This window comes from Callospermophilus lateralis, chromosome 10, assembly GCF_048772815.1.
Source record: "Callospermophilus lateralis isolate mCalLat2 chromosome 10, mCalLat2.hap1, whole genome shotgun sequence".
Lineage (NCBI taxonomy): Eukaryota > Metazoa > Chordata > Mammalia > Rodentia > Sciuridae > Callospermophilus > Callospermophilus lateralis.
The window spans coordinates 75,302,393-75,446,571 of NC_135314.1; the positions used below are offsets into that span (position 1 = coordinate 75,302,393).

The window sequence follows — 144,179 nt, forward strand, 5'->3', positions numbered from 1 at the left end:
ATCTGAGCTATTTATTCAATGCAATTCCAATAAAAATTATGGCACTTTATAGAAACTGAATGGCTTCTATATAGACTGATTCTAATATTTACATGGAAGTGCAAAGAACCTATAATAGCTAAAATATTCTTGAAAATAGTCAATAGTAAAGGAACTAATTCTATCTGACTTCAAGACTTCTTTTAAAAGTATGGTAATAAAAGCAGTGTGATACTGAGCATATGAATCAAAACCGAGAACAAAGTAATAAAATATAGATTCCAGTAATAGACAACAAAATAGACTTTTTTTGATAAATGTTCCAAACAATACAGTATTGGGGGAAAAGTTTTCTCATCAAATGGTGCTGGAACAACTGGAATTCATATATTTTAAAAAATCACCCCCTACCTCACACCATACACAATTATAAACTTAAGATTAGTCATTAACATAAATAAAAAGCTAAAACTTCTAGGAAAAGTATAGAAAATAACTTTGTGATCTTCAAGCAAAGATCTCTTAACTCAGATACAATAAAATAGTTTTATTGAAGGAAAAAAATGACAAATTGGACTTCATCAAAAATAAAAGCTTCTATTTGACCAAAAAAAATACACAAATACACTTTTAAGAAATGAAAATAAAAACCAGAATTTAGAAGAAATATTTGTAACATTTATATATTTCAAATGACTTTTATCCAAAATATTTGAATAATTTAATGAAATTTAATTGAAAACAAACAAGACCAAAAAAGCAGTTCACAAAAGAAGATTCATGAATGGTCAATAAGTACATGAAAAAGGGCTTAACTCATTAGTAATCATGGAAATGCAAATTTAAACCAAAATGATTATCAGTATTCACCTACTGGAATGCATAAGATAAAACATCTGACTCCACCAAATATTAGACACTATGCAGAGCAATCAGAACTTTCATACATTGTAGATACACATGTAAAATAGAAAATCTGCTATTTTTTTAAAGTTAAACATACATTCATCCTATGTCTCAACAATTCTATTTCTAGGCATTTATTCAGTAGATATGAAATGTTATATCCATAAAAATACTCGTGCAAGATTGTTCACAGCAACTTTATTAACAATAACAAAAAAACTGAAAACAGCCTCGTTATCAATCAACTGTGCTAAACTGTGGTGTAGTCAGACAATGGCATGTTATTATGCTTAGTGAAAAGGAGCCAAACATATGCCCACCCCAACCCCACCACACACACACAAAAAAAAATGTACAGTATGCTTCTCTCTATATGAAATTCTAGAACAGGCAAAACTAATCTGGTGATAGAAACCAGAAGAGTGGTTACTTCTGGAAACAGAGATGGACTGGAAAAGGACATGATGGTCCTCTGAATGAAAATATTCCCTATCTTGATAGGGTTGTGAGTGACATAAGTTTATAATACAGTTGACAAATTTCATTCAACTATACACTTAATATCTGTGTATTCAATGTTATGGAAATCATACTCCAAACTCATCTTCAGTGCTAGAACTCAGGCGAGATGGTTAACTTTGAGGAGGAGTTAGGGAATATTCCCGGACAGAGGCTGATGGGTACTGGTAAAGCTACCAGGGTGTGTTTACTTTGTGATAATTCATTTTTCTTCATACTTTTTTATGCACTTTGGTGTAGGTGAGTTATATACAATAAAGTCTTAATGAAAGCCTCAGGCAACCAGGGGAATTCTGAAGCCACAAATATCGTTCCTTAGGGTGTAAGGGAATGTTGACTTCCAAGGAAGGGGGGATGCTTTGGGGAAAGATGACTCCAGCTGCAACATTTCCCCCAGAGAAGGATGAAATCTGAGGGACATTTTCTGGAGGTACTTACAGAAGCTGAGAGAAGCTGTGCTCCTGAAAGGGGATCTAAGACACTTTTCACAATGATCACTACACACTTTGATTCTAGATTCCTTATGCAAACTTTTTGTTTGCTTGTTTGTTTTGGTTTGGTTTGGTTTGGTGGAAGAGATTAAACCCAGAGGAGCTTAACCACTGAGCCACATCTCCAGCATTTTTTATTTTTTATTTTGAAACAGGGTCTCACTAAGTCGCTAGTGGCCTTGCAAAATTGCTGAGGCTGACCTCAAACTTGCAATCCAGAGTCGTTAAGATTACAGGCCTGTGCCATCACTCTTGGCTAAATTGTTAAAATCTATTAGAGAATTTTTTAAAAAATAAAAGAAAATAAAAAAAAGAAACAATGCATTAAGAAACCTCCTCAATAGAAATTCTATGCAAATATACTTTGAAGTTCATGGACAACACTGTTTCCATCAGATGAAAACATCTGGCTTCTGCACTGTAGGACATTTCCTTAAACATGGGGTTTTGCGTATTTATTTCTATCAAAGACTATCAGTGTGCTTATGACTCAAACTTCCTCAAACCATTTTCACTTTTATGCATTCTGAGTCATTTGTTGGACATTGAAATCTATAAATTTATTTGAATCCCAACAAAAATTCCCCATGACTTTATTTTTTGGGATGTCACAGACTAACATCAAAGTGTTTGTGGAATAATAAACCAAAAATTTGTTTAAAAATTTTTTGTTTAAAAATATATAAATGGTGAAATGGTGTGGGGAAACATGCCTTACTAGGTATCAAAGCCACAAAATACTGTTATAGAAATTCAGAAGTGTGGCCCTGGGTCCAAAATAGGCAAGTAGATGAGTGAACCAAAATAAAGATTCCAAATCGGACTCACACACACAAGAAGTAACACTTTTAAAATGAAGCAACACGAAGGAATGTTTCACAAATGCTCTTGGGACAACTGATGCAGCAAAAACATCATTCCCCAATCCTATTAGGAAAAATGGGGGGTGGGGGGTCACAAAGACTTCACATTTACTTAGAAAGGATAACAGTAGATATTAACTACATATCTTTACTTGGACCCCCACATATACCTAAGAACATCAAAGGATAGTAATATAGCTACTTCCTTTGCCAAATATCAAACCTATCCACAACAGAGGTCAACACTGAGTCCCTATTAAAGCTCTCTCAACAACACTGTCAGTAGTAGCTTGTCTTCAATAGCCACCACCATTCTCCCTTCCTTGTATACACATGGCATTCTCTCATCAAGAAGTGGAATCTCCTTTCCCTCGAATCCAGGCAGAACCTGACTGACTCACTGGACCAATAGAAATGCAGGGGATTTCCAAGGCTAAGTTGTAAGAAAACTTGCAACTGCTCTCTGCACCTCTTAGAATGTACTTGTGGATTTCTTGCATCAGAGAAACCAACCATCAAATGAAACATCAAATGAACTTGAGAAGACAGAAAGAGAGAGGAGGATGAGAAGAAAGGGAGAGAAAGGAGGGATGGAAGGAAAACCAACCAAGGTACACTGAAACATCAGACACCTGGATGAAGCAGCCACCTTAGAAGTGAATCCTCTAGCTTCTGATGCCCAGCTGATGCCATGTTGGTTGAAGACATGAGACCAAATGAGACCCTTCCTGGATCCCTGAACCAAGAATCTAAAATTGTTATTTAACCATAAAGACCAAACAGCCAGTTGACAGCAAGTTGACTACAAAGATTCCTTCTACTTTGAAAAAGACAATAATTCATTTTACAAGTAATTTGCAGATATTTCAGACAGGCATTTGCCTCTCAAATTTTCAGGTCTGAGAGCTTAGAGAGTATTTGACCAACTGATGCTGGTATTCCACCAGCATCTCACATAACATTACTTCATATCAAGGAACCAGAGCAAAGGAGACAGAAGAGTTATCACATAAGTCAACAGGTCATAAGCCAATTCAACTGCCAGATTGACACCATAGTTTGCAAAGATGGAAATGCCATCTTTGGGATATAAGTACTTAAAGTCATTGATCTTTATAAGGTTCTGGATCCCTAATAGGGATAATACATGAGCCAAGGAACCAGCAAAGAAAAGAGAATGGATCATACTTAGCAGTATTCCTGATGACCTACTTGAGAATCTTCCCTAGCTCTTTGGAGAAGCTTCCTATTAGAGCATGCAAGTTTATGTCTCAGATTCCACAAGGTGATACAGGAAAAGTCCCTCTAAGCAATGTAGTACCCCTGCCTCAAAAACCCTTCTGCAATTCATTTCAACGTCTTGACAGGAAGGAGTCACTTCATTTAGGCTGCTCCAGAAGGGGGATGCGACTTTGGTGAATCAGCTCTCTTCTGTGATCTTGCAGAGAACTGGCAGGTAAGGGCTAAATGTTGATAGCATTCCCAGAAGCGAGGAAAATAGACTATTTTTCCTGTAGGAGAATCTAGGCAGTGCTTCATTCACTTTACATTCTGTTGGGAGAAGACAGTGAGAAGGACCCTTTTTTTAATATGTATATATTTGTACTTGACCTTCATAAGATTTCTGATAGTTTTTTCCTCTAAATTTTTTATTGATGCAAGTTGTACATAATAGTGGGATTTCTTGTTACGTATTAATCTATGCACACAATATTACACTATAACTTAGCCAATATCTCTCCCAAGCACTTTCCCCTCTCTTTTCTTCTCCTATCCTCTGATAGTTTTAAAAGTAACCCAGAGGTTTTATTTGAGTCTTTATTGTGGAGATTGAAAACTTGGTGAAAAACAAAGGTCTTCAGCTGACTGATGGAACAGAATAGAGTCTAGAAACAAGCCCAGTTATATAAAATCAACAATTTATTAACAAGAGGAACACTGTGGTTTTATGGAGAAGTATAGTCATTTTAATAAATAGCACTAAGTTCATTGAATTTCTCTATTGTGTTTTTTTAACACATCAAAATATGGGGGAAAAAATGAGCACACTGTATGTGTCAACCTGACTGGGTGGAGGGATGCCCAAATAGTGGTAAAACATTATTTCTCAGTGTGTCTGTGAGGGTGTTTCTGGAAGAGATTAGCCCCTGAATGGGTAGATTGAGTAAAGAAAATGGACCTTACCAATGTGAAATGAATGGACATCATATCCAACCCAAGCTGAAGGCTGGAATAGAACTCCCAAAAAAGCAAATTTCTTCTCCAAATTTACTTATGTGAAGCTGGCAATCCATTTTCTCTTACCTTGGACATCAGCACTCCTGGTTCTCAGGTCATTGTTGTTTGGACTGACTAACACCATGGGCCACCCTGACTGTCAGGGCTTCAGGATTAGACGGGGATTATTACACCACCAGCTTCCCCCATGTTGGAAAATCACAGTACTTCTCAGCCTCCATAACCCTATGATCCAAACTCCCTCATAATATATTCAGGTATGAATACATACATATTACTTTATATGTCAGCACAAAATCTTAAGGAAGTTGATCATATTTGTGGTCTCCACTTCTTCACCTCTCACTTGCTTTTCAAAACAATGTGAATTTGGTGTCAACATACCTTATATACAAACAGGGTTATGATAAATTGTGGTATAAAGCTGTATTAAGAATTATAATGCAAAAAAAATAAGAGAGCTCATGTATAATGGCATAATTTGGCGTGAACATACTTTATATACAGAGATACGAAAAATTGTGCTGTGAATGGATAATTATGATGGCAATGCATTCCACTATTGTCATGTATGTAAGAAATAAAAATTTTTAAAAAAGAATGAAATTCCAAATCTTAAAAAAAATATCAAATAATATTACACTCATGTAAAAAGCTCTAAAGCTTTCCCATTGTATGTGTGATGAAATTTAAATTCCTTACCATATAGTCTATGAGGCACTATGTGATCTGGCACATATTTTCTCTTAATTTTCCCATTTGTGTTCACTATGCCCCAGATAAAATGGCCATATTTCTGTATCCCCAATATGTCAAGGATATTCCTGCCTTTGTGATTGTTCAGGTTTTTTAAAAAATCTGCTTTCCCCCTTTAGCCACTATGAAAGAAGGGATCAATGTATATTTTTACCTATGAATCCCCCAACACTCATATTAAGTGTTTAAAGGAATATGTGCAAATATCAAGAATCAGTTAATGAATGAGTCCATTCTAATGTGACTTGCTTTCACATCATACCAATGAATCTGTTTCCAAATCCCATACACCCATCTCTCTTTACATGTCCTTTTTTCCCCCATTAGTGTGCAATTCACTCCTTGAAATTATCCTCTTTGGGCTTTCATGAGACCAGTCTTCCTATTTTTCTCCAATCCCACTGTGTTTTCTCCAGTTAGGTATTCTTTGCAGGTTCCTCATTTTTTTCTGGATGACTAAATTTAGAGAGCCTCAGGGCTGTATCCTGTGCATTCTGTCTCCCTAGATAACTCAATCCATGCCAAACTTGACATGTTGCTTCAACATGAAAATTGCTACAAACAAATCAGCCAGCGAGTAAGGAAGAAGTCTGACTTTTCCCACCCAAATGGAATTCCTGGCTAGATACTTGAGACTTCAGAGCAGGTAAAATGATTTCATCATGTGCCAGGTGGAAGACAGGGAAATCCCATATCACATTCATAGCCTTCCTTTGGGGCCCTATGATGTTCTCAGGCTCTGGTTTCTTCCCTCGTGGCCATAATGTTTGCTCCTCTTTGCTGACCAGTCTTGACACCCACTCTGCCTGTGATGGACTACTTGTCCACTTCCCAGCTCCTTTGTTCTCTCACTACACCCTCTCTGCACCTCCTCTCTGCATCATCAACCATGTGCTCTCTGCAGACACACAGGCAGGTACAGCAGTAAGGCAATCATGCATGAGAAAAGGAAGAGCATAAACATCTTTACATTTTATCACATGGCCCCAAATCACCTCCCTGAATAGACTAAACGTGTTTTCTCTGCCATTTATTCTGCTACTTCTGTATGCTCCCCTCTAATAGCCACTGTGCCCTATTTCAAAGGTCAGACAATGAAACCAGGCATGCCACCAAGACATAGAATGACAGAGTGAAAAAGGAAAACCCACAGAAACTAGAGTCTCTAGTACATTCATTTTTCACATTCTCTTTCTATCCAATTTGTGTGAATTAGAGCCCCAGTTTGAAAAGGACATGAGCAGAACAGAGGAAGGGAATTAAAGACCACCCCACGGGCATGTGGGGAGGGGTACATTTTACTAGATATTTACAGGCAGAGAATTCTATTTTTCAGGCTTCTGGACACTTTCGTTTGGTAATAGATACATTTTTCTCTTTGCCTAATACCATCCCTCTATTAATGTAGTTAATAGGTGGGGAGAGACTCTCAAGGAATTTTCTGGTTATTCTTGGTCTAGGTACTTACCTGAGCAGATGCAGCTCTCATACCTAGAACACTGATCACTTCCTGAGCTGTGTCTTCACCAAGAGGGTCTGCCAGTGGCCTTATGACTTAGAAAATAATGGTATAGAAAATAATGGGTGGAAATAAAAAATTCTGACCTGAAAGATTATCCCCTATGGGTTGATCATTCCTGATCACTGTTTACTCCAATTTATCCTGAATTATTTCAGCAAAAAGAAGTGTAAGTTATTTGCGAGTTAGGGCATGCCTAGCTCACCTTGTGGAAACAAAAAATATAATTCTGAGAATGGTTAATTTCCTTTCTTCTACTTTAGTACTGAGCCCAGGGAAAGATTATATTATGGTTTATTTTTCCAGGGGGATAATGAGGACAGTGCTGCCCCCCAGGTACCGAAAGAAAAACAAGATAAGTTCACAGCTTCTCTCAGGAAGAGAAAATAAGAACAAGTGTCAAAAGAACATGGATGTAACCAAGTTTTGGAAGATGAAAGAAGGATGAGGGAGTGGTGAATGGCTTCATTTAGAAGAGGGAGGTAAACTCTAAATACCTATGGTGAAAACAACAAAGAGCAGCCAGTCCTCCACGCCACAAGGTGGAAGCACCTGTTCTGAAGCAAGTCATTGCCAAGTCTGTACCTTCTAAAGGACTGAATGGAATCCACCTTCATTCAGATTATTTTTTATTGAAAAATAAAAATTGTATCTACTGATGATATCCAACATTATGTTTTGAAATGTGTACATTGTGAGATGGCTAATTTCTGATTTGTAGATTTATTATTGTACATATTTATTTTTTGTACTGAGAACAATTAAAATCTACCCTCTTAGCAATTTTCAAGAATACAATATTTTTTTAATATCTTTATTTTTATGTATTTGTTTAGTTACTTATTTTTATGTAGTGCTGAGGATCGAACCCGGAGCCTCACATGTGTGAGGCAAGCACTTTACCACTGAGCTACAATCACGGACCATACAATATGTTTTTATTAACTATAGTCACCATGTTGTACAGATCTCTCCCAAAACCTAATAAAACCTAAAAAAAATGTGTAACTCGGGGCTCAAAAAGTGTGAGTGAAAAAAAAATCTGTAATAAAGTTACTGATAGATTAATTTACTTAATTTAACCTTTATAATTATTCTGTGTTCAAAATTTCCTTTAGAGAGCTACATAACATTCTGGCTTTTTTATTTACACAAAAATTATAAAACAAACTAGCAATAGACAATAAATAGATGGTGTTGGAAGCAATAATAATAAATGTTGGCGAAATGTGGGGGAAAAGGGACACTCATACATTATAGGTGGGACTGCAAATTGCTGCAACTACTATGGAAAGCAGTATGGAGATTCCTCAGAAAACTTGGATGGAACGACCACTTGTTTCAGTTATCCCACTCCTCATGTATACCAAAGGACTTGAAATCAATATACTATAGTGATGCAGCCACATCAATGTTTATAGCAGTTCAATTCACAATAGCTAAGCTATGGGAACAACCTAGGTGCCCTTCAACAGGTGAATGGATAAAGACAATGCAGTATATATATACAGTTAAATATTACTCAGCCTTAAAGAAGAATGAAATTATGTATTTGCCAGTAAACAAATGGATTTAGAGACTATCTTGCTAAGTGAAATAAGCCAATCCCAAAAAAACCAAAGGCTGAATGTTCTCTCTGATATGTGGAAGCTGACTCACAATGGGTCGGGGGAGGGGAGAGGAGTGGCCATTCACTAGATTGGACAGGAAGGAAAGGGGGGAAAAGAAGGGAGAAAGGAAATGGGAAAGACAGTCGAATGCATCAAACATAACATTCCTATGTTCATATGTGAACACACAACCAGTGTAACTCTGTATTATGTACAACCACAAAAATGGGAAGTTATACTCCATGTATATATATGTCAAAATACATTCTACTGTCATGTGTAACTAAAAAATTATACATGACAGTATAGTAGTCTTTAGTCTTTCACAAAGATCACCTGATTGCTTTTACCCAGGTGTGTCACACTGATCACTTTTCTCTGTAAAAGAGACAAGAAACTAAAAAGAACAAATAAATTAAATGAAATAGAAAAAAAAGAGAGATGGTGTTGGTATAACATAATGCAATATTAGTTTTCTCATGCTACTATAACAAATGACCACAAATTTAGTAGCTTAAAACAACAGAAATTTATCTTATGATTCTTGAGGTCAGAAATTCAAAATTGGTCTCACTGGACTAAAAGCAAAAATGTCAGTAGGGCTAACTTCCTTACCTGAGCCTCTAGAAAATCTATTTCCCTGCCTCTTTCAGCTTCCAGAGACCATGCACATTCCTTCCTCATGGTCCCCTTCCTCATCCTTAAAACCATCAACAACAGGTCAAGTTCTTATTTGCTTTCTCTGACCCTTCCATAATCCCATATCTTCCTGACCCAGCTAAGAAAGGTCCTCCACTTTTAGGCACTTACATAATTAGATTGGGCTCACCTAGACAACCCAAAATAATCTCCTAATCTCAAGGTCCTTAGCCTTTAACATATTTTCAAAGTCCCTTCTGACTTGTAAAGTAACACATTAGCAGGTTCCAGAGATTAGGATGTGGACATCTTTGAGGAGCTCTTCCTCTGTCCACCACAAATGCCTTCCAGTCAGTGCAGCTGTGCTGTGGGACAAGGTCAATGTCCTCCTCACCTGTTGGAATGTCCTGTCCTCCTGCTGTGAGTTCTGTGTCAACCATGCTGAGGAGGGAAATCCCTCCTCAGCAAAATCATAAAATATCACCTCAGGGCAAGCCCCCAATTATCCCCTGGCCTAACAAGGCTTGGGCTGGCTTTAGAGTTTCACAAAGATCACCTGATTGCATTTACCCAGGTGTGTCACACTGATCACTTTTCTCTGTAAAAGAGACAAGAAACTAGCCATGTAGAACCATCCACCTATTACAACAGACTAAAGACTCAACAAATGTAAATTAGCTCTCAGAAGAAATTCGTTCGGTTCATGCTTCATTGGAATGGTATCTTTCCACAGCTAAAGGTCGTTCATCAGTCTAGTTTTTGTTATAAAGGTTTTCTTTTTATGTGGTGATGGTTATTTTTTTTTTCCCTCACTTCCGTACTTTGCTTTTCTCTTCTCCCATGATAAGAATGGGTTGGTAGCAGATATTTTCTGGCTTCCACCATTATTGGGTGATATTTCTCTAAATTCCAACATTTCTGGCAATGAATTCATCTTTCTTCCCAGCTGAGTCTCACTGGATCTTCCTTGGCTTCCATATCTGCACAGTTGCTGCTTTCATGGGATTGTGTTCAAACAAACCCCAGTTAACTAAACCATTATTACTATTCCAACACCATGATGTCTTGGAGAGGATTCAAGACATTTATTAGCATGCACCTCTGAGGAAAAAACAGCATAATGTTTCCCAAATGACTACAAGCTTGAGATTTGATAATTTTTTCTAAATTGTATTAGTCCATTTATATTATTATAAGAAAATCCCTGCAGCATGGTAATGTATAAAGAAAAGAAGTTTATTTAATTCACAGTTTTCAGAGAGTCAAGAGCATGGTGCTGATAACTTCTCAGTTCTGGTGGGGGTCCCTTTAACTGTGTCACATGGAAGATGGCATCATGATGGGACCCAGGTGAGAGGGAGAGATCACATGAGTGAACCAGGAAACCAGAAAGAGGGGAGGAGCCAGTCTAACTCATATAACAAATCACTCTCACAAGAGGTAACTGGGGACCCAGAAGCAGCACCCCCAATGACCTAACTCCCTTGCACTAAGCTCCACCTCTTAAAGGTTCCATCACCTACCAACATCACCACACTTGACACCAAGCCTCCAACATACGAACCCTTGGAGGAAACACTCAAACCATATCCAAACTATAGCACAAACTCAGTGTTCTTTCTGATTCTCTGTGATGTTATATAGGAGGAATGGAAAAGATCACATTTTATTTCTCCAAGTTATGTTTTTTTTTAAATATAAGTTATGATGCAACTCAACCATCTCTGAACCTGACCCTTGAGAAACATAAACAATTAGGCTGACATTTCCAGAAGGAAGGGGATGTGTGATTCCAGAATAAAACTTAAATCACTGTATTTGTTATCCTGATTTTCCCAATTAATTGGTGATTGGAAATGCCATCAGTTAGAAATTTCCATTTCTCAGGACTGGGAATCATTTGAAATATGATCCGATCCTCCTATCAGGAAATTTTATTAATGAAGTTTTACTTGGGTGTTTAATTAAAATTCCAAATTATCATATAAATCAAACCTTAAGAGAATGTGTGCAGATGCCAAAACTCCCTGGGTAAACTAAATATATAAAACTCTCTCTCCTAAGGTACAACTAGAGGTTCATTCCTCTTTTCCCTGGCAGGCACACACAATGTGGACACTCTTGTCCAGCCTCCTGGCTGGAGGATAACATTGCAAATTACACCTTTTCTCCTCTCCCACGCTCAGCCACCTCTTCCCTGGGTAGCTGGCCCACTCCTTCCATAGAACACCCTTTTTGCACAGCAAGTCTGGAAAGTGGGCCAAAAATCTTGTCTGAGCACCAACTTCACCACTGTCTGTCCTCATCAACAACACTGACCCTGGCTCAGGAATTGATCTCTTCCTATTCCATGTACTAAAAGGTCACAGGTCATGTACTGACTCTTGCTTACTAAGTTTCCTTTCCACCAGAGTTCCTCATCGTCTACATTCCTTTCATTGTAACCAGCAGGAAGATTATTCATAATTCATAATTCCTTTTATGAAAGATCATAGTTGCGTTTTTCCTCCCCCATGATCCCATCCAATCACATGGACTTCTACATTCTTAGTAGTAGTCCATGTGATTGGATGGGATTGTACTTCTCTGTTTTCGGCATGTTTTAGTATGTTTTTCCTTCTGTCTTAACAGCTTTTGCTTTGATCTTTGATCCACCATCTTCTTTTACTGTCCTATCTCCCATGCTCATGAGTGTGATTTTATGTAGGAGTTACTACAGTATTGCATAGCAAATAATGATGGGCACAAAATCCATCCTGATAAATGGAAGGGTCTAATCGCTGCAGATGCTGCTAGTTGTACAGAAAAATAAGCACATATTTCACCCATAATCTTTACTTCTCGATGACAACTAGGGCACCTCAAGAGTCAAATCTGTCTTCTCTTACTCATGATTGGCTTGCAATACCAAGACTATATTTCAAATTGTGAATAAGGCAGTGGCTTTTAGGGCCACTGAAATATGGATCTAAAAAGCTATAAAATTTACAAATAAATCAGAATTCTCTCTACCTCTTCTATTTATTCAGGAGTTTCTGGCTTGAAGCCTTTTAGTCATGAAACCAAACCAAACTTAAATATAAAAGCAAACTGTTCACTATTACAAAATATGTGATTGATGTACCGATAGTAGGTACCACCATGCCTAACACATAGAAAGCTCTCAATATGTGACGGTTGAATGCAGGAGTCCAGGGGTCCATATGGGAAAAGAGCAATAGGACTTACTTCCATACACTGCACATGAAAGTTCATTACTTCAAAGTCAGAACCTACATGCTGTTTCTTGAATGAGAAAACATTCAGTCAAAGACGATTGAATGTAGATCAAGGTAAAACCAGTAGTGATGACACATCTCCATGTTGTTCAGCTTCATTTTTCTTCTGCCCGTCACAGCTCCCAGCCCTTCTTGTCAGAACTCATTCTGTCTTTCTTACTGAAACTGTTTCATAGCCAAAGTATCTGCAAGGAAAAACATAAACAAGAGGGAAAGGTCTTTCTTGGCATCCATTCCCCTTGACAGCTCACAAGTCATTCCTTCTCTTCTCACCTCTACAGATTCTCCACTGTGCACTCACCCATCTACATCTTTCCCACTCTGCCTTAGGGAAACTTTTACCACCTTGACCTATGGAAATATGTAACTCCAGGATGAATAAAATATAAGGTCAAAATTTCATTTTTGTGGAGTACCATCTTTTTTTTAACTGCCTAAATTTGTCAACCTCAGAGAAGAAACAAGTATACTTCAGAGACTTATGATTCTATGTCTTAACTCAAGGATTGGCCCTGATCCAGACAGAGGAAAGTCCAGAAATGTTGGTAAATTCTGGATCATTCCCATTCCTGGAAGAACAGGGAAATTCACTTGGCAAAGCCATTCAGGAACTTGCCTGCTATATGGAAATGTGGTAGATACACCTAAAACAGAATCCCAGATTCAAACAAATGAATCCTACTTATACATTCAAAAATCCCTGTGTTTATGAGAGCAAGAAAGAACCATAAGGGTTAGTGACACCATCAGATTAGATGACTCAACTCTTTAAACAATTTGTCTCGGTTAGACCTGGATCCAGAATAGATGCTTGGAATTGGTTATGGGCACCAGTTTCTATAACATTAATTCCACAGCATTTATTGCTTCACCAAACATTATACAGATAAGGTCACCTGCTTTTGGTGAAGCAATAAATGCTGTGGAATTAATGTTATAGAAACTGGTGCCCATAACCAATTCCAAGCATCTATTCTGGATCCAGGTCTAACCGAGACAAATTGTTTAAAGAGTTGAGCTATACACAGCCATGATCAGTTCCCGAGACAGGCAAAGGCCAATCTCCCCCAGATCTGGAAAGACAATTTACGGATTGGTGAATGAAGTGAAATTGTCAATGTTCAACTAAAAAATGGCCATGGTTCAAAGACTGTTTCTAATCCCATGTTTCAAGGTGAGGTACTCAAGTTATGAAATACCTCTCCTCTCCTCTTCTCTCTTCTCACACCATCTCTAAAATACCCAGGTTTGTGGGTTGACCTCTTTGTCCATGAGTAAGTCACTATCCCAAGTATAGCCAGATGCCTTTCATCTGGAAAGGCAACTACCCACCAAGCCTGCACACAGTAAACACAAAATATAAAGTTTGCCCCATGATGCCAAGCCACACAGCTGGCTGGAAAAACTGATGTGTTGATCACACTTCCAACCCAGCACTTCACCCCAGGATCTGCATGCTCTTGGACTACTCCTAACTTCTACTCTTCAAATTTGTACAGCCTCATACACCTCTGGATGGTGCTTTTCAATCTCTACCACAATGGGAGCCTCTCAGAACATTAAACAAAATCTGGTTAAGTGGGTTCTGGTTTGTGGAAAACAACCAGACACCTCTGAAGACAAGACTCTAATACCTGAATAAAGGGAGAAAGAGTAGCATCTTATCCTAGATTAATGTAAGTAATCTTCCTGAAGACAATTGGAATTGTTCCATCTCTGTGTGGAGGTCAATCTTCACTTGTCACATAGTATGTGATGGCCATGGGGAAAAAGTAAAAAGGATATAAGGTTTCCTTTGTAAAGGGAAGAATCCCTAGAATTTTCTTTCTCCTGCTACTCCCAGGTCTCTGTGGCCAGTTGATATTCTTTAATTTCAATTTTTAATGGTAAACATATAGTTTTCAGCAATACTTTGTGTATGAATTCATATTTTTATGTATATTTAGCCTTCTATTAATTTTCTCCACACAAGATTTCCATGAGAAAAGCTCTGCTAAAATTAAATGCATTGAACGAAGTACTGTAACTGAACTAGAACTCAAAATTATTCAGTTTTTAATGATGGGGAAAAAAATCTACCTTTAGAAGCAGCAAAAACAGCTGAGTTGATTAAGGAAAATGAAGAAAAAAATGCAAAAGAGAACATTCATAGAAGGTGGCTGCTTCCTAGATGTTGATCCTGGGGGCCATGCTTTCCATAACCACCACCTAATTGTTGCAGAAAGTCCTAGATGTAATGATAGCATTACATTTTGAAGTATATGGATTATTATATCAAGGAGTTAGATATCTTGCATGGATGCTCTCTTCTGTGTTTAGGTATTCTATGTCACTCTTGCTGTGAAACTGAAGTGCATGTAGAAAAAAGCTTTTACTGTATGTTTTAGTCATCCTTTTCACTGCTGTGACTGAGAGACCCTACCAGAACAACTGTAGAGAAGAAAAGGTTAATTTAGAGGCTCGCAGTTTCAGAGGTCTCTGTCCAAATCCATTCCTCAGAGCTCAAGGTGAGGCAGGTCGAAGAGTGTGGCAGAAGGAAGCGGCTCATAGGATGATCACAAAGCAGAGAGAGAGAGAGAGAGAGAGAGACTACACTCACCAAATACAAAATAATATACCCCGAAGCTATGCCCCCAGGGACCCTCCTCCTCCAGCCACACGCTACCCACCTTCAGTTACCACTCAGTTAATTCCTATCAGGGGATTAATTCACTGATAGGTTAAGACTCTCACAACCCAATCATTTCTCCTCTGAACCTTCTTGGGTTGTCTCACACGTGATATTTTGGTAGACACTTCACATCCAAACCATAACACTATATGAAACTTCACAACACTTGTGAAAATAAGTCAATTTGGTTTATGCACAGTCAGCAGGTATCATCCAAAATTCCCCACAGACAAAACTTTCATCCTCATTAGGTTTTGGCCTCAGCTTAATAATCTGGAACTGTGTGCTATTGAATTGCCACAAGAATTTTGCATCCAGTCTCCTCTACTTTTAGAACATATTCTCTACTAATGTTATTAAAACCAGTTTCTACTTAAAATATGTTTTTTGCAATAGCAATTAAATTTTTCTTACACACACACACACACATCTACCTTTAAATCCTCCTCTTAAATTCTACTTCGGAAAAGTCCTGTTATCAAACCTTTCCTTCTTCATGTGCTGACTGACACATCACTTGGAATTAAAAGAAATAGAGTAAGTTAGTACTTAGTCTTGCTGAGAAGGAAGACCCTATATACAGAAAGGGTACTGAGAATGCCAAACAAAGTCACCAAGATTCCTATGGTCGCAAGAGGAGCCTGGAGCCAAATACCCTGAGGGTGCACTTTCTCACTCTCCAAGGATGCCTATGAACTTAATGGAAGCAAACAGAATAAGACAGTAGATAAGGATCAGAGCCACAGCCTGGAACAGTCAAGGTAGGGCCACCAAAGTACTTATCTCTATCTCAAATAATGGTCCTGGCCGTGACTTTTGATTGGCTCCTGGAGGCCACCAGTCACAAACTGGTGACCGTGACCACAAGGAATTTTACATTTGGTGTGATGTGTTTATTCCAAGAGAATCTTTTATATTCTGTAATTCTAATTAAAAGGAACATGCAAGGAATATTAATCATTTCCATAGTAGATATTCATTTTATTGATATTAGTCCTCTAGAATTTCAATGAGTGCTTTTTAACTCAATTACTTTTACATATATAAGCATATAGCCTTGTTTTTAGCTATTTCTGACAATAATATAGGGATGTAGCAAAAATGCATTTGAGTCAAGGAGCCTGATCCTCTCAAGCCAGATCCTTCCCTAGTTAGCTGTGTGACAGGCAATTTGTGAACCACTCTTTTTGTATCCCCACTCATAAAATGAGGTGGTTGGATTAGAATGGAATGAACTCCTGCCAGTGCTAGAGTTCTCCCATCGTGGTACCTTGATGGAGCTCATGCAGTACCTAGCATTATTTGAGGCATTATCTGAACAAAAATACACAAAAATAATATTTTTTTAAATGTTTCTACCTTCATGGAGTTTAAATTTGTATTAGTTGATCCTCTAGGTCACACTAGACTATGATTCCTAGAGCTTGTAACTGCCCCTATTTATTTGTTTCCCATGGTGTCACCTCCAAATGGTGTTGGATAGTGTGTTGATTAAGGAAGGGTTGAATGAGCAAAGTGCACACAGCTGAAGGTAAGATCTGTTAAGGTCCAAGGAGCATAACACTGACAATAAGATGAAGTTAGAAAGGATGAGATCCAGGACAGAGGATGCCCTGAATGGCAAGCAGTGCACTCCAGCCCCCAGAAGTTGTGATAATTCCAAACACGAATGGTGGAAGCAAGAACCCGAGGAGCAGAGAGGCTAATGATTGCTGTGGTTTGGGATTCTGGGGAAAGCTTCTCCCAGGTACTGCAATCTGACCAGGACCTAAAACAAGATGTAATTTGAGTTAAAAAAATAAAATAGAAAATTCTACTCAGATAAATAGCACAAAGAATTATTTAGAAAAAAAAAATTTAACATATTTGAAGTGATCAGACTGACCAATAGTGAATAAGGTTTTATGCTAGAGAATCTCTTCATTCAACAAATATTTATAAAGACATATAAAGATGTTTGTATGTATATTAAACATGTACCTTGTGCCAGATATGATTCTGAGAACTGGAGAAACAGCAGTAAACAAAACAGGCAAAAATCCATACCCTCATGGGGCTTGAATGCCAGTTGAGGGAAACAAATAAAAAACAACTAAAATATAGAATGTCAGATGGGAATATATCCAGCAGAGAAAAACAGAAGAGGGAAAAGGTGGTCGAGAAAGGTCTTAGCACTGATTTAAGGAATGGGAAAAACAACACGTGTCTTGTACCAAGGCCATGTATCTCTTCAACTTTGAAGGGATGATGGTGAAGCCCTATTTTGTCTCATTTTCCTATATTTAAAAAAAAAAAAAAAAGGATGGCGAATTCTTGAACCCAGAGCAAATACCAGTACTTTTTTAGGGCCACTCTCAGGCACCTTTCAGATGTCACTTCTGCAAATCAAAAGACATAATTAGGAAAAACTAGAAGAGGGGGCTGGGGTTGTGGCTCAGCGGTAGAGTGCTTGCCTAGCACATGCGAGGCACTGGGTTCGATCCTCAGCACCACATAAAAATAAAATAAAATAGAGATATTGTATCCAACTATAACTAAAACACAATATTTAAAAAAAAAAAACTAGAAGAAAGGAGCAGAATCTAGCTGGGCATCTGGGCTGCTACTGGCCCTGCTGCACTTTCTTCACCCATAGCTGAAGGGGTGCGCAATGGCTGCAGCCTGTACTGGGTCATCACCCAGGGGATGCAGGCAGCCTGTTTGGGGGGTCACTGGAATCCCTCTTTCTAGATGACAATGCTTTGGAGATGGGGGTATGCTGGTGGGCTCGTTGGTCAGATTCTATTTTATTTTATGTTTTTCTTTCCCTTGGAAGAAAGCTTTCTTAACAGCCTCAGTGGGAGCAATAAACATTGGCCATCTGTCTCCCAGGACGAGGGCAGCTCAGACCAGCAAACCTCTAACCTATGAGATTCACAGGCAATAATTTGAGGTGGTCAGGTCAGAACCATGTTAAAGAGACCTAAGCCAAATCCCACTGGGCCTAGGCAAGGCAAGAGAGCCAAGATAGTCAGGGACAGATACGTTGGTGGTGAGAAAATTGAAAGCAACTGGAAGGAAACTGGGTCTGCAGAGGGTCCATGACCTTGTGGCAACATTTTAAGCAGTGCTGAAAGCTGCTGGCATAGAAATCTTGATATGGTTAAAGGGGCCAACTCAGCACACACTTTATCCTGTGAACGGGCATGACAAACTAAATAAAGTCTCTAGTCTCGTTCCGTTTCCTCCACATGTCCCTTGTTTTCACACTTCACTTCCTCACTGAGGTGGCTTTTTTTTTTTTTTTTTAACCTACCATTGCAAATGTGAGGTTCCCCCTACTTCTGAACTTCTACATCAGTGTCTGCCCTTCTACTCATGACACTGGTCACATTCGCACAATCTTTCAGTTGATTTCTAAATGCTGTTCTTCTTCCTGTGATGAAACTGAAACCTGTTATTACTGATGACAAGCAGCTGAGTCTTTACCAACAAGTATAGCCAAAATGCTGCCAAGACACTCATCTCTGGGTGAGGCTGGATCTCTGCAAGAGGAGTTGTGGGGGCTCAAAGCAGGCATCTCAGAACTATCATCATCAAGAGTTAGTAGAGCCAGTGTGATGGTGCATGCCTGTAATCCCAGAGGCTCCGGAGGCTGAGGCAGGAGGATCGTGAGTTCAAATCCAGCCTCAGCAAAAAACGAGGCACTAAGCAACTCAGTGAGACCCTCTCTTTAAAGAAAATAGGGCTGGAGACGTGGCTCAGTGGCCAGATACCCACAAGTTCAATCCCCACGTACCAAAAAGGAAAAAAAATAGTAGAACACCATCCTCGAAGGAGCCACCTTCACACCTATGCCACCACAAGAATCAAATGCTTACCTGAGTCACTCACCACATGACACTAAGTCTGAAAAACATGTGCAACATCATGTACAACAAATTGCCTTTCTCCTTATGGGACCCATTTCCATGTTTGTGGTTTTCGTGGGTTTGTGTGTTTATTTGTTGTAACTTAGGATTCTGTTAAGTTTCCTCAATTCAGAAACTGTGTAGATTATTTTCTCCTCTAGTTTATAGTTTACATCTGCCCACCTGTACCTTTGAGTTATATTTTGGAATGTTAATTTTTTTCCTCTAGAAAACCAAACAATCTTGAACACAGGGAGTTTCAACATAAACCCAGGAATTCCACAGAGCTGGCCAGAGCATCAAGTACCCAAAAATTTTAAAGATACTCAAAAATATTTAAAATGTAGCTGAGGAATTTTCAAATTAGACTAACTGAGTAACACACTTTCACATTTCAGATTCAGAATGAATGTATGGCTTGCTCCCTTCTCATGAAGAGTGAGATCTAGACAAAAGTCATAGCTATCTGACTGTTCTGTGGTTATTTTGACTTTACAGTCAGAAGAAAAGTCAATTGTTATACAACAACTGAGCTTAGCTGATCATTAAAAGTGCTACAAGCAACATTTTCTGTGATAGTAGTTTCAATTAACAAAAAATGAATTTTAATTTCTTAAGTTAATTAACAACTTTTTTATTTGTTCTAATTATACATGATAGTAGAAAGCATTTTGACATATTATACACAAATGGAGCACAACTTCTCCTTCAGTAATGTAGTCATACATGTATATAGAGTAATAATGTCTGTCTCATTCTACGTCTTTCTCATCCTCACAGGCCCACCCCTTCCCTCTGTCCCCTCTACAAACCAAATTCCTTCATTCTTCCCTACCCACTCTCCACCACCAGCCCACTATGGATCAGCATCTGCTTATCAGAAAGAACATTTGGCCTTTGGTTCTAGGAGATTGGCTTATTTCACTTAGCATAAAATTCTCCAGCTCCATCCATTTACCAGCAAATGAATGCCATAATTTTTATTCTTCTTTAAAGCTGAGTAATATTCCATTGTGTATACATACCACATTTTCTTTATCTATTAATCTGTTGAAGGGCATCTAGGTTGGTTCCATAGTTTAGCTATTGTGAATTAAGCTGTTATAAACATTGATGTGGCTGCATCACTTTAGTATGATGATATTAAGTCCTTTGAGTATAAACTGAGGAGTGGGATAGCTGAGTCAAATGGTGGTTCCATTCCAAGTTTTCTAAGGTATCTCCATAGTGTTTTCCAAAGTGGTTGCACCAATTTGCAGCCCCATAGTAATGTATGAGTCCCTTTTCCCCACATCCTCACCAATACTTATTATTGTTTGTATTCTTGATAATTGCTATTCTGACTGAAGTGAGATGAAATTTAGAGCAGCTTTGATTTGCATGAAATTAACAATATTGAATAAACAAAATCCAAATTGAAATGGTCCGTGTAAATATATAATGAGTCTTTTGGCAATTTGTTTAGAGTACACAAGCTAATCATGAAATGACAAATGCAGTGGGTGCCCTAGAAGCATACTGGTGAAGAGCCACACAGCCAGACCCAGCAAGAAGAAATGTGGCCCCACCTGGATGGTGGATGGCAGGAACATGACCTCAGGAAAGTGCACAGAAGTTCTCCTTGCCTGCAACCCACCATTTTTACCTTCTTCTTCCTCACTACTAGTCAACTGCCTTGTTTCCAGTTTCCTCAAGATGGCTAAAGTCATTCCAAGAATCTTCATCCTGCCTTATCTTCACATGGAAATCATTACTAGTTTTCCTGCATCCAGTTTCCCCCATCACTTTAATTCTCTCTCTCAGCCTGATCTACCTTTTTAATCCCAGTCCCCATCAAGCCAATCCTTTGTTCAAAGGCCTTCAGAGAATCCATGGCCCTCCAAAACTTGACTCTGGCCACTTTCCTCGTAAATGTTCTCAGCCCAGATCGTGTTTGCATGTTCTATACCCTACAAAGTTTGTCTTCTCTTCTATCTTTCTCAAAGACTTCTAGAAGCCAGGCACAATGGTACACACCTGTAATCCCAGTGGCTCAGGAGGCTGAGAAAGGAGGACTGTGGGTTCAAAGTCAGCCTCAACAAAAGCAAGGTTCTAAGCAACTCAGTGAAACCTGGTCTCTAAATAAAATATAAAATTGGGCTCGGGGTATGACTCAGTGGTCAAGTGCCCCTCAGTTCAATCCCTGGAAGCTCCCCCCTCAAAAAAAGACTTCTAGGAAACAGAAACCAAGGCAAAGCTTACAGGGTATTACTTTAATAGGAAGGTACAATCCCAGAGCAAATAAGTTTAAAAAAAATGAAAGGGAGACAGAGAAAAATGGAAGCAATGGAGATAATGCATGGCAACAATGGTCTCTATAATGAGCTTGAAGAGTCTCTGTCACTTACCTGAAGGTCACCTGCTTAGACAACCAGGATGTCACAGCACAGGTTGTACCTGTGGAAACTATACCTCAGATGGGTCCATGAGAGAAAGAAAGGGAAAAAGTACTCACCCATCCAAACATTTCCTGCTTTCCTTTGGCCAAAATCAACTTTGCCACATTTTTAGGTTGTATTTTTTGGACATTTTGGTGGCTGCTGATGAAGCCACAGTCCATTCTTGTGGTCTGTCGTATAAGTCTCAGAGTGGTGGGAGAAGCCAGAGAGTCCAGGCATGGAGCTGGTCAGTCTCTGGTGCTAGAAGCTCATGGGCCTGGCCTGAGATTCCATCATATGCAGCAGCAGAAGTTGAGGCAGAGCACATGGGTGGAAGAGGTGAAAGTCCCATAAACAGATGAGGACCGGCAGAGAATCTGCAGAGACGTCAAAGTTACGTTGCATGGTAAGCCTTCTACCTATCTAGCCAAACCCTGCTCACTGGCCTTTCAGTTCCCTGAATTCCTTGTTTGGGTGATTATTTACAAACTGTTAGATTGTGAAGCTCACTTAAAGGGAATGTTTATTCTCCCCCAGTTAAATTATAAGCTCATTAATGGTAGGTACTATGTCTATTCTGCCATGTATACCCATTTAAACCAGCACAGTATGAATGTAAAAATGCTGTTCCCTTAATAGTTATTTAATGAGAATAATATCAGAGAATCTGCCCAGAGAATAGCAGATCTGAAAGGCATTTTACCCAAGTAAACATGTGCACAGTCATTGGGCTTCACAGAAATAAAGTTTTAACTTTGGAATAAATCTTAAAATAACACTCAAATCATTCCCCTATTTCAGCCTGTGCTTTTAGGTCCTGCAATGAAAATCAAAATTATATAGGTTCAAAAATTATTTAACAACAATCATGTCTTGTTTTATTAAAGAGGGAGGGATGTACTCTCTTCCTATTCAATGAAAGTTACATAGAAATTACACTTTGTGTTCATCGTTCCAATATTTTTTCTCTTTTTTTGTGAACAATATATATATATATATATATATATATATATATATATATATATATATATATATATATATATACAAATTCAAATTCATGCAACATGGTGAGATGAATAAGACCACAGACTGTGGAGATGGATTCTCTGGTTCAAATTTTAGTTCTTCTTCTTCCCAGCTTTGCAACTTTGAGGGAATTACTTAATTGCTCTGAGCCCAATTTTCCTTATAGATAAAATGAAAACAATAAAATCTATTCCTACTAATTTTATATCAGAAGGCAACTACAACACCTGAAATGTTAAATATTAGCTTGTGTAATAAAATTCATGAGGCTTTTGGGACCTGAAAAGGAAATTTAGGACAAACAAAATTAGACTCTGTTAAGATATAGAAAGGATTTTGGAAGCCAGCTATTCTAACTTTCTCTTGTCATACCTTACCTGAGAGTTCTAACTTTAAGTATTCTTATTCATTCCACCCCTGACAATACTATGGCACTTGATTTGTATATAAATTATCTTGTTCTGGTTGGCTGGATATGTGACTGCCAACTCTTTGAGGTCTCAGACTACCATAGCACACAACACATTGCAGAGGGGGGGGAAATGTAATAATGATGGCATATGAATTATTCAGTGAATAAGTACTCAAAAGGTATGATAAGGTACAATGAGAAAGCTCAGTTTAAAGACAAGTAACTAACTAGTAACATCTATCTTGCATTCCAAGAAAAGCATTTATTTAATTGATTAAAAAATATGTGGGTCCCACCCAACAGGATGTCTTTTTATTTCCCCATTCCTCTGTCATCTCAGCAGGAGTGCCTTATCCTTCTGGGTATGCATCTTATCTGTCCTATTTGCCCTGGACCCTGCTTCTCTCTCTGCCCTTTGAGACTCATGTAACTGGATCCCTATCATCTGCCAGCTTCAGGACTGCATTGAGAGGTCACAGAATGGCTCAGGGAGAACCTCAAACCAACCACATCCCAGCTTTCATAGAAACTACCATTGTGTTACTCTCCTCAAAGACCCAGAAGTGTCTCTTCTAAAGAAGATGTGCTTGGGGTCACATCCTTGCCCCATTACTACTTTTTGTAGTTCCTCCTTCAAAATTCCTCTTCACCAAACTCCTATACAGTTAACCACTTATGGATCCAAGTATAAAATTTTAAGTGTAATATGAGAATTCTTTGATGTGTCATCTTTATAAAAAGGATCGTTATTTATTTCAATTTGGGTTGACTTAATATTTGTAACCATTGGACCACGCCAGCTCTAGTAAGAAATCGTGGGCCCATAGAGAAACACTCTATTTCAAGTCCTCTCCCAGTTCTTTCTGGGACTTAACCTCTATCAGATTCCACATCTTTCCCGCATTGATGGGTTCCAACATCCCATTGCTTGAGGATTTCTGCAGTCGGTTGGGAGGAAGGAAACCTCTCCTTGTTCATGTAACAAAGGGACAACTTCCAGGAAAGAGATTTGAAGGTTTGCAGTGGGCACAAATTTGTGGGAGAAAATGAGAACTAACTTTTCCCCAGAAAAAATTTGTATCTTATTGGGAAGCATAGAGTTAGGGAAGATGAATTTTTAATCTATTGTTTGTTTTACCCTGTGTTCACTGGATTTCCTGTGATAACTTAGCTGCAACCCACATCAGGCTCTTTTACCCCTAGATTCTTTGAGAATACAAAGAAAAATAAAATTTCAAAGTAGAAAGGGACCTTAAAATAGTATAGTCTACTTTCTTTACTTCTGGTAAAAAAAAAAAAAAAAAAAAAAAAAAAAATTAAATTAAATTAAAAAAAACTTAGCCCAGAGAGGTAAAATGACATGGTCACAAAACTTTAAAATCAGAACTAGGATTTAAATCCAGATTTCCTAATCATTCTGATATTGAGTGCTACTGCTGATATATAGTAATAAGGGTAACCTGAGAATTATCATGTTGCATAAACTATTGGCAACAACTCAATATTAAATATTGGGGATGCTTATTATTTTGTTAAAAGTTTTTCTCTGTTTAACTCCAGTGTATTTGCTAAATTCTCCTTAAGTAGTGAAACAAATCTCAGCTATGTCTGAGTTAATAAGAATAATAGACAGTCTACTTATTCTTTCCTTCCTAGGAGTTGCATTTTATAATCATGTAACAAGCTTAATCATATTACAGAGAAGAGGTGGGTTTGGATCTTGCCTTCCCTGGGCCTAACCTGACAAGTAGGATGATCTGGGATAGACAGAAATCTCAGATTCCAAGATACCAAGGGACACATATGAATGCTCCTGGAGTTTTTCCTGCTCTTTAACATGGGTTCCCAGTTTTGCCAAACACGCACTCACAGAACTTCTCTGCCATATCCAGCTTTGTCTTCTGTCTTTTGCAACACAGAAATGGAAAGGGAAAGGCAACAAGCAATATCTTAAGGTTTCTCCAGAGATGGAGAAGAGAAGCATCACAGGGTGCAAAGAGGATGGAAAGGAAGAAACAGCAATAGGTGCATTGCTCAGGGCAGTGCATTCCCTTCCAGGACTCCAGAAATTCAACTAAAAACAAGTCACTTCAGAATCACTTTTTGCCTTCTGTACTGCTTCATTAATAACATCACTCCAGGATAGATCTATGAGGGTAATTATGGGAAAAACAATTCACTTGTTTTATATTAATAATCCATTCTTATTATAGCAACTTTTGTTTTTTGAGAAAATGTCCCTTTTTAATAACATATAAAAGTTCTGGACTTTACAGTAGTTTATGGAAATAAGTCTAGCAATATACAAAGAATCTTCAAAATATTTGAACCCACTGATTCAATAACCCCACTTCTGGTATTTCCTAGGAAATTAAATATTGCTAATTATGCAAAAAATGGAATTCATGAATTTTAGAGGCTTCTGTCAAGATTTTTAATAATATTATAAAAGCTGGAAACAAGTTAAATTTCAAAAAATAGTGGAATTAAAAATCGCATGACCAGAGCAGGGAGGAAGAGCAGGAGGAAAAGATTAACATTAAACAGAGACATGAGGTGGGAGGGAAAGGGAAAGAAAAGGGAAATTGCATGGAAATGGAAGGAGACCCTCATTGTTATACAAAATTACATATAAGAGGTTGTGAGGGGAATGGGAAAAAAAACAAGGAGAGAAATGAATTACAGTAGATGGGATAGAGAGAGAAGATGGGAGGGGAGGGGAGGGGGATAGTAGAGGTTAGGAAAGGCAGCAGAATACAACAGTTACTAATATGGCATTATGTAAAAATGTGGATGTGTAACCGATGTGATTCTGCAATCTGTATTTGGGGTAAAAATGGGAGTTCATAACCCACTTGAATCTAATGTAAGAAATATGATATGTCAAGAGCTTTGTAATGTTTTGAACAACCAATTAAAAAAAAAAAAAATCGCATGACCAGGGGAGGCATGGGACGAGTGGAGAAACTTTGGATGGGGCAAAGGGGATGGGAGAGGGGGAATGGGGGTAGGAAAGACAGTGGAATGAGACGGACATCATTACCCTAGCTACATGTATGATTGCATAAATGTTGTGACCCACCTTTGGGTACAACCAGAGGAGTCAAAAATCGTGCTCCATTTGTGTATGTGAATAAAAGCTCATTCTGCTGTCATGTATAACTGATTAGAATAAATAAATAAATAAATAAATATTGCATGACCATTAAGAATCATATAATAAAGGTGAATGTAAAAAAATGTAATAGCATTGGAAACCTTAAAATACAATGTCATGTGAAAAGGCGGGGATTCAGAACACACTGACATGAACCAGCCCAGCAGCACCAATGGGCTTGATGTAGAATCCAATATCTACATTTTTATATGAGCTCCAAGGAGGTTCTCATATACAACAAATCCATAGATGCCTATTTATACATGATGTAATTACATGGATATAAACTAACAAGCTAAGCAAAAAACAGTACAGACTATCTATCCAGCACACAGACACACACAGACACACACACACACACACAAACACACACACACACACACACTTCTTCCTTTTCCATAGCACCTTGATTTTCTTTTGTGTTGTTTTCTTAGAAAAATAGTATATTATTTAGCCAACTGTAGTAATTCAATGTCTTCTATATTATTCCTTTTCCCAGTGCCCTGGTATCCCTCAAAAGAAAAGTGATTATGCCCACCAAAAAAAATTCTTTGTGACATTAAAAGGAATCCTTCCTGGGGCTTCTGGAAACAAGACTCTTTGCTTTCTGATAAAAGAGATATACTCAAGGAGAACTTGTTAGTGATGCACATTTTTTCTGAGATAATGTCAGTGCTCGAAACCATGATGGGGATGTACAAGGAGGAAAACCTATTGACAATCAGACTGGAGCACTGGCATTTTAGGAATAGATAGGGGCACACAAGAGCTGTCTGAGCTGGGGAAGCAGGAGGGAAAGCAGAAAGCATCCCTCTACTAGGGAGTTAAAAACATTTGATCACGCTGAATCAGTGATTCAAAGTACTTTTCCAACAAATAGGAGCATTTTATATCGCTAGAGCAGATGTCCCAGATATACCCTATGTAGATTTTGCTTTGAAAGACTTAAAAATAATATAGATGTACATGACCCATATAAGCCACTGGAATAGAAGCATGATAGTGACTAAGTGCATATGCTTGCCCTTAGAATCCCAAGAAAGTCTTATGACCAATTTGAGCTGCAGAGGCTCAGCTTTTAGGTGAGGTGGGATGTCTCTAATGTCATAGAAATTCCCAGCTGCTTCATTGAGACAGCACTGCTCTATGTATGGAATAACAATGTCCCCACCTGCAACACTGATTCTCTTTATTAACTTTGGAACTCTAAAACAACCGTTATGGTGGTGGCAAGTAGATTTAAAAGTCCCACAAATGTGTCCATCTTGTCACTGAAGTGAGGCAAAGCATTAAGAAACATTTTAAGGCCATGTATTCAGCTTATTCAGATGTCCAGGGACACGGCATGCCTCTCTTCTTGAGCCTGGTTTCCCTCAAATAAACTTCATGCCTTTCCATATGGGCACAATATAGTGTGGCTCACAGCTTATAAAAATATTAATGCCTGTTTACCTTTTGCAGCTTCACAAATGTGAATCCAAGGCATTAATCCAAGTTGGGGAATTCAAATAATTACAACACTGTGGGGATAATGTGGGCAAAGATAAACAGAACTGATGGTATGTCTTCATTAGATAAGCTATAGATACTGATGAATTCTAGATTAAATCTATGTTTAAATATATTTCTTTAGATATTTAATGTATCTGCTAATGGATAGATAACTGTTCTCAACTTTCATGTACACCTAAACTTATCTGAGACGATTTATAAAGTGTAAATTCCCAAGCCCTATTTTCAGAACTTCTGATTCATATCAGAGCAGGATGGTGTCCAGAAAACTATATCTTTAAAATGCTTCTAGATGATTCTGATGATGTCAGGGTGGAGAACCACTGTGCTAAAGGCACAGAGCAACCACAGAAATCTGCTCAGGCATCTTCTGTAAGATTTTGAGGACAGAGGACCTCTGATGGATAGGCTAGCAGAACTCTGCAGACTGGCACAGAAACCACATAAGGAAATCCTTGACTCAAAAAACTGGAGTTTCTAACAACTCTTCTACCATCTCAGAGAAGCAAGAAGAAAGAAGTTTCCAATACTTCACCATCTCTGAAGAAACAGGAAGGTAGAAATAATGAGATCGTAAAGGCGGGAGGAAGGAGAGGAAGAGGAGGAAGGGAAGAAGGGAGAGATGTGAGAGGAGAGGGAGAGAGAAGTGGGGGATATGTTCAAATATATTAGAAAACACAATAAATGTAAATGGCACTAAATTTGCCTCAAACTAGAGGGGGAAAGCACAAACCTAGATATATGATATTTTTAGAGACATAGAAAATGAAAAAAAAAAAGTTGAAAATGGAGATACAAAAAGATTCAATGTGGAAATGCTAAACAGAGAAAGCAAATGTGGCAATGGAAAGATCAGCTGATATTTAATCAAGACAAAGAAGAAGATCTATTTAGGAAGTTTTGTGTAAGTTACATGGTTTTAAGATATATCGTGAGCTGGCGATATAACTCAGTAGAGCACTTGCCTAGCAAGTACAAAGCCCTGAGTTAGATGCCTTGATCAACAAAAAAATAATAAATCTATAGAGTAAAATATATCAATCTAAACCCATAAAAATATTAAAAGTAATAAACTGGTAAACAGGGAAGGCTTTTATACATTACATTTTTCTCACAATATATACCTTAGAAAAGCAGTAAAATCGTTAGATAAAATAGCACCATAGAAAAATCTATTCCTTCATGCTGTATGAACTATCAGCAGTTGAAAAATACCCAAAGAATGACACTCTTCACAGTACTAATGAAACTATGAAATGCCTAGGAATAATATTAACTAAAAATACATAAGGTCTAAATGAAGAAAAGGGAAGGATATATTAAGAGAAACTTTAAAAAGAGAAAAATCACCACATATCTGGATTTGGAGGCACAGAGTGCACAAATATAAATTTTCTCCATTAAAATTAAATGAAATAGAAAAATCAAATCAATTGTGGTATAGATAGAAATACTATGTAACAATTCACTGATTGTTCAAAGCAAAATAAAAGAAGTAGAATTCTTCCCTTACAAGAAGTAAAATCCCCTTCCCAGACGTTCAGCATGAGAGAAGGCCAGGCAGCAGAATAGAAATTTCCTTTCTACCACTCTGTGAGGAAGAAGAGTTAGGGCAAAAAAGGAGAAACTACATTTCAAGGAAAGAAAAGGAGAAGAAACTCTGAGAAGCCAAAGTGAAGAGACTAGCAATTAAGCATCAGGGAGAAAGGAGAGGGTAATGTGGAGAAAAGGACAAAGCAGGTGGCCAGGGCTTGACTCCCTCCGAGGGGAGAGAGCCAGACACCACAAGCATAAGGTAGGGCAAGAGTGCATTTAGCCCTGGCAAAAGCTAAGACCCACCAGTCCTAATCACAGAAGAAATCCATGGTTCATGGAAACTCTCAGTCCAGTTTGGGGATTTGATCCAAGAGTCTCCTGTGCTGTGAGTTAGCTTTAGGAAACAAAGTCAGTTGCTCAGCAAACTCTGAGCGCTACAACCAGCCAGACTCTTGACAAAGTTCCTATTGTTAGGGACCAAATAGTTCTAAGGAGCAGAAAATTCAGAACATTCACAATTTGGGGTTTCCTGTGGACACCCCGCCACAGTGACTGAACGGGAGACAGCTACCCAAGACGTCGTGGCTCTGGAGACTGTCAAATGGTTTGAGCAGTGAGGAGCGCAGACCAGAATGAAGAGGGGCGGTACACAGCTGTTAGTGGGCCTGCCTTCTGCAACCAGAAGCAGGATGGAGTAAGATACCATGTGAGTGCACAGCAAAGAGCCAGGTCTCAGACCAAGGTGGAAAAAGTCTCCATTCCTGTGCCCTCCCCTTTAGCTCCGAGCTCACCCATTGGACTGCCCTCCCCCTGCCCCGACACACACACACACCCTGAGACATCCCAGGTGTAGCTGTGGTTTGGATATTTGTCACAACCCCAGGCGCAAAGACTCTAATCTGCAGGGCTTAATACACACACACCCACGGTGGGGCAAATAACACTGAAGCTCAGGTGGTAAGAAAAGCTTGGTCCAGCCCAAACATCGGCCACATCTCAAGTCTGGTGAGGCCCAACACTGAGCAGTCCAAAATCCTCAGGGCTGAATACAGGCCTACTGGATGTAGCCCAATAATGCTGAAGCTGGGCTGGTAAAAACAGCTGGCTGCGGTGTAGGCATTGACCAAGACTCTGGCATAAAAGGCACACTTGGAAGAAGTGTCAGCAATCCTAATATCTCACCTAGAAGAAATTTTTGACTCTTTTCTGGCGGGGAGGTGGTGTGAGTAGGGTTCTTTATTCTTTTTTTTTTCCTCTAATTATTCTATTTTTTATTATTTTAATTTGTATTTTTATTTCTTTTATTTTATTTTTATTATACTTTGATAAGATTTTTTTCTCTCTCCTATTTCTCTTTCTTATTAATTTTACTTTCTAAGTTTTAACTTTATCCTATGTTTGCCTCTTTATTTTCTATAGTATTAATGTTATAGTTGAAGTTTTCAATTGATTGTTCTGCATTTTCATCTTGGGTTTTTGTTTTTGTTTTTGTTTCTATTGTGGGTGTTTACTTTCCTTCCAAATACAGCAGATGATCAAGCCTAGCACCTCAAGCAGATTAGGTGGATGCTCAGCTGCTGATCTACACCCACAGGACACTTAAAAGAAATTGTACTTTACTCCAGCCATGACCAAGTCCCACTCAAACCTTGGTGGAGGTAAAAGCCCCAAGCTGATGACTTAACCTCAAGTAGACACAGCTAGGGGGCACCCAAAATTTCACACCTAGGCACTCGCCCCCATGGCAACAGTAGAGAGAAATAACACAACTGTTGTGGAAACTGCACTATGAGGCAATTCAGCACAGGTCACTCCCATACCCTTACCCTTGTACACAGCATATTGTAGAAAAACCTGGAGGAGTAACCACAGAGGGTGTGGTCCATATAATCTGCTGTCTGCAACACACCTGTCCCAACTATCAAAGAAATCTCACTCTTATGAAGCCTATAGAGGAAGGGTCCCTCAATCTCCAACATAGTATACACAACATCAAAACCCAATAATTATAGGCAGAGAAGCCACCGGAAAACTACACTACTAAGTCCATTTGGAAATAAATTTAACACTGAACAAACCAATAGCACAGGGCACACTATCAAGAGACCCTAAGAAGTTCCTCATATAAAAGTGGAGAGATGGGGCTGGGGCTGAGGCTCAGTGGTAGAGCGTTCTCCTAGCACGTGCAAGGCACTGGATTCTATCCTTATTACCACATAAAAATAAATAAATAAAATAAAGATATTGTGTCCAACTAAAACTAAAAAAATAAAAAATAAAATGAAGAGAATATACATCCTAACATATATACAAAGCTCAACATAAATATACAAGATGAAAATGAAAAAAAATATGGGAATATGACTCTCCAAAAATTCATAACTCTCTAATTTTAATGGTACTGAAATGAAAAAATTCCAGAAAAAGAATTTAAAAGTCTGATGTTAAAAATGATCAATAAATTCAAAGAGAATACAAATAAACAGCTGAATGAATTTAGGAAGACAACGCAGGATATTAATGAGCAATTCAATGAAGTGAGAGAGATTTAGAAAAAAGAACGAAAAAGAAATTTTTGGAAATGAAAAGCACAAAAACTTAAAAAAAAAAAAAAAAACCCTCAGTTGAAACCCTTACCAATAGACTAGATCAAGTGAAAGAATATTAGGGCTTGAAGACAGGTTGATGAATTAAATAATAATACAGGAAATATAAGTAAGAATGAACAAAATATATGAGACCCACAGGACATACTTAAGAGACCAAATGTGCAAATTATAAGTGTATATGAAGGAGCAGAGGTACAGGCTAAAGGCATAGAAATCCCTTCAGTGAAATAATAGCAGAAAATTTCCCAAATCTTGGGAAATACATGGATATTCAGATACAGGAGGCATTTAGAACCCCAAAAAAGACATGATCACAAAAGAATCTCTCCAAATCATATTATAATTAAACTGCAGAAAGTACAGAACAAAGAAAAAATATTGAAAGCTGCAAAAGGTAAGTGTCAAGTCACTTATAAAAGTAAACCCATTTCTAAGCCAAAACTCTAAAGACCAGGAAGGCATGGAAGAATATATCTCAAATCCTGAAAGAGAATAACTAGCAAACATAGATTACACCCAGCAGAGTTTTCCTTCAGAATTGAATAAGCGATGAAGATCCAAGACTAGCATAAACTAAAGGAATTCATCACCACTAAACCAGCATTACAGTAGATAGTTACAGGAACCCTTCACAAAGGAGGGAAAAGCAAAATGAAATTAGGAGAGGCCTGGAAAGAATAACTCTCAAAGAGCAGATAAACAAGAATTAGGAAATAATCAAATATTACTAATTCAGTAAACTATCAGGGAGAAAGAAATGAACATAGATTAAACAACCAGAAAAAAAAAATAACAGGAAATAGTAGAAACTTTTTGAGTTAGTCAGCTTTTTGCTACTGACAAATACATGACAAAAACAATTTAGAGGAGGAAAGAATTATTTCAGCTCCTGATTTTAGAGAGCTCAGATCATGGCCAGCAGGCTCTATTGCTTTAGGCCTGAGGTGAGACAGATTATCACAGCAAAAGGGCATGGTAGACGAAAGCAACTAGTTCATGGCAGCTAGAAAGCAGAGACAGAAGAGAGAGAAAGGGGTTGAGGATGAGAAATACCCCCAGTGATCTACTTCCTTCCCTCCCCGACCATCTGCAGACTTCACCACCTGCCAGTTGTCCATTCAGCAATCAATGGATTCATACACTAATGAAGTCAGAACTCTCATGATTCAATCACCTCCCCAAAGTCCCACCTCTGTAAATTGCTGCCTTGGGGACCAAGCCTTCAACATATGTGTCCTTTAGGGGACATTTCAGATCCAAACCATAACACCTTTCAATAGTAACCCTGAATGTTCTCAATTCTCCGATTAAAAGATGCAGACCAGCTGACTGAATTTTAAAAATGAAACCCAACAATCTGTTACCTGGAGGAAACTCAAATCACTGGCCAGACTGAAAATGATGTTGCAAGCACATGGAATCTGAAAGCAAGCAGGAATAGCTGTACTCATATCCAGCACAATAGACTTTAAGCCAAAATAAGTCAGAAGAAACAAAGTCATAACATTGATAAAGGGAATAATCCATCCAGAAGATGTAATGATTGTCAATACCATTTTATAAAACAGCACACAATTTTATAAAACAAACACTTCTGGACATAAAATAAGAGATGTTCTCCAAAACAATAACAATGGGTAACTTTGTCTCACAAATAGATAGATCAGACAAAAAAAACAGCAAAGAAATGTCAGAATTAAATCACACTACAGAACAAATGAACATAACATACTTCTACAGAATATTCCATTCAACAACTACAAAATAAACATTCTTTTCATTAGTACATGGAACTCTTTCTAATTTCTAAAATAGATCATATTTTAGTCAATAAAGCAAGTCTCAACAAATACCAAAAAAATTTTGAAATAATTTCTTTCATCTCATCAGATCATGACAGAATGAAACTAGGAATTAACAGCAAGAGAAACTATACAAACACATTGAGAATGAATATACTCTTGAGCAAACAGTGAGTCACTGAAGAAATTAAGGGGAAGTAAAAAAAAATCTTAAAAGTAAATGAAAACCCAACATACTAGAATATGTGGAATATAGCAAAGGCAGTACTAAAAGAATTGTAGTTAAGAATGCCTATATTTTTTAAACTGAGATATCTCAAATAACCTAATATATTGCAAGGTTCTAGAAAAAGAAGAACAAAGCAATCCTAAAAATCAATAGAGAGAAAAAGATAATGAAAATCAGAGCAAAATTAAATGAAATAGTGTCTTAAAGAAAAATACAAAGAATCAATGAAATAAGAATTGGTTCTTTGAAAAAAATAAACAAGGTTGACAAAACATTAGCCAAAATAACCAAAAGAAAGAGTGAGAAGACCCAAATAAATAAAATTAGATGTGAAAAAAGGGAGCTATTGCAGCAAGCACCACTGAAATCAATGTGATCAGGAAGGACCATTTTCAAAATTTATACACCAATAAGTTGGAAATAAGTTTTGAAGAAATGGACAAATGTCTAAGACATATATGATCTACTAATGAACAATAGAATATTAAAAATGTAAATAGAACAACAACAAGCAATGAGATTGAACCAGTAATCAAATGTCTCCCCAGAAAGAAAAGCCCAAGACTGGATACATTTATTATTGAGTTTTACCAGACTTTTAAAAAAGAACTAATGCCAACATTCCTCAAACTAGTCCATAAAATAGAATGGGAAGGAATCTTTTCAGACTCATTTTACAAAAGTATTACCCTGCAACTAAAACCTAATAAGGGCACAACAACAACAAAAAAGAAACTAGGCCAAATCCTTGATGAATATAGATGAAAAATCCTCAATAAAATAATTGCAAATCAAATTCAACAACACACATCAAGTACCATGGTCAAGTTGGTTTTGTTCTAATGATGAAAGAATGGCTCAATGTACACAAATCAATACACACAACACATAAACAGAATCAAGAACAAAAATTACATGATCATCTCAATAATTACAGAAAAAGACTTTGATAAAATTCAACATCCCTTCATGATAAAAATCCTGAAAGAACTTGGTAGATAAAGATCATATCTCAACATAATAATGAATATGTATGTGTGTGTGTGTGTGTGTGTGTGTGTGTATGACAAACCCATGGCCAACGTCATACTAAATGGGGAAAAACTGAAATCGTTTTCTCTAAAATCATGAACAAAACAATGGTGTCCACTCTCTACTCTTATTCAATGTAGTACTTGAAATTTTTGCCAGAGTAATGAGACAAAAGAAAGAAATAAAAGAGATACAAATAGGGGGAAAAAAAAGTCAAATTATCCCTGTTTGTAGATGTCATAAAAACATTGGACTCTACCAAAAGCTTCTTAGAAATGATATACTAATTTAACAAAGCAGCATGATACAAAAATCAACATACAAAAATCAGTATTTTTCTGTGCACCAATAAGGAACTTTCTTAGAAAGGGAAACAATCCTATTCACAATTGGCTAAAAAAAAAAAAAAAAAAAAAAAAAAAAAAAAAAAACCCTAGGAAGGTGAACAACATCTACAATGAAAATTTTAAATCACTGAATAGTATTTGAAGAAGACACTTAAAAATAGAAAGAATTTTCCAGTTTGTGGATTGGGAGAAAAAGGCACAGTCAATAATAATCCCATAGAACTCAAATAGCTCAGGAAACAGAAGCCAAAATTTACAAATGAAATTACATTGAATTAAAAAGCTTCTGCACAGCAAAGGAAACAATCAAAAAAGTGAAGAGACAATCTACGGAATGGAAGAAAATCTTTGCTAGCTATTCATCTGAGAGATGGTGAATATCCGGATCATATAAAGAACTCAAAAAACAGCAAAAAAGAACAAGTAATCTAGTAAAAAAAAAAGCAGGCAGAAGATCTGAATTCTCAAAAGAAGAAGTGCAAATGGCCAATAAATGTATAAAACATATCCAACATATTTAGCCATCAGGGAAATGAAATCAAAACTACCTTGAGATTCCACCTCACTCTAATCAGAATAACAAACAAACTGAAAAAAAAAAAAAACCCACAGAAAATAAATGCTGACAAGGATGTAGAGAAAAAGGAAGGCTTATACACTGTTGGTGGGACTCTAAACTAGTACAGCCACTATGGAAAACATTATGGAGTTTCCTTAAAAAAATAAAAATAGAACAACCTTGTGACCAGCCCTACCTCCTCCTGGGTGCATATCTAAAGGACATGAAGTGAAAGAGGATGCCTGCATACCTAGCTTTATGTGGCGAATAGCCAAGTCATGACTTCGCCCTGGGTGTCCTCAGCAGATGAATGAATAAAGACAACATGGTGTATGCCTGCACAAAGGAGCATTATTCGGCCATGAGGAAAAATGAAATCACATCGTTTGTAGGAAGACAGATGAAACTGGAGATTATTGTATTAAGCAAAATAAGCAAGACATAGGAAGATCAGCATCACTGTTTTTCTCTCATGTGGAAAGGGAGGAAGGGAGGAAGGGGGGAAGGGAGGAAGGGAGGAAGGGAGGAAGGGAGGACTACCTGAAAGTAGAAGAGGAACCTTTAGGGAAGGATTAGGAAAGGGTAAGGGAACCAAGGGAGATAGGGAAATGTCACAGTGAAACCCAGTAATTTTTGCAGTTAATATGAGTAAATGTTTATAATTAAGAATGATAGGGCTGGGGATGTGGCTCAAGTGGTAGCATGCTCGCCTAGCATGCATGAGGTACTGGGTTCAATCATCAGCACCACATAAAAGAAATAAAAAATAAAGATGTTGTGTTCACTTAAAACTAAAAAATAAATATAAAAAATGATAAAATAAATTTTAAAGAGCTAAACATTTAAAAAAAATTAAAAGTATTGAAAGTAATTGTAGGAGCACATACTTATCATATTGAAGCAATAAAGGTTATCATAAAACCTAAAATCCATAAAAGAAAAGATTGATTATACATCTATATAAAAATGTAAACCTGCATTTAAAAAAATCAGAAACAAAAACAAGACAAGCGATGAACTGGGAGAACATATTGATGATATAGATATCCAAAAAAAACTTAGTAATTAGAACATTAAAGCGTGTTCGTGAATTAACAAGACATAAACCATTTTTAAATGACTGAAGGATACAAATGGGCAATTTGCAGAAGAGGAAATATGAGTAATTACATTAGCAATAATAGCTAACATTTAGTGACCACTTAATATAAGCTAGGAACCTTTCTCAGCACTTTGCAAGTATTATCTCATGAAATCCTCCTAACACCCCTTGAGGCACAGAGAGATTAGATAACCTGCACAGGGGTGGTTACTTAGAAGTCATGAAGGGATAGAGTTGGAGTCTGCATCCAAACAATGTAGCTCTAGAGATTGCTGTGCTTTTCAGAAAATATGCTCAATATCACTATTAATAGGGAAATAAAACTTAAAACATGAACTAAGTTTTTAACTCAGAATGGCAAAACTTCACAAATAGACGATACTTAATTTGGGGGGAGAATATTTGGAAAAAGATTCTCTGTTATACTTTGATTGGGCAATGGTTTGCTTTGACCTATTCAAGGAACCACTTGGTGTGGTCTATCAAAAGATACAGTGTACATAAACTTTGAAATAGGGTTTCTACTTTTAGATATTTTCTAGAGAAATGTTAACATACTTGCACAAGTTGTTCAATGCACCATTGTTTATATAACCAAAAAAAGGAAATAAATGTCCATCAATACAGGGATTGTTCAAATAAAATATGGTACAACCATTTGTGGAAGATCAAGCAGTTGTGAAAAAGAATGAAGCAATTTCTAGGTAATGTCATAGGAAGGCAAGTTGCTCTCAAGCATTGCTAGGGGAGGTGAAATGACAAAATCTCCATACCTCCACACCAAGGAATTTGGCAACAGTTGTTGTCAGGGCAGTGAAACAACACATTCATTCTCTGGGGTCCCAGCTGGGCCCAGAAATAAAACTGACATAAGATAGATTAATAGAAGAAAAACACACAAATTAATTTAATACAAATTTTACAATGTATGGCAGACTGAATAAGGAAACAAAATCCCCCCAAAAGCAGTTAAAGTCAGTTATTTATATACTCAATTGGACAAAGAAGAGTTAATTGTAAAGAAATAACTAAATTATGTAACATATTATACTGACTGCTATTTTTTTACAAGGAGATACTTTATTTGCTATATAACTATTTTTAAAAGGAGATACTTTATTTGCAAATAACAACCTGCAAGATATATCATGTTTAAAAATAGCAAGGTGCAATAAATACAAACATGTATGTGCTATTATTTGTTTTTTTAAAACAGGGTTTTAAAGACTTCTGTGTACAAAGACAATCTCTGTACACAAGACAAACTGGTAATAATGCCTCCAAGGGAAATTATAATTTGAGACAGAGAAGTAGGTGAGGAACATTACACCCTTTTATTTTTTAAGTTTTTTAATATGCCTATATAATATGTACTCAGAATATAAATTTTAAGAACAAAACTAAATAAGTCGCAGAAAATGCATACAAGAGATCTCTATTAATATAAAAAGTTCACATATATGTGTGTGTGTGTGTGTGTGCGTGTATTTTAGTTGTCAATGGATCTTTATTTATTTATTTATATGCATTGCTAAGAATCAATCCTGTGCCTCACACATGCTGAGCCACGACCCCAGCCCTCCTTTTTACTCTTTATAGTTTGATAGTGTGTAATTTTTTATGAAGACCATACACCCACATTATACATATATTCTCGTACAAGTAGTGAAAAACGATCAAACAAAATCTTTCAAAAGGATGGGTGGAAATAAAAAGTCCTACGTTCTCATTCCTGCACTATTAAGTGATCTGGAGCAAATCACTTATCTCCTGGGGCCTCAATTCCCTTGACTCAGAGATAGTCAAGGCCATTCCTGATTGATGGTCCGAGAATTGAATGTTAATTCATAACCCATTAAAATGGTCAAATGAAGTAATAGCCAGTCTATCGGATATTAAGCAAGAGCCTGACATGCTATTACTGTAAAGGGTAACTCTATTTTAAGAGGAAACGCTCAGAAAATCTTTTCAACTCAGGAGAATGAGACTCTGCTGATAGAACTGTAGGGGTGGAGAAGGGTTTTCTTCAGAAACCCTTTCTGAAGTCCCTTCAGTGTCAGCCACCTGGTAATAAAGCTGATCCTGGCTACAGCACAATCAGAATACTATAGCATGACCACATGATGACGTACAATAACTCTTCCAGCTCTGAACACATGAATAAGATGGACCCAGTAGCCTTGAAGAATATCACATAGCAGCAGACTCTCCTAGCTTCTTAATCTAGCTTTCACCTGAATTTTTATTTCTGTTAACCTAGGCTACACTACCAGGTTTTTTTTTCCCCAAAGTCAGGAGACATATACAATTTCAGACCTTCAACCATGGAGTTTAAACTCTTACATATATGAAAGCTAGCTCATTCTGTAGGTATCTTGCTATCCAAATATGGAAAGAATATAGACTAGCATGATTTTAAATGTAAGCTTAAAAGAACTTAAAAAAAAAAAAAAACATATCAGGTAGTTCATGGCTCAGTGATGAAGAAGAGTAGAAAGAGAATAAGCGTCATATCAAAAGGGGGACCTAGAAATCTTACTGGATCATAGAGTTTGGGAAAGGATATCTTACATCAGAAAAATATACAATGAAACTTTCACCTAAAAGTTGCATAAGATTTTTTTTTAAGGTCTGGACCTACAGAAACTGACTCTTTCATGTATGATACCAAAATCTGTCTTACAGGATGATGAAAGAGAAAGCACTAGTTCCAGTGTCAAAAGTCCTCCATTGGTGTTGCTGGCCCCACTGGCTAGCCATGAGACTTTGGACGCATAACCTTGCTCTCTCAAGGCCTCGGTTCTTCTAGATGACTGTCATCCTCCAGGACTTCCCCTCATATGTTTCTCTGCCTCCTTACAGGGCCCCACATGATGCTCAGCACCTTGCAGGGTCTTAGCCAATACTGACTGATCCACGTACCCAGCATGACCTCATGGCTAAATTTCTGTGAAGAGATTTAAAGAATTCAGATAAATTCTGGGTTATATTCCAACCCTGTTCCCATCTCAGCACAGGGTAGAAGTTAGCATCCCTGGAATTAGACGCTACTGGGTTCACATGCTGACTTGCTCTTTTTTTTTTCTCAGAGCTTAGATAAGGCATTACTTAACCTCTCGAAGTCTCTGTTTTCTCATCTGTAATATTGGTACCCTATTTATATGGTTATTTTGAGGATTAAATAACACAATGCCTGTAACATGCACAAAGTACACACAGCACATGATAAATACTCATAAATTTTTTTTAACAATATCCTTGCTTCCCTTGAGCTAACCTTTACAGCCACATTCATCTTTTCTCTGGCTATAGGGACAGCAGTGCTTACCAATTAGCCTCCTTGGCCATGGCATGTTACTGAAATAGCATCTGAGCCAAGTCCTAAACTTTCCTGGTGTGATTTTTAGCATGAAACCTAAATTCCAATTTGTACCTACCTATCATTTTTTAGAAGTGTTTATGAAACAAATGTTTTTAGGCTAAATTTTTAAAATAGTGTCTGAGTAAAAGCATACAATAACAGCATTTCAGTAATTTTTTAATTCTAAATCCTACTCCAACTTATATGCCTCCTCCTCTGTGAAGCCAACTTCCATCTCCTGTCTTTCCACACCCCGTACTCTGAAGTTGCTCTTCGTTTTCTCTGATCAGTACCTTAGGCACATTTACACTGTAGTGGCTACCTCTCTGTGATGTCATCTGTTTTCTCTTCTGGACAGTAAGTTCCTCAAGAATGGATTCTAGGTCTTATTCATCTTTTGTCTCCTAAATGCCACCACAGTGCCCAAAAGTGTTTGTGGAACAGACTAGAAATAAAATAAATTGAATTCTGAAGATCTACATAAGAAATGTCTGGAAAATTATCAAAATAGCTAGAAATAGTGTAGAAAGAAAGCTCCGAGAAAGAAAATGCAGGGATAAGATTGAGGAATTGCTGCAGATATAATATAGCAAAGAAGAAGGTTCTGAGTTGATCAGTGAATCCCTGTTCCATTTGTGATCACATAGCCACTTATAAGAATTCAAAGTGAAAAGAATTCTAGATGAGAAATTTAGACACCTGGGTTTCATTCCAGTTCTGCCATTTCCTGCCTATGTCACTCCCTGTCTCTAAGTCTAGTATTGGAAACAATGATTCATAAGGTCCCTCTTTCCACATAAGCACAACATCTGGGTCCACTGTCATTAACATCATTCTGTAGTTAGGAAAATTGAGACACAAACACCACAACCAACTAATTCTAGAACATTCTGGCTGCCACAGCTAGGGTGGAATATGAATGAGAAGAAGAAGACTCCCAGCCTGCAGAGAGCAGAGGTGCCCACACCCAGTGAATACAAAGAATCAGTTTCTCTGTCCTCTGTCAAGAACAGCAAGTTCCCTACCCTTGTTTGCCAGCCCAGTGCATAGTGTTGGACATCAGCACACTCACACTGGGTTCCCAGCAGACATGCAGGCATGTCCTAATCCATGTCCCAGCCAGGTACCTGGGAACAGAAATTGTTCAAGCTGTACCTATGAAAACAGTTTTGTATGGGTCATCCTGTTCACTATGGTCACTGGAGCATCATCAGAGTCTAACAACAACTAGATACAGGACCAAGGAAGGGCAGAGTTGAGAACTTGACTGACCATTTGGTTTAGACCATCCATATGCAAATAGGTTGTTTTGAAACATTTAAGGAATCCCTAAGTGTGGACCTTGTGCACTGCACATAGTTTAAAATAGGAAAACCATTCAGCCTCTCAGAACACAAGTTAAGAACCCAAAGATGAATCATAATTTAAACATTAAGCTTTTGTAATGTAAGTGGTTTCATCTGACTCAATAGTTTTAGGGGTTTTATTTGTTTGTTGCACTGGGGATTGAATCCACTAAGCCACATCCTCAGTCCTTTTTTTTTTTTTTTTTTTTTTTTTAGACAGCAGAGTCTCACAAGTTGCTGAAGGTCTCACTGAGTTGCAGAGACTGGCCTCAAATATGTGATCCTCCTGCCTCAGTTTCCCAAGTTGCTGGGATCTCAGGCATGTGCCCCTCATACACATCAGTCATCAGTTTGGAGGTTTTTAAGAGAAATCTGAAAGTCTACTATGCTCTATGCTGCATGCAAAACAATATTACATATACTTTTATGAATATATACTTCACATATCAAAAAATTCATCTTTTTAAAGTGTACATGCAATTCAGTATATTAGTATATTCACAACCATTAGTGCTGTATAATTTTAGAACATATTAATCACCCAAAAATCAAACATCACACTCATTAGCAGTCATTTTCCAGTCTCTTCTCCACCAGCCACTGATAGCCACTAATCTGCTTTCTGTTATGGATGTGTCTATGCTGAAGACTTTACAGAAACAGAGGAATACAATATGATATACACCTTTGGTGTCTGGCTTCTTTTTGTGCGACTTTCTAACCCACAGAAAGACCCCAGGATCTAATAAGAAAGGAGAAACTTATCTCAAAGACATCACCTTTCTTTCTTTCTTTCTTTCTTTCTTTCTTTCTTTCTTTCTTTTTTCTTTTTTTTTTTTTTTTTTGAAATTACTAAAAAAAAATAATGTATAAAAATGCTTAAGACTCATGAGACAAGATCTGATCTAATCTATAGATTCTCCAGGTGACAAGGAAGGACACTCCTCAAACTCCCCAGGCTACTTAGAGTCTGGTACAGCCATTCACTAGCCCTAGGGGGATCTTGAGCAATCTGTTGAATCTTTCTCATTTTTCACTTTCATCTGAAAAATGAGAGTCACAACAATACCTACTTTTCGAATAATTATGAGGGTTAGGAAAAAATATGTGCAAAGTACCTAGATGGAGAGGCCCTCCGTGAATTATTAATACTACTCTGAAACTATTATTTTTACTCTTTCAAGTGCTTTTATTTATCATTGTTTTCTGAAAACTGAACAAAGACTTAAATTGCTAATGGTCATTGCTCTCAGGGAATTGATATACCATGGGAAATATAAAATAAACACTTTTAAAAAACTAAACTTGTCTATAATTATTGTAGTTTAATCCTACCATTGAATTCTAGAGAGGTATGGAATGAAAAGCTTTCTGTGTTCTTTGTACACCTGTCTCATCTATAGTTCTGGACTGGGAACTTGTGTCAGCTATACTCCTCCCCACAACAGACGCCAAGATGAAATCATTCATGCAGGAGATTTCTTGGGAGAAATTCCTGTGAAGGACTAACAGGAGAGGCAGGCAGCACAGGTAGGAAGAGCCTTCAGACTGTGATACATGTCAACACTGGAGAAAGGAGGGAGGTTGGATGTAGGAGGATGAGACTGGCCTCAAATATGTGAGGCCAGTACAGCTCTGGGTCACCTGGGAGTCCCCAGTAAACATTGCCCATTATAGGAGGCAAAAATGGCCTGGCTCTACTACCCCTCGCTCAGTCACTACAGGGAGAAGCCCAGAAAGAATGTACGTGGGAGGTAAATGCAGGGGCAGATGCTGCAGCTACATACTCAGCTAACCACACTCATAGTAGGTTCTCATGAAAGTTGATTTATAAAAGCAGCATATCTCCATGACTTCCAGAGAACTGAAGATAATAATTATTAGTATTATTATTTTACTTTTTAAGTTCTCAAACACTGTTGAAAGCTGAATAAGTGATGAACTTTAGCAACCAGCAGAAAGAGCAACCCAATCAGTAAATCCAAATGGATTAGATTTCATAATTCCCAAAGAAGGGAAGTGTTTCCCATCATTTTTAAGAAACGATGAGGCTTGGAAAATATTCCTGTGACATAGCAGATTCCAATGTACCAACAAAAAGGAGGGTGGGGTGCTAAGATGTGAGCCAGACAGCACCAGGAAGAAATATCAAGCAAAAGTGGCTTTGAGGCCTAAATTAAATCCATCATTGACTTCATTATCTACTTAAGTTCACTTGTACAGACACAGCCACCGGATGAAGTAACCATCAGAGGGTGTGGCCCCAAAGGCAGAAACAAGATGGCAGATAAAGCTTGTCTGAAACAGAGACAACAGTGAGGTGGAGATTTTAATCACAGAGACACACATGCCCGAAGCAGGCACTCCACATCTGGAAAGCAGGTCACCACAGCCCCCGCTGCAGTCTTGAACAGGATAACTCCAGTTTTCAAAGAATTAAAATAGCTACGGGTGAGGCAAGAGGAAGAAGTGAGTCACTAATCTGGAGGTAAAATGAGATCTCTGAGCTAATGCCCACAAATAAAGGAAGGCAGAGAGAAGAGCAGCATTCTTGTCTGTTTCATTTCACATTTTCATAAAAGGCGGCTATCTACTTCAACTTAAAGATGGATGCTATGCAAAGAATAAAAGAAGCCAATTTTCAAAAACCTTCACATGTTCAACAAACATTGCTCTGCATGTGCCAGGTGTGCCTGGACTTTGAGGAAACAAAACAAACGAAACAAAACAAAATCATTCCCAGTGATGACCATAAATCTTGCCAGGGAGACAAACCCAAAAAGCAATTAAAATATAACTTAATACTCGTTGTGATGACAGAATCAGACCTAAGTGCTATGAGAACTTCCTAAGAAGAGTGATCACATAACTCATCATCCAAACCAGAAAACTTTGAAAGTGGAAGGGAGCATTATTAATGACACTAGGGCTTTTTTATCCATTGATATAAACTGAGGTATACAAGTCGGGAGAAAAGGATTAGAGACAGATTGAGGGTGGCAGGCACGGAGATGAAAAGGTCAAGCTTTAAAGAGGAAAGAGATGAGAGAGATGGAGAGGGCTCATCAAGGAAAAGAAATTGCCTAAAGGAACTATCAGAACATGAAGCTAGAAGGATCTCAAAAATAAATCAACTTAATTCTACTGCAGAGAAACTAAGGGGGAGTGAGTGAGAGAAAACCAACATTTATAAAGCACCTACCACATAATAAGCACTAAGCCACACCACATAATAAGCACTAAACCACACATTTTAAAAGAGTGTTCTTTTCAGTCCTACCTGGAAGATAGGGTTTTGTTTGTTGTTTATTTATTATTAGGAGACACGGTTTCCTTATGTTGCTCAGATTGACCTAGAATTCCTGGGCTCAAGCAAACTTCCTGCCTCAGCCAGGACCACCAGTGCAGGGCAAGCCACTAGGTCCCACAGGAATTGATATTATTATCCTTAGTTTACAGATGAGTAAGGTTAGGTGACAGATGAAATTTGAACCCCTGTTCTCAAAATACAAAGTTTGCATCCACATAATTCATAGCAGAATTAGTAACTAGGACCTTGAACTTCCAGGTCAGTTGTACTTATACTGTACCATACTGAGCAAGTGAGTTAACACTTGGCTGAATTTTGTGATCTCAAATTTCACATCCACCTAGAATTCCAAAATACAACCTTATTTGATGATAGGGTCTTGCAGATCAAATCAAGTTTAAAATGAGGTCATATTGGATTAGGATGGGCCCTGATCCAATGACTGGTGTCCTGATAAGAAGAGGGAAATTTAAACACAGCCATACAAAGAGGAAAATGTCACCTGATAACACAGTGACACACAAGAAAGGACATCCTATAAAGATGAAGTGGAGTTGGAATGATATGTCTACAAGCCAAGAAATGCTAAGGATTGCTGGAGTCCCCCAGAAGATAGGAAGAGAAAAGGAAATATTCCCCTGTAGAGAGTCAGAGGGAGCATTCCCTGAGGACCCCTTCATCCCAGAATTCTAGGCCAGAAAAATGAGGCAAAAAAAAATGTTTGTTTCAAGCCAGCAAGTTGACAGTACTTTTTAATAGCAGCCTGTAAACTACCAGAGAACTAGAGAAAGAAAGAAGAGATAGAGCAGGAAGGGTGGAGATGAAAGGAAGGTTATAGGGAGGTCAGTAGCAAAGAACCAGAGACCAAAACTCAAGAAGAGTCAACTGGAGCAAAGGAAAAAGGTGATGTCACTAAAACCCCCCAAAACCAAAAATAGTTTCTTTGATTCCATGATGATACCTCCCCAGATCTCCAACCTTATCACTCTCACCACTACTCCCTTTTGCTTTTAAGGGACCCATAAGATTGTTGTTCAGCTGAACCCAAGTAAAAAGAGAAAAATGACAAAGCTAATAAAGTACTGACATGAGCTTCTCATAGGACTGAAACCCACACCACTGTGAATGTCAGCGAGGAACAATGAGTCACAGCCTCAACTAGCAAAACTGGTTTCAGTAAGTCAAGAATGGGTATGGTGATCTCTAATCGCTGAAACAGTAAGAGGGGACAAAAATACCAAACTAGCAGAGGGGGAAATGGGATAATGGAAATCTAAAATCAAAAGCTAAGAAGAAAAGAAACAGCATAAAACAAAGGGGAAATAGAAAGCAGAGACTAAGATTTAAACACAAATATACCAGGAGTTGTGTTAATGCAAATGAACCAAATGATTCAATTAAAAGACAAATGAGTACATTGTTAAAGAAAACAAAACATACTATAAAACATTACTGAGAGAAATTTAAATGACCTAGTAAACATAGAGAGATTGTGTGTTTCTGAATTGGAAAATTCAATAAAGGTGTCAATTCTCCCTCAATTGATGTAATAAATGTGATAAAATCCCAATAGTTTCATATGTGTATAAAAATTAACAAGATAATTCTAAAATATATACATGAAAATACGAAAGGCCAAGCATATCCAAGATAGTCTTGAAGAGGAAGAGTTTCTGTGATTTGCTGTACCAGAAATCAAGAATTATAAAACCATAGTAACTAAGATAATTGAGAAAATGCGATATTGGCACAAGTAGAATAATAAAATGAAATAGCAAGTCCAAAAACAGCCCATATGTATATGTACACTTGATTTCTGGCCAAAATTCCTTACAGTTAGCAAAGAACATGATTTACATATCATGTTGGCAAAATTGATATTCACATGGAAAAAACAGTGTAACTCCTGTCTCACACCATACAGAAAAATTAACTCCTGATGAAGTGTAGATCCAAGTGTGAATAAAAATAGAATAGTTTTTAAAAGATTATATGAGGTAATGCTATTCTTCCCTAGTGCCCCTCCCACCTTATTGTGAATTAGCATCTTAGAGAATTAGCATATTAGAGAAAACATTTGGCCTTTGGTTTTGTGGGATTGGCTTATTTCTCTTAGCATGACATTCTCCAACTTCATCCATTTACTGGTAGATGCCATAATTTCACTCTCCTTTAAAACTGAGTAATATTCCATTGAATATATATATATATATACCACATTTTCTTTATCTATTCATCTATTGAGGGACACCTAGGTTAGTTCCACAGTCTAGCTATTGTGAATTGAGCTGCAATAAACATTGCTGTGGCTGCTGTAGAGTATGTTGATTTTAATTCCTTTGGTTATAAACCAAGGAGTGGGATGACTGGGTCAAATGGTGGTTCCATTCCCAGTTTTCTGAGGAATCTCCATATTGCTTTCCACAGTGGTTGTACAAATTTGTAGTCCTATCAGCAATGTATGAATGTACCTTTTTCCCCACATCCTTGCCATCATTTACTGTTGCCTGTATTCTTAATGATTGCCATTCTGACAGGAGTGAGATGAAAGTTTAGAGTAGTTTTGATTTGCATTTCTCTAATTGCTAGAGATGTTGAACACTTTTTCATATATTTGTTAATCAATTGTATTTCTTCTTCTGTGAAGTGTCCATTCAATTCCTTAGCCCATTTAAATATTGGGTTATTTTTCTTGGGAGGGGGTGTTAAGTTTTTTGAATTCTTTATGTATCCTAGAGATTAATGCTTTATCTGAGGTGCACATGATTTTCTCCCATTCTATAGGCTCTCTCCTCACATTATTAAGTGTTTCCTTTGCCAAGAAGAAGCTTTTTAATTTAAACCCATGTGACTACATGACCAATATGATTTTGCAACATTTACGCTCAGAAAAATGAGAAATTATATTCCATCTATGTATGATATATTAAAGTGAATAAATGCATTCTACTATCATGTATAACTAATTAAAACAAATTTTAAATTTTTCAAAAAAAGAACATATAAAACTTCATTGAGAAATTTGAGAGATTCTGAATAAGGGAGAAAAGTACCACCTTCTTAAACAGAAGGATATTGAAAACATTTCAATTTTCCCCAAATTTGGCTCAAATCCCAGATTACACATGCTATTCTTTTTTAAGTGTTATTTTGGTTGTTAGCATTTTCATATGTCAAAAACATGATTTTTAAAATGGGAACATAATTTTCTATTGGATGAATACTCTATAATTTCACCATTTACTTACAAATTTTCTTCATTTCATACAGAATTGGGAACATGCTTGTGAATAAAACATACACTTTTTAAAAAAGGATTATAGAGAATATATTTATAATTTTTGGAAATGGGAAACATTTATTAAATAGGACACAAAAAACATAACTAAAAGTAATAATAAAATTGACAACATCAGAATAAAAAAAACTTCTGTCCTATGACAGAGATTAAAAGAATGAAAAGGCAAGCCACAGAATGGAATATATGCAACCCATGACCAATCAAGGGATTATATTTAGACATAAAAACTCCAAGATCAAAGTTACCATCATCAGAAACAGGCAAATAAATATTTGATTCTTGATCTGAAGGACTAAAAAGTTTCAAAAAACACTTCTGTGGTATTCCTAGCAGATATATTATATGAACCAAATCATGAAGAAACAAAATCGAGCAAACCCAATTGAGAGTAATTCTACAAAACAAATGGCCTATGTGTGTGTGGCAGGTGGGGGCAGGAGGGGTCTGAATTAAAACCCAAAACCCAAACCAAAACTAACAACATTTTTCTTTTGATACAAATGATGTTAGTAAGACAATTAGAAAATTTTAAATAGGTCTGTCTTTAAAAAGATACTGCATTATTGATCATATAAGTGATTATAAATAGCAAGGATGGTGGAAGGAAACCGTCATCATACAAAATACATGTGTGACGATGTGAATTTGGTGTCAACATACCTTATATACAAACAGAGTTATGATAAATTGTGGTATAAAGGTGTATTGAGAATTGTGATGGGCCGGGATTGTGGCTCAGTGGTAGAGTGTTTACTTACCATGACTGAGGTACTGGGTTCGATCCTTAGCACCACATAAAATGTAAAATAAAGATATTGTGTCCACCTAAAAAACTAAAAAGTAAATATTTTTTTAAAAAAAGAATTGTGATGCAAAAAAAAAAAATAAGAGAGCTCACGTATAATGGCATAATTTGGTGTGAACATACTCTATACACAGAGTTATGAAAAATTGTGCTGTGAATGGATAATTATGAATTTAATGCACTCCACTATTGTCATGTATATAAGAAATAAATTTTTAAAAAATAAGTGATTATATATGAAATCCACTGATTTGTTGTTGCACATGCTACACAAGTGCTCTACCACTAAGCTACATCCCTAGCTACCACTGATTTTAACAATTGCACAATATTTATATAAGAAAAAAGCTTTTTTTTTAGAAATATATACTGAAGTAAAAATGATAGAGAGAGACATTGTCTGTAAGGTACTCTCAACTGGTTCCAAAGTGTATGTGTCTGAGTATGTGTATGTATGCACATGTCCATCTTGGCCAATTATAATATATGCAAAGTTATCCCGGAAACAGGATAGAAACTAAATAAGTTTCAACCTCAGGGAACATATTGGCCCCTTTTAAAGTACACAATTCTCATGGACCCCAAAATATATGCTCAGAGATTACAGTTTCAGGAACACTAATTTTAAAAAGTCTTTACAATTAGTAAAATAATTTTCTTTTTGTAACCAAAACAAAATTTCTTTTCACTAGAATGTATACATAAATTTCACTGAAAAGACATTAAGTGCCCCCTCCCCCAAACTAAGGATTGGGTTATACCACAGAGCCTCAGGAAAGGGGGAAGAGCAATCTTCACCCCCTATGATGGGTGAACTAGCACAGAGGTTTATCTCAAGATGCCGTTAGTGAAAAGAAACATTGATCCTAGCACTTGTGCCACACAGCACTGCCTAGAGACATTAAGAATGAACTGGAATGTGTAACCAATATTTCTTTGGCAAATATAATTAGACAGCTAAGTAGCCTAAGTAAATATACTGAAGATATATTTGGAGAATTATTCAATGAAGCACATAGTTTTTCCTTCAGAATTAACTCACTGCAAGAACCTGTGGACCGTTTATCTGTTAGCGTTACACAGCTTGATCCTAAAGAATTGTCTTTGCAGGACATAACAATGAGAAAAGCCTTCCAAAGTTCTACAATTCAAGATCAGCAGCTTTTCGACCGCAAGACTTTGCCTATTCCATTACAAGAGACATATGATGTTTGTGAACAACCTCCACCTCTCAACATACTTACTCTTTTTTTTTTTTTTTAAAGAAAGAGTGAGAGAGAGAAGGAGAGAGAGAATTTTTTAACATTTATTTACCTATTATTTTTAGTACTTGGCGGACACAACATCTTTGTATGTGGTGCTGAGTATCGAACCTGGGCCGCATGCATGCCAGGCGAGCGCGCTACCACTTGAGCCACATCCCCAGCCCCCATACTTACTCTTTATGGAGATGATGGTAAAGAAGGTTTGAAGTTTTATACCAATCCTTCATATTTCTTTGATCTGTGGAAAGAAAAAATGTTGCAAGATACAGAGGACAAGAGGAAGGAAAAGAGGAAACAGAAGCAGAAAAATCTGGATCGTCATGAACAAGAAAAAGTGCCAAGAGCACCTCATGACAGGAGGAGAGAATGGCAGAAGCTGGCCCAAGGTCCAGAGCTGGCTGAAGATGATGCTAATCTCTTACATAAGCATATTGAAGTTGTTAATGGTCCAGCCTCTCATTTTGAAACAAGACCTCAGACTTACGTGGATCATATGGATGGATCTTATTCACTTTCTGCCTTGCCATTTAGTCAGATGAGTGAGCTTCTGACTAGAGTTGAGGAAAGGGTCTTAGTCAGACCACATGAACTACCTCTGCCTCCACCCATGCATGGAACAGGAGATGCAAAACCCATACCCACCTGTATCAGTTCTGCTACAGGTTTGATAGAAAATCGCCCTCAGTCACCAGCCACAGGCAGAACACCTGTGTTTGTGAGCCCCACTCCCCCACCTCCTCCACCCCCTCTTCCATCTGCCTTGTCAACTTCTTCATTAAGAGCTTCAATGACTTCCACTCCTCCCCCTCCAGTACCTCCCCCACCTCCACCTCCAACCACTGCTTTGCAAGCTCCAGCTGTACCACCACCTCCAGCTCCTCTTCAGATTGCTCCTGGAGTTCTTCACCCAGCTCCTCCTCCAATTGCACCTCCTCTAGTACAACCCTCTCCACCAGTAGCTAGAGCTGCCCCAGTATGTGAGACTGTACCAGTTCATCCACTCCCCTGGTGAAGTCCAGGGACTGCCTCCACCCCCACCACCGCCTCCTCTGCCTTCACCTGGCATTTGACCATCATCACCTGTCACAGTTGCAGCTCTTGCTCATCCTCCCTCTGGGCTACATCCAACACCATCTACTGCCCCAGGTCCCCATGTTCCATTAATGCCTCCATCTCCTCCATCACAAGTTATATCTGCTTCTGAGCCAAAGCGTCATCCATCAACCCTACCTGTAACCAGTGACGCAAGGAGTGTACTACTGGAAGCAATACAAAAAGGTATTCAACTACACAAAGTAGAAGAGCAGTGTGAACAGGAAGCTAAGCATGAACGCATTGAAAATGATGTCGCCACCATCCTGTCTCGCCTTATCGCTGTGGAATATAGTGATTCAGAAGATGATTCAGAATTTGAAAAAGTAGATTGGTTGGAAGAAGAAAAATGCATTGATAAATATTACAAAACTGAATGCAAATGTCCTTTGTGGTGCTTGTTCTTTGAAAATGTTTGGTCATTCTAGTGTTTTGCTTTCTATTCCTTATAATAAATAACCCTTTTCCTCCATAATTTTTGATTTTGAAGAAAAGTATTAGCATACATTTCAAACTAAATGTTTTACAGTGGCTTATATTTTTTTTCCCTGAAAAGACATAATTCAGTCCAACAAACCACTAAGTATTAAGCATGGACAGCTGTTGTTAGAGTAGCAGATTCAGTTTTTTTTTATATATCTTAATTGTGCACTTCGTGATTTTTAATTTAAAGAAAGCGAATGAGATTGAAATCTTGAGGGCAGCTGTAATATTAATGAGCCTTATTCTACTTCCTGATGTTTTAAAAGAAGAAACACTGTCTTGATATATGAATACACTCAGAAAGTACATTTAGCTTGTAGTGTTGAATTCTCTTAAAGGAATGCTTAAATTTTTTAATATTATTTTATTGCTTTAAATACTTGCCTTATTTGAATGTTTAGCAGTACTCCTTTCCCACTTATATATTGTGTAATACAATTTTGCTTGCCTATAGGAGTTTAAAATTTTTCCATGTGAAATACTCTGAATTAAACATACATGTAACTTACAAAACTGTAAGAAATAACAGTCTGATTTAATAAATGGTTCGTTTTAAAAGGTTAAAAAAAAGAAAAGACATTAAGTTAAGCCAGGTGATACTTTGCACTCCCTTTATTTCAATAAAAATCAAAACTACTTTGCATGGAGCTTTATATATACAAACTCAATCTTCATGTAATGTAAGTATCATTATCCCCATTTTAAATCAATAAAAAAGTTGTTTTCTTTTGTGTTCCTTTCTACAATCCATTGAAAGCTTCAAATAAAAAGGGTATTTACTTATAAAATGTGCTCCCCAGGGAATAGGGAGTATATCAAAAAAAAATGAACCCATTTTTTTAACTGAAAACATAATCTGAGAATTAAGGTCATGATCCCAGAGAAAAGAATTCTGGATTTAAGTAAATACCAAAGTACATGTTAGATATTTCTAGTACACCACAAATTCAGATTTTTCTAAACTCTAACTCACACATAAAGTGACTCTGGGTGGTAGATGAGAAGTAGCTGTTCTCCTAAACTGCCCCAGAATAGTTTCCAAAACAGTTTCCAGCACAAAAGTTATGAGTTATTCTTTCCTCCAACAAGACAATACCGACATTCAACATTTAAAAAAAAAAAAAAAGGAGGACTCAGGATGAGACACAACTGGACACCTTCCCTGAGTTTTGAATGCCCTACTGCATCACCTCAAGCTACCCTTCAAGAGAAGAGCATCTCACGCAAGTGGCCTTTGGTGCCAGCTAACCTGATCCAAACCTATGCTCAGCCGTGTCAGCCTGAGTAAAACCAAATCTCCTCTAACCTTTCATTTCTTCACCAACACAACAGAGGTGCCAATAACTACGTCATCAAGATCATTATGCAGACTGAAAGCTGTCCACCCACTGGAGGCCAAATAAATTTTCAATAAATATTCCCAGCCAGAGGCCCCTCCCAGGCTTATGAAGAAGGCTGTTGAGAATCTGGTGTCCTTTTTAGACCTATTTCCTTATCCATCTTATTTGATTTCATCTGGTAAAACAAGATAAGGAGATTAAAAAAGCTCTCTAGGATAATTTATCCCAGTCATTCTTTTGATTTTATGTGTATGGAAACTGAATCTCAGAAAAACCAAGTGACTTGGCTCAAAGTCTTTGGCAGAACAGGGTCTAGAATCCAGTTCCCACATCACTGCTCCTTTTTCAGTTTATGTTGCCTCTCCAGTAGGCCTGACCCCTGAAGGATCTCATCTTCTACAGAAAATGGAATTCCTACCTTAATAAATATCTTTGAATGTTGGTGTATTAGATTCCTATGACTTCTATACCAAATTCCTATTAGCGTGGTGACTTAGAGCAACACAGATTTACTCTCTCACAATTCTGAGGCCAGAAGTCTCAAATCACTTTCACTCAGATGAAATCAGTGTGTAGAGGAGTAGTCATTCTAGGAGAAAATCCCTTTCCTTTCTCTCTCTGGTTTCCAGGAGTCTCTTGTATTCTTTAGTGTATGGTCCCTTCCTCCATCTTTGTTTTTTTCCTTTTGGAGGTGTTAGAGATCTAATCCAGAGTCTCAAGCACTTTGGGTAAGTGCTCTACTACATCCCCAGCCCCAATTCTGTCTCAAAAGTCAAAAGTGTAGTATTTTCTCTCTGTTTCCTTTTGCTTCTGTCAGGTGGCCTCTGTCTCCTGTATCAAATCTCCCTCTGCCTCCTTATAAGGACATTTGTGATTGCATTTAGTGCTCACCTATGGATCAGGATAATGTCCACACATCAAGATCCTGAACTTAATCATATCTACAAAGTCTCTTCTGCCATATAAAGTAACATTCACAGGTTTCAGAGATTAGGACCTAGCCATATTATTTCACCTACCATACATTGTAACTGTTTTAGTTGGCTTTGTCAACGCTGTGAACAAAAGACCTGACAAGAACAATGTAGAGGAGGAAAAGTTTATTTTAGCTCATGGTTTCAGAGTTTTAGTCCATGGTTGGTCAACTCCATATCTCTGGGCCCAAGGTGATGCAGAACATCGTGGTGGAGAAAAACAGCTCAGAACATGACAACCAGAAGCAGAGAGAGCTCTGCTCACCAGGGGCAAAATAAATACCCCAAAGGGGTATCTACCTTAATTTCCACCTTCTCTAGCCATACTGTACCTGCCCACAGTTACCATCTAATTAATTTACATCAATGGACTATTTCACTGATTAGGTTATATCTCTCATACTCTAATTATTTCACCTCTGAAAATTCCTGCATTGTCTCACACATGAGATTTGCAGGGACACTTCATATCTAAACCATAACAGCAACTAATTTAATGAGATGGACAAAACTGTTTTCTAAAATTGTGACCTATATGACCTCAAATACAAACTGAAAAATGGGGTTAAGGCCTGTGGCAAAGCAGAACATCATGGTAGGGAACACTTGGTGCCTGAGAAGCAAAAGAGAGAGAAATCATTTTATAATTAAGCCCCACCCCAAAACCCATTAAAAATGTGAACCCATAAATTAATTAATCCACTCATGAAGTCAGAGCCCTCATGATCCCATCACCTCCCAAAGGACCTAGACTGAACAGTGTTGCAATGGGGATAAAGCCTCAGCACATGAGCTTTTGGGGAGACATTTAATATCCAAATCATAACAAATAGGCTTTGAAATCTATTGCACAGTAGAGTGGTTATAATCAATAATAATTTATTCTATATTGCAAAATAAGAGAGTAAATTTCAAAGTTCTCACCATAAAAAATGGCAGGTAAGCAAAATGATGAAGGTTAATTAGCTTGATTTAATCATTCCACATTGTGCACAGATGTCAGAGTGTCATATTACACCCCTTATATCATTTGATATAATTATGATTTTTTCGATCAAAAATAATATTAATAATGAAAAGATACTACAGCTAAAAGTAGGTTCAGTAACAAAGTGAGTGTGGCAAAATATTCCAAATTATTGAACATGGGTGATGGAATGAGGAGGAAGTTTCATAATACTATCATCCTTTTTGTGTCTATTTGAGACCTTTCAAGAGAAAATTAAAATATAAGGTTGTCACTTCAGAATACAAATTGCCTGTCCCAATCTCTGGCTCTCAATATCTGACCAGCTTCCCTACAGGGAAGGTAAGCAAACAGCTAATGAGGAAGCCTGCTCACCAGAAGCAAAGACTGAAGCGGCAGTGAAGGTGAGCCCCTGTGTCTGGTGCCAGTTTGGTAAACAATGAAAAAGAAACCTCAGGGTTCTGACAGCAGAACTCCATAGGAACATGTCTGTGTTTCAGCGTTGGTTTTATCTTTGTTTTGGGAACTCCTTTCTCCCTGTTTCTTCATGAGGTTAAAATAACCATTATAAGTTTGCTTTCCCCAGTGAGTTTGGAGTATGAAGGGAAGAAGGGGAGAGAAAAACCATCAGTCCATCCCACCTGCTTCTAAAACCTTTGCCACCATGCTGCCAGGCAAGCCTTCCGGCAAATCAATATGGTCCTGTCTTCAGTGGCTTTCCAGTCTATGCCAAATAATGTTCATACAAGACCCTTCATGAACTGGCCTCTCCCAAATGTGAGTTTCAGTTAACTCAAAGAAGAAAATTAGGCTTCCAGGAAATAGATGATGAAGAGATGTGTGTCTAAAATTCAGTCCAATGAAGAATTATATAACAAACAAGAAATGGAAGTTAGGGTAGCAATAAAATTTAGTGCTAGGTCTTTAACAAACCCAGAATATTTCAAGAAACTCCCTAGCATTTAATTGCAAATTCTAACTCTGATTTAAAGGGCAAGTAGTTGATATGGTAATTGGCATGGCATTAAAAATATTATCTAGGTTCTTTGGAAATCCTTCCTTTCTAAACCAAATGATTGCGGTCTGTAGTTTTTCTACAGGATATAATGTTCTGAAACTGCAAGTACCCTGGAAACCAGGACACATGAGTACTACAGCAAATACTTTATTCTCATCACTGAAATGAAAAATCATACACATAGTCATTTTCAAATGAAAAAAGAAGAGGCTCCAAAATTGCAAAATTGATCCCCTTGCTTCTGAAAATTGCCCACTACTTACCCCTACCCACCATCAATTCACCAACTCTCAACAGGCTATTATCTCCTATTCTTGAAAGAGTAATTGAATTGGGGAGTTAAAAATGTATGCAGAAGATAGCCTCTTCAACAAATGGTGCTGAGAGAACTGGAAATCCATATGCAGCAAAATGAAAATAAATGCCTATCTCTCACATGCACAAAACTCAACTCAAAGTGGATCAAGGACCTAGGAGTTAGACCAAAGTCCCTGCACCTAATAGAGGAAAAAGTAAGGCCACATCTTCATTATGTTGGATTAGGCTCCAACTTCCTTAACAAGACTCAAAAAACGCAAGAAATAAAATCAAGTATTAATAAATGGAATGGATTCAAACTAAAAAGTTTCTCCTCAGCAAAATAAATCAATGAGGTGAACAGAGAGCCTACAATTGGGGAGCAAATTTTTGCCCCACACAGGTCAGATAGAGCACTAATCTCCAGAATATATAAAGAACTCAAAAAACTTAACACCAAAAAAAACAACTCAATCAATAAATGAGCTAAGGAGCTGAACAGACACTACTCAGAAGAATGTATACATTTGATCAACAAATATATGAAAAAATGTTCAACACCTCTAGCAATTAAAGAAATGCAAATCAAAACTACTCTAAGATTTCATCTCACAGCAATCAGAATGGCAGTTATCAAGAATACAGACAACAATAAGTGTTGGCAAGGATGTGGGAGAAAAGACACATTCATACATGCTGGTGGGACTGCAAATTGATGCAACCACTATGAAAGCAGATAGAGATTCCTTAGAAAACTGGGAATGGAACCACCATTTGACCCAGCTATCCCATTCCTCAGTCAATACCCAAAGGAGTTAAAATCAGCATACTACAGGGACACAGTCACATCAATGTTCATAGCAGCTCAATTTACAATAGCTAAACTATGGAACCAACCTAGATACCCTTCAATAGATGAATGGATAAAGAAACTGTGGTATATACACACAATGGAATATGACTCAGCATTAAAAGAGAATAAAATTATGGCATTTGAAGGTAAATGAATGGAGTTGGAGAATATCATGATAAGAGAAGTAAGCCAATCCCAAAAAAACAAAGGCTGAATGTTCTCTCTGATAAGTGGATGCTGATCCATAATGGGAAGTGAGGAGGCATCGGAAAAATGGAGGAACTTTGGGCAAAGGGGAGGGAGGGAGGGTGCATGAGGGCAGGAAAGTTGGTTGTACATGTATGACTGCGCATGTGGGGTGATGCTACATCGTGTACAACCATAGAAATGTAAAGTTGTGCTGCAATTGTGTACAATGAATCAAAATGCATTCTGCTGTCATATATACCTAATTAAAATCAACTAATTTAAAAGCATATGCAGTACACACACACATACACTCACACACATGTATCCACACACATTCCTACATGAACCCAGATTATTTATTTGAAGTGGTTACTTAATAGTCACTTATTGCAAGTATTTGTCTTATTTCTAGTGCTCCTTTTTACTTGGGTAACCACTACATCTTCTGTACCTGTAATTTGTTTCTTCTTGCTAGAAGTAAACTGGTGTGAAGTTAAGATTTTACTAAGATACTTGGATTGTTTACTCTCTTCTCTAAACAACTAGATATTTATTTATACCCTCTTCAATTAGTAATGATTATACATTCACCTTGATTGTTCTCTATTTCCCTTAAGATTTTTCTTTACCAAAAATCAATATTTCTTTATAGGGAAAACTCTTCAGGATTTTGGATTTGGCAATGATTTCATGGATATGATACCAGAAGCACAGGCAATAAAGGAAAAAATAAATAAATTGGACTTCATCAAAATTTTAAAAATTGGGGCTGGGCTTGTGGCTCAGCAGTAGTGCACTTGCCAACATGTGCAAGGTACTGGGTTCAATCCTCAGCACCACATAAAAATAAATAAATAAAATAAAGGTATTGTGTCCAACTACAACTAAAAATATGTAATTTTTAAAAATTGTTTCAAATTATCAATATTTGATACATCAATTTCTATTAAGATTCTGATGACATTCTTCATAGAAAGAGATAAAGCAGTCATTGAAATCATTTGGAAAAGTAAGAGGCCCAGAATAGCCAAAGCAATCTTCAGTTAGAAAAGTGAAATAGGAGGCACCACAATACCAGATCTTGGGGCAGGGAGTTAGCAATAATGGTGAAATGTGATGGGCATCATTATCCAAAATACATGTATGAAGATATGAATTGGTGTGAACATACTTTATATACAAACAGAGATATGAAAATATGTGTTTTATATGTGTAATAAGAATTATGATGCATTCTGCTGTCATGTATTTAAAAAATAAAAGCAATTTTAAAAATACCAGATCTACAGAACTACAGAGCTATAGTAACAAAAACAGCATGGCATTGGCACCAACAGATACATGAAGACTAATGGTACAAAATAGAAGACACAGAGGTAAACCCACATAAATACATTAACTCATACTAGACAAAGGTGCCATAAACATATATTGGAGAAAAGATAGGCTCTTCAACAAATGGTGCTGGGAATACAGGAAATTCATATGTAGCAAAATGAAATTAAACCCTCTCACCCTGCACAAAACTCAACTCAAAGTGGATCAAGAACTTGAACACTAGAATATAAATTCTGTGCCTAATAGAAGAAAAAGTAGAACCAAATCTACATTGTGTCAGCTTAAGAACCAAATCCTCAACAAGACTCCTAAAGTGCAAGAAATAAAATCAAGAATCAATAAATGGAATAATATCAAACTAAAAAGCTTTTTCACAGCAAAGAAAACAATCAAGAATAGAAAGAAAGAGCCTACATAATGGGAGAAAATCTTTATCACATGCACCTAGATAAAGCATTAATCTCCAGGATATATAAAGAACTCAAAAAACTTAACATCAAAAAAAACAAATAACCCAATCAATAAATGGGTAAAGGAACTGAACAGACACCTCACAGAAGAATAAATAGCATAGGTCAACAAATATATGAGATATATATGAAAAACATATGAAAAAAATGTTCAACATAATTAGCAATTAGAGAAATTCAAATTAAAACTACACTGAGATTTCATCTCACTCCACTCAGAATGGCAATTATCAAGAATACAAGTAACAATAAATGTTAACAAGGATGTGGGGGAAAACGTGCACTCATATATTGCTGGTGGGATTGCAAATTGGTGCAACCACTCTGAAAAGCAGTATGGAGATTCCTCAGTAAACTTTGAATGGAACCACCATTTGATTCAGTTATCCCACTTCTTGGCATATTCTCAAAGGACTTAAAATAAACATACTACAGTGACACAACCACATCAATGTTTATAGGAGCCCAATTCACAATAGTTAAGCTATGGAACCAACCTAGGTGCCCCTCAAAAGATGAATGGATAAAGAAAATGGAATATTACTTAGCCTTAAAGAAGAATCAAATTATGGCATTTGCTGGTAAACTGATGGATCTAGAGACTATCATGCTAAGTGAAATAAGCCAATCTCAAAAAACCAAAGGCTGAGTGTTCTCTCTGACTTGTGGATGCTGACTCACAATAGGTGGGGCAGGGTTCACCGGGTTGGACAGGATGTAGTGGGGCAAAGGGAGGGGGATGGGAATGGAAAAGACAGTAGAATGAAGCAAACATAACTTTCCTATATGTTCATATATGAATACATGACCAATGAAACTCCACATCATGAACAAACAAAAAAATGGGAATTTATATGCCATGAATATATGATATGTCAAAATACATTCTCCTGTCATGTATAACTATAAAAAAGAACAATTAATTTTTTTTTAATTTGCTGCATCAAAGGATACCATGAATAGCATGAGATTGAGAGGAAATTTATGCAAGTTATATATCAGAGATTTATATCCAGATTTTATAAAGACCTCTTACAACTTGAAATGAAAATGCAAACAATCCAATTCAAGACATGAACAAAGAAGTCAGATACAGAGATGCATGCCTGCAGTGCTGGCTATTCTGAAACCCGAGGTTCACTGGAACATGTGAGTTTGAGACCAATTTGGACAACAATGAGAGACCCCATCTCAAAAAAAAAAAAAAAACTGAAGAGGACAAAGGACCTGATAGATATTTCTTCATGAAATACAGGAACAGCTAATTAGCCATGAAAAGATGTCAACATCATTAGTCATTAGGGAAGTGCAAATCAAAATCACAATGAGATACCGCTTCATACCCATTAGGATAGCTATTATAAAAAAAAAAAAAAAGAAGAAGTTATTGATGAAGATGTAATGAATTGGAACTCTGCATTGCTGGTGGAATGTAAAATAACAAACTGTAGGGAATGTTTTATCATCTTCTCAAAAGTTAAAAACAGAATTACCTTATGATCCAGGAATTCTTCTTTCAGGTTCTGAAAGAACTGAAAACAGGTACTCAGATACTTGTATTCCCATATTCAACACAGCATTTTTTACAATAGCCAAAAGGTAGAAACAATCCAAGTGTCCATCAACAAATGATTGTGTAAACAAATGTAGCAGATACATATAACGGAATATTAACCTTAAAACAGAAGGGATTTTAATACATGCTATAATACAGATGAAGCTTGAAAACACTGTGCCAACTAAAATAAGTCAGGCACAAAAAGACAAATATTATGAATCCATTTACAGAAGGTACCTAGAATTTTACTGAATTCCTGGAGACAGAATGATTTGCCAAGGGCTGGGAGGGGAGGAATGATGAGTTATTATTTAATAAATACAAAGTTTCCGTATGGGATAATAAAAATTCTGGAAATAGTGGTGATGATTGCGCAACATCATAAATATATTTTATGCCACTGAATTGTACACTTAAAAAGGTTAGAGTGTTCATTTTTGTTTATATTTGTTAGTGTATCTCTTAAAGTCTTGGTCATTATCCAACAACTCTGCTTTCCCACATTCAGTTCAGGAATGGTAGGCACACGGCAGGTACCTAAAATTTATCAATTTATTGATCCACCACTCTACTTCTTAGTTGAAAGGATCATCTTTTACACGCACAGGGAAGGGAATGGAAAGCAAGCAGAGAAACAAATACTTAGTACCTGTCATATCCCCAATATTACTAAAGGTTTAATATATCCTAATTCACCTAATCCTTTAAAATTCAAAAGACAAAAGAATGCGCCATCAAAATCAGGACTCCAGCAGGGTATCCTGCTTACTGTCAATGTTATGACATGTTATGTCATTTTCAGATTTATCAGGAGGCCAACGTGTCACGTAAACATGGGTCAGTTTCCCTCCAGGTGACTTGTATAGAGCAAGCCTACTCCCATTTGCAACCACAACCATAAGATTCACTTTGAGATCCCACAAATAGCACCTCAACACTGGACTTTTCCAGACCATCCTCAGAGCTGCCCCCCACTAGCAATAGACTGTGAAACAGTGAGGCAGGAACCCCAAGTGCATTTAATTGTTTGCTTTGGGGGCCAAGGTCTCAGCCCTGACCCAGGACCATTTTGGGGGGTCAGGGCAGGAGAACAGAGGAATGAAGGTTTATCAGATGGGGATGGATCAAAGACCCAAATCAAGAAGTTCATCCAGGAAAATCATGCTGATCGTGTGCTTGTATAATATTTGGAAAATAGTAAAGTCATATTTTTCAGGTTTCATGCACTTGTCCATCATAACGGCTAAAAACCAAACTGCCTTTCAGCTGTTCTGTGAACTAAATGATTCTACTTTCTTTAACTTTTACCTAGAACTCAACTTGAGATAAAAACAAAACCATTGGAAAGAAACCCAAGGGACATGTTGTCAATTCCCATTTCTAAAACTTATTAAGCACACAATCTTGGCAAGTTATGTCATGTCTTTGGGTGTCCATGGGCCTGCTAGAGACTGGGTGGCAGAGTCCTACAGGCAGCTGCCTAGAAAAATATACTGGCTATTCCACCTACAACCTCTGGGACCCTGAACAACCTCTTTACTCTCTGTGCTTTAGTTTCCTAAGCTGGAAAATGGTGATGATGATAATATCTAACTCATGTGTTTAATAAGGATTAAATGAGTTAATGCTCATGACACCTTTAGAACTATACCCAGTACACAATACGCTTCATGTAAATTCTTTCAGTTGAAACTTTAAAGGAGGAATGATTTTCCTCAAAGCTAATTATCCAGAAATCCTTACAGCATTCCCACTGCTAAATATAAAAAAGAGAGAGCAAGTTTTAAAACATCCCATTTAAGTGCATTAATTCTTTGGAGAGTTTCCTTCTGGTTAATTTCCAAGTTCTAATAATAAAGCAATAGTGCTTCAGGAAAGAAGAGAGAAGCCACATTATCTGCTGACATATCTGTCACAGTAGGTTGCAGAGTCTGAGATACAGCTTGCAGGCCTGACTGGTTCTATTGTCTGGAATCAAGAATGGGAGATGAGGAACGGAAGCTAACACCAAGATTTCTGGGATTGCACAGTGAAGGGAAGCTTTGTCTTCAATCAAAGGTTTGTATTCTTTTCCATCTGCTCTGCCCCCTGGCCCCTGCCCCATTCTTGCTATGGCTTCGAAAACTATAATCTTAGTAAAATCTCAGGTGAAATGGAAGAAAGAGCTAAAATAACACATGGTGAATTGGTTGCTTGTTCTTTTTTTTTTTTCCAGTAGTTATACATATATCTTCATGTTTTCTGTTGTATGTTACACGTGAAAAGATTGAATGTGTCTTTTTTTATTTTTTTTTAATTTTTATTGTTGGTTGTTCAAAACGTTACATAGTTCTTAACATATCATATTTCACACTTTGATTCCAGTGGGTTATGAACTCTCATTTTTACCCCGTATACAGATTGCAGAATCACATAGGTTACACATCCACTGTTTTACATATTGCCATACTAGTGTCTGTTGTATTCTGCTGCCTTTCCTATCCTCTACTATCCCCCCTCCCTTCCCCTCCCCTCCCATCTTCTCTCTCTACCCCATCTACTGTAATTCATTTCTCCCCCTTGTTTTTTTTCCCTTTCCCCTCACTTCCTCTTGTATGTAATTTTGTATAATCCTGAGGGTCTCCTTCCATTTCCATGCAATTTCCCTTCTCTCTCCCTTTCCCTCCCACCTCTCGTCCCTATTTAATGTTAATCTTCTTCTCATGCTCTTCCTCCCTACTCTGTTCTTAGTTGCTCTCCTTATATCAAAGAAGACATTTGGCATTTGTTTTTAAGGGATTGGCTAGCTTCACTTAGCATAATCTGCTCTAGTGCCATCCATTTCCCTGCAAATTCCATGATTTTGTCATTTTTTAATGCAGAGTAATACTCCATTGTGTATAAATGCCACATTTTTTTTTATCCATTCATCTATTGAAGGGCATCTAGGTTGGTTCCACAGTCTTGCTATTGTGAATTGTGCTGCTATGAACATTGATGTAGCAGTGTCCCTGAGTATGCTCTTTTTAGGTCTTTAGGGAATAGACCGAGAAGGGGAATAGCTGGGTCAAATGGTGGTTCCATTCCCAGCTTTCCAAGAAATCTCCATACTGCTTTTCAGATTGGCCACACCAATTTGCAGTCCCACCAGCAATGAACAAGTGTACCCTTTTCCCCACATCCTCGCCAGCATTTGTTGTTGTTTGACTTCATAATGGCTGCCAATCTTACTGGAGTGAGATGGTATCTTAGGGTGGTTTTGATTTGCATTTCTCTGACTGCTAGAGATAGTGAGCATTTTTTCATGTACTTGTTGATTGATTGTATGTCCTCCTCTGAGAAGTGTCTGTTCAGGTCCTTGGCCCATTTGTTGATTGGGTTATTTGTTTTCTTATTGTTTAATTTTTTGAGTTCTTTGTATACTCTGGATATTAGGGCTCTATCTGAAGTGTGAGGAGTAAAGATTTGTTCCCAGGATGTAGGCTCCCTATTTACCTCTCAATTATTGTTTCTTTTGCTGAGAAAAAACTTTTTAGTTTGAGTAAGTCCCATTTATTGATTCTAGTTATTAACTCTTGTGCTATGGGTGTCCTATTGAGGAATTTGGAGCCCGACCCCACAGTATGTAGATCGGAGCCAACTTTTTCTTCTATCAGACGCAGTGTCTCTGATTTGATATCAAGCTCCTTGATCCATTTTGAGTTAACTTTTGTGCATGGCGAGGGAAGGGGATTCAGTTTCATTTTGTTGCATTTGGATTTCCAGTTTTCCCAGCACCATTTGTTGAAGATGCTATCCTTCCTCCATTGCATGCTTGTAGCCCCTTTATCAAATATAAGATAGTTGTAATTTTGTGGATTGGTCTCTGTGTCCTCTATTCTGTACCATTGGTCCACCTGCCTGTTTTGGTACCAGTACCATGCTGTTTTTGTGACTATTGCTCTGTAGTATAGTTTGAAGTCTGGTATCACTATACCGCTTGATTCACACTTCCTGCTTAGAGTTGTTTTTGCTATTCTGGATCTTTTATTTTTCCATATGAATTTCATGATTGCTTTATCTATTGAATGTGTCTTCAAGGAGATAAATTTCCCCATAAGAATCTATGAATATCCTTCACTTATTAGTCATACACTTGTTTACGTATATGAGAAAATGTATATTTCACAGAATAAAGTTACAAACAATATTGTGGACACTTTTTAGAAAACTGAATGATTTTATCACAAGTAACACAAATGGGATTTTCCCTGGTTTTATACACAGTATTCACAATTTTTATCAATTATGACTTATACAATTTATTAGGTTCCCATGCCCCAAGCCCAGGAATTCATAATCTCAATCCATGTACTAAGAGACCCAGGATCAGTATTCAAGGCATACATGAATTTGATACCTCCTAATTTTATGCATTTTATTTTATATATTTAAAAGCATGATCTGAGGAAGGCATAGATTTGACCACACCACTAAAGAAGTTCACATTACAAAAAAAGACAAGAAAACCAACCTGATTTAATGGAACTCATAAATAATAAAGAATACATATTTTATGCTTAATTTTATTCAATTATTTAATTCAATTTAATGAACAGTCATGTCACCATAAATCTTATCAAAGCCTTACTCAGGGTGAGCAAGACAACTTTGTTCATGCTCACAAGAAATTTACTATTAAATACTCTTTCAAGAAGTTTATTATTCTTCCTTTTAAAAAGTTTATAACTGTTTCAGAGAGATTTTTAAATTATTAAATACCACTATAGTAAGTAGCTTTGAGTTATAAAGTATTGAAACAAATGACCTTATACAGATTCTCTCACTTGGTTTAAAGACCAATGTTCTTTACTGGAATGAAATAAATAATTGGCTGGGGGCTGAGGGTATAGCTCAGTTGGTAGAATGTTTGTGTCACATGCAAAGGCCCTGGGTTCAATTCCCATCATCATAAGAAAAAAAAAAAAATGGCTGGGAACCAGATCTATGCATTTACATTTCTAAAGGAAAATTCATTAATATTAACCATTTGTTAATAAAATCACAACTGCAGTTTCCTATAAATGTTTAGAAGGTTGGTGGAACTAGGCAATATTTGATTACATGTGACACAGCATTAGTCTTTTAGGAGCAGGGCTTAAACTTCACAGCCAACAGTTATAATGAGATGCTACAGAATGTAACAGATGTGTGAATCTGGAAACTTGTAATTCACCTAAGTGATGAAGTATTCTAACATGAGCTCAAAACGTAGGATAATTTTACTGTTGTTATGGTCTTGATATTATAAGCATGAAGCCAGATTTAAAATTAGGTAGTCAGTGTAGTTAGGTAAATCGGGTCTAATATCGAGTGAGATCTAAAAGGGAGGCCATGAGAATGAATTCCCCGGAAAAGTTGAGCAACTCTCGGAATGTTAATGAAGTCCAGGAAAAGGAGCCACATCGTTTGTCCGATTGACTTCGCCACTGAATAAAGGGAAGCTACTGATTGGAGACCTGCTCCCCACCTCGGTCTTTTGTGCATTCTTGTGCTTGTTACCGCTTTTGACTGGTGACGAGTCCTTGCTTCCCCAATGTTGAAGAATAACACCAGAACACTTCTTTGGGATGAGCTATCTTCAAATCTGTTGGGGGATGGGTTATCTTCAAATCTGAAGTGTTAATGAACAGCAAACTTGAAGATGCTGACTCAGAAGTCCTTCCTGCCCAGATTACTTCTTTGGCCCACCTGCGTCCCACCCCTCGGGCCTTCCCACCAACATTCCATCACCGAAAACTATAAAATGGAGAGACAACCGCACTTCCACGGATTCCATCTCTTGGGTCCCCTTCTTCCTCCGGGAGAAGTCTTTTCTGCTGTCCTTTAATAAACTTTTAATTTTCCACTCTGACCTTGCCTCGGCGTGCTTCTCTGGTGTTATTCTTCAACATTGGGGAAGCAAGGACTCGTCACTGGTCAAAAGCGGTAACAAGCACAAGAATGCACAAAAGACCGAGGCGGGGAGCAGGTCTCCGATCAGTAGCTTCCCTTTATTCAGTGGCGAAGTCAATCAGACAAACGATGTGGCTCCTTTTGGGGAGGGCAGGGGAGGTGGCTACTGGCCCCGAGGTTCTGGGCTTTATATACAGCCTTAGGAGAGCCAGGCCATGGGAGGAGTTAGCTACTTTTGGTGGGCCCTTTTGGCTGGCTGGGGGCAGGGCCAGGTCATGGGGGGAGTTTTAGTGGCAGGATCATTTAGGGCGGGGCCGGAAGACAGGTAGGTAACCATGTCCTTCAGATGTAAATCATAAATTTCCAATTAATGAATGTAATAAAGGAATATGTATACACATATATAATTGACTCACTTATTCAATAAGCCAAGTATCATATATTGACCATTAAATAAATAAATATACTCATTGAAGTATTTACTGAATAACTATATTGAATATCCATTCTTTCACTGCTAAGCACAACAGAGGATATACAATAACTACTAGAAAATTATTTGCAATTACTATACAAAAATTACTCTTAAATTTTTTTTTAATCTTTTATTAAAATTATTAGCATATTCATTCTACAAATTGATGGTATTCACAGTGATATTGTTCCATACATTCATACATCATTCATTGATCAAGTCCATCCACCTGCCACTTCCCTCCCCTCTCCCCCTTACCCTACCCTTTACACCAGTCCCAATCACTAGTAATCCTTCTACTTTCTGCTTTTAAGTCATCTTTTTTCCACATACTTGTCTTTATGTGTCTGGCTTACTTCCCGTAACATGATATGCTCTAATTCCATCCATTTTCTTGCAAATGACATAATTTCATTATTCTTTATGGCTGAATAATATTCCATTGTGTACATATACTATCCTTTCTTTATCCATTCATCTATTGAGGGCACCTAGGCTGACTCCCTATCTTGGCCATTGTAAATAGAGCTACAATAACTGAGGGTGTGCAAGTCAGGCATGGTGACACACGCTTGTAATCCCAGCCATTTGGGAGGCTAAGGCAGAAGGATCACAAATTCAAGGCCAGTCCTGGCAACTTAGCAAGACCCTGTCTCAAAATAAAACATAAAAAAGTGCTGGGGATGTGGCTCAGTTGTTAAGAGCCCCTGGGTTCCATCCGCAGTATCAAAAAAAAAAAAAAAATTAAGTAAGGAAGGGTAACCCTAAATTGCCTGCATAAGCAATAAATAAGTAAATAAATGTATAAAATTTAAAAATATTTTAAATAAATAAATGGGATTATGCTATATATATTTATATTATGCTATATAATATATATATTTTAGATGGACACAATATCTTTTTTATTTTTATATGGTGCTGAGGATCAAACCCAGTGCCTTATGCATGCTAGGCAAGCACTCTACCACTGAGCCACAACCCCAGGCCTGCAAATGTTTTTTGTATGCTGACTTCATTCCCTTTAAATATATATCCAGGAGTGGGGCTAGCTAAATCATATGGTAGTCTTTTTCTTTTTCAGGAAACTCTATAATTTTCCATTGTAGCTGTACTAATTATATTTCCACTAACTGTGTATAAGAGTTCTTTTTTTTTTCCCACAACCTCACCAGCACTTGTTATTTTTTTGTCTTCTGATAAAAGCCATTCTAACTGGGATGAGATGGTTTTGATCTGTAGTTCCCTGATGGCTAATGATATTGAGCATTTTTACATATTTACAAGTCATTTGTATTTCTTCTTTTAAGAAGTGTCTATTCAGATCATTTTCTCACTTCTTACTGAATTTTTTAAGAAGGGGTGTTTGTTGAATTTTTTTAGTTGAGTCAGATGAGTAACTGGCAAATGCTTTTGCCTATTCTGTAGGTTGTCTTTTCACTCTTTGATTATTTCCTTTGCTGTGCAGAAGATTTTTGGTTTGACATAATCCCATTTGTCAATTGTTGCTTTTGTTTCCTGTGCTTTTGGAATCCTATCCAGAAAATCATTGCCTATACTAGGATCTTGAAGTGTTTCCCCTGTGCTTTCCTCTAGAAGTTTCACATCTTACATTAAGGTCTTTGGTCCATGTTGAGTTGTTGTCTGTACAAGGTAAGAGACAGGCATCAAGCTTCAATCTTATGTATGTGGATATCCAGTTTTCCTGGCACCATTTGTTAAAGATGCTGTCCTTTCTCCATTGTATGTTTTCAGTACTTTTGTTAAGGCTCAGCTGTAGATGCAAGGATTCTCTATTCTGTTCTATTGGCCTTTTAATTTTTTTTCTGGTTTTTATGCCAATACTCAGCAGTTTTTTTCCCAATTTGTTAGCATATAATTTTTCAAATGACCCCTAATAAAACTTTGAATTTCTGCAGTATCAGTTGTAATGTCTCCTATTTCATCTATCTTTAATTTTATTTATTTGTGTCTTCTGTTTTGTTTGGTTTAACTAATGGTTTAGTGAGTGATCTTGTTTAGCTTTTCAAAGAATCGACTCTTTGTTTCATTGACTACTTGTATTGTTATTTTAGAGTCTATTTCATTTATTTCTACTTTGATCTTTACTACATTCCTACTACTAATTGGGGGTATAGTTTGTTCTTATTTTTCTAATGATGTACCTTAATACCTTGTTTGATTTTAATCTTTTTTTTAAATGTAGACATGCATTGCTATAAACTTCAATCTTAGTACTGATTCTGCTATACCCCACAGTTATCCAAACAGTTGTATTTCCATTTTCATTTCTTTCAAAGAATTTTCAAATTTCCTTCTGACTTACTCAATGACCCACTGTTTGTTCAAAAATGTGCTGCTCATTCTCCATCTTTCTATAATTTCTCAAGTTTCTCTTAGTATTCATTTCTATTATAACTCCATTGTGATTGTAAAATATACAGAATATTATTTCAATTTTTTTCAAATTTACTAAGACTTGTTTAGTTACCTAATATATGGTCTACTCTAGAGAAAATTATAGGTACTGATGAACAGAAACATCTATTGGGTGGAATGTTCTATAAATGTCTAAATTCATTTGATCTAAACACAATTTAACTGATATTAATTGATTTTCTGTTTAGAAGGTCTGTCCACTGAAATCTGCAACTATTGCAGCCTATTTCTACCATTAAATCTAATACCATTTGTTCTATAAAATTGAGTTTTCCACTATTATGTGCATTGAAACTGTTATATCTTCCTTATGGATTGATCCCTATTGATATAGTTACTTTCTATGTCTCTTCTTGCTCTTTTTAGAAGTCTGTCTGTCCCCATCCCACCCCAGATACAGGTATACTACTCCTGCTTGTTTTCAGATTCCATTTGCTTAGACTATCTTTTCCCATTCATTTACTTTCAGTCTATGTGTGCCCTTACTGGTAGATGAGTTTCTTGTGGAAAATATATTATAAGATCTTTGTTTTAATCCATTCAACTAATCTGTATTTCTAATCAGAGAATTAAGATCATTAACATTTAGAGTTATTCATGGATTTGAACCTATTATTTTGTTGATTTTCTTCTAGTTGTTTTGAGTATCCTTTATTCACTTTCCTCTCTTTTCATCTTTGTGGTTTGATGGTTTATTGTACTGATAATGTTTGATTATTTTTATTGTTCTCATTTGTCTACCTACTTTTCTAGTAAGATTTATACCTTTGCATGCTATCGTGATGGTAGTTATCTTTCTTCCACTTTTGGGTGTAGGACTCCTTTAAGCATCTTTTGGAAGGCTGGTCTGGTGATCATGAAATCCTTTAGGTTTTTCTTATCTTAGAAAATGATTATTTTTTTCTTAGATTTTGAAGGATAGCCTTGCTTATTCTAGTAATCTTGATTGGCATTTATTTTCTTTTAACACTAAAAATACATCATCTGTAACCTCCTGGCCTTTTGGATTTCTTCTAAGAAATCTTTTTTTTTTTTTTAATTTTTATTGTTGGTTGTTCAAAACATTACATAGTTCTTGATATATCATGTTTCACACTAAGAAATCTTTTATTAGTCTAATGAGGTCACCATTTAGTATGAGTTGGCAATTTTCTCTTACAGATTTTAAAATTCTTTGTTTGTCCTGTGCTTTCAACAGTTTGACTCTAATGTCATGGTGTGGCTCTTTGCTAGTCATGTCTATTTGTGATTCTATAGGTAACCTGTACCTGGATGCCTATGTGTTTCTCAAGGTTAGGAAAGTTTTCTGCTATTATTTCACTGAACAGGTTTTCCATGTTCATAACTTTTATTTCTTCCTCTTCAGGTATGCCAATGACAGAGATGTTTGATCTTTTCACAGAGCCCCAAAGACCTACTATGCTCTGTTTGTTCTTTCCTTTTATTATTTTTTTCCTTTATTTCTAACTAAATGTGATATTTCAAAAGACCTGTCTTCAAGCTCTGATATTCTTTCTTCCACTTGATCTAGTCTGCTGAGGCTTTCAACTGAACTTTTTTATGTTGTTCATTTCCAATATTTCTGATTATTCTTGTCAAAATGTCTCTTTGCTGAATTTCTCATTCATATCCTGCGTTGTCTTCCTACTTTCAATTAAGTGTTTATATTGTCTGAAATCTCATTGAGCTTGTTAAAAATTACTGTATTTTGGGCTGGGATTGTGGCTCAGCGGTAGAGTGCTCGCCTAGCACGGGCGCAACCCGGGTTCGATTCTCAGCACCACAAAAAAATAAAGGCATTGTGTTGTGTCCATCTACAAAAAAAAAAAAAAATTTCTCTTTCTCTCTCTAAAAAAAAAAAATTACTGTATTGGGCACTTCATATACTTCAATGACTTTTAAATCTGTTACTAAAGAGGTATAAACTTCAGGTGTCATGTTACTTTGTTTTTCACATTTCTTGTGTTCCTATGTTGATAATTTCACATCTGGTAAAAAGGATACTTCTATCACTTTTGTGGGATGGTCTTATTAGTAAAGAGTTTTCTCCCAAAAAAAGTGTCATGGTATATCAGTTTGTTTATTCCCAACTGGGTTTCAAGGTGTTGTCTCCCTATAGTTTTCTTTAGCTGCAATTGGTGAGTTTGGGCACAGCAAACACCTTATCAGCGTTTGAGAGATCCACTGCCTCTGCAGGTTGCCCAGGAATGGGGCCCTCCAGCAGTTCAGGAAAGTGTGGTATAGATGGCAGATTGTGCACCCTATGTGGTTACTCCTACACTGGGAGCCGTGGCACCTACTGAGTGTTGGGCATTTCCTCAGGCACAGAAATGACTTTGCTACTTGAATGGGTCTCCGACTGATCCAGGAGTGGTGAGGGGCCTGAAGTATTTGGTTTCTAATTAGATCCCAGTATTGGTTCACGTTCAAGATGGAAGCAGGAATCACAAACCCCACTGTGGCACTCACACCCAGTCTTGTCAGCAGAGCATGATCAGACAAGGTGTCGGGGTGGTCAATGCAGGGATTTTGCATAGGTGTGGAGGCAAGAAAAGTTGTTATTCCTCTCTGCTGCCACTATGGGCGTGCCCACCCAGGAGTGGGACCTCAGGCCCCTCCTACGCAGGCACACCTGGGGACAGGATAGCACCCAGGGGCTGTTCTCCACCCTATTCGTTCAGTTCTCATGCCCATCAGGGATTGAGCAGGAGTGAGTCATGGCTGCAACAGGGTAAAAGTCCTCGCAGCTGAGATGCTTGTACGGAAGAGGGAGATGGGACACGGCCTTCTCTGGGCTGTTTCTTTTGGAAACTACTTAGGCTGTGCACCTCAGGGGTGGGGCTCCAGTTAGGTGAGGTGGCATTGCTCAAAACTGCCCCAGGACACCTCTGTGGGTGGGAGAGCCATGGAAACTCAATAATTCTTTCTTTGCCTTGTTGGCAACAGACACTGATGCACAGAGCTGGAAAGGGGGAGGCAGGAACTACACAGGCAACTACCCTCAGCCCTGGAATCCACATGAAACCACGTGACTGGCCACATCCCTGGTCTCAGGGGCAGGCTTCCAAATTCAATAGCTCCTCATTTCATGTACATCACCCTCTACCCTCCTCCACATTGCAACAGTAATTCTTCACTAAGTAGCATTCTCAGGGGGGTTGTGTCTATCCCTCTTCCAAGCCAAGCCTGACTCATGAGGCAGCCAGCTCAGTGCACTGTCTGTGGGGTCTCAGAGGGGAATGTGAAGGGGCTTCTGGCCCTTAAAGCATTCCAAATTCAGACAGTTAGTCTCCCCCTAAGGTGACTTCTGGCTATAGTAGCCTGAGGGTTCACTGGGAGATAGGTGAATTCCTTTCCAAAGCCAGACTGCAATGCAGACGTCAGTCCTCTTATCTATTTAGGCCAAAGGCCAGCAAGGGCTATGAAACATTCCTATAGCTAGGATTGTCATGTTCACATCCATAAGTCTTGTTGCAACTCTTTCACCTTTACCCACACAGAGAGGAGACTCCCCTCCCTCATATATGGAGCAAGAGTGACAAGTAATGAGATATTTTATTTCTCTTGCTATGTTGCTATCCCAGGTCTCTGGATTTCTCAGTATCCATTTCTCTACTTTTGACTTCCATTGTTCTCTATGGTCACTCACTTCAAAATGCAACAATATACCTGTTCTTCTTTGTGGAGGAGCAGGTGATTGCTAGACATTTCTACTCAGCCATCTTCAAATCTTTTCACTGGCTGTTTATTTTTTTATATGCTCCTTCAGTTGACAAATCACAACTTCTAAACTGGATCCACTGGTAAAGAAGGAGTTTCTATTTATAGGCATAAAGCCACATAATTGGCAAATCCACCAAACTGACCAAGTTTATCAGACTACTTTGGGTACAGACAGATTCCAAGACAGGTATAAGAAACCCAGAAATGACATTTTGGGAAAATTCTCCCAATATTATAATTTTGTGGTACATACTATTTTTGATTCCTCTACTCTGGAGTGAGCAATCTCTCAATACAACATCAACTCAGAATTGTTTCCAACTTGGAATATTGAATACCTATCTTGAAATAAGTTCAGGTACAAATTTAAAGGAATATATGTTACATATCTACATTCATCTCCTTAGGTTCTCACCTCAGCTGACAATGTCATTTACCTGTGATGTGTTTCACCCCTCCCCCCCCACACTGGATCCTTTACTTCAGCACAGCTCAGACAAAACTACTTTAATAAGCAGAGTAGAAACAATCAGCACCAATGAGGCAGGAAGAAGTGGGGAGCCCAGGACTTGGAACAGATGACTCATCAACATAAGTGGACACAATTAAGCCTTTCTTAAATTTTCTCATGATTTCTCTCATACAGAGTTACAAGGAACCAGTGAAAATACTCTGAGCAAACTTTGAAAATTTAAGTTACTGAAAAGGTCATTTGATCTTGTGGTTTATGAAAGAAATGAAATGAGAGTGTGGAGCCACACAAATGTTAACTGACCCTTGTTCTTTGACAAAATCAGCTAACCTCCAACTGACTCAGGTTGGGCCAAGAAGATTTAGCAATTGCATCAGATAGTCAGGAGCTTTTTAAAACCAGTTAGCTGGCTTAAAATGCTGAGTTGACCAAGGTTGTGTCCTCAAATAAACTGAGCCTTCCTCCACTAACATTTTCATATCATGTTTTCCAGATATCTGCTCTGGCAGAAATGGATTAACTCCCCAGCAAAAATGGATTAACTCCTTTCTAATCTGAACTCATAATACTATATTAGAACCACTAATGTTTCCTTTTTCTTACTCTATTTATTTTATATTTATGTTTCCTTCCCTTGAAGGAGCCATGTTCCCCCCCCCACACTTTTTTTAATTTTCATATTGGCTTAGGTATAATAGGCACCCAAGATGTTAATTGAATGAATGGGCTCTGTTTTCTGTCAAGTATCATTACATGGAAAATCTCTAGTCATCCTAAGACTGAGGAAGGACTTGCAAGAATTCTAATTTCTCCTAAATTTTATTTTTAGAGCACTTGCTTTCCCACTTATATTGTAATTAGGCTAACTAAAAAAAGATTGATTTCTTAGAATACACCACTGTCAAAAAGGAAGGACATATGTCAGAAGAATTCTGGATTAGTGGCATGAAGAAATGATTTGAGAATTAAAACTCTTCCTTAATTATTTTAGGATACAATCCCTGAGAAAGAGACGATAGTAGAAATTTGCATCAAGATTTAACAGGTCCTAGCTGTGCCTGGCACACACTAAATTTTCTTTAATGGCAATATGACATTTTAACATTAACATAGGGCTAGAGTTGTGGCTCAGTGGTAGAGTGCTCACCTAGCATGCATGAGGCACTGGGTTCCATCCTCAGCACCACATAAAAATAAATAAAATAACATTCAGTGACAACTCAAAAATATTTTTTTAAAAAAACCCATTAACATAAAGGACTAACAGGCATGGTGGTGCATACCTATAATCCCAGCAGCTCAGGAGGCTGAGACAGGAGGATTGTGAATTCAAAACCAGCCTCAGCAAAAGCGAGGTGCTAAGCAACTCAGTGAGACCCTGTTTCTAAATAAAATACTAAATAGGGCTGGGGATATGACTCTATGATTAAATGCCCCTGAGTTCAATCCTCGTACCCCAAAATAAATAAATAAATAAATAAATAAATAAATAAATAAATAAAATAAAGTACCAAGTAACACTGAATAGTTTATAAACGTTATTAAGTAAAAATACTACTACCTGGGCCCAGTGTGAAATTATTACTTACACAAAATAGTCTACATATTTGTCCCATGGAAAGTGCATTTGTGTGAACTGATATGAAACCAACAAAGCCTCCCAGTATTAGATGCCGCAAAGTGCTTGAATGAGCTCAAATTAGTGTAGTAACCATGATTCTCAAAGTCATTTGAGAACTCAGCCTTACATCCAGACACTAAAAATAGCAATTCTACATTCTTTTGGTTCTATATCCTTCTGATTCTTCTCATCCTCAGACAAATAATGTGCAAATACAAATACTGTCAATTAGGAGTTAGGCAGGAATATCACAAAGGTGCAATGAGGAAAAGTAGTTAAAAATAGTAGCCCTTAAATCAAACTGTCTGAGGGAAATAATCCTCTCACTACCACTGTTTTGCTATGTGCATTCTTAGAACAAATTAATTAATTTTACTGAGCCTGATTTTCTCATTCACAATTAGTAATAGTAGCAGCCTCATTAAGATTATGGTTCTGCCCGGCACAGTGGCCCATGCCTGTAATCCCAGCGCCTTGAGAGGTTGAGGCAGGAGGATCTCAAGTTTAAAGCTAGCTCAGCAACTTAGCAAGGCCCTAAGCAACTCAGTGAGATCTTGTCTCTAAGTAAAATACAAAAAGGACTGGACATGTGGCTCAGTGGTTAAGTGCCCCTGGGTTCAATCCCCAGTACCATAAAAAAAGATTATGGTGCTATTAATACAGGATTATACATGGAACATGCTTAGCAGAATAACTTATGTAGTCATATGTTCAAGTAATCAGTAAATATCAAACGGCAATGATAACAGCATATTTTAATACATTATGAATTTAAAGAATTATGTTCAAGTAAGATGAACAAGAACTGTCTGCAGTGAAATACGTTCTATGGAAGATTTTCTATGAAGAGAATTATCTTTTGGAAGCTTTCATTATAAAACTTCTAGAGGCCCCATAATACTGCAAATAAATGGTCAGCCCCAACTGTCCTGGTTCAATATATTCTTGATTCATGGTTTCAAAATTTTTGGCTCACAATCCTGCTAAAAGATTTAAAATGTATATATAATCCTTTACATATTTAAATTTACTTTCTTATTTTAAGTTTTAAATTTTTCTTCAAAATTTATACATTTCATAAGATAAATGAGGTGTGTGCACTGAAATAAAGTTTTCATAATATGATTTGATGAAATAAGTTTTATTTATCTTACCAATGTGCTCCTTATCTGTGAACACATCTCAGAAACAGTCATTGCCTTTTTAAGAATTAGTTTCCTGCCCTGCAAGACTATATTAGTATTATACATGTGACTACTTCTTAATAATTTTCAAAGAAAACATGGCACTTTTGTCTCTTCTGATGAACTTCATCTCTGAAGTATCATCAGGTGAGGAACCACTACTACTCTTGAATCTTAGTGGCTCTTATAGAGACATTGAAGGGCAGCTGGCATAAATTAAGCCAAAGTTAAACTTTCCTGAAGCTTATGTCTCCTGTTTTCTTTTTTCATAAGAACATCTCTAGGGAGTTGTATGGAAAGGATTCAAGATTTTCCCATACAATTTGATTTCTATATTTAACTCAGCTAACCACTGAAGAGTCCTTTTCTTTCACAGTTCTTAAGAAAATTAAAAGATGATCATTTCCCACATAGTCAATGAGCAGAGAGTACTATCAGCATGTAAGGTAGAGAAAGAGAGAGAGAGGAGGGGAGGGAGGAAGAGGAAGAGATGCAGATATTTTTTTAAGTATTGTAACTGCTGAAAAGGAAAAGGGTAATTTTCCCTTTCCATAAGATCACTGATTCTTAGGTTGTAGGGGAAAAACTGACAGAATCTGAAACTTAATTGATTGTTATCAAAAGATTATGCTGACAGCTCAAAAACTGTTAGGCAACATTCACACCCACCAATTCTCCTTAACCAATATCCTGGAAAGAGCTGAAATTTACCTTGCATTTTCAGTGAAGGAAAGGTCACAGAATACTTGAGCTAGAAGCATTTTGAAACTACCTAGTTCACGATTTCATTTTTAGGTACCAAGAAAATGTAAAAACATAAAAAGTGTTTTTTTAAACATATCTTTTCAGGTCTATTGTTATATTATCATTGTAAATAAATAAAAATAAATTATGCATAGTACAGGAAATAAACAGTAAAAGATGAACCTCCTCTGGTGTATTCCTCCTGCTGAGGTAGAAATTAAGGACAGTTTTTCTATAGCCAGATTACAAAGGGCTGAAACAGCACAAACCCTTTGTTATAAAACCACGAGGCATATTAATTACCATAAAAGGTTAATGCTGATGTCTTAGGATTTTGCCATCCAATTAAGTGAAATTATTACATTCTAGGGACTCAAGTCATTTAATTTAGAGCCCAAATTAAATAAAATTTAACCCTCGTATTATTTGGTTACTAGCTAAAGCCTTCTTCTCTGACCTTGACCAGATTTTTTCAAGGATGTATTAAGGTTACAGGAATGACTCAATAAGCAAGCACAGATGACCCAATAGGAACTCATTCATCATGACTGAAAAATCATCCTAAAACTCATGCTGCAAATGGAGAGGCATACAAAATGAAAGAGTCACAGAGCTTAAAAGGAAACTTCAAGGGGCTGAGGATGCAGCTCACTGGAAGAACACCTGCTTAGCATGTGTAAAGTCCTGAGTTCAATTTATACATAATAAGACTTAGAAACAGAAGTTACATAATTTATTCAAGGTAAGTGAACTCTTAAAATAAAGCTTTTGGTCATTCTGAGTGTCATCTTTGTTCAACTATAAAATGAATATACCATTATCTGGCCTATTTACTTCATAAGACAGTTGTGACGTTTAAAACAAAATGATACAGATAAATGTACTATTTTTCAGCCATCTAAACATTGCAATTAAATGTTAGACAGTATTATTTGAGGAGTAGCATGGAATCCTATAAGGAAAACCTGAACTGAAGTCCTAGTTTACCCATTTATAGGTTGTTTTGGCCAAATCACTTAACATCTCTGAGCCTGAGCTGCTTTGTCTTCCACAACAAGAAAATAATGAACTACTTTGCCAACATTAAATAGTTGCAAGGATCAAATAAGGCAGGTAATACTATGGTAAAAGCCATAGGAGACTGTAAAATGCTATCACAACGAAACCAAAATACAACTAATGCACCATCTGGCTCAGTTTTTGCAGACTGTTAAAAAAAAAAAAAATAGCTGTTGAGCAAAAAGTATTCACATATGTAACCACACATGCCCTTGTTATTGTCTGGTGTTTGTTTTTTTTTTTCTTTCTTTCTTTCTATTTTAGCCATCCTAGTGTATAAGAGGGTTATTTCATTGTGGTTTTGATTTGCATTTCCCTAATGACTGATGATGTTGAGCATCTTTTCATGTATTTACTGACCATTTGTGTCTTTAGAAAAACGTCTACTCAGTCCCTTTCCATATTTCTAATTGAATTATATTTCCTTTTTATTATTAGTTGTAAAGTTATTTTTATATTCTGGATATAAACCTCTTAACAGAGAAATAATTTTCAAACATTTTCTCCCATTCCATTAGTTGTCATTTTGCTTGCTTGATGGTGTCATTTGACACATAAAATTCTTATTTTGATGATGTCCCATTTATCTTTTTTTTTCCTTCAATGTCTTGTGCTTTTAGTGTCTTGTTTTAAATTTGGAACTTATTGAAATATATATACATACAGAGAGGGTTAAAGCTAGTCCAGGGACCAGGTCCTCCCTGTCCCAAAGCTGTTCTAGCCAAACTGGACCTTGACTGTTGGTAGGTATAGAGCAGAAGCCTGCCACATGAGAATTCACTGGTTTCTGCGCTCTCCCATCATCCCACCTTTTCATTCCCACTCTCTATGCTTAGTTTTTGTCAAAGTTCCTTTTGGAAGATTCCAACAGTATCTAGGCTGAACTTAAAGGCTGTGCTTCTGCCAAGAAATCAGTACATTCTCAATGATCAGATGCCTTTATGGTATGTTTTCAAGTAAAAAGTTTAGAAAGGACAGTATAGAAAGTATGGACCCCACAGGGACAGAACTGGAGAGACTCATGACTACTTTTTGATTCTTGCATGGGCACCAAAACACCAACAAGAAATGGCAGCTAAGAGTTTAAGAGAAGAATTAGAAAAGTATAAAAACAAATACAAGAACTCAAATTTTTGACATAGTGGGGTTTTTTTGTTTTGTTTTGTTTTGTTTTTGTTTTTGTTTTTGCAAAGAAGCAGATCGTTCTCCACACCTCAGAAGGTCTTAATAGATATCATCAGCCAGTGCTTTTCCAAAATAACTATAAGTTAGCATTAGATCCCACTAAAGGGAGATTAGGGACTTATTAGCATTCCAACTGCCACAAAATGTAACTAGTTAGAAGGTTTTTGTCCCAATTCCCTGGTTATAGAAAAGAGTATATTCAGGCTTAAAGAAAAATGAAATTATGGTATTTGCTGGTGAATGGATGGAACTGGGGTATATTATGCTAAGCAAAATAAGCCAATGCCAAAGAACCAAAGGCTGAATATTTTCTCAGATATACAGATGCTAATTGACAATGGCAGGGGGTGGGGGTGCAGAGAATAGAGGTACTTTGAATTAGACAGAGGGGAGGGAGTATGGAGGTAGGAAGGATAGTAGAATGAATCTGACATTATTACCCTATGTACCCTATGTGCATATATGATAACACGACCTGTGTAACTTTACATCATATACAACCAGAAGAATGAGAAGTTATGCTCCATTTATGTATGGTGTGTCAAAATGCATCCTATTGTCATGTTTAAGTAATTAAAACAAATTAAAAAATTAAAAATCAAAGAGGATCTGATTGACCCAGGCTGATCAAATTATCACCTCTCCCCCAATGAAAGTGGACACCAAATAGCATAAACATGACTCCACCATAAGAAAAACTGAAAACACATGAGAACAGATTATGAAAAATTCACTAGGCAGTGGGGAAAATAGCACTATTTATCAGGTTACATAACCTCTGGGCAAGTCCACAGAGTCTTCACAGTTGACATTTTTTAATAAGTCTGTCTCATTAAGAATTAATGGTATTTATATTTCAATATAAAAATAAATAAAGTTTTTAAATGAATTACTGGGTCTTGTCTAATTTTTGGATGCACCCACACATTTCCTATAGATTAGTTAAATTATCACTGCAACTCAGAAGATCAAACACCTTTTTTCACAAATACATATCTATACGTAGTTATTTCTCTAAACACAGTAAATTCTCTCATAAAACAAATAACCCAAATTTTGAGGAAATTTTGTGTTTAAAGTTATATTGCATTTAATTTTTAAGTGATCTGTTTCAAATTATATTTTCAACTAGGAGCATGGATCGGTGGTTAAAAACAGGAAGTTTGATGAGTAACCTTGAAACCAGTGAAAATACAGAAGATAATGAGGGAAATTCAGAAAAATCTGAAATTGTTCTCAGAGCAGTTCCTGAGTATTTCCCACATGAACTTGGTATCAGAAAGCATGATTGTAATGTCCTGCCAAACAAGCAGCGAATTAACAGAAGGCAATTACAGTTCTCATATGTGGAGGGAAACTGTTTCCCTTGGAGTCTGGGATATTTAAAAAAGTTTTGTGACTTTTATTCAAGAAATTCAGGAATAACCGTTGTATAAGATCATTATGCTAGTAGAAGTTTTGAAAAACCAAACATGCAAATTTTAAGAGCATCAGAATTCAATGAAAAGCCCACTCATAAAAGCCAAATAAAAATACTTGAAGTTTTCTTCAAAGGCAATTTTAGAAGCCCCTTAGAAAGTGAAGACTGTAGACTAGAGTAAAATAAACGAAGGAAGGCTTTTAAAAATTCACTATATCAAATAGTTCATTTTCATAGTTTATAACTGGGTGGATGAAATTAACTAGACTTTTTAATCTTGCATTTGAATTAAAACATCAATATTAATAATTTGGTCATTTTCTTGGTCTTTGTTGTAATTATAGTGGTGTACTTGGTTATAAAATGATGAGTAAACAAATTATCTGAGTTATTGGCATGTGTTCAAATCTAAGATACACCAAGTCGCAGAAAGGGTAACAAACGTGGCCCAATCATCACAAATTCTGAATGCTAAGCAACTTACACAAAATTCAGCAGATCATAGCATCTCACAGATCACCTCCAGGTTTTCAAAATGTGTTCAGGGGAGCAGTCGACACTCTATATTATGCTTTAAAATGTGTTTTGAATACTATTCTTTTTAGACAAATCCATGATGAAATCAGACTTCTTCAACTACATAGATAAAATGCTGTCTTAACTAGAAGATGACAGGGTAGAACTTCTATTTTTCATCTCGAAAGAACTTTTCTAAATCATACTTAATTTAGCTGCTCAAAGCCCTTCTTGGATTAAATCCAAATTCTCCCTTATGATTTAAAGCTGTGAATGACATAACTTCTGGAAGGGTAAGATATAGCTATTAATAAATCCAGGCCAAGCTTCCTATACCAACAGCACTAAGTGCCTGGAAAAAAACCCTAGGCATTTTCTGAGGTGCTTCTCCATAATCTTGGATCCCATCTTGGAAGAATCTGGCTTTGAGAAGTCTTGTCACAAGCCTGTGATCCATCAGTTGGCAAACTTTTACAAAACAATGTTATATACCCAACACTTAAAATCCCCAAACCTGAAACTCTTCCATGTACTGGGTTGCTTTATCTCTGCTTCTGTCACAGTTACAACTTTGCACAGTGACAAGAAAGATTCCAGAATTCCATCAGCCTGCCTGAATTAGCCAGGATTTGGGATGCTCCTGTGATGACTTACAGCCAGTAAGTCAATATATTGTCATTTCCTCATTGTTTCCAGGGTGTGTCCTCCATTTTCAAAAAGAATAGTTTGCCAGAAGATCTTCTGTCGCAGATATTAATCATTATACTATGCCAATAAAATGATAATGGAATTGGAATGGAGACTTGCTGAGAGCCATTGCCAAGTAGGAATGACACATGGCAATTTCTTTGTCAGCCTACCCAATGTTGCTTAGAAGAAGGACTCTCCATATTGGACCCAGGTCATTTGCAGTGACATTGCATGTAAGGTGACCTTGCTCAAGGACCAGGGCAGATCCGGGTTTAGGGCAGATCAGGGTTTAGGGCTCTCCTTGGGTTTAGGGTGGTTCCAGGTTTAAGGTGTACCCTGCTGGGAATAGGGCGTATCCTGCTGCCTCAGGCATGCCCGCTCCTGGAGTTCCCGTTGAGTTCTTACGGGATTCAGAGAGTATTTGGGATTTTGCCCAGAACATGGATTTTGCTCAGAACATGTTTGTAGGTATGAGTTCGGGAATAAAGAATTGCTATTTAAATCTACAAAGCTGTGAGTGGCTTGTGATTTTGTGCCCAGCCAGACTGCGGCAGAGACTGCTTCCAAAACTCCCTCATTCTATCAGCATAATCCTAGTTATTGGTACTTTTCTTGGGACACATACTTCTTTCCATTTCTTACCCCAAACCAACTGCCCCTCTCTCCTGACTTCTTATTCTTCTTATTCTTGTCATTATTCCTCTTCTTTTTCCCTTTCTCCTCTTATAAACAGTAGTTCTGTTGTCTATGAGACTTTCACTTTCAAGGAGGGATCTGCAGGGGCTGGGATTGCAGCTCAGCGGTAGAGCACTTGCCTAGCATATGTGAGGCACTGGGTTCAATTCTCAGTCACTGCATATAAATAATCAATAAAAATAAAAGTCCATCCACAACTAAAAAAAATTAAAGTATGGATCTGCAGATTACTTTTATTATTTTAACTGAGCAAAAGGTACTGAAGGCCTCATAGACAATCTACCTCCAAAAAATAGGTACATTAATTAGATATCATCTCTAAAAAGCTTATAGTCTCTTGGAAGGGGCAGTGGGTGAATGTGAACAAGTAAATAAATAACCACGAAAATGGAAAATAAGGTTAGGAAGAGAAATCTAGATGAAGTTGAAAGAAAGAGAACTCCCCAGTGTTTGGGTGATTCAGGAAAGAATCACGGTATAAATGGATCTTGAAGGTGGGAGACCATTTAGATATCATTCCAGAGGTAGGAGGGAAGTAATAGAACAGAAAAATAAGGACATGTTGAAAGAACAACAAGTGGTTTCACTCAGCCAACATTCATGTCCTATGAAAGGAAACCATGATACATACATCTGTTAAGAAAACTCAGACCATATGCTTTCCTACTTTATTTTCTTGGAAGTGATGGCAGAGTGAAGGTTTCTGAGTAGACGTCAGAGCAAGCCCAAGGAAGGCAAACCAGACAGCAGTGTGTGTGGCAAATGTCTAGGGCAGGAGCCAGAGTCAGGTAAGGAGCCACAACCACTATCCAAACAAGAAGCAATGCAGGCCTGAGTGAAGAAAAGAGCAGAAGGAAGGAGAAAAGAAAACAAGATGCTATGGGAACCCACACGTCAGGAGCTACATGATGTCCCTTGGTACATGTGGTGCCATTAAATGGAAAATAAAGGTGGGTAGAGACATATGATCTTGGCAAGGGAAAAGAATGTGGTTACTGCGTATTGAGAACTACATATAAAATGTGCAGTTCTCATGCAATCCTCTCAACTGGTCATGTAGGGGATGTTATCCTCTAGGATAAGGACACCAAGACTCTGTGAGCTTAAGTAACTTAAAAAGTAAGCAGTAAAACCATATTTTTGAAGTTAGATTTATCTGACTGCAAAATAGATGCTCTCACCATCCTGTGTACCACAAAGCCTGTAGAATCTTTCTCATGCAACAATTTACTATGCATGGAGCATGAGAAGTGAGGAAGAATTAAAAAATTACATATGACTTTTGAAAGATGACTCAATAACAGCAATGTCATTCAATAAAATAGAGACAATCATATGGAGTTTGGAGTCTGGTGAATATAAGTTCATGAACTTCATTTTAGATATGCAGAGTTTGAAATCCTGGACGGTTATCTAAGTAGGAAAACCCTAACAGTTGAAAACTGTTAGACTTGTGAATCATCAGGGAAGAATTTGAGGTGAAGAAAAAGAGATTGAATGAATTCACGTGTGACGCAATGAAGAGATGAGAAGTTATCCAAGGCAAAGAATAGGGAGAAGAGAATCATTTCACTACGGAGCAGAAAGAAGACAAAGCAACTAGTGAGGGAGCTAAAAGAGATGTCCTGAGGAACACAAAAGAACCATCAGGCTATGGCATCACAGAGGCCACAGGAAGAGAAAGTTCCAAGAAGTGAAATTTCTTCAAGAAAGAACAAGGAGAATGAGGATCAAGAAAGGTCCGCTGGGTTTGTTGGATGTGGAATTCCTAATGACTGTTCCCCAGAGCTTCACAGAGGTCTAAAGATAGAGCCATATTATAAAGGGTTAAGAGGAGATTGCATGAGCAGGAAGTGAAAGCAGAATTCGTACTCTTTTAGAAGTTTGGTGGTAAACGGAAGAGAGATAAGGCTATAAGCCTGCTAGAGTGGCAGGGTCAGAGCAGGGTTATTTTAGGATAGGGAGGGCCCTGACCATATTTGTGGGTAGAGGAGGAAAGATTGAAGATGAAGGAAAGATAGGGCTGAAAGGATGAAGCAAAACTGAGAGGATTTGAGCAATAACAGAATCAAGAGCAGTGTACTTTGCAAGAAAGAGACAAGGTTACCTTCTCCTGGGTAGAAGAAAGGACAAGGGGGCAATCCTCAGGACACACTGAGCGAGTTCACATGGACTCACTTGGACTGGCCTCATTCTCAATAAATAATAAGACAAATAGCTAAAATAAAAGAGTAAAAAGAGGATCTCCTCCAAAAGGTTGAAGTTCATACTCTAAAAGGAAGAAAAATGTTTATGTAGGTCAAAAAATGGAAATTCAATTTTGAAAAATGACCAAACTTCAGCAATTTCTTTAGTGACTCTCTATAGCATTTTTTTCCATTTTTTCAGAATCAAAAAAAAAAAAATGTTATCCCCTAAAAGCACACTCACCTCCCTTGGAGTGAAGGGTTATAATTCAGAAGAGGAAGACAGCCCTTTTTTTGTTGTAAGAAATGAAAAAACTCTCTGACTCCATCTGTCCTCTTTTGAGATGGCTCAATGTATTTATAGTAAAGTTTGCCAAAGTTAGTATTGATTTCAATGTTCATTATCAAAATCTTCAATTAGATGGTAAGTTTCATTGGTCTAGAAGTAGCAAATGCCATATTTGATCAGAATATTCTATTGTACATTGATTAACAATGGAAGTTTTAAAATAAGCTCAATTACTGAAGCTATTTTTGTTTTCCTGGCCCTTTCCATTCTCACTTTTAATCTCTAAGAGTGCATAGAAGAGAATTCTTCACATTGAATGTATGATGTACACAAATGATTTTATTTAATCCTTACAGTGGCCTTTATAATGTAGGTTTTATTACTCTTCCCAAATAGGTAAATAAGAACAAGACAAAGCAACTTCTCCAGGGTCTCAGAGCTAGTAATGGTAGAACCAATACCTGTTCTAATCTGACTTAAAAACTTGTACAACTAGGGCTGTGGCTGTAGCTCAGTGGTAGAGCACTTACCTAGCATGTGTAAGGTACTGGGTTCAATTCTCAACACTGCATATAAGTAATAAATAAATGAAATAAAGTTATTTTAAAAAGCTTGTGCAACTAAAGACCAAGTTGTACCTCCTCAAAATTGAGTTGGATATTTTAATTATATGTATTTTTTTCTTGTTCTCTGATTTCTTTGCTTATATAAGAATACTCTTCTATGCCTGATTCTACACCTTGTGAATATCAATTCAATGAAATCACATACAAAGTCTAGTATCCTTGAAAGAATCCAGAACATTGTACACACTCAAAAAAATATGAGAATAAATTGAAATAAGAGTAAAAGCAACTTTAAAAAGATTAATCTTGTGGCCTGGGGTGTAACTCAGTAATAGGGTGCTTGTCTATCATGCACAAGGTCTTGGGTTTAATCTCCTGCACTGTAAAAAGGATATTTTTAAATAACTAATTCATTCCATTTTTTATTACGTCTGCCTCCTTTCTACTACTCTTCTTATACTCCCCACTCCTTGGCTTCAAGATATCCGTGTGACTATTGTTCTGAAAATAACCCTGTAAAAACACTTGCATAAATAAGACTGTTCCTGTCAAGTGTGTGAATGTGGTGAAGATGATATGGATTCTTCTCATCAACAGTTACCCAGAAAGATCGAGCTGAGGATTTCATCCCAAACTGGTGTTGACTAGTTCATTCAACAGCTTTTCACCGAGTACCTTCTATTCGTCTGCCCCAGCCCTTGCCTGGATGAGTTCTCAGACAAGTCAAGGAGACAGGTGTTATACAATTGAAGGACAGGCTGGTGACACCAGGACAGGCACAGGGAGGATGGGTGAGCAACAGCTTGACGCTCTTTTCTTCATTAATATGTGTATTTCAACCTAACTTCCCAATATGGACTCATTTCCTTTTTGCATCAACATGAAGCCTCAAATAAAACCACACAGTGTATTTCATTTCAAAATGAAACTCATGACACAGCGAAGCTATGAGTCATCCTCAGAGACCATGAAATTTCAATCCCAGTGGTTTAAAAACTGACTGGGTCTTTTCCATCATTAAACTACATTGTATATTTCTTGGGCTGAACTCTTTTTATCGTTCATTTTAATTTAGCCGATGATTGTCAAAATGGCTTTCCTTTGTGTTACACTGATAAAACCTACAACTTTCCACAGTCACTAAAAACTGAGTTTGGAGCAAAGGGGGAAAAAGTGGGGAAACTGCTTTCTTTATTGACCTAGATAATGGAGGAAATTAAAAATTTGATCACAATTTTTCCACAGTGACTAGCCTCACCACCTAAATTTTACAGTTATTTTATCATGCGCTCTGTAAAACTTTTTAGAAGTTAACAAAAGGCTATATCCTTTCGCTTTAGAAAGCAAAAGAGAGCAAGACACAAAACCAGGAAATTTTACAGTAAAGAGTGAACCCAGGTCAATAACACATTTCAGAATTTGTGAAGATATCACAAATGTAGCTTCCTATGCCCTATGGTGATGTCACAACTGCTTGTCTGTTTCCCATCCTCCTCTTTAAAAATAGTCTCAGTGATTTCTCAGAGTCAGAACACAGTCAATGTGAACCAATCACCCAACAAGGTCCATAAGATTTTATCGCGCCGCCCTGCCACACCAAAACAAATCCACGTGTCACAAAAGGAGAAGGAGACTGAACGTACACCTCAGTAATACAGAAGCAAAATCACCTTTTCCTCAACTTGTAGTACACTTTTCAAAAGCATTCTTGTGTATCACACAGTTGCAAATTGTAGGCAAGCCACATGGTACTTCCAAACAAGAAATTCAGTTAAGGTAGTATTCACTGGAAAATCCTAATGAATCACCAACTCTATGACAAACCAGGAAATCAACAGCCCATACTCAACCTCTTTAATGTTTGCCAAGTAGAGGTGACAATAAACCAGATAGAGGTTTATTTATTGGAATTCACAACTTCCAATAGTTTGATTTTGGGCAAAAATCAAGATTCTTCCTAAATACTTATTATCTTGAAAGATGGGTGAGGCACAGAATCACTTCCATTGTAAAGATCTTCCATCAACCCTACCAATTCTAGCATACCCCTAGGTCAAATCTTAGTCTGTCTTTCTGTGTCATGGAGTCACATCTTACTCCAGGATTGTGGGGGCCGGGGAGGCGGGGGTGGTCCATAAAGTGCAAACTCTCATGTATTTCAAATTACCCTTGAAAACCCCTTTCATGTCCCATAGATTTAAATGTCTTCTTTAGGTGATTTTATCAGTTCCTTTAATATTTCTCAAGGACTTCTCATGAAACTTTTCAATTCCTACACTGAGCATGTCAACAAATCTTACCCTGTTCATTTACTAAGTTCCTTTAAAATCTGTTTCGTGTTTTTATTGTTGACCATGAAAACCCTCAAACTCATTCATACAATCTTTCTATGGATTTTCACCAAAGAAACTGTTTCAGATTTTTGATTGAAGATTTTTGCCTGCTATAATGGACAGACAACCACACCATTTACATCAGTGTTCATGAGAGGCCAACTCTCTGCTCTTAAGGAACTCACTTTCCAATGGAATAGATAGTGAAAAGACATCTATCTAGACTATCAGACAAGAGTGAGTATTCAAAGTGGGCAGAGCAGAGAGTGGTCTGACAGGCCTCTGAAAAACTGACATTGAGCAAGGAAATGAGGTATGCAAGTATCTGGGAGAACAGTTTTCAAAACAAAAGGAGTAGCAAGTATAAAGTCTTAATGAAAGCATGTTCCAGAAACAGCAAGGAAACTTTCAACATGGATGAAGCCAAGAGCTCAAAGGGGAGAATGGTATAGATTAGTTTGAGAGCTGGCCAAAATCTGAGATTTTTTTGATTCTATTCATAAATGTTATGTGAAGCCCTAGGCTATGTGGAACCAGGAGGTCACATGACCTAACTGAGGCATTTTTAGAAGGATTTCTCTAGCTGGTATGTACAGACACTGGGGTTTGCAGTATGGAGTGGAAGACAGGGAACTGGGAGGGCTCCTCCAATCCCATAGCATCTCCCAGCATCTCAAATTCGTGTTTTCCAGGATTTAGCTTTTTCTATTAGAGAAAACAATTGACAGACGTTTCTACTTATGTGGTCTTGATAATAAACTACACAAATTTCACAGATTCCTTCCCTCACACTTTCAGGTCTCACTCTTACTTCGAAGCCAACTCAGACACTGGCCCTGAAAGCAAGCCTCCCTGACACACTAGATTCAAGTGACTACAATAAATCCTGCCTTTTTTCAAATATAGGATTTTCATTGTTACTTGCTGGGAGCCATCAGCCAAGTAGGTATGACAATTTCCTTGCCAGGGTACCGCCATGTTCCTTTAGTGGAAGGACTCATGGAAATAGGACATTTTGCAGCAACATTGCATGTAAGGTGACCTTGCTCAAGGACCAGGGGGGATTCGTGTTTAGGGTGTTCCCGGTTTAGCATAATAGGAGATTAGGGCGTTCCCCATTTAGAATAGGGCATATCCTGCTGCCTGAGTTCCTCTTGAGTTCTTAGGGTCAGACAGAATATATTTGGGAGACAGAAGCCCAGTGGAGTGTGGATTTGGGCAGAGAACGTGGATTTCCCCAGAACGTGTTTGTAGAAGGCCGGTGTGAGATCGGGAATAAAGAATTGCTGTTTGAATCTACAAAGCTGTGAGTGGCTCGTGATTTGTGCCCAGCCAGAGACTGCGGCAGTTACTTTCTTGTACACAACTGAGCTTTTGGAGGCTTTCTTTATTTAAAAAAATAATAATAATACACCTTGACGCAGTAGTTCCCTGCTATCCATGAGGAATATGTTCCAAGATCCCCAGTTGGATGCCTAAAACCTCGAATAGCACCAAACCCTACATATACTATGGTTTTTTCTATATTTACATCATGTATATGATTAATTTATACATTAGGCACAGTAAGAGATTAAGAATGCTAACTAACAATAAAGTAGACGATGATAATAATGTACTATAGTAAAAAGTTATACTTATGAATAGCCTAATTCTGGAATTTTCTATTTACTATTTTAAGAACAAAGCTGACCATGACTAACTGAAAAAGCAGAAAGTAAAACTATGGATAAGGGGAGACTACTGAGCTTGTAATAAAAAAGTCAATATTAGTTTCTTGAGAAAAAAAAAAAAACAGTAATGTGTACTTAAAATGGACAGAAATTTACTTCTGAAGCACTGATTATGTATGCAATTGTTCTCGAATACCTGGAAAAAATACCTTTGAAAATTTGTCTTCTTAAATTTGAAAAGAAAAAAAAATTTAAATTTAAGAAAAATCAGAAGTAACTTATTGTTTGGAATCTGGATGTTTCACTAACTCACGTGTGTGCATGCACACACGCACACACACCCCGTCCCTTCCTATTCCTGTCAGGGGGAAGATGAGAAAGCAGCCCTCCTGTCATGAGGAACAGACTTCATAGGTGGATATGTTTTTACCATAAAGTGTCTGATGTTTCTGATTTACAGAAACTAGTCTTGTTTATTTGTAAACTTCTTTATTTAACACCAATCTAGATAGAATTTTTAGTACTATAAGAAGTTTACAAATATACCAGATTGGGTTTTGAATCTGTAAAAAGTACTTGTGGTAGCCAGAAGGCAGGTGGAATACTGGGGATTGAACTCTGGGACATTCTACTACTGTGCTACATCCCCAGCCCTTTTTATCTTTTTATTTTGAGACAAGGTCTTGCTAAAGCTTGGCCTCAAACTTTCTCTTCCTGCCTCAGACTCCAGACTCACTAGGATTATAAGCATGTGCCACCATGTCTGGCTAAGTACTTTTTTAACTTTACTTTTGACTGTTTTAGAAGCAAAAGTAAATTTTTTCAAAGAAAAACAATGAAAAGTTACCTGCTGCAAAATACAAAAACAGTATACATTATTCTCATTAAAATCCCCACTTCTCAAATACTTACGTGTTTGTATGTGTACATGTACACACTTATATAAATTGTTATCAGTGTCTCCCAGGATATTTTTGCTTAAACCTTCCAGCTTAAACCCTGACTACTACCTGTCTTGCCTCAGTGTCACCCACACCCTTTTGAACACTGCTCATCTGTCTGAATGTATCGACTGCCTACTAAGGTCATGCCAAGGAAAATAGACTTCATTCTTTAAGCAATATGGTTCCATTGACGGTTTCAACATTTGTTGTACATCAACTATGTGTTAGCACTGTGCTAGGTAATGGAAACATAGCCACAAATAAGACATAGCCTGAGCCCTTACAAACCCATGTGACGGGGGCTGGGGATGTGGCTGAAGCGGTAGCACCTGGCATGCGTGCGGCCCAGGTTCGATCCTCAGCACCACATACAAACAAAGATGTTGTGTCCGCCGAAAACTAAAAAATAAACATTAAAAAATTCTCACTCTCTCTCACTCTCTCTCTCTCTCTCACTCTTTCTTAAAAAAAAAAAAAAAAAAAAACCATGTGACGGCTACATGTAAAATAACTGATAGGGAATTGAGTCTGGGGGCAAAAACTGGCAGCAGCCTTCTCTTCTGGTCTGAGAAAATGGTGAAGCCTAACAAATCTAAAGGACATGTTGAAAACAGACTTAACTAGATTCTGTCATTCATTTTACTGTCAAATTTCCTTACCAAGTCTCAGTTCATTCCCTCCAGGATTTTCCTGATAAAAGTTCAAAGCACTGCAGAACACCGTAAGTGATCCAAGTTCAGAGACAGCTTACTGAGTAACCTGCTTAATTTTCCTATAAATAAACAGGATTAATATTGTCAATGAGTTTATTCAAGGATTTTATTATACTGATATTATGATACCAAAGAAGAAGAGAAGATATGAAAAGTAAAGTTCTGCATGATAACACCCAGGAAGATAAAATAAAAGCACTAAATCCTCATTAAATAGACATTATTCATAACTCCCAATAAAGAACTTCCTGTACAATATGCCCTAGTACTTCAAAGGACAAAGACAAGGCCACATTCATACCCACAGAATGAATCTGGCAGGACCAATGTTTGGCCGAACGATAAGGCAGCCTTTCTCCTAAAACTTCCTCAAAAGAAAGCACAGACCTCCTCAGAGCAGATTTTATTTTCTTTTTTGGGTTTTTTATTTGTTCTAATTAGTTATACATGACGGTAGAATGTATTTGACAGATCACACATATATACAGTATAACTTCTCATTCTTCTGGTTATACATGGTATAGAATCACACCAGTCGTGTAATCATATATGCACATAGGGTAATGATGTCCGATTCATTCTACTATCCTTCCTACCCCATACGCCCTCCTCTTCCTTCACTCTCCTCTGCCTAATCCAAAGTAACTCTATTCTTCCCTGGCCCCCACCCACACACACACTCTTATTCTGAATTAGCATCAATATAACAGAGAAAACATTCAGCCTTTGGTTTTTTGGGATTGGCTTATTTGACTTAGCGTGATATTCTCCAGCTCCATCCATTTACCTGCAAATAGCATATTTTAATTCTTCTTTAAGGCTGAGTAATATTCCATTGTGTGTGTGTGTGGGTGTGTGTGTGGGTGTGTGTAAAAAGGGTATGTCTGGAGGACTAGGGACAGAAGAATCCATATATCATATTTTTTTATCCATTCATCTGTTGAAAGGCATCTAGGTTGGTTCCATAGTTTAGCTATTGTGAATTGAGCTACTATAGACATTGATGTGGCCACGTCTCTATAGAATGCTTATTTTAAGTCCTTTGGGTATAAACCAAGGAGTGGGATAGCTGGTTAAATGATGGTTCCATTCCAAGTTTACAGAGCAGATTTTAAAATAGTTCTTGTCAAGGGGAAGTAATCTTGAAGTGCTATTTAGTTTGCTTTTCAGAAGCAAATAAAGAGAACAGAAGTAAGCTCCAGACATGATGTCTCCCCAGATGATCACCTAATGTGTTTAGCAACAGGAAAAGGAAACCTATCAGTGAAAGATGAACCCACAGGTGGGGTGCATCATGTTCTTCTGAGATGGCTGGAATGCCCAGAGACATTCATCCTTTAAAAGATTGATGCTGCCTGGCAGCCAAAGATCCTAAGCCAAGTTCAAGACAAAGGGAGGACAATGGTTGCTACGTATACCTTTCCATATCCAAGCAAATTTCTTGATCTTCACAGATAAGTGGATGTGAATAAATCAAGAAATAGTGACAGACTGAGAAACGTGAATTCTCAACGGCCTGTGTAGGCATTTTTTTTTTCTTTTGGTTATCTATGTACATAAGAAACCACCTGGAAACACAGAAGCATACTATGACAACATGCAGTTATATTCATAGAGAGGATGATGTATCTCCGCTCAGTGAATTTGAGCTTCAGCCATGACGACCCCGAAACTGCGAAGTGACTTGAAGAGTATGTCTGGAGGACTAGGGACAGAAGAATTCAATTCCAATCTTTTGTTTGTTTGTTTGTTTGTTTGCTTGTTTGTTTGTTTTTGTGATTTCAGTCTCATTTAATCTTTAGGTTTCTGTCTTCAACATTCTTTTTTCCTTGAAAATTTTGTTGAAGGGCACCTAGGTTGGTTTCACAGTTTAGTTATTGTGAGTTGTGGTACTATGAGCATTGATGTGGCTGTGTCCCTGTAGTTTGCTGGGGGTTTTTTTTGTTGTTGTTTTTTTTATTGGTTGTTCAAAACATTACAAAGCTCTTGACATATCATATTTCATACATTAGATTCAAGTGGGTTATGAACTCCCATTTTTACCCCAAATACAGATTGCAGAATCACATCGGTTACACATCCACATTTTTACATAATGCCATACTAGTGTATGTTGTATTCTGCTGCCTTTCCTATCCTCTACTATCCCTCCTCCCCTCCCCTCCCATCTTCTCTCTCTACCCCATCTACTGTAATTCATTTCTCTCCTTGTTTATTTTCCCATTCCCCTCACAACCTCTTATATGTAATTTTGTATAACAATGAGGGTCTTCCTCCATTTCCATGCAATTTCCCTTTTCTCTCCCTTTCCCTCCCACCTCATGTCTCTGTTTAATGTTAATCTTTTCTTCCTGCTCTTCCTCCCTGCTCTGTTCTTAGTTGCTCTCATTATATCAAAGAAGACATTTGGTATTTGTTTTTTAGGGATTGGCTAGCTTCACTAAGCATAATCTGCTCTAGTGCCATCCATTTCCCTGCAAATTCCATGATTTTGTCATTTTTTAGTGCTGCATAATACTCCATGGTGTATAAATGCCACATTTTTTTTATCCATTCATCTATTGAAGGGCATCTGGGTTGGTTCCACAGTCTAGCTATTGTGAATTGTGCTGCTATGAACATCGATGTGGCAGTATCCCTGTAGTACGCTCTTTTAAGGTCTTCAGGGAATAGTCCGAGAAGGGCAATGGCTGGGTCAAATGGTGGTTCCATTCCCAGCTTTCCCAGGAATGTCCATACTGCTTTCCAAATTGGCCATACAATTTGCAGTCCCACCAGCAATGTACAAGAGTACCCTTTTCCCCGCATCCTCGCCAGCACTTGTTGTTGTTTGACTTCATAATGGCTGCCAATCTAACTGGAGTGAGATGATATCTTAGGGTGGTTTTGATTTGCATTTCTCTGACTGCTAGGGATGGTGAGCATTTTTTCATGTACTTGTTGATTGATTGTATGTCCTACTCTGAGAAGTGTCTGTTCATGTCCTTGGCCCATTTGTTGATTGGGTTATTTGTTATCTTATTGTCTAATTTTTTGAGTTCTTTATATACTCTGGATATTAGGGCTCTATCTGAAGTGTGGGGAGTAAAAATTTGTTCCCAGGATGTAGGCTCCCTATTTACCTCTCTTATTGTTTCTCTTGCTGAGAAAAAACTTTTCAGTTTAAGTAAGTCCCATTTGTTGATTCTAGTTATTAACTCTTGTGCTATGGGTGTCCTATTAAGGAATTTGGAGCCCAACCCCACAATATGTAGATCGGAGCCAACTTTTTCTTCTATCAGATGCAGAGTCTCTGATTTGATGTCAAGCTCCTTGATCCACTTTGAGTTAACTTTTGTGCATGGCGAGAGGAGGGGATTCAGTTTCATTTTGTTGCATATGAATTTCCAGTTTTCCCAACACCATTTGTTGAAGATGCTATCCTTCCTCCATTGCATGCTTTTAGCCCCTTTATCAAATATAAGATAGTTGTAACTTTTCTCTGTGTCCTCTATTCTGTACCATTGGTCCACCCGCCTGTTTTGGTACCAGTACCATGCTGTTTTTGTTACTATTGCTCTGTAATATAGTTTGAAATCTGGTATCGCTATACCACCTGATTCACACTTCCTGCTTAGAATTGCTTTTGCTATTCTGGGTCTTTTATTTTTCCATATGAATTTCATGATTGCTTTATCTATTTCTACAAGAAATGCCGTTGGGATTTTGATTGGCATTGCATTAAACCTATAGAGAACTTTTGGTAATATCACCATTTTGATGATGTTAGTTCTGCCTATCCATGAACAGGGTATATTTTTCCATCTTTTAAGATCTTCTTCTACTTCTCTTTTTAGGGTTCTGTAGTTTTCATTGTATAAATCTTTCACCTCTTTTGTTAGGTTGACTCCCAAGTGTTTTATTTATTTTTTTTTTTTGAGGATATTGTGAATGGAGTGGTTGTCCTCATTTCCGTTTCAGAAGTTTTGTCGCTGATGTACAGAAATGCCTTTGATTTATGCGTGTTGATTTTATATCCTGTCACTTTGCTGAATTCATTTATTAGTTCTAGTAGTTTTTTTGTAGACCCTTTTGGGTCTTCTAGGTATAGAATCATGTCATTTGCAAATAGTGATAATCTAAGTTCTTCTTTTCCTATTTTTATGCCTTTAATTTCTTTCGTCTGTCTAATTGCTCTGGCCAGTGTTTCGAGAACTATATTGAATAGAAGTGGTGATAGAGGTCATTCCTGTCTTGTTCCAAATTTTAGAGGGAATGCCTTCAATTTTTCTCCATTCAGAATGATGCTAGCCTGAGGCTGAGCATAAATAGCTTTTACAATGTCGAGGTAAGTTCCTGTTATCCCTAGTTTTTCTAATGTTTTGAACATAAAGGGATGCTGTACTTTGTCGAATGCTTTTTCTGCGTCTATCGAGATGATCATATGGTTCTTATCTTTAAGTCTATTGATGTGGTGAATAACATTTATTGATTTCCGTATCCAATTCCAATCTTACTTTCTTTAATCACAGGACAGGCTCAACTGGGGCTCCTACATGTGCTTCTCCAGCATGGCAGTCCTGGGTAATGAAACTTCTTCCATAATGGTTCAGGACTCCAAGAGCAAGTGTGACAGTGAACAAGGAAGAAACCACATTACCTTTTGTGACCCAACCTCAGAGATACCTAGTGTCACTTCCACTGTAGCCAGTCACAAGCCCACTGAGACTCCAGTGCAGGAGGCATGGACCCCAGCTCCTGAAAAAAGGGATGTCAAATAATAAAAAAGTAAGTGGGTAAGAAGAACAGTGGAAAAGAAACAAGGGGCTGAAGTAGTGGCTCAGTGGTAGAGCACTTGCCTGGGATGTGTGAGGCCTGGGTTTGCTCCTCAGCACCACATATAAATTATATATATATAGGCTGGGATTGTGGCTCGCGGTACAGTGCTCACCTAGCACATGCAAGGCCCTGGTTTGAGCCTCAGCGCCAATAAAAATAAATGAATAAAATAAATGTTGTGTCCAACTACAACATATATATATATATATGAAAGAAGTGGGCAGATTTACAACATCTAATAGAGACAACTGACAAAGCCAAAACACTTTTAAATAAAAAACTAATATAACTGACTAACCTCTGGTAAGATTATTAAGAAAGAAAAAGAAAAGCACAAATAATGTCAGAAATTGAAGAAGGTAAAATACATTTGAAAACAGCTTAGCTAATATAAACTTCTAGGAAAATATAACTTGCAAAAATCAATTCAAGTAGAAGAAAACATTAGTAGTTTTAAAACCATTAAAGATATTGACTTGATAGTTTAGCCACTTCTACACTTCTATGGCATTTGTTCATCTGTGTTTGTGTGTGCATGTTTGTGTGTGTGTGTGTGTGTGTGTGTGTGTGTGTTCCCGAGGACTGAACCCAAGACCTAACGCATCATAAACATGCTCTACCATGTTTATTATAATTTAGCATATACTATTTAAATTATATTTTAGCATAATTATATTTTAATTATAATTTAATTATATTTAGCATATACTATTTAAAAATAGAAGAAATATTCTTCAAAACTGTTTGAACCTTGCATAGTATTTATTTCAAAAACTAACAAAAATAGTGTGAAGAAGGAAAATTATAGGCCATTTTCAATCATGAACATAGATACTAAAAATCAGCCAAAATACAAGCTAATCAAGTTACCCCAAAGGGTTTTCTAATGTACTGAAATATTCTATTTCTTGACTTTGCAAGTAAGTAGAATGGGTTTTTTAAATCATTATCCTCTAAAATTAACAAATACATATTTGTTCAAAAATACATTTTGTATACTCTTCTTTTTATAGGATATTTACTATAAAAATCCCTAGGAATGTCTGCCATTCACACTATTTCCTAATAAAAAAAACTTGTCTGAACCTCTCAAAATTCTTAGCCAGTGCTAAGTATGATCCAACAGTTAGCAGCAACAGCATGTGGGAACTTGTTAAAAATTAATATTCTGGGCTCCTCTGCAGACCCGCTGAGTCTGTTTCTGAACATAGGACTCAGGAATGTGTGTTTTAACAAACCCTCCAGGTTATTCCAAGTCTCACTCAAGCTTGAGAAGCTCTGCTCCACTTAACAGTGACAGGCAATAGAGGATTTTAAAGCAAGAAGCTGAGACTTGAGCCCAAGGGAACTTGAACCAGAGGCAACTTGGTGTCCAAAATTACACGCAGTGCCTTAGCGATGCACCTATTGCACCATGTTGGGTTTTCCTTTTTTGAGGAACCATCCTCACCTGGACCAGTCTTATTTCACAGAGAGGATGGTCATTTTTCAATGACTTACACCTAAACATATGTCAATTATAGGGCCATGGTTCTTTAATTATATTACAAGGTTTCTTCTCTATACTGGTCACTGTGTAAATCACCCAGATTAAATCATTGTTCCAGCTCTGAGTAAAGGGGGAGTGGGTTCATGGAGAATTATCCAGGAACAAGGATCCCCCTTAATTCATAGACTACTCATCCATCTGTGGGAAGAGCCAAACGTTCTCCTCCCTCTTGCCATCTCCCTGTTGTCTTTTTCATTGCTTCTCAGAACCTTTTGCAAACGCAAGAGAAAAAATAGGTCACTTTCAAATAAGCTCCTTGGGGTACTGGCAAATGACTCTGTGGGAATAAAGATCAGAACTACTGGTCAAAATTAGATCTTTTAATTATTAAAATGCTCATTTTATAGATGAAAAATAATCTTTAAGAAAGTTTTTAGAAAGGAAGTAAGTAAGTTACATAGTATAGCTCAGTGGTTGAGCACTTGCCTAGCATCACAGGACCCGAGTTCAATCCCCAGCAGCCCCCCTCGAAAAAAAGTTAAATAATTATCAGTGATATAATCAGAATAAAATTGATTCTGACTTTCTATTTTTGTTCTTCTTTTTTAAGGTCCTTGAGATCTATCATTAGGTTGCTTATTTGACATCTTTATGATTTCTTATGTAGGCACTCATAACTATAAACTTTCCTTTTAGAACTGCCTTCATAGTGAACCAGCGATTCTGGTATGTCATATTATTATTCTTGTTTGATTCTAAGAATTTTTAAATTTCTCTCCTGATTTCTTCTATCACCCATTCATCATTCCAAGGTGTATTGTTCAGTCTCCAAGTGTCTATTTGTTACTGTAGTTTTGTGGGATATAGCTTTCAAATTTCATTCTATTATGATCATATAAGATGAAAGAAATTATATCATTTTTTTTTTGTATTTGCTAAGAGCTGCTTTGTGACCTAAAATATCATCTATTTTAGAGAAAAGTCCATGAGAAGCTGAAAATAAAGTGTATTAGGCTGATGTTGGATGAATTGTTCTATAGATAGCTATTGAATCTAATTTATAGTATTTCTGAGGTCTGAAGAGTCTTTACTGAGTTTATGTCTGGACAACCTATCTATTAGTGAAAGAGGTAAGTTGAAATCATCCTGTTTTATTGTACTGGGGTCTATCTGAGACTTTAATTTGAGTAGGTCTCTTTTGTTTGTTTAGTTGCACCAATGTTTGGGGAATAACTATTTACTATTATGACATCTTCTTGTGTCTGAGTGTTCAAGGTCGGCCACTTTGTCTTCCATCTCTGAGATTCTGTCCTCAGCGTGGTCTACTTTATTAGAAAGATGTTCAACTGAGCATTTTATTTGATTTATTGTTTCCTTCTCCATGCTGGTCATTGTGCAATCACCCAGAGCAAATTATTGTTCTAAGTCTGAGGGAAAGGAAAGTGCGTTTCCTACTGTGGATTATCTGCTAACTCTAAAATGTGCTTTCTCAGACACAGAGGCATGCAGCTTGCATAGGCCCCACCTGCCAACAGAAGCAGAGAATCAAGTTTTGTCTCAAACCTGGGTTTCAATATTATCTTATATCTCTCTGAGGTCAGTAATTATGATTTTTAAGGAGTCTTTCCCCTGGAAAATAAAATCTTTTTTCCTAAGTTGCCTTTATTCCTGTGTGTTTATTTTGGTCTTTATATTTCATGGTGATATCTCTTCTCAGCTAGCTGGGGGACTTTTTTGTCTACTCATATTTAGGAAGGTACCCAAAGGCGCAGATTGGAAGTTCCAAGCCTAAGACTGAGGTTTGTCTACCCTGAACCTCATTGTACTTGTTGATCTAGCCGTTCACTTCCTTGGAAAGCCCCTTCCCCAATGTCCATTTCCTACAAAAGGATCTTCCAGTCTCCTATCTAGAAGACATTGCTCTACCTATCAAACATTTTTTAAGTGTAGAAGTCTGAGGAAAAAAGGGGAATCAGTATTCATAACAAAAATATTTGTTTAATCCCTGTTTTCAGTATTATAATCCTACCCTTAACTGTTCCTAACAAATCCTAGCATAGGAACCCTCTGTTTTACAATCTCTGGTGAGCAATTTTCTTTAGCTGTCCTCCAGGATGGGCTGGGGAGAAAACAATTGTAAGTCTGTGGATTTTTTTTTTTTTTTTGGAAGAGAAGATGGAACTGCTTTTATTTTATTTTATTTTTTGTAGTCTTATAACTATTGGACAATCAGACGTTGGTTGTCTACAGATTGTTTTAGTGGTAGCAAGTACACAGATAACCAAAGTACAGAGCATGTTTGATGACACTTCAACCTCATTATGTTTTCTGGGAAACCACATAGGCATACAATATGGGACATTCCTTCTTCCTTTGGCCCAGACTCCTTTTCTAAGCCTGGTATCAATGCACACATCTGTACTCACCACCTCCTTCATGATCAATGTCTAGATCTCTTTGAATGCCAGCAGGCCATGCTTCTTGAAGCCCACATCATGGACAAGCTTGAAAATGTTCCTGGTACATTCTTAAGTCACTACCCTGTTGATGGCCGAATGAGCCTGCTTTGCAGAAGCCATTCTGTGAGGCACAGTTGGAAAGGAGAAGGAATTGGGGCTGGGGATGTGGCTTAAGCAGTAGCGCGCTCGCCTGGCATGCGTGCGGCCCGGGTTTGATCCTCAGCACCACATACAAACAAAGATGTTGTGTCCGCCGAAAACTAAAAAATAAATATTAAGACATTCTCTCTCTCTCTTAAAAAAATTTTTTTAAAAAAAAAGGAGAAAGAATTGTGGAAGAAGAAAGTAGTGATCCCAAACCACTTTATTTTTTAGTTTTAGGTGAAAACAATATCTTTATTTTATGTTTATGTGGTGCTGAGGATCGAACCCAATGCCCCATGCATGCTAGGCTAGCATTTTACCACTGAGCCACAACCCCAGCCCTCCAAACTGCTTTTTAAACATATTTTAAACCAATGATGTCCTATATAGCAGTATCTCTCCACTTCCAGGAGTTCCCATGTGCCAATTCCTCACGTTTTTATGGATTTGGTGGTATAAAACAGATTTATCCTCAGTTTCCCACTGCTCAGGCTCAGCTTTATTAAGTATCTCAAATTGTTCCAATGTTGTCTCCTCCCTTGTTCGCTTTGTCCTTGTAGGTTTATACCTTTCTCAAAAAAAAAAAAAAATCCATTTATTGACATTTTATAAAACGTTTGAAGGAATAAAAGTAAATGTGCTCAATCTAGCATCCTAATTCAAAATTCCCAGGAATAAAATTCACAACAAAATTCTCAAAGATTACCTAGAGAAAATATTAATATTTAAAAATCAAAGAAGCGGGAGAAGAATTCATTAATACCAAAACTTTGAACAACTGTATTCAGCCAGGTGCAGGGGCACATGCCTGTAATCCCAGCGCTTCAGGAGGCTGAGGCAGGAAGATAGCATGTTCAAAGCCAGCCTCAACAACTTACCAAGGGCCTAAGCAACTTATCATGACCCTGCCTCAAAATAAAAATTAAAAAGGCTAGGGATGTGGCTCAGTGGTTAAGCACCCCTGGGTTCAATCCCTGGTAACAAAAAAAAAAAAAAAAAAAAAAAAAAAACTTTCTTCAATTATTTTGGGGATAAAACACCAAAGGCAAAAACAACAAAAGCAAAAATAAGTAAGTGGGACTAAATCAAACTAAAAATCTTCTGCACAGCAAAGGAAATAATCAACAAAATGAAAAGGCAATCTACAAAGTGGGAGAGCTATCTAAAGAACTCAATGATAAAACACACACACACACACACACACACACACACACATACACACAAATAACCCAACTGAAAAAAGAATGGGCAAAGACCTGAACAATCTTCCAAAGAATTCATGCAGACAGTAAACAGGTGTATGAAAAAATTACTAATCACCAGGAAAATTCAAATCCAAATCACAGTGAGATTCTCACCACATGTGTTAGGATGGCCTTTATCCAAAAAATAAAAGATAACAAGTATTGATGAGAATGTGGAGAAAAGGGAAAATTTGTACACTGTTGATAGAAAAGTAAACTTGTATAGCCATTATGGAAAACAGTGTAGCGGTTCCTCAAAAAAAAAAAAAAAATTAAAAAACAAAAGAAAAATCAAACTATCATATAATCTAGCGATCCCAATTCTAGGTACATGTCCAAGAGCTATCTGCACTACCATCTTCACTGTAGCATTATTTACAATGGCCAAGACATGGGGAAAAAAACTTACATCTGTTAGTAATGAATAAATAAAGAAAATATGGAATATGAGCCAGTCTTATAAAGGAAGAAAATTCTGTCATTTGTGACAACATAGATGAACCTGGAGGACATTATGCTAAATGAAATAAGTCACAGGAAGACAAATACTAGAGCATCTCACCATATATGGGAAATCTAAAATCAAATTTACAGAAACAGAGTAGAAAGCTGGTTATCAGAGGCTGCAGGTGTAGGAGAAATAGGAGCTATTGTTTGAAAAGTATGAACTGAGCTGTAAAATGAGTAAGTTCTGGAGATCCTAATGAACAGCATGTTGGCTATAGTTAATAATCTGATCATCATCTGGGCATCTCAGAAGGGAAAGGGGGAAATGGTAACTCTACCTATCTTACATAATTTTGTGATTCTCTAGAGAAATCAGGGTTAAGTACCTGCTACTCATATGGTTTGTTAACCAGCAATATCAGCACCACCTCAGAATTAGTTAGAAAAGCAAAAATTCAGGTTCCATCATAGACCTACTAGGGAAAAAAAAAAAAAAAACAGTGTTCTCACTTTAACAAGATCCCCAGGTAATTTGTATGAACATTAAAGTTTTAGAAGCACTGACATAGTATATTGTGAATCATAAAATGCTGAAAAATATGAGCTATCATTAGTCATATTCACCATAAAATTGCCACAACCCAGCTTTGTAGATACATTCTGATTCCAGCAAATAAGGGGTCTGAGGGTGAGAAAGCATGTCTACTTGCATTTTTAAAGCTGCTCCAATTCCAGAACATGTTGTTTTGAAGTATTTTCTTTCTATTGTTTGTTTTCTGAGCCGGTCTCAATTCTCCAAGTCAATAGACACCTACATCAAAAGCCCCCACAACGAAAATGCAATTGGTGAACTTTATTGCTGGGCTTTTCAATTGCTTCAGCACCATTTCCTGGTAATTCAACAGTGAGCGCAAGAAAAGTAATTTGATAATGTAATAAACTGTTGAACAATACAGACTTTGGATTTGCAGAGTTTTACTGGCATGTTTGTGCTTCCCAGATTTATTTTGTGTCTTACATCTCCTTTCTGGGAGAGAAGCCTCAATGTTTTCCTGCTGGCTGTTTAGGAGTTCTCCATTCTTTTTCCAACAGTGTTTTTGTGAAAGTGAGAGTTCAGGAAGTAGTTGATTGTCTGGTAGGAGAGGATATTGTCCTTGGAGTAGGGACTAATCGGGCCCTCAGCAACTCTTTTAGAGAAAAGATGCTTTGTCGACTTTTTCCTACAATAGTGTTACTCAAAATTAAATGCATGCACAAATACCCAGAAATCATTTTAAAATTCAGTTTGGGATTCACTAAGTCTGGGCTGGGGTCCAAGATTCTTCATTTCTAATATGCTCCCAGTTGGTGCTGGGGTTACTGATTCTCAGACTACACTTTGAGAAGCACAGTCCTGTTCTGCCGGAACTCAAGAAAAACCAAACAGTAATTTTGAACCATGAGACTCCTCCAATATATTCAACAAAGTCTTCTGATGAAAACCAACATCCAGAAAACCAAAGTTGATATATTGATTCTTTAGAAATTTAGAAATTAAAAGACCCATATTAAAACTTTAAATGCATAATTATACATAATACTTTCTATAAAAGCTGGAAGAAAATGGATCAAAATGTTAACACTTGATTTCTTCTTCTTTTTTGTTTCTGCATTCTAAATTTTCTGAAATAACATACTTAATTTGGTGATAAAAATCAATAAATCCTTGCTTTTAAAATGCATATTTTTTACAAATCATCCTATTCTCATGCTATACACACTGAATACTAGGTAAAAAACTTTTTGACTTCTGCAAAATGTCAATGTAACATATATTCACATTCTCTCTGCCTCTTTTTTCATCTTCCTACGAGTAACTGGCTGACAGCAACATCTCTGAGGGCTGCAAGAGGTCAAGATATAGTGGACTCCAAGGGTAGCAGACATTCTAAGGGAAAGAATTCCTCTTTTGATTTCTTATTTTGCCATCTTACTGGTGAAGGTGTATGCAGCTTCATTAGTATAGTAAATATCTGCTACCTTCTGAGAATCTTTTGTAATGAAAAAGTCTCAGAGAAAGCTGGATTTCCGAGAAGCACTTTGTGAAAGATTTCTTTGATAATTCCATTATTGTCTGACAGCAACTGAAAGACTCAGATAGTCATTGATGATTCAGTTCTAAGGACAGGTAGAAAAGAGCCACAAGAGTAGCAAGGTGGTCTGGCCATTGCTTGCTCCTTTACCTACAACCTTAATCTATCTCTAATAATTCTTAACATTTCTTGAGCTGTTGTGCACAGGAACTGTATTAAGAACATTTGAGAGATTATCTCAATTAATATGCAAACTATTTTACTTATTTTATAGATGAAAACCATCAGAGGTTAAATATGTTGTCTGCAGATGTTAGTGACAAGAAGCAGGTAACTGACTCTGGGTCATGAGGTCTAATGACACCTTCAGAAGTTAGCCTGTCAAAAATGCAGTATTTACCAAATCATCTCAGATTTCTTTTCTGACTTTACAGACACATAATTTACCCCCAACTTATTTATGAGCTGTTTTCATTCTGCTTAATCATATATTATTTTGTAGCCACTAATTAATTGCAGGTTGTTTCTGGGGGCATCCAAGAAAAGACTCACTTGTTTTCCCAGATTGACTCCATATGTGTATTTTTATCATTTTCTTACTTTAAAATAAAATTTGAGTAGATTCATTTTTAGAAGGATTAGAGTCTTATTGTCATCATTAATCCATGTGTTATCTGATTTTCAATCTTGCTTTATCTTAATTTTTTGAATATTTTTAAATTGTTGATAGACCTTTTATTTTATTTATTTATATGCAATGCTGAGAATTGAACCCTGCATCTCACACATGACAGGTAAGTGCACTACTGCTGAGCCATAGTCCCAGTCCCTTAATTTTTCTTCATTTGTGCTGCTCTTAAAGGCATACCTTCTCTTTGGACAGGGGCCTTGTAACTTTTATTTGTAGAACAACAAAGCTCTAGAATAAAACACTGAAAGATTGGGGGGGGGGACTGCTTAAAGTGCTTAATTTTGTGATAAAAACCAATAAATGCTAGCTTTTAAAATGCATATTTAAAGGGTACAAACTGAGCTATAAAATGAGTAAGTTCTCATACCAAAAAGTGCTTATAATTAAGGGAAATTATTCTTTGAAATCTTTCAACTTTCCTTGTTTAGAACAGTATGTGTTAATTTCTATAAAATACCCCATCAACACGGAAAAACAAGAGGTGACGCCAATAATAAATAAATGTAATATTTTTATATTTATCCAAGGCAGGCATTGTATGAGTTAGAGGCCTAGTGAGACGGAGTCATGACAATAGGTTAAAGGAGAGAACTTGGAGATAAGACACCTTATCCACCTCACCACTGCCTCCATGAATTCAAATGGCCATGGTCCATAACCCCACAGTGCTTTTCCCAGGTTCAAAGAATAAAACCTCACCACATTCCACATGACAGGTGACTCTGGTGAAAAACACAGCCCAGCACCTGCCTCAGTGCATGGAACCATTCACAGTCCCAGAGATGGGTTTTGGGGGGTAATGCAGTATTCTGGAATTTCACCTGTGTGGCTTATAAGTATAGACCGATAAAAAAGCTACAGAAATTAGTCAGTATAGAAAAACCCTTCCATCTCAGGGGGGACAAAAAACTTGGAAGCTAGAAAGACTTAGATACTTTTAACAGGGTTTTATTTCTCTATTATTGCTGATATTTTGAAATAAGTAGAAATTATTGCTCTGTCTACTTCCTGAGGCTCTTGTTATAATTGAGCCCTGTGATGTCATCAGGTATGAGATGGTGACATCATAGATCACTATTGAGTAAGACTCATCACTCAAGTGCTGCTAAGGGGACAGATGCTTGAGAGAATGACCAAAAAAAAAAAATGTTGCAATCTCTTCCTATGTATGAGTCAGAGAGGAAATTGCTACCATCTTCAAGTTCCACTGAGGAAGTCCATACCAAGTGCTGGAAGCACCAGGGGAGATCCCCAGCTCTCCTTGTCTGAGCAACCCCAAAGCAAGATCAGAATGACTGCTCCAAGAGCTTGCACCAAGCCACAAAAGTAGAATTACAGGTGACAAACACAAAGGGAATGGAGAACAGAGGAACTTTGAGATGAAATTCAAGGCATAGTAAAATCTACAATGTTTCTTGTAGGTTGGATAGAGTCAAAACTTAACAGAAGCTCATCCTTAATCTCTTTGGAAACACAGATTTCCCACAGAGCAGAATCCTAATGAGGTAGGATTACCTTTAGTGAATCCTTAAAGGATAAGCAGGAGGAAGCCTCAGTTTCATCATCTGTGAAATAAATAATGGTATCTAACTCATAGAAATACTGTAAGGATTAAATGAGAAAAAAGTACTATATACAGAAAGAATACAGGGTCTGGCATATAGGGGCTACGAAAAAAGCTAAGTATTTATTACTAATTGTGTGTACATGTGTATATGTGTATATAAAATTGTGTTCATAGTTGGGACATCTTGTGTATCTCATGACAAAGAAGAAACATTTTGGTTTTGGACTCATGAAATGTGATTGATAGCATGTGAAATGTTTTACGTGGCAGAACCCCAGTAACAGCACACCATGACAAAGTTATCCTATATTCTGGGTTAATGGCTTTTCAAACTCACTGGGAGTCAGTTTAGGTAAAATACTGTGAGAGTTTACATATGTCGAAGGCAAATTGCACAAGACACAGTTATACAGACAAGCAAGATTTTATTTAAGACTATTGCCAAGGAATCAAATATATTGTAATAAGGGAGAGAGATTGAATTCAGTTCTCTTAAAACAAAAAGATGTATACCACTATTGTCATGTATGTAAGAAATTTTAAAAAATTAAAAAATGTCGATGATACATTTTTTTAAAAAAGGAGAGTTTTAAAGCCCTACGATGAGCTAATGGAAAAATACTGAGGACTTTGGTGGGGAAGGTTGGTCACTGTGAGTAAACCATCTGTGTTTGCTCTCCCTACTTATTGAAGTTAGATTCCTCCCTCCCACAGACTGGGAGTTAAAGGCCCTATCTTTCTTGACATTTGCATTTCAAACAAAAGGCCTCAGGCCCTTGAGAAAAACTTTCCTGGCCTGTAAAACTGCCAGGAGGCTGGGAGAAGATTTATGCCTTGAAGAAACCAAGAATCTGCAATTGCAAGCTTTCTAAAGTAAATAAGAAAAGGGATAAAGGAAGCCAATAGTCAGAAAGAAGCCTGCTTACGTTCAGTCAAGTTCAGGAGAACTTTAAGAACATCTTAGACACACACCCAGATTGGCAGGTGTGTTAGTTTTTCATCACTGTGACAAAATACCTGGTATAATCAATATTTTAAAAGGAAAAGATCATTTTGTCCCAGAGTTTCAGAGGTTTCAGTTCATAGTTGCTTGGCCCTGTTGCTTGGGACCTGTTGGCAGCACAGCATATCATGGCAGGAGCTTGCACAGAGGAGGCTTGTTCACCTTGTGGTAGCCAGGAAGCAAAGACAGAGACAAGCAAAGGCTGAGTCTAAAAATCCCCTTCAAGGCCAAACCCCTGATGACCTAAATTCCTTCCACTAGGCCCCACCTCTTAAAGGTTCCACAAAGTCCTAATTGTGCGATGGTCCGAGGACCAAACCTTTAGCACATGGGCTTTCAGGGGACGTTCAAGATTGAAACTATAGCAGCTGGGTCCGTATCAAAGCACCAGTGAAGGAAATAACCACCTAAAGCTATCTCTAGGCACCACCTGTCCACAGGCACCACCAGGCACTACCTGTCTAAAACTAGGTCTCACTCCTATTTGCAATGACCTGAATCTTTCTTCTCTATCTAGACATCCCCATCATTTGAGTAGACCCTCTGTATTAGACAACAACGGGGGGGTATATAGACTGGTGAAGGCTACTGTTAGAATTCTGGTGGGATCTGGGGGGCAACAATGAAAAATCTATCTGTATCTCTGCTAACCCCTCAGAAAAAACTCCAAGGTAGTCAAACATTTCCCAATTATTCCTCTCTTTCTAGCTCCTCTCCTTGTTTCAGATACCCTGTGCTCACAGTTTTTTGCCTTGCCTTTCATTCCTCCCAGAAAACTTGCTCCTGACTTTGTTTTAATGTAAAAAAAAAAAAAAAAACCTGCTTAGAGGAAGCCAGAATGTGTGTATACTGGTGAAATCCTAAATTCAATGAGATTTCTGGTTCTGACCAGTAGTAGGCTGGAATCTTAGAGGCTGTTCCCCTCTGTGCTGAAGCTTCCCGCTTCCAGCAAATGGCTACCACATGGAAACACAGGATGAGAAAGCATCAACAGCGACCCAGCTTGCCATGGACAAGCATGGACAGCTGGAGAGTGGCCCAGTTCCACACAGAGGAACTCAGACGCTAAAGCAGGTACTGGAGGTGGAGGAGGATAGGGCTCCTGGAAGCTCTTGAGGAAGGACATCAAAATAATATGCCCAATCAAAGCACAGACTTGAAGACCAATGTCTCCTCCCTCTCACTTTGCCTCAAACTCTAGAAGTGAAGAAAAAATGGGGCCTCAAGAAAGGATTCCACTATTCAGCTTTATCAAGCATCATCTCAAGCATCATCTTAAGCCTTCCTCTGACTTCAAAGCTCTTTTAGGAGAGGGATTTCCTTTACTCCAAATGCTATATCAATTGCTTCTACACCCCCAACTCCCTCCAGTAAGGCGCTTTAATGTATCCACCCAAGGAACAGTTAAATGAGCTAATAGCGGTGATGCAGGAGAAGAGTGTCTGGTATATAAGTGTTAGACTTATATTGACAATTTAACTTTATTGATGATGATGATGCCACAGCCTTAATTGTGAGGGAACTTTGGCAAAGCCTGAGGATGAAAGTAGCCCAGTTATAGCGGCTAGGTCAGCACTATCAAACAGAGGAACCCAGTAAATTTCCATTAAGGAAGCTATAACTGTTCTGTTCTTTTTAAAGACGTGAGCAGAATGGATAATATTTTTCCAGAGACAATTTCCCCAAGGATGCTGGTCTGGTTGCCTTGGATTAGTCAACTGAACCTACTCTTTTATCCTAAGGGCCTACCCTTACCTAACACAAGACATACTTACAGGATATAAATGGGTAAAATTTCCAGCTCTCATAAAGTTCTTTTAAGGTGCTTCTTATAAGAAATGTATCAGTAAAGCAAATGTAAGGGAAAGTCCTGTGATACTTGAGGAACAGGGTCTCTCGACTTTTGTCAGCATCCTTGAAAGTGGCCAGCCAGATGGATTTCATGACACCCAGGCCACGCAACAGCAGTCTTTCTTGCTGGGAAAAGCCAACTTCTAAAAATCACTAGAGAATTGTTGATATAGGGTAATTCAGAACTAAATTGACCCAGCAGTGTGGGGTTTTTTTTCTTAAAAGGGAACAGTGCAGCAAAGATAGTTTGTTTTTATGCCTGACCTAAATCTTTCACTTCCCCTCACAGGATAGCAGCAGATGTTCAGTGCAGGGCTGGGGAGAGAATGGGGAGATGAAGGAAACAAACAAAATAAAATTGTTGTTTAAGATATTCTTTAAAATATCAGCCAGATACTCATTCTCTCATTCAAGGACTTTGGACTTTAATGCAAAAGAGTATCTTCATCTTCATTCATAAATTAATTATTTTGCCCCACCTACTCTATCTTTTCTTTAAAGGCACAAACAATTTTTTAAAAAACAGAGTCAACAATACACAAGTCATCTTTTAACAAATGGTGCTGGAACAATTAGGTATCCACAAGGAAAGGGTTAATTCAAACTTCACATCATACATAACTCAATGAATCACAGACCTTATAGTTTTTACTGACATATAAGAGAAAACTATACAATTTTTACAGGAAAACATAAGAGAAAATCTTTGTTATCTCAGAGTAGTTTAAGATGTCTTAGATAAAGTACAATTCATACTAGAAAAAGTTGATGAACTGTACTTCATCAAAATTTAGAAGTTTTGCACTTCAAAAGATACCAGCAAGAAAATTTTTTTTTAAAGTCATACATGGGGGGCTGGGGATGTGGCTCAAGCGTTAGCACGCTCGCCTGGCATGCGTGCGGCCCGGGTTCGATCCTCAGCACCACATACAAACAAAGATGTTGTGTCCGCCAAAAACTAAAAAAAAATAAATAAATAAAGCTATCATACATAATCTTTAAAAAAAAAAAAAGTCATACATGGGAGAAAATATTTGCAAAGCATTTTTCTGATAAGGAATTTATCTCCAGAATACATAAAGAATGCTTATAATTCAACGTAAGAAGACAACCCATTTTTTGAAATATGCAAAGTATTTGAAAAAATTTTTTTCACTAAAGAAGACACATAACCAGACATTACTGATGTGCACTTGTAGCCCCAGCTTTAGGAGGCTGAGGAAGATCACCTGAGCCCAGAAGTTTGAGGCCCACCTGATCCCATCTAAATTATATATATATATCCAACACACACATTAAAAAGATGTTTAACATTGGGGCTGAGGTTATGGCTCAGCAGTAGAGCACTCACCTAACTTGTGCAAAGCCCATGGTTCCATTCTCAGCACCCCCATAAAAATAAATAAATAAATAAATAATAAAGGGATTGTGTCCAATTACAACTAAAAAAATATGTTTAATAAAAAGATGCTTAGGGGCTGGGGTTATAGCTCAGTGGCAGAGAGATTGTCTAGCATGCGTGAGGCACTGGGTTCGATCCTCAGCACCACATAAAAATAAACAAATAAAATAAAGGCATTCTGTCCATCTACAACTACAAAACAATTTTTAAAAAAGAGATGCTTAATATAATTTGTCACTAGGGAAATGGAAATTGTAACTAAAATGAGATACCACAGCACACTATCATTTAAATTACTAGAATCCCAAAGGCAGGCAATAGTGATTGTTGACTAAAACATAGAGAAACCAGAACCCTCAAACATTATAGGTGAAAATGTAAAATGGTACTACTACTTTGGAAAAGAGATAGTTTTTTAAAAGTTAAACATAAATTAACAATAATACCCAGCAATTCTACTCTAGAGTATCTATTCAATAGAAGTAAAAATATACATCCACACAAAGACTTGAATGTGAATGTTCATAGAAGTATTGTTTATAATGTCCAAAACTTGGAAACAAATGCCCATCGACTGGTGAATGGATAAACATAGTGCAGTGTGTCCCTGTAGTGGAATATTATTCATCAATAAGAAGGACGGGGGGCTAGCATTGTGGCTCTGTGGTAGAGAGCTTGCCTGGCATGTGTGAGGCCCTTGGTTTGATTCTCAGCACTACATAAAAATAAATCAATTAAATAAAAGATCCATTGACATCTAAAAAATATTTTTAAAAAAGAAGGATTGAAGTACTATGGTATTACATGCATGCAGTTTTCTCGAAAAAAGATCTAATGAAAGAAGCCAGTCACAAAAATTTATAGATTATGTTTCTGTTTATATGAATTATCCAGAATTGGCAAATCTATAGAGACAGAAAGTAGATAGGTGAGTTGCCAAGGTCCTGGAGAAGGGATTGTGGCTGTAGGGGATGATGGAATTGTCTAAATTTGGATTGTGATGATGGCAGTAGAACTCTGTAAATTTACAAAGAAAAAAAAAAGCATTGAATTGTACAGTTTAGAAGTTTTATTTTGTGGCATATAAATTATACCTCCATAAAGCTACTAAAAAAGAATATAAAACATTAAAAGGCAAAGTTAACAAATTCTCATATCGAAAAATACTGGATTAAAAAAGGAATGAGGTTAAAACTGATTTTTCTGACAGGGTAAAAGCAAATTAATCATGGAGGCTATATAACTTAATATTCCCTTTAAAGAAAAGAGAGAGAGAGAGAGAGAGAGAGAGAGAGAGAGAGTGCAAAACTTCTTCCAAAAAAAAAAAATTCCTGGCTTTGATCTTTAACAAACAATAAGAAAAAAAATCCCAGGTAGTTCTATCAATTGAAGAGCCTCTGTAAATGTTGAGAGAATGTTGTTAGGTCTTAATTAGGGCCCAGAATTTTCTATTGCATCAGAGCAACATACTGTAGAATTGAGTTCAGAGTACAGTGACTTAATACCAGGAAAGAGCTCAGAGACACTAAAGAAATGAGTGTTTAGCATCGCTCTCTGGTTATATTTCTCAGTTGTCTTTTTTTCTCATCCTGAATTTAATGGTTTTTCTACAGAAAACCAAACAAAAGTTTGAGATTCCCGGTGAATTTGTATCTTCATACTTAATTGAGATCATCGTGTCAAAACTCCAGACATGGAGAACATTAAGGAAATGAGAGTCTGATTTATGCTCTTGCCTCGTAGTGTGGCCTTAAACATAGATTGGGCTGAGAACACCAGTAGGTGAATAAGAACTGTCCTCCAAAGAGCAGCTTTGAATCTGTACCCAAGACACTAACAAATGCAGTGAAGCCGCAAGCTTCTGCACTTAGAGCACATAGGAGGTACCTTGGCCTGAAAGGTATCTAGGTGAGAAGCTAGTCACCCTTTCCATCTGCCAATGACGACCTTAATATGACTGCCATTAACTTGGGGCAGAATTGAACTTCTGCGGCTCTAGTGGGTTGTGTTGGTTTGTGTTGGTTCCAAAATATAGACCACTACCACAGAATCCAATAGAGCTGTGCAGCTCCATCTAACAAAACACATCCCAAAAGTGGCATGCTTGATCCTGAGCCACTGCTCCTGACAGAAGACCATGTCATCAGCACAGAAAATAGTGAATACCTTCCTGAAGAGACATAACATCTGACTCATCTAAAAACTGACACAGACACCATGATTTAAAATTAAAGAACAGAGAAAGTCACCATTACCACTACTTAAAATTGAAATTAACCTCAAAGAGTCCACTGTTTCACAACAGAGATTGTGACAGAATCAGTGGAGAAAAATAAAAAGACCCAATGAGACCCTACCATGTTGCTTAAAATACATATCAGAAAAAAAAATTTTAAATATTCTTTCAACAGCAACTAAAACTATAATGCACTAATAAAAACATTTTTTAAAAATCTGACTAAAGGGCCTGGAGTTGTGGCTCAGTGATAGAGTGCTCGCCTAGCACATTTGGGGCCCTGGGTTCAAACCTCAGCACCACAAAAAATAAATAAAATAAAGGTACTGTGTCCAACTACAACTAAAAAATATTTTTTAAAAACTGACTAAAACTGGGCAAAGGATTTGAATAGACATTTCTCTAAAGAAAATGCACCAATGGTCAATGAGCACGGAAAAATGTTCAATAGCAGTAAACTTAGGAAAATGCAAGTGAAAAACACAATGGAATATCACTCCACACCCATTAGGAAGGCTAATGTCATAAAAATAGAAAATAACAAGTTTGGGTGTGGAGATGGAGAAATTGAAACCCTTGAGTATGGCTAGAAAGAATATGAAATGGTGGAGTCACCATGGAAAAACAGTATGATGGTTTCCTTGAAAATCAAAACTAGTTACCATATTATCTAGCAATTTCACTTCTGAATATATAGCCTAAAGAATTGAAAGCAGAGATTCAAACAGATATTTGTACATCCATTTTCATACGGCATTATTCACAATAGACTAAAATTGGGACGCATCCTTTGTATCCATCAACAGATGACTGGATAAACAAAATGTGGCATATACATACAGTGGGAATTTTATTCAGCCTTAAAAAGGAAGGTTGTTCTGAGACATGCCACAACATGCATGAACTCTGAGGACCTTACACTAAGTGAAATAATACAAATGCTGTATAATACCACTTATATAAAGTCCCTACTTTTTATCAAATTCCTACAACAAAAAAGTAGAATGGTGGTTGTCAGAAGTTGGGATAAGAAGGAATGGGGAGTTGTTTCAGGTTTACAAGATAAAAAGAGTTCTGGAGATTGCACAAAAACATGAATATACTTAGTATTACTTAACTATGCATTTAAATGTAGTTAAGATGGTAAATTTTATGTATATCTTATCATACTTAAAATTGTTTATTTTTAAAATTTCGGGGCCTGGAATGTAGCTCAGTGGTAAAGCACTTTCTTGGTGCATGAGAGACCCTGGGATCAATCTCAGAATTGCAGGGGGAAAAAAAAGAAGAAAAAAAGAAGAATTTTAAGCCATATCACAATTTAGAATTTTTTAATGTTCTTAATCAGTTTTTTCCACTAGGTGAATCATCCTGTCACCCCACAATCACAGTTGCCAAAGAGCAATTGTGAGCAAAAACTGCCTGATTTCTAACGGGATTTCAAACCAAGTGAGCCAGACCTATGGCTTTCTAAAAAGAAAGCTGATGTTGAGCTTCTCCTGGTAGCTCTTGCATACTATATTTGAATCCATCTTTCAGTGCCTCCACCATATCTTTCCCAGGCTTTAGCTTTGAGAGGTAAAAACAGATGCAATGACATCTACAGAATATATCAATATATCAGTCACTAATATGGCATTATGTAAAAATTGTGAATGTGTAACTGATGTGATTCTGCAACAGCTAAATATACTTTTTCAGATGTTCGTGAAACTTTCTCCAAAATAGATCATATTTTAGGCCCTAAAACAAGTCCTATAAAATACAAAAAAGTTCAAATACTTCCTTGAATATTATTAGATTATAATACAATGAAATTAGAAAGCAATAAGAAAAACTATAAAAACTATACAGACACATGTATATTGAATAATACACTTTTGCAGGGAAGTGTGTACCAGGTATTAATTGAGTGGCACTCAACCACAGAGTCACATCCCCAGCCCTATTTTGTATTTTATTTAGAGATAGGTACTTCACTTTTGCTGAGGCTGGCTTTGAATTCGCGATCCTCCTGCCTCTGCCTCCCAAGCTGCTGGGATTACAGGCGTCCACCACCACACCCAGCTGAATAATATACTTTTAATGTTTTAATGTTGAATGGTTGATCAAAGAAATGAGAGGAGAAATCTAAAAATTCTTAGAATCCAACAAGATAGAAATGCAACATGCCAGAATCTATGGGACACAGCAAAGGCAGTTCTAAGAAGAAAGTTTAAAGCTAGAAGTGCTAAAAAAAAAAAAAAAAAAAAATCAGAAAGATCCCAAATATCCTAATGCTGCATCTCAGTCTTAGAAAAACAAGAAAATTCTTCCCAAAGCTAATACAAGGAAAGAAATAATAAAGATGATCAGAGCTGAAATTAATGAATAGAGAACAATAGAACAATACAAAGGACCAATAAAATAAAGAGTGGGTTCTTTGAAAAGATGAACAAGATTGATAAACTCTTAGCCAAAAAGATATTGGCGAAAAAGATGTTGCAGCAAATCAAAACCACCCTAAGATACCATCTCATCCAGTAAGATTGGCAGCCATTATGAAGTCAAACAACAATAAGAGCTGGCGAGGATGTGGGGAAAAGGGTACACTTGTACATTGCTGGTGGGACTGCAAATTGGTGCGGCCAATATGGAAAGCAGTATGGAGATTCCTTGGAAAGTTGGGAATGGAACCCCCATTTGACCCAGCTATCGCCCTCCTCGGACTATTCCCTGAGGACCTTAAAAGAGCATACTATAGGGATACTGCCACATCAATGATCATAGCAGCACAATTCACAATAGCTAGACTGTGGAACCAACCTAGATGGATGGATAAAAAAAATGTGGCATTTATACACAATGGAGTATTATGCAGCACTAAAAAATGACAAAATCATGGAATTTGCAGGGAAATGGATGGCATTAGAGCAGATTATGCTAAGTGAAGCTAGCAATCCTTAAAAAACAAATGCCAAATGTCTTCTTTGATTTAAGGAGAGCAACTAAGAACTGAGCAGGGAGGAAGAGCATGAGGAAAAGATTAACATTAAACTGAGATGAGTGGTGGGAGGGAAAGGGAGAGAGAAGGGAAATAGCATGGAAACGGAAGGAAACCCTCAACGTTATACGAAATCACATATAAGAGGTTGTGAGGGGAAAGGAGGGGGGAAACAAGGGAGAGAACTGAACAACAACAGATGAGGTAGAGAGGGAAGATGGGAGGGGAGGAGAGGGGGGATAGTAGGGGATAGGAAAGGCAGCAGAATACAACAGTCACTAATATGGCATTATGTAAAAATTGTGAATGTGTAACTGATGTGATTCTGCAATTTGTATTTGGGGTAAAAATGGAAGTTCATAACTCACTTGAATCAAATGTATGAAAGATGATATGTCATGAGCTTTGTAATGTTTTGAATAACCAATAAAAAAAAGATGTTGCAGCAGATACCACTAAAATCCACAGCTTCATTAGGGGCAATTTTGCCAACTTATATTCTAATAAATTAGAAAATCTAGAAGAAATGGATAAAATTGATCCATGAAGATATAAAACCTAAACATATCAGTAACAAGCAATGAGACAGAATCACTAACAAAAAGCCTACCAATAAGGAAAAGCCCAGGAACAGATGGATTCATAGCTGAACTCTACCAGATCTTTAACAAACTAATGCCAATGCTCCCCAAATTATTCCTTTAAATAGAAGGGAAGAAAACAGTACCAGACTAATGCTATGAAGCCAGTATCAACCTAAACACAAAACCACATAAGGACATCTTTAGGGAAGAAAACTACAGACCAGTATATTTGATGAACATAGGTGAAGAATCCTCAATAAATTGTTAGCCAATGGAATTAAAAAACACATTAAAAAGATCATACACCATGATCAAGTTGGTTTCATTCCTGGGATTCAAGGATAGTTCAATATATGCAAATCAATAAATGTAATTATATTACATAATTACAACCAAGAGGCAGATTTTTTTCAATAGAAAAAAAAAGTCTCTGACAAAATTCAACAGTCCTTCATGATAAAAACACTGAAGAAACTAGGAATAAAAGGAACTTGCCTCAACATCATAAACACTACATATATCCAACTCAAAGCCAATATTGTATTCAATAGGGGAAAATCAAAAGCATTTCTCCTAAAATCAATACAAGGCAAGGATGTCCACTATCACAACTCATAGTCAATACAGTACATGAAGATTTAGCCACAGCAACTGGACAAAAGAAATAAAAAGGATACAAATAGAAAAGGATGAAGTGAAATTATCCTTGTTTGTACATTAAATGATCCTATATTTAGAAAACCCTAAGAGTTTCACCAGAACTTCTAATGTTGATTAAAAAAAAATTCTCAACATAATAGCAGCATACAAAACCACATACAAATATCAACAGTTTTTCTATACACCAATAATGACACTTCTGAGAAACTAGGAAACAATTCCATTCATAATAGTTTCTTAAAAATTAAAATACTTAAGGTGAAGTACCTCTACAAGAAAAAATTAAAAACACTGAAAAAAGAAATTGGAAAATTTTACCAAAAATTAAAAAAAAACTCCCAAGTTCATGGAGAGGCAGAGTTAATATTGCTAAAAGGTCCATATTACCAAAAGCAACCTACAGATCCCATGCAATTCCCACAAAAAATACCAATGGCATGCTTCTCAGAACTAGAAAAAGCAATCCTAAAATTTATATGCAAGAAAAAAAGACTTAGAATAGGCAAAGAAATCCTGAGCAAAAAGAGCAATGCTGGAAGCCTCACAACATCAAATTATACTACAAAGCCATAGTAACAAAGACAGATGAGTACTGGCATCAAAACACACACAGGAACCAATGGAAAAGAAGACACAGAGAAAAACCACATAGCTACAGTCATCTGACTCTTGATAAAGGTGCCAAAAACAGACAAAACAGATAAAAGAGCCTCTTTAACAAGTGGTGTTGGGAGAACTAGACATTCACATGTAGAAGAATGAAATCATGCCTTTGTCTCTCACCCTGAACAAAAGTCAACTCAATGGACCACCGACCTAAACTAAAAACTTGGCAACTACTAGAATGAACCACTTCAACATATAGAACATATAACTCAGGAAATCAGAGAAAGAATCAGAAAATGGGATGGCATCAAATTTTAAAAGTTTCTGCACAACAAAGGAAACAGCAGAGTGAAAAGACAACCTATAGAATGGGAGGACATCTTTGCCAGCTATGCTTCTAACAAAGGATTAATACCCAGAATATATGAAGAACTCAAAAAACTCAACACTAAAAAACAAAAGCCCAATCAATAAACGGACAATTGAATAAACAGACACTTCTCAAAAGAAGTACGAATAGCCAAAATTATATTTTTAGAATTCAACATCTTTAGCCATAAGGAAAAGGACAAAATTACACGTGAGATCCATCTTACTCTAGTTAGAATGGCAATCCTCAGGAAGACAAATAGCGGTCAGTGCTGGCAAGGATGAAGAGGGAAAACAACTGTTCCACACTGTAGGTGGGGATCTAAATTCGTAAAGCCACTGTGGAAATCAAATGAAGGCTCCTCTAAAAGGTAAAACCAGAACTACTATATAATCCAGCTATACCCCTCCTGGGCATTTATCCAAAAGTATTTAAGTCAGCATACTATAGAGTGATATATGCATACCCATGTTTAATAGCAGTGCAGTTCACAATAGCCAAGTTATGGAACCAGCCTAGGCGTTCACCAACAGATGAACAGATAAGAAATGTGATATATATATATATATATAGAGAGAGAGAGAGAGAGAGAGTTTTACTCAGCCATTAAAAAAACAAAATTATGCAATTTGCAGGAGAATGGAGTGAACTGGAGAACATCAAGCTAAATGAAATAAGTCAGACTTGCAAAGTCCAGGGTAACATGTTTTCTCTCATACATGCAATCTTAAGAGGAAAAAAAAGGAAATCCCCTAAAGGAGGATTTCATAAAAATAGAAGGGAGACCAGTACAGAAGAAGAAAGGGATCATGGGAAGGAGGAAGACAGAGAAGGGGAGATACTGAAGAATGAAATAAACCAGAATATGTTACATGTATGTAGGAATGTATCACAATTCTCACTATTATGTATCATTATAATGCACCGATTTTAGCAATATTCATAATGGAACTTTTAGTGTCCAGACAAAAAGACAAAGATATTTAAGGAAAGCAGCAATAATAGCCAATCAAAGGCAATATTCAGACACAATGGGAGGAAAAAAGGAACAATGAAACAGAAAACAGTTCTGCAGTTTGCAGGAGGAAGTGTGAGGGTGGAGATAAAAGGTGATGGGAGACAGAGAGGGCCACACAGAAGGCCAAGTGCTTCCCATACTGCCTCCACCTCAGGTTCCTCCACACATAGCACCCCTTCTCCCATTCCATGTGTCAGGAGGAAGTGAGAAAGAGAACGTCATGCCACTCCAATAGGTCCAGGGGCCTGAGAGGAGAAAGGCTTGCTAAGAAACCCTGCAACCAATGTCAGCTCTACTTCAGAGTAAATTAAAGACCGTCAGGCAAACGTCCTCCATTTATATCCATGCCCTTGCCTAAACCCACGTCTCCACACCAACAAGTCCTCTCTCCTGTTACAATGGCAATGGACTCTCTTTTTCCTCCCTGTCCAAGGTTAGTCCATGCTCCGGATCCCTGCTCCATTCTCAGGATCCTCCTTCCTCCACCTCCACCCATTTTCCTCCCCTCATCATGCACATATCCTCAGATATTGCCCATAACTTAACAAATACAAAAATAAAAACTCCTAAGTCCTATATCCCTTGGAAGACTCTCACTTCACATCTAGAATTTTCAAAATTTTAGTCCTCCATTTGTCTTGTTATCCTTATTGCTTCAACCAAGTGAAATCTTGCTGTACCTGATCTAAGAGTATCCATAATCCCCCTGTCATCCAATGTAGAGACACTTTAAAGTATCATGAGGTTGCTCTGCAACACCAAATCCTGTTGACCCAGCTGTTGTCCTTGAAACAATCCTTGTCCTTTGCTACCCTTGACTCTGTGTTCTTTCTTGGTTTTCCTTCTTCCTCAGACTCCAGTAGTCATTCTCAGGTCCTCTCATTGGGAGTCCACATCACCTCTTGATCTCTAGCCCCAAAGTAAAGCACCATGCTAATACTGAACAAACCTCTAAAAACATTGATGAATATATTTGGTTAGTCTAACACCGTGATTCTTAACCCTGGCTGCTCATTAAATTCATCAGGAACTACGACCCCTTCCAGTAGTAATTCTGATTTAATTGGTTTTGGGTGAAGCCCAGATACCAATATTTTCTAAAAGTTTCCCAGTTGAATTTGAGTGCTCACCAATAACCTTGTCACTTCATGCTAGGACTACAAGGACAGGAAATTTGCAAAAGGCAGAAGTATCATTTTAGAACTTAGCCTTTCAGTTAGATATTAAGGAGAGCTGTAGGATTCTGAGAGTACGTTTTTAAAGCCTCCTTAAAAGTTTACATTAGAAAGTTTAAAATTGTTTCATTTGCAGCCCTGACAAATTTTTAATCCCAAGAGACTGTTCCCACCCTCTCAGCCAGAAGCCTAAGAGATCAAGTCATAAATTTCTTTGTTGAATGAACAAGTGGCCCCATGGCTGTGAACACAAGAGGGCTCTTTCTCTCCCTTCTGAGTTAGCCAAGGTTCTTGGGAGTGTCTTTGCCCCACCCTCCCCTGGCTTCCAAGAATCAACAGGTCCTAACCCAGAGGCGCTGGCCTCTCCTCCCCCTTCTGCTTTGAGGGTGCAGAGTCTGTTAGGTGCCTGCCTGGTTGGAGAACTTCTGCCTGTTACTGTTGACAAGGGAGGCGCCTGTCACCGGATGGCGTGACCAAAGAGGCATATTTCACACAGAGGCAGTTTTATTTGTTTCATGTGTTTAATGATTTAACTGTGGTTGTGGTTTTGGGGGGTTGAGGGTGAAGAGGTAGGGAAGGAGTTGGTCAAAGGAGGGTTAGACAGGTAGGAACAAGACAACCATAAAAAGCTTGAGACTCAACCACACTGAGAAACGATTCCATTCACCAGCCCACTTTTTCCTCCCATGGTTTGCTATACCCCGCCAACCACCTACCCGCTCACTCTAGAGGAAGAGGAAGGAAGCTCACAAGGAGGGGCAACACTTCAAAATTGCATTTAAATTGTGACTTTAGTAGCAAGATTATTTAGTCTTAAATGTCCAAACAGTGCTGGCAGAAGATTCTGGAAATCTCTTGTTGCCAGGAGACAGAAAGTCTGGATATTTCCTCTCTACCATCTTCTGAGCAAAACTTCAAAGTTTCACCAGGAAAAAGAAAAATCCTTTAAAATTCATTTTATGAAAACTCAGGCCTTTATCTGAAACACAGAGCAGCAAAACATATGGTGTCCTATATTGAAAAATGGCTTACGAACCAAATTTATGCTATTGGTGGCAAAAACCAGATTCTCCCTATTTTACATATTGGAAGAGTGGGCTAAAGAGAAGGAAAAGGGGCAACGAGGGAACAGAGGAACCCATTTGCCAAGGGCAGAAAACTGAGAGTGATTATTGCACAACACACGGCCCCCGTCCTGGTGTTTGTCACAAAGGTTGCTGTGCTTGTGACTTCGGCCTCAGTATTTGTATCACTTCTGTACTATGAGAAAAGGGTAAAAGTTATTTCCAGTAACAGAGTGGAACTATGAGTAGGGGGTGACCACTGTGGGAAGCAGTTGTTACAGGGCTTCCCAAAAAACAGTGAGATCCCTCACTACATGCACTCAGAAGCAGAGTACCTGCTGCTGAGTTGTAGAGAATAAAGTCAGAGGTGCCAGATTATTATTAGGGTTTTTGTTTGTTTGTTTGTTTTTGGTTTTGGGGTTTTTTGTTGTTGTTGTTGTTGTTGGTTTTTTTTTTTTTTTTTTTTTGGTACCAGGGATTGAACCCAAGAGCACTTAATCATTGAGCCACATCTCCAACCTTTTTTTTTTTTTTTTTTTTTTTGAGACAAGGTCTCACTAAGTTGCTTAGGGCCTCACTAAGTTGCTGAGGCTGTTGCTGAGTCTGGCTTTGAACTCATGGTCCTCCTGCCTCAGCCTCTCAAGCTGCTGGAATGACAGGCATGTGCCACCAAGCCCAGCTAGGCGCTGGGTCTTCAGGATGTCTTTCATATGAGACACAAATGATCACAGCAACACATTTTATTAAAACTATCTTTCAACCTCTAAGTGATCAACAAATCTACTACATCTAAGTCTTGCTTCTTCATTCCTATACAACCTTTTAAAATAAAATAAGTTTGTTGGCAAATTTGAAGGATCTATTAAATATTCTGCACAGGGGTAAGTTTTCTGAAGAAGAGAAAATTTATTGTGTTAGAGAATTAAATTATTAAATTATAGAGTCATCTAATAAAGAAGAAAAAAATGGAAAAATCAGAAACCTCCCAAAATTCCTGGAAATCTTCCATTCTCCTGGATAATGACCACAGAACCTTATTCTCTGTAAAGAACCAGACTGCTCCAATATTCTGCCTGAGTTATCCCTTAGCTGACTCATATTTGCTCAAGGGTTGGGAGGGCAAAACTCGAGTGAGGAGTGAGGTATTTGTTGGGTTTCAGCCACACTTACAAACTTAGCTGAGCTCACGCTCCTTGTGGGTTTTGCAGCTGGTTGCCTCTCCTGGGTGATTAATGCAGCTCCACAGAAACGTTCTGTTCTCTCCTCCTACGACTACCCAGGGCAAGTACTGCTGGTTCTTGGCCAGAGGTGAGAGGAAAGATCAGTGTAAAGAAGATGTATTTCTTTTTTCTTTTTTTTTTTTTTTTTATTTTTAGTTGTAGTTGGACACAATATTTTTATTTATTTATTTTTATTTGGTGCTGAGAATTGAACCCAGGGCCTTGAATGTGCTAAGTGAGCGTTCTACTGCTGAGCCACAACCCCAGCCCCAAGAAGATGTATTTCTGATAAAAGATGATGAAGACCTGATGCCTTACTCAAAGTAGAATCCCTGAAGTAAGAACTCTGAGACCTGGGCTGCCCCCGAACGCAAGTGCCCTTGTCAGATCAGTGTTCTTGCTGGGGAAAAAGGAACTTGAAATCTTGGCTTTCCCAGGCTTGTTGTGGACCACAATCCAGGCTCCACACAGCCTTCAGGACTTTCTAAGTGACACCCTAATCCTGGGTCTTCCTTGACTGAGTTATTTCTGGGAATCTCTCTCTCCCATATCCTAACTCCTTTGAACAACAAACAAGAGCCTTCGATATCCATAGTTTGCGCCTCTCTCCCTCTCTCTTTCTCTCTCCCTCCCTCTCCCCCGGTCCAGTCTCATTTCCCACCATTCCAGGTCTCAATCTCTTACAAAAGAGTCAACACAAAGTTCTGTTTCATATCTGTACCTTCTATGCATGATTTTCCCTCTTTCTAATGTTGGAATGACTACCCAATGAACCCAGTACTATCAAAGATGTAGCTGATCCCGGGTCTTTCCTAAGATCAAGACGAGGCCAAGTCCCCAGGGGCATTATGAAATGAAGCCTCAAGGAACAAGCAAGTTCATGTTCATTTTGATGTCGCCCTGGGCTCCTCCAGATCCCTCTTTCTGGAAAATGAACAAAGCAACACTTCTTTCCAAGCCATCATGGTTAACCCAATTCTGACTAGTGGAAAGAGAACCGAGGGAGACATGAGGGGGTATTTTTCCTTAATGTTCCTGAGGACAGTAAAGACTGCCTTCTTCTCAGCAGGTTCTAGGTAACCAAGATCCACACCCCAGGGAAGACACTTGCAGTTAGACATGGATTTGTTAGAGTCCTATCCTAATATTGTCCCCTTCTTCTTAGTCTTTCTCCCCACTTCTCTTCATCTCACCTTCACCATTTCCACCAAGTTTAGTGTTTCCTGGTCACTGGATATGGATTAAAGATTTAGCAGAAAATAATCAAGCTAATTCAAACATTCATTTCTTCAAATCTTTTCATTAAAAAGTCACATTTAGAATTTGGATACACTGGAGAAAATGCAAGTCTTTATGTGGCAGACTTTTCTAATATGTTTTCTTTGAGGTAATACAAAAGATAGTTTATATTTAAAATTTTATCACTAATTATTTGATAATTCTTCATCTTTGTAGACTGTGTATTTTATATTTGAACATGATAGCATTACATTGGCTCCCTGCATCAGTCCAAAAATCTAGTCACATATTCTGTCAATTCTTTCCCTAAATCTTTCAGAACTGACTTATTCTCCCTTTACCCCTCTGCCTCTATGCTAATTCAGGCCTTCCTCAATCCTCTCCTGAATTTTTATATTAATATCCTAGAGAGCCTACATGCTGTTTTCCTTTGTTCCTCCTTTAAGCTATTTGCTTTTTGACTCCATGCAAAACCTACCCTCCACTACTCCAGTCCTTTCTAAATTATAGCTCAATCCTGTTACCTCTGTGATTTCATTACCTTGGGGGTTCCCTTGCATCTACACAAAGTCCAAACTCCTTTCCACAGTACACAAGGCTCTCCAAAATCTGTCCCTTATCTATCTCTAATACTCTTTCTTACCTTCTAGAGCTCAAATTTTTGCAGTTTACTAAAGACTTAATGCTTTCTTATATGTTTATGCCTTTACATAACTTTTCTTCTCTATTCATCTTTTGAGAAGCAGATCTATGGTCTCTTATTCTATGGAACTAACCCTCACCACCCTAAGGCAGAATTGATGGCTCTCTCCTCTTATCAAAACTTACCCTTGTATTTACTTTCTATAATAGCACTTACTGAACTGTTTTGCAATAATTTTAATATGTCACTGGCTCCCTGGTAAACTAAAAACTTCACAAAAACACAAATATATCCTTATATGTTCTTTGCTTACATAGTATATCAGTTAATTTATAAACCATTGTTAAATGGAGTAAATGAATAAGAGGGAAAGAAAGTTGATATAGGTCTGTTATTTTTATTACCACTTAAAAGGAGAATATACTGGGTATTAAGACTCTTGCCCAGGTTCACCTAGGCTAGTAAGTAGCAGAAGTAAACCTCAAGCCCATATCTTGTCATTTCAAATCCAGGGGTCTTTCCTTCCAACTATTTCCTCCAGCTAGATAAACACAGCAGTAGCATATCTTAAATCTACGTGAACTCTGAATTATTCATTTCTCATCTCTGAAACAAGGATAATAATATAATGTATAAGATTTAAAGTTCAAAATTTTGTGATCTATGATCTATAAACAAGATGGATTGGTTACCTAATGCTTCATGACACCACTCCACAGTTTAGTGTCTTAAAACAAAAAAAAAAAGTCACCTGTGCTCAAAAATGTATAATTTTGGAAGCCAGTTTGGAACAGCTCATCTCTGCTCCATGGTGCATTAAATAGGAGATGGAAAATCCACTTTTAAAATGGCTCACATGCATGGGCAGCACTTGGTCCACAGCCAGGACTGCAGACCAAGTGTCTTGATTTCTCTTTACATGGTCCTTTTCACAGGTTACTTGAGCTTCCTCACTCCATGGTAGATGGCCTCATGTGCATCAAGAAAAAGAGGCAGAAACATCACATAGCATCACTTTGGCATCCAAATTGAAGCATAATGAATATATAACCTGCCCTTTAGGGAGAATTTTCAAAGTCGTATTACAATTAGACAAGAAAGTGATGAAATCAGAAAAAGAAAAAAAACTTGAATATATCATGTAAACACCAATGAGCATTATCTTAAAAATATCCTTGGAAAGCTATACCCATTACTCAAAATACCTTTGTAAGTCCCTTTGAAATTGTCTTCAGGATTAGTACTAAAAACAATCTCAAATGCATGATGTACAAGTCATTGCTAAATTGTAATCCTATGAAACCAAGGAACATAACCAAACACTTAGAATCTAGTAGCAATACTACAAGATTGAAGGCAACACAGAATACTCTGAAACCTCAGAACAAGAAATTTACAATTGGGAAGATATGAGAACCGGCACCCTGGGCATCCTCAAGACAAATAGAAATTCAGCAGGAATGAAGAAGATCACATTAAAATTTTTCTGGAATAAAAGAATACTACATACAAATTGGTAGGAATTCAAAAGAGGCTATTCCCATGAGGAACAGCCTAGGTGGAGGCATAGAGTTGGAAAGTTTTGAAAGTCAGGTAGTTCAGCACAGGTAACCAGAGTTAGTGGCAGTATCATGGGAAGTAAGTCTTTTAAGAGAGGTTGAGCTCAATCAGGAAGGACCTTGACATTTCTACTCTGCAAAGAAGAAGCATTGAGATTGGAAAATATCTTCACTGGAGCTCAGTTTTAAAAAGTTGACTCTGACAGCTCTTTATAAAAAGGATTAGAGCAACAAGAAATGGGAGCTGCTCAGGCAAGATTAGTCATGTATTCAGATCATGTTCTACCACAATGGATGTTACTCACTGGTGGTCATCTACTCTTGGCTTCAAATGACATTCAGCTGTTTCCAAAAATCAAAGAGGAGCAAAAGTCAACAACCATAAAAATATTAAAAACCAAAAAGCTCCCCCCAAAAAACAAAATTCTCAAAGTTTGGAAAATACAATGATATTGAAATGTGTTGGCATTTTGAAGCGCACAGGCTGCATTTGGATATGTGAGTTTAGATGTCTTTGTCAAAAAGAAAATGTCACTTTAGAGTTGACAATGGTTATATAGTGTGTATGCACCTGTGAGAAAGGTATAAATATGTCAAACAGAGATAAAAGAGTGGAAAGACAATGTGTTAATGGCTAGTTTTCATAGCTCTGCACTGGCAACTGTAGTTTCTTGTTCTTCAGATAAAAGAGTACCTGTCATTCAGTCACTAATCCAAATGAGAGTTTAACTTAACTCAAAATAATTATAAAACATTATAGCACTACAGAGTACGCCTTTTCCTTTGTTTCCACTTCAACTCAATTATTTTGTACCAGGGATTGAACTCAAGGACATTGAGCTATCTCCTGAGCTTTTTTTTATTTTTTATTTTGACACAGGGTCTCCCTAAGTTGTTTAGGGCCTCACTAAATTGCTGAGGATGGCTTTGAACTTGCAATCTTCCTGCCTCAGCCTCCTAAGCTAGTCTAATATGCACTCCAACTCAATTCTGTTAATATGAAAACTGAGTTTCAAGTGTAAAAATATATATATATATATATTTTTATATATATATGTATACACACACACACATACATAGAAGAGAAAAACTTCATAAATACAGTATTATTACGTCTGTTATTATTATTTATATTTGGACTCCTTTTGTAACAAAAATAAAAATATTAACCAATCTCTTGGAAGCATTGTGAGGTTTAAATAACTTGTGGAGTAAAAACTATAGCACTATAAGTTTCCACCAAGTGTTCAATGTTTTTTTTCTTTACAATTAAGTAAAGTCAGCTGTATAAAATTGCAGCTCATACTTTAAATAGCACTTTATTACATAAAATTTGTCTCACAACCACAACAGGGAACTGACAAAATAGTCTTTGTTTCTTTTTCTACTAGTTGCTGAGCAAGGTTCTAGAATAGCCTTCAGGGGATCTCAGGAGCAAGATTATAGACTCCTATGGATTATTGACTCATAATTATTCAAATTATGTTTTATTTTAGTAACTCAAATGTTCTTTCTTTTTGTATTAAAAAATGTATTTCCTTCTCCTTTTTTTTTGATACTAAGCAGTTTCTTAACTACAAAAACAATTTCCCTTTTCTGACCATCCTAACATGACATACACACAAGAATCTCTATAAAGTACTACCCTAATTAAAACAGTGCTTAGAATCAAGACTTTTAAAATGCAGATTGCAAGACCCATTGGTCAATATGGAATTTTTCTCTGTAAAGGAGAAAATATTCTAAAATAAATAAAGCAGATGATTAATAAAAACTAAGATGAGGCTGGGCATTGTGGTGATCCCAGTGGCTTGGAAGGCTGAGGCAGGAGGATGGGTGAGTTCAAAGCCAGCCTCAGCAATTTAGCAAGGCTCTAAGCTACTCAGTGAGACCCTGTCTCAAAATAAAAAGTATAAAAAGGGCTGGAAATGTGATACAGTGGTTATGTGCTCCTGGGTTCAAACCCCAGTACCAAAATAAAACAAAACAAAATAAAAATAAGATGAGAGATGCCATGATCTAATATTATTTGCTTTGCCACCCCTCTCAACTTTCATTTCTTCATTCTCAGAAGTGAGACATCTATCACACAGGGTTATTAGGAGGAGTAAACTAAATCATGACTACTAATCAGTTTATAAAGATGTTTATATTAAAGTTATTTTCATTATTATGGTGAGACGTTATCAACTCTGGATACCTCTACAATAATGTATGCATAGGGTGGGAGGTTGGGGTCGAGTATAGCAAGGGAAGCACAGATCGAGTTGTAGACAGGATTGAGGGGCAGACAGGAAAGGTAAAAAATTAGGCTTGGGAAAAAGTGCTATAATATGAACTGCAGGGAGTCATGTGAAAACAATAAAACAAAATGTGTTTATGAAAAATTAATTTGCACAAAACACAAGTTATGTCTGCATGTTTTAAAGAATTTATCCTTTTGAGAGATGCAAAAAGGCCTGAGGGTTTTTTTTTTTGTTTTGTTTTGTTTTGGTTTTGGTACCAGGAATTGAACCCAGGGGCACTTAACTATTGAGCCTCATCCCCAACCATTTTTTGTATTTTTTTTAGAAACAGACTCTCACTGAGTTGCTGCTGCGACTGACTTTTGAACTTGCAATCCTCCTTCCTCAGCCTCCCGAGCCTCTGGGATTACAGGCATGCTCCACCATGTCTGGGTAGGCCTGAGCTTTTAAGGACAATGAAAAATAAGTTGGTTGTTGCCAACACCTACCTTCACTGGAGTATAGACATACAGGATATTCTCTGTGAAAAGAGTTGTTCCATGTTGTTGTCTTTTAACCACCTTTGCAGCTTTTCCAAATTAGATTCATTTTTCCCTCTCAGAGTCCTCTATTAAATCTAGTATCCTGTCCATCCTACTTTAGAAGACTGTAATCAGCAATGGAGAGCAATTTTAATAGCATTATAAAAATTCCGCTTACCCACAGCAGAAGCACACAACTTTGTCTCTCTTGTACACCAGATATTTTACATTTGTTATCATTCAATACACATAAATTATAGGTGGTAACACTTCACAAATGAGAACACAAAGTCCTGGCAGAATGAATGACATGCTCAAAGTCCAAAAACCATGAAATTTTTACTCTTCTGTGTCTGGCTCCAATAGCTTCAATACCATAGTCATTTTGCAGACAAGAGAGGTTATGTCTGAACTTTAGGTTCTACCCAAATGAGTCCTTGACCTAAAACCTGAATAAAACTTTCTGGGCAGGTGGGAGAAGGAGAAGCATGTCTATATCTTCACCTCATTTGACCCAAATTAAGGTCAGGTGCTAGCTAGTCACAAATAAGGTAGCTTTTTCCTTTGTCAATACTTAGGTCTTTTTGTTTTTGTTTTGTTTGACAATGGAATGACATGATTAGTTAGAATTTTTTTAGGGGTTTAATATCTTTTACAAGAGAGGACTAAATTCCCACTTCCATGGCAAATATCTTGAAGCTAAACACTTTAAGACTAAGATCCCCGGGGTGAAAGTCCATAAAGTCAATATGGCAATGAAAACAACACCATAGATAAAGGGGTAAACAACAATGTGACTTGTAGCCAGTGCAGACCTGAGGACACAGTGATAACACTGACTTTACTCTAAGCCTCAAAATGGAGAGGAAGTTCAAAGCCAGTGAGCCCTAATGGGAAATTCATCCCCTTTCGACATCCCCTGTTTTTCCCTTTTTCATTTCCACAGTTGCAAACTGAGTTTCTATACGCAAGCAGACAGCTATGGGTAAGCCCAGTTGAAATACTGCCAACTGACAAGGTCACACATCGATGCACCCTGTCTAATAGAAGGCTGGAGAGAACTTCAAAATAGGATCTTTAGCTTCTCATGAAAAAAGAAAGTACTTGATCAAAAAAGTTTCTTAAACACCAAAAAATACATTTTAAACAGATTAATGAAAATTATTCAAGTGCTCAGCTAACAATACAGTTAAAAACTTTGTTCATTGATGCATTCAGCAAATATTTATTGAGCACCTACACTGGAGATTCAAAGATGTGTAATAAACTTACCACAAAGGGCTTTGTTTCTATTAATTAGGAAATCAATATGTGAGCATGGTATGCTGTAAGGAATTATAGGTGCTATGGCAGGTGGGTGGGCAGGTAAGTTTGGAGACAAAAGAGGGAATTGTCAGAAAGTGGGAGATAGTTAAGTATTCATCTTCAATAATGTGCAGGTGCATTGGCAGATAAAGAAAGGGAAGACTTTCAGGGCAGCATGAACAAAGGCACTCAGGCACTACTGGAAATTATCAAATAACTCTGGACTGCCAGAACAGTATTATAGAGTGCAAAGGCCATGATCCAATAAAAATAGGTCTGGAGAAGAAAGAAGGGGCCTCATGAAGAGCTGTGAACTATATGTTAAGATGCTAAATCTCAATGGAGAACTTTAAAAAGCCTCACAATTTTAGAAACTTCACTCTGGGTGAAATGTAGAGATTGAATATAAGAAAAGAAAAATTAGATACATGGAAAACAGTATGAAGTCCATTGCAGGGTACTGGACAAGATCATGAAGCATGAATTAAGCAGGGGTAGTGGAATAGTGATGCATACAGATCTGAGCTCTTAAAAGAGGAGAGATAGTAGGCTTTGAACAAAAACCCAGGTGACCTTATGATCCTCATCTCATTCTTCCAAGTATTCATATTACTTGCTCAAATGATTCTATGTGGTGCACAAATAAGTAAAGCAACAGTCTAAATCCTGTTTCACTTCTCAGATACAGTATTCAGGAGTACTGCTAAGCAGTAAGACAGTTGAAAAATAGACAAAGCAGGATAGAAACGGAAAAAAAGAGTTCAGGGTAATGTAAAATAAAAAATTCTCAGTGGTTGCCAGATATTGAGTTTGGGGGTAAAATTTGACTCCAAAGCTTTAGCAAGAGGGAATTTTGGGTAAAGAGATGAACTATTCTATATCTTGATTGTGATAGTGATTTTGTAATTTTCTACTTTTGTTATAACTCATAAACCTGTACACCAAAATGGGTATAATTTACTGTACAAATTTTTTAATAGGATGAAAATGCAAATATATGTATGGAATGCTCTGTGATCAAGTTTATAGGAATCTGAGAAGGGAAACCTACTTAATGTTGGGCAAATACTTGCTAAGTGCATGCTCTGTGCTGGAAACCATGCTAGGTGCTGGATACATGGTGGGAAACAGAATCCATGGAACCTAAGTCTACAAGAAAAGACAACAAACAAAGTGAGTGCCTCACAAATCTACCAGTAAATCTTTATATTAATTTAATTACAATTGTGATAGGAACAAAAGAGAAAAGGGCATTTTGTGAAAACATATAACAAACTTCCCTAAGGTTGGATACTGAGGCTAAATTCTAGTTGAAGGTAGAAAGGTTGAATCCAAGGCAAAGAACATTTGAGAAGACCCTGAATCAGGAGCTCTCACATAATCATGCATACACTCAAATTCACGAGCTTGTGAGTGCCTCACAAATATGCCTGCCCATAATTCACATATTTCCTGTTTTTCTCTAAGACCTTTTATGCTATATAGCATTTCTTTTCCCCCCCATTTTTTTTAGTTATAGATGAACACAATACCTCTATTTTATTTATCTATTTTTATGTGGCGCTGAGGATCAAACTCAGTGCCTCATGCATGCTGTGGCTGTAACCACTGAGCCACAATCTCAGCCCTGCTCTGTAGCATTTCTACAATGTAAACTGACAAAGGTTTTACCATAGTCTTCCCATACCTACCTGTACCAGATAGGTCACTTCAGGAAAATTATTTAGCCTTTATGTTCCTCAATTTTCACATCTGTAAATAGGATTATTGATTAGTAATCAATCTTCAGGTACTAACTGCTAACTATGAATTAATTAGTAATTAACTAGGTTATTATAAAGAATAAATTGGTTAATACAAATAAAATTTAAGGAGAGCACTGGAACATTAAGTTATTACTACTGCCATTATTTTTACAAACCTCCTTTTTCTTTTTTTATTTTCTCTACACAGGTTTTTTTATTGGTGCATTACAGTTATTCATAATGATGGTATTTGTAGTTACTATTTGTACATGCACACAATATAACAATGTAATTTGGTCAGTATCACTCCCCAGCCCTTCCCTGCTCCCTCTCTACTTCCCAACCGCTGGTCACTGGTCTCTTTCCTCTACTGATCTTCTTTTGATTTTCATGAGATTCCCCACCCCTCCGCACCTTTCTTTTACTTTTTCTTCTCTAGCTTCCACATATAAAGCATAACAACCCTTGAACTGAGTTTGGTTAATTTCACTTAACATAATAGTCTCTAGTTCCATCCATTTTTCTGCAAATGACATAATTTTATTTTTATTTATGCCTGAATAAAACTTCACTGTGTATATATCTCACATTTATTTTCTTTACCATTCATCTGTTGATGGACACCTAGGTTGATTCCATAGTTTGACTATTGTGAATTGTGTTGCTATAAACATGTGTATGCATGTGTCACTATAATATGATGACTTTAATTCTTAAGGATAAATACTAAGGAGTAGTATAGCTGGGTCATATGGTAGTTCCATGCCTAGTCTTTTGAGGAACCTCCATATTGATTTCCATAGTGGTTGTATTAATTTACAGTCCCATCAACTGTGTAAAAGTGTCCCTTTCTCTTTAGCATTTATTACTTTTTGTTTTTTTTAATGACTGCCATTCTGATTGGTGAGAGATGAAATCTCAGTGTAGCTTTGATTTTCATTTTCCTAATTGCTAATTATGTTTAACATTTAAAAAAAATATATTTTTAGTTGTCCATGTACCTTTATTTTATTTATTTGTATGTGGTACTGAGAATCAAACCCAGTGCCTTACACATGCTAGGCAAGTGCTCTACCACTGAGCCACACTCCCAGCTCCTGATGTTGAACACTTTTTCATATATTTGTTGGCCATTTGTACTTCTTCATTTGAGAAGTGTCTGTTTAATTCTTTTGCCCAATTATTAATAGAGTTATTTGGCATTTTGAGTTAAATTTTGGGGGTTCTTTATGTGTTCTATATATTAATCCTTTATCAGAAGGGTAACTAGCAAAGATTTGCTCCCATTCTGTAGCTTCTCTCTTCACATTCCTCACTGTTGGATGTGCAGAGCTTTTTAATTTGATGCCTTCCTGTTTATTAACTCTTTCTATTATTTTCTGAGCTTTATAGGGGTCCTATTGAGAAAATCATTGCCTGTGTCTAAAAGTTGGAGTGTTGACCCTACATTTCCTTCTAGGAGCCTCATGGTTTCTGGTCTAATCCTAAGTCCTTTGATCCAGTTTGAATTGGCTGCATAGCTACTTCATGGTATTGGCATGGTTTCAATTGACTTTTGTGCCAAGTGAGAGATAAGGGTATAATTTCATTCTTCTATGTAGGATAACCAGTTGTCCCAATACCATTTGTTAAAAAGCCTGACTTTTCTCCAAAGTATGTTTTTGGCACCTTTGTCAAGGATCAGATGACTGTGGATGTATGGATTTGTCTCTGCCTTCTAATCTATACCATTGGTCTACATGTCTGTTTTTATGCCAGTACCATGAAGTAGCTATATAGTATAATTTGAAGGCAGGTATTGTGATGCCTTCAGCATTGCTTTTCTGGCTTAGAATATCTTTGTCTATTCTAGGTCTTTTATAAATCCAAATGAAGTTTAGAATTCTTTTTGCTAGTTCTGTAAAGAATGTCACTAGAATTTTGATGGGTATTGCATTGAATCTGTATATTTGTTTTGGTACTATGGCCATTTTAGCATTAATTCTGCCTATCCATGAACATACGCAGTCTTTCCATCTTCTGAGGTCTTGCTCAAGTTCTTTCATCAATTTTCTATAGTTTTTTTTTGTTTGTTTGTTTGTTTGTTTTTTTTTTTTGGTTTTGGTTTGTTTGTTTGATACCAGGGTTTCAACTCGGGGGCACTGAACCACTGAGCCAATCCTCAGCCCTTTTTTGTAGGGTCTCACTTAGTTGCTTAAGGTCTTGCTAAGTTGCTGAGGCTAGTTTTGAACCCACAATCTTCCTGCCTCAGCCTTCTGAACTGCTGGGATTATAGGCATGCACCACTACACCTGGCTCAATAGTTTTCATTGTAGAGGTTTTTTCACCTTCTTGGCTGTATTTATTCCTAGGTATTTTTTATTATTATTAAATATTTTTGTTACTGTGAATGTAATTGTTTTCCTGATTTCTTTTTCAGAAGATTCACTACTAGCATATAAGAAAGCTATTGGTTTTTTATGTTGATTTTGTAACCTTCTACTTTGCTGAATTTGTTTATTAGTTCTAACAGTGTTTTAGTGGAGTTTTTTGGATCTTGTAAATACAGAATCATATCATCTGCAAACAGTGATGATTTGATGTCTTCTTTTCCAATTTTATCCCTTTTATATCCTTCTCTTGCCTAATTGCTTTGGCTAGAATTTCTAAGAATGTGTTAGGAGTGGTAAGAATAGACATCCTTTTATTTTACCAGATTTTAAAGGAAATGCTTTTAGTTTTTCACCGATTACTATGGGTTTGATTTTGGGTTTTTCGTGTTGAATCTTTATGAAGTTGAGGCATGTTTCTTTTTTTAACTTTTTTTTGTTTGTATATGACACAGTAACTTTATTTTAGTTATTTATTATTATGTGGTACTGAGGATCAATCCAGTGTCTCACACATGCTAGGCAAGTGCCTGACCCCTGAGCTACAAACCCAGCCTGAGGCAAGTTTCATCTATCCCATGTTTCTTCAGTGTTTTTCTATCATGAATGAGTGCTGAATTTTGTCAAAGGCCTTCTCTGCACCTATTAAAATGACTATGTGATTTTTGTCCTTAATTCTATCTATGTGACAAATTACATTTATTGATTTGTGTATATTAAACCATCCTTGCACCTCTGGAATAAAACCAACTTGGTTATGGTGTATAATCTTTTAAATATGTTGTTGAACATGGCTTGCTAATATTTTATTAAGTATTTTTGGATTTATGTTCATCAGGGATATTCATCTGTAATTTTCTTTCTTTGATGTGTCCTTATCTGGTTTTGGTATGAGTGTGATATGGCTTCATAGAATAAATTCTGAAATGTTCCATCCTTCTATATTTTATGAAATAATTTGAGGAGTGTTGGCATTACTTCTTTAAAGTTCCAATCGAATTTAGCTGAGAATCCATCTAGTGTTGTCCTTTTCTTTTTTGGAAGATTTTCTATTACTACTTCTCTCATTACAACTTATTGGTATGCCTAGATTTTCTATGTCTTCTTAATTCAATTTTGGCAGATTGTGTCTAGAGACATACCCATTTTTTCTAGGTTTTCCAATTTATTGGAGTATCAGTTTTCAAAATAGTTCTTAATTATCTGATTTATTTCTGTGAGGCCTATAGTGATTTCTCCTTTTTCGTCTCTAATTTTATTAATTTGGGTCTTCTCTCTCTCTCTCTCTCTCTCTCTCTCTCTCTTTGTTGTTGTTGTTGTTACTTTGGCTAAGGGTTTATCAACCTTTTTCATCTTTCTTCTTTTCAAAGAACCAATACTTTGCTTCATTGATTTTTGTATTGTTTGTTTTATTCTCAAGTTCATTGATTTGAGCTCTGATCTTAATTGCTTCCTTCCTTCTACTAGTTGTGGAATTGATTGCTCTTCTTTTTCAAGTGGCTTGATATGCATCAGTAGATTGTTTATATGGATTCTCTCTGATTTTTTTATGTAAGCACTTATAGCCATAAAATTTCCTATTAAAACTGCCTTTATAGTGTCCCAGAGGTTCTGGTATACTGTATCACTATTCTTATTTGAGTCTAAGAACTTTTAAATTTCTCCCTTGATTTTTTCTATCACCCATTCATCATTCAAAATTGTATTTTTCCATGTCCATGTGTTTACATAGTTTCTGAAGGTTTTTATTGTGTTGGTTTCTATTTTCATTCCATTATGGTCAAATAAGATACAAGGAATTATATTACTTTTTTGTATTTGCTAAGAGTTGCTTTGTAACCTAAAGTATGTTCTATTTCGAAGAAAATTCCATGAGCTACTGAGAAGAAAATGTATTCAACTTTTGTTGGATGAACTATCCATTCTATAGATATCTTTTGAGTTCATTTGATTTATAATATTTTTCAGGTCCAAAGAGTCTTTCCTGAGTTTATATCTGTATGACCCAACTAATGGTAAGGGAAGGACATTGAAATCACCAGGGTCTATCTGTGGCTTCCTTAAGGTAGTGTCTTTTTTTATGTAACTAGTCTCACCCACATTTAGGGAAAAATATTTATCATTGTTATATATTCTTTTTGGATCATTCACTTTATGGAGAGACATGCTTTGTCTCTTCTCATTAATTTCAGTTTGAAGTCATCTTTGTCATAATGAGAGTAGTTACTCCTGCTTGTTTGGGGACTCCATTTACATGGTATATTAATCTCCATCCTTTTAGCCTGTGATTATCTTTGCCTATAAGATACATCTTTTGTAAACAATATATAGTTGGATCTAGTTTTTTAATCCAATCTTCTAGCGTGTGTCTTTCAATTGGTGAGTTGAAAACATTTACATTCAATGTTACTGAGAGAGAGGTTTATTAATTCCTGCCATTTTGATTTATTTATAATGTTTAATTTGGTCCTGTTTCTCATTTGCTTAGCTACTCTTCCAGTGAGAATTGTTCACATGTAAGCACTGGGGTTTTGTTGTTGTTGTTTTTATTTCCTCTGAGTCAAACATTTCTTTAAGTTCTATAGTGCTGGCTTAATAGTTGCTCATTCTTTTAATTTCTGCTTGTCTTGGAAGGTTTTCATATCCTTTTAAACTTTTAAATATCTGTTTTGGAGATAGTAATCTTGATTGACACTTATTTTCTTTCAGAAATTCTTCCTGTTCTGTATGTTAGGCATTTTAATTATAATGTGTCATGAAAAGGTTCTTTTTTGACCTTGTCTATCTGAGGTTCTGAATGCTTCCTGTATCTAGATGTCCATCTCATTCTTGAAGTTTCAAATTTTTGTTATTATTTCCCCGAAGGGATTATCCACTCCATAAGCCTATATCTCATAACACTCCTCATTTCCAGTGATTCTTAAATGTGGTCTCTTAATGTTGACCCAGAGTTCTTGTATATTCCTATCATGGTTACTTTTTTTTCCTTTAATATTGTCTGAATTAAAAGTAGGCCCAACTCTCCATCTTGTCAGCTTAGGAATTGAATTCGTCAATAAGACTTCTAAAGTAAAAGAAGTAAAATAAAGAATCAATAAATGGGATGGTATCAAACTAAAATCTTCTTCACAGCAAAGGAAATAATCAAGAACATAAAGAAAGAGCCTACAGAATGGGAGAAAATCTTTGCCACTGTGTGCACATCAGATAGAGCATTAATCTCCAAGATATATAAAGAACTCAAACAACACCAAAAACAAAACAACAACAAAAAATAACCCAATCAATAAATGGGCAAAGGAATTTAACCAGCACTTTGCAGAAAAAAAAAAATAAAGTCAACAACTGTATGAAAAAATGTTCAACATCTTTAGCAATTAGAGAAATACAAATTAAAACCACACTGAGATTTCATTTCACTCCAGTCAGAATGGTCATTATCAAGAAAACTAGTAACAATAAATATTGACAAGGATGCGGGGATGGGGTGGGGGGGAGGTACACTCATACATCACGGGTGGAACTGCAAATTGATGCAACCACTATGGAAATCAGTATGGAGATTCCTCAGAAAACTTGGAATGGAACAACCATTTGACCTTGTTATCCCACTCCTCAGTTTATACCCAAAGGACATAAAATCAGCATACTACAGTTATACAGCCACATCAATGTTTATAGCAGCTCAACTGATGATAGTTAAGCTGTGGAACTAACCTAGGTGCCCTTTAACAGATGAATGTGGTAATATACACAGTGGGATATTACTCAACATTAAAGAAGAATGGAATTATGGCTTTTGCTGGTAAATCGATAGAAATGGAGACTACCATGCTAAGTGAAATAAGCCAATCCCCAAAGAGGCCAAATATTCTCTCTGACATGCAAATGCTAATACATAATAAGAGCAGAGGAGGGAAGAATAGAATTAATTGGATTAAATTAAAAGGGATGAAAGGAAGGGATGGGGGGATGGAAATAGGAAAGACAATAGAATGAACTGAACATAATTTTCTTATGTTCATATATGAATACACAACCAGTGTAACTCCACAACATGTACAACCACAAGAATGGGAAGTTATACTCCATGTATGTATAATATCTCAAAATACATTCTATTGCTCATGTATAACTAAAAAGAAAAAATAAAATATTAAAAAGTACATCGTCTGAATTTTCAAAGTTGACTGCTTTGTCTTCCAACTCTGAGATTGTGTCTCCAATATTGTCTACTCTATTAGACTTTCAACTGAACATTATATTGGATTTATTGTATTCATTTCCAAGATTTCTGTTTGGCTCTTTTTCAATATCTCTATCTCCTTATGGAACTTCTCATTCGTACTCTGTACTGACTTCCTTAATTCATTCTGTTATTTTCCTGTGTTCTCTTGGAAATCATTGATCATTTTAATAATCATTCTTTTGAATTCTTTATCTGGTATTTATCCACTGCAATATCTTTTGGGTAAGATGATAGTGAATTTTAAACTATAGGAGACATCATGTTACCCTGTTTTTTTCATATGTCTTGGATACCTGTGATGAGGTTTACACATTGTTGGGATGGATTTCTCTTCCACTGTTACATGTAGGTCTTTTTCTTAATAAAAATGAGAAAATCATCTCCACTGAGGTGATCGGTATAGCCGATGATAGTCACTGTCTATGCCCAATTGTCTTCCTTTCCATTTCTTCTTGGGCTATGTCCTGAGAGCAAGAGCAAAGGTTGGAGGTTGTTAACCCCTTCCTCTTTTTGTGTTGCTCACTGAATTGCCAGTTAGAGTGGCCTAACCCTGAAGCTGTTCAAATAATTCTTAGCTTCCCTTCTCACCAGTATGAGGTAGGATGGAATAGGAAGTACTTTCAGTTAGAGTTTTGTCTGCAAAGATCAGATCACTGCATTTCTAAGTAGGGCTGATGCTGAATTCTTTGTCTATTAGGGGAGTTCCAGGGCCTGGGGATTAGGTCTAATCTAGCTTCAGAGGCTTTGTTGGCCAGTGTCTGATCTGGAGGGATTAGATCAACCTACCCCTATAGTTTAGCAGTTGCCAATCTCTGTCAGGAGTCTGGATTTCAAGAGCCTCCCAAGAATTCTACTCATGGGAGAGGGGAGCCAATCCTCCACACACCCTGCTGCCCTCCAATACAGCCTTCCCAGCCTTCCCAGGCTTAGACCTTGAGAGTATTCTCACCCACCTGTTTAGATTCCTGGCTCTCTTCTACTGATCATGCGAATCGCCTGACTCAAAGGAGAAGCAAGTTGGGTTCCCCTTCACTTTTCAGACTTGAATGCCCCTGGGTACAATCTCCTCTGTGCCTTTTTCTTTTGGGTTTTTTTTTTTCCTTTCCTTTTCTTTTCTTTCTTTCTTTTTTTTTTTTTTTTTTTTTTTTTGTACCAGGAATTGAAGTCAGGGACATTCTGCCCCTGAGCCACATCCCCAGCCCTATTTTGTATTTTATTTAGAGACACTGAGTTGCTTAGTGCCTCCCATTGCTGAGGCTGGCTTTGAACTCGAGATCCTCCTGCCTCAGCCTCCCCAACAGCAGGGATTTCAGGCCTATGCCACTGTGCCCAGCTCTCTCTGTGTCTATTTCACGCACATTCTGGAAGCATGAGATAGAAAAGGCAAGGCAGTAGATCGTAGGGAAGGAACAGAAAAAGTTGACAAGAGGGCAAACACAAGGACAGCCATCCTAACATGCCCCAACCTGTTATAAAACAGTTCCTGTTGCTCAGAAAGTGCATAAATCTCCATCTGGCTGAAAGCAACTGCATAATCCATAATCCAGTCTGCACCTACCATGGGATATTTGAAACATCAAAAACCAATCAAGAGGAGCTTATCAACTCCCCCTTACCTGCCTTTAAAGGAGGAGTGCTGTAGGACTTAAACGGCACTCTAGCTTGCTTATTCCGTGCTCATTCTTCGACTCCATGGAACACCCCGATCCTGACTCCTGCCGGTCACAGGTACACCTTAGGCCACATGGTAGGCACTTACTGGGACAGTGTGACAGTGTTTGCTGTGATTTCCTGGCTCTGGCTCCGTCTCAGCACTCTGTGGCCATTTGAGAAACAGAGCACTTTTCAATCAGCAGTTCACAGTCAGTACCTGGTTCAGCCAAGTTCAGGCCACTGTCTGATCTCAGGTTTTTCATACCAGATCTGTCTGTCATGTTTCTCTCTCTGTTCTCCCTCTCCTCTATGGTGAACCAACACTGTTTTTGCTGCTGCTACCAGTTCAGCCCCAATGCTCTTTCTTCTTTGTTCAGTGAACCCAAATTTCTGAATCTCTAGGATCCTCTGACTGTCCAATATTGAATTTTAGTGAAATCCTTCTTCATCCACCTTGCTGAGAAGCAGCACTCCAGCTGCTTGAATCCTGGGCTGCGGAGCAGCTAGGAATGTAGCCTTCCTGGACTCTACCATCTTGAATCTCTCTTCTTTTTGTTTCTTAGAGAAAAGAGATGGCTATTACATACAATTTTTAGAAAAATAAAAAGGAACTACATTCTGTTTCACCATACTAACTTCCTGTGAATAGAAACCATAGACTGGAACTCATGACTATTAAAAATTCTTTTTTTCAGCTTAAATGGAAGTTCAGGGACTCCTCCTTTGTAATTTTAATCTTTCCCCCATCCTGCTGGAGATTGAATTAGACTAAGCACTAAGCACATACCTGTCACAGAGTTAGACCCCCAGCCTCTGTAATTTAATCTTTAAGAGCACATCTTGCAACTTTTCATTTCCAGATGTGATGGAGCAACTGTTATTGAACTAACTCTCCTTCCATAAACGATTAAACCAGAAATACTACATGAGGCAATTGTTTTTAAGCAATGGACAATAACAAACTCAACATTGCAATCTCAAAGAGAGGAGAAAATCATAAAGAATAGCCCAATGATACCCTAAATCTCTTCCTGAATACAATTTTCCAAATATATCTTAGGAAGTTGAAAACTAAACCAAGCACAATGGTCCTGCTGAGCTGAGACAAAGATCAGAGTTCTGATGAACTAAAGCAGTTGGAATTTAGTAAGGCATCAAAAGATAAAGAAGCTGTGTAAGATGGGGAGAAGTGGAGTTTCAAAAGTGGTGTGGAAGATTCCTTATGAATCCTTGGCTCAAAGGTAAGATGCACATTCTTATGATAAAATTATCTATGGCTTGTAGTAACTACAGAGAACATTCACTATTGAGATAAGAACAGAATGGAGATTCTAGACATCAAACAATGCTGGTGGACACTGAAGTTCTGGCCAAGCCAGAATAAAAAGACTCTGTTACCAAATTATTATCACACTAAGCATCTAATTTAGATCCAGAAAGAATTAGGACCATGTTTCAGAGTAAGGTCCATTCCAGGCTCATCCTAACAAAGTCCAAAACTAAGCCTTTAAAAGATCTGCAGAGAAGACAGATATTGGAAGTCGAGATATGCCAAAAGAGAGGGATGTGGGGAACATATTGAGCTTGCTGAAGATGTATCCTAGCAAAGCATAAAGACAAACCCATGGAAATGCAAGGTAATCAGCCAGTAATTGAACTGTCTAATATAAGAAAAGCTAACATTTCTCAAAAGAAGATAACAAAGTCCAGAGCCTAGAATTTTCATAATATATAATCAACAATGTCTAAAATATAATCTAAAAAATTGCTAGATATGAAAAAAGAACAACATGCAAATATGGTCATAATTAAGGAGAAAATATCAATCTCAACAATGCTGAGATGTTGTATTTAAAAATCAAGGACTTTAGGTACTATAAATATGGCTCAAAGAACTAAATGATATGTGTTCCATGAATTAAGGAAATTATGGGCTTACTGAGAGAAAAGGCAAGAAATCTCAGCATAGGAATTTAAACTATAAAAAATAACTATATGGAAATTCTGGAACTAAAAAATTCAATGACCAAAAATAAAATAAATGGCCATAAATAAATAAATAGCCACAGTATCAGAAATGCATGAAAACAGGAAAATACATCTACAAAAATTATCTGAACTAGGACTGAGGATGCAGCTCAGTGGTAGAGTGCTAGCCAGCATACATGAGGCCCTGGTCTGGTCCCCAGCACCAAAAAAAAGTTAAGCCATCGGCTGGAAGAAATTTTTGGAATGCACATATCTGACAATGGACTTATATCCCAAATGTGTGTGTGTATATATATTCTTGAAATTTAATAACAATAATACAATCTAATTATACTTGAATAGGCAAAAGACATGAAGCAGCACTTAATCAAGGAAAATATATGAATATTCAATAAGCACAAGAAAAGATAGATACTCAACATCATCAGTCATCAGGGAAATGAAAATTAAAGCTGTAAGATATGCTACACATTCATTAGATGGTAATATTAAAGACTGTCAATACCAAGTTTGTAAAAGAGATGAAGAATAGTTAGATTTCTTATGAATTGCTATTGGGAGTAAAAAGTGGCACAATCCCCTTGGAAAACAGTTTGACAGTTTCTTTTAAGGTTAAACATACGCTTGTATGGACCACTAGGTATTCACTCCTACATATTTACCAAAATGAAATGAGAACAATGTCCACATCAAGACAGGTCATAGCAACTTCATTGATGAAAGTCCCGAACCGGAAACAAATATCCACTAACAGATGCATGACTAACAAGTTGTCATTTGCACAGTAGAATACTACTCAATAAAAAATATCCATTACTAACAAATACACCAATGAAAATGAACCTCAGAAACATTAGAATGAGCAAAAAAAGCTTAACAGAAAAGAGCACATACTGCACAATTCAATAGAAGTACTATAAGAGGCAATACCGAGCCATAGTGATAGAAAGCAGATCAATGATTGCTTTGATCAGTGTGTGGAAGGACTGGCTGTGAAAGTCATGAGGGAGCTTTCTGGAAGGATGAGAGTGTCCTGTTTTGACTGGGGTGGTGTTTACATGGGTGTATACATTTACTGAACTGTACACTTAAAATGCATGCATTTTATTGAATGTAAATTATACCTCAGAGAGTTGATTGTTAAACGGTCACTTGCCTAACTCTTTAAATTAGAAGCTTTATCTTCATCATCTTTCTGTGGTGAGTCATTCAGCAATAAGTTTTATAAGGAACACATTCTTTTATGAATCACACATAAGCATCCCACATGAGTGTCTAAACCCTGGTGTTACATTTCGTGACTAAGAAATAGATGCCAAAATTAATAACACCCCTGCCTATCATGTCTGATTTAATTATTTAATTAATAAATTAATAACACCCCTGCCTATCATGTCTGATTCTGGGCTGCAGAAGACACCGTAACTTCTGCTCTCCTCTCAATGCCCTCAGTATCTATCTTTTTTTAAAAAATATATATATATATTTTTAGCTGTAGATGTACAAAATGTCTTTATTTTATTTATTTATTTTTATGTGGTACAGAGGATGGAACCCAGTACTAGGCAAGCATGCGACCACTGATCTACAATTCCAGCTCCAGGAACTATTTTTTGATCAGATCCTCTATATGTACTTTATAAATAAGTTG

General features: G+C 37.2%; 1 pseudogene; it reads left to right on the top strand.

The window, feature by feature from the left end:
- Positions 1-50,060: 50,060 nt before the first annotated feature.
- Positions 50,061-121,199, top strand: LOC143407867 (actin-binding protein WASF1-like; annotated as a pseudogene).
- The last annotated feature ends 22,980 nt before the right edge of the window (positions 121,200-144,179 follow it).